This window comes from Salarias fasciatus, chromosome 19 (genome assembly GCF_902148845.1).
Source record: "Salarias fasciatus chromosome 19, fSalaFa1.1, whole genome shotgun sequence".
NCBI classification, from domain to species: domain Eukaryota; kingdom Metazoa; phylum Chordata; class Actinopteri; order Blenniiformes; family Blenniidae; genus Salarias; species Salarias fasciatus.
The window spans coordinates 25059306-25203484 of NC_043763.1; the positions used below are offsets into that span (position 1 = coordinate 25059306).

The 144179-nt window shown below is 49.8% G+C and overlaps 1 protein-coding gene across 1 annotated transcript; it reads right to left on the reverse strand.

Moving 5' to 3' along the window:
- Positions 1-41722: 41722 nt before the first annotated feature.
- On the reverse strand, positions 41723-116614 carry fgfr3 (fibroblast growth factor receptor 3). The gene is given in 20 exon segments (XM_030116672.1): positions 41723-44275; positions 44364-44469; positions 44542-44679; positions 47480-47550; positions 49199-49321; positions 50488-50618; positions 50621-50677; positions 50756-50821; positions 50824-50862; positions 50952-51073; positions 51250-51395; positions 53871-54043; positions 54616-54760; positions 59067-59257; positions 59412-59535; positions 68623-68792; positions 88006-88071; positions 92184-92447; positions 110817-110994; positions 116109-116614. Coding segments are annotated over 19 exon segments (2409 nt in total). The 5' UTR covers positions 110941-110994; positions 116109-116614; the 3' UTR covers positions 41723-44122.
- Positions 116615-144179: the final 27565 nt, after the last annotated feature.

The following is a 144179-nucleotide window of genomic DNA, read 5'->3' on the forward strand; positions in this document are numbered from 1 at the left end:
AGGGGAACTCCTGCCGCTCCGAAAGTTTTGAGCAGCACAAAATATTGCGAGCGGTCAGGAGGGGCAAATTTTCCGCCCCGGCAACGTTCACCCCCGCCCCACCAGCGCCCAGTCCAAGTTTGGCACCGCTAGACGCAAGTTCGTGGACGCCCGGGTCCGCTAGGCCAACGCAGAAATCTTGAACGCTGGACCACCGCTGCTTCGCCAGCGTTGCCCGGGCGGCGATTAAACGTTGCACAAACTTCGGTGGAGCGGTTGTTAGCGTTTTACGAGCGGACACGGGGTTGCTGGAACGGTGTCCGGCGTTGAAGCAGCGATTCGTGACTGTGATGAACTTTGGTTTGGCGCTGGTATAGAGGTGTCGGAGCGGGACCAGAATTTGGCTATAAATACGGGGAGAAGTGGACCAGGAGCTCATTTGGAATCGAGCTGCTGTTGAGTTCAGACCTCGTCTCAGGGGCGGCTCGCCACTAGAGGGCGCCAGGGTGCCGCCCCACCACTCACCTCATTATCGCTCATACTCAAAAAAAAAAATAAAAAATTAAATAATAAATTACAAATATTATGAAGGGAATGTTTATCTATTTTTCTATGAGCATAATAAAAACCATATAGGGAATGATGATGAATTAGGCTGTTTCATTCATCCCTGTTGTCTGATTAGTGACGTATATCCGGTTTCCACTCTGGGGCGCATAAATCTTTGGCCGTGGACTCTCGTTGAAAGTTGGACATGCGCAGTCGCTCCTCTTCAATACAAGAGACAGGCCGATTTTGGGGCCACATTTCATGCGCTCACAGCTGAATACAAAGGGATTATTTTCGTACCACCAGCTTCCCGCCATGCGAGGCGCTGACATGTAGCGACAGACTGTTCAAGGCAGGAAGTTGGAGACGCAGATTCCCTGATTACTCTCTGTGGAGAACACAGAGGCAGGTATCTCAGCTGGCAGAGAAACGCTGCACACTGGGTCCAGGTGATCCTCAGAGGAGCGACAGAGGTGAGATAAATAGTGTAAATGGTAAAAACACACAATGTTTTTAATACTGCTATATTCTGAGACACACATCTTAATATAGGCCCTCCAGAAAATAATAGTCTACTTTTACAGAAGTGCTATGTTAATTTGCATTGTTGACATAAAATTAACACATTTAAATCATAAAATAAACAGTTTATCATCATTGAGAAATTTGCTCCTCTCAAGGACAGAAGGGCAAAATTTATGTACAAAAAGTAGTAATAAAATAGTATTGTTGCTTTTTGCACTTGTAATTTTCCTTCTGACTTTGCATCTATCTTAAATGTAATTCAGAATGTCTTAAAAAACTCTTAAATTCAATAAAATTGACAGAAACCCTGTTTTTGGCATATGCCTACTTTGGAGTTACCCCCCCCCCCCCCGGAGAAAACTGCACCAGCCGCCACTGCCTCATCTATATCGAATTTTCTCAAAGTTACAGTAAAACTGTATCACAATGGCTGCTGAGAGACTTGCTATGATTGGTGCTGTAGTCCAGCAGCAGAATCAGAACCTCCTCAGACTGCAACAAGCAGAAGGAGAAGCAGGAGAGACAGAGTTGTGTGGGTCAGACAGTGGATGCTGAGAAGGCCTGAACATGGAAAATATAACAATGGTGTTGAGGATGCTGACCTCTGAATGCTGATTTTAGCGATTAACTGACCACTGTAGGACTCCGGTCAGAGAGCACGTGAGTCATCAGAATGAGCTGAGGCTTTTACTGCAGTTCTGCATTTATTGGATGATGAAAGCAAGCAAACAAGCAAGCAAAGCAGAGCAGTTTCTGGAATGACAGAAATAAAGACTTAATTAACATCATGTACATCCAATGGAGCAATCAAGCACAGAGCAAGGAATGAAAACAAACTGAATTCAACCTGGACTCATAAACATATAAAGCAGATATAACATCAGACTGCCACACATACACTCTCACAGTTAGCTTAAAGATGCTAATTCGCGGCTATGCTAACGCATAAAAACGAACAATTTAGGCCGCATAAACACAGCTCAGGAGCCACACAACGCCAGCAGAAGATGCATATGAGGCATACACATTCATTTATCATCACTTTGCCCATAACTCACATCATCAATGACTACTACATCCTCATAAATGCTGCAGTAGCTGAACGGAGGAGGAGGAAGGAAGCGAAGGCGGTTTCAACAATAAGAGCGCTCACTTCAAAATAAGAGCACACACACACATACAGTCAATTGCAGCTTGAAGAATTGTTAACAAATGGAATAATAAATGGAAAAGGCTGAAGTAATATACATAGCAGAATTTTTTCACAGTTGTAAAATATTTCTTGACACAACCAGTGGGCCACATCTATTCACCTGACTCCACTGCTGCAGCTGCCTGCTCAGTGATGATCTCCTTGGAGGCTGCTGCCTTTCCTTCTCCAGCCCCTTCCTCTTCTTTTGTCCACGTCGCATCATGAACTTCAGCTATCGACTTCTATCAAAAATCTATCAGAACTTGTATCAAAACGATCCGTTCAGCTCCGTAGTCACAAGCGGTATGCCGCTAAACCAACTTTATACCCCGCCAAATGCCGCTAAACCAACTTTATACCCCGCCAAACGCCGCTAAACCAAATTTATACCCCGCCAAACGCCGCTAAACCAACTTTATACCCCCGCCAAACGCCGCCTAAACCAACTTTATACCCCGCCAAACGCCGCTAAACCAACTTTATACCCGCCAAACGCCGCTAAACCAACTTTATACCCCCGCCAAACGCCGCTAAACCAACTTTATACCCCCGCCAAACGCCGCTAAACCCAACTTTATACCCCCGCCAAACGCCGCTAAACCAACTTTATACCCCCGCCAAACGCCGCTAAACCAACTTTATCACCCCCGCCAAAACGCCACTAAACCAACTTTATACCCCGCCGAACGCCGCTAACCAACGCTCGCTACCGCTAAACCAACGCTAAAGCAACGGCGCCTTCAGCGGTGCACCACTAAGCCAACGCCCGTGTTTTCGATTTTTTTTTTCCCATTTTAAGCGCGGTGATGAGCGTTGTCGAAATTCAGCCCCCTCCCTACCGTTCAAGGAACGCTCCAGCAAAGTTCGGGCGGTGTGACCGGGGCCTTTAATTTGCAGCAAGTTTCCTGCTTATCAATATCGGGGATGGATGACCGTGGCTTGCTCAGTACTGGTGATTTGTTATTTTATTCCAGGTTTTATCGAGAGATGTTTTTCATTTTACAGCGTTTGACAGCAGCAGGAGGAGAACAGAACTCCGACATGCCAGAGACTGATAACTCAGCAGTCGTCTGCATACAGAGCGTCAGAACACTGAAGGCAGGTTGGATTATTTACTTCACTGGAGTTTTTCCTCTGATGGAATTCAGTCCATTTCAGTAAAAACACACATGTCAGAGTTCAGTGAGGAACTGAAGCTCCTAAACTCCACTTCTCACCTGCTTTACAACAAATAACTTTAATCCGAATTACCGTATTTTCTGGATTAGAAATCTTAAAAATGCATCATGAAGAGGAAAAACCACATATTAGACACACAGATGTATAAGAATAATAATGATTCCTGTCTGGAAGTAAATGTTGAAAATCCAAGTTTAGCAGCTGCTGTTCCAGAACCTCCTCGTCTCTTCGTCCACGATTCTTACTTCCTTCATCACGGTGGCAGTTTCTCTTCTTCAGCTCCTCACACACTTCTCACACACTCTCAACGTTTTCTGTTCTTCACTTAACTTTCTGCTGCAGTTTCCCTTCCTGGGTATGTTTTTCTTGCTCTTCCTGTAGCAGCTTCCTGTTGTCTCAGTGACCTCTAGTGGTTACTCCTGGTATGAAACAGGAAGTTTGGTTTATAAATCTCTTATTTATTTGTTGTTGTTCTTCTTGAGTTTTCATTCAAACAACGAAGTTCTGAAGACAGTCGCCGTTTCCAGGAGAGCCGTGAAGCTCCGTTCAGCATCACGACGGTTCAGTAAGAGTCCAGCTTTAGGCTGGGCTGTGAGCTGGGGTGCTGATATGACCTTTGACCCCCGTCAGTTAGATTCAGCTAACAGTCGTGTGTCCATCTAGAACTTTCCCAGGAAGGTTTTTAGATAATATTCAATCTAAACTTTGGAAATGGTCAAATGGTAAATGGGCTACACTAATACCCCTTTCCCACTGGCCAAAAAACCCGTGTAAACCCGCTAATTACCCGGGTCCTCGTGGCAGTGTGAAAGTGTTCACTCGGCATTAGACCCGGGTTTTTCAACCCTGCAATCGACGCGGGTTTTTAGCGGATCGCTACTACCGGCTTTTTAGTGGGAGGGGCGAAAGGGAGTGTGAAAGGCAGACGCGAGTCGACGCGGTAACTTACGTGATGATGTCGACGCAGCGTAGCTACGTTAGCGCGCTAGTTGTTGTTTCTGGACACAGCGTGAGATTTCCTTCGTCAAGATGGCCCAGCATTGGCAAGATAGCGAGACCAGAGAGCTGCTCTGGATCCGTGGGGAGGAGGAGATTCATCTACAGGTAATGGGGACTGTGTTCCGCTGCATTGTTTACTTTCGCTTTGCTCCATCGCGCTGATGATGTCATAAACGCGGGACACTATCAGTGCGGGAAGATGCAGCAACGCGGCTCGCCAGCAGGAGGTGAGACGCGGGTCTGCATGCAGTGTGAAAGGACACAAAAGGCGATTATTAGCGGGTGGAAAACACGGGTCGACCCGCTAGTTGCAGTGTGAAAGGGGTATGATGTAGCGCTTTTTACCCTGCACTGACAGAGCCCAAAGCACTTTACACTGCAATATCACATTCACCCATTCACACTCACATTCACACACCAGTGGAGGCGGCTGCCATGCAAGGCGCTCAGTCCGTCCACTGGGGGCAATGTAGGGTTCAGTGTCTTGCCCAATGACACTTCGACATGCAGACAGGGGGAGACAGGAATCGAACGATGGAGGATCGAGCGATGCCGGTAGTGCCGAGCAGTGCGGTGCGACGGAGCGCGCCGTAGCGTGGGGCGGCGCAGAGCGGTGCTCACACGGAACATGGAGCGTGGGGGCGCCCCTTGTACGGCCATGGCGCCCCCCCGTACATTGCGCCTATGCCTGGGACCGGCCCTGGGGCCATTTATTATTGTCGGTCATGTTCAAGGCAGGTCGAAGGTGCTGTCCGTCCCGTCTTGCTAGCAGCATGCACGCTCTCTCAGCCAATCAGCGCATCGTTGTCATAGAGATGACAGCCCATAATATCCTGTCACCCAGGCAACAGCCAATCAGCGCTGTCTCCCTCTTCTCTCAAACACAAAAATGCATGCACGTACACACACACACACGCACACACACACAGCACGCAGGGCGCTGAGTGATTGAACACAACAGAAGTGGGAACATGAGAGATATTTGACTAAAAATGAAACAAAAATTAGCGATAGAACGATAGAATAGTAGCATGTAGCAATTGATTGGTGATTAATAAAAACAATATATGTTTAAAGAAAGATTTTGCCTTTTTTTTTTTTTTTTTTTTGTGGAAAAGTGCCGGTTGCCCTGGGTCCGCAGCGAGGTGTGCCGCGGTCCGGTCGTGGACCGCGGTCCGCTAATTGAGGAACCCGGCTGTATGTAAAGAAGAGAGTGGGGACAGAGCAGAGGTGTCAAAACAGGAAGCCTCCGATGACCAGGTGATGCCGGGTGATCCGGTCCGATAGTCAGATTGACGTTGGCAGTTTCACTCATTTCTAAATTCCCGGAGCGCTAATTAACAGAACGCAGAGATGCAGCAGCTTCCAGGGCGTGTGCTTCCTAAACGAAGCGAGCTAAATGTTCACGGTGATCGGAGGAGCCGGTTTGGCTCCTCGGTGTTTGAAGCCTCCTTCCTCCAGGTTCCAGGATCTCCTGCTGGCTTCACCCGCCCCGCCGGGGGAAACCAGATTCAGGCCAAATGAGCCAGCGGACGTGCAGAACCAGCGGCACGGCGCTTACGGCGGGCCGGGAAACGTGCCACGACTCCGGTTCCCTCCACCCCCCTCCACCCCCCCGCACTGCAAACTCCACATTTCCCCCCAACCCCACCCTCTGCTTCTGAGAGAGACGACGGTCCTCTGACTGTACGGCCTGGTTTTTGCCCCAGAACTGCCCCCTCCACCCCCCCCCCTTCCATCACCGGGGTGGATGACTCCCCCTGCCGCCACACACATGGCCTCCTCCTCCTCTCCACAGCTAACCGCACTCCTGATGTGGTGGGCGCTCTGCTGTGGGGGGGCACAGGGCTGCCGGGGGGGGGGCTCGGCGGAGGGAGAAGCTCTCAGACCTGCTGCCAAGAGGAGATTTCCACCCTTCTTAAAAGAGTCTCTGTTGAATGAAAAACAAATGTGTGATTGATGTGTTTGACTGTGGCAATGACGACAGGAGGGGGGTGGGGAGAGAGAGGAGGAGAGGAGACCCCCCATCCCGAAAACCATTCGCTTTGAAATTAAGAGCAGAGAGAGTGAAAGCTATTGGAGCAACGGCGGGATGCGGAAAAATGTGAGGGTTGGCTTTGATGGTGAAATCGACGGATTTTTCTCCTGCGATCAAAAAACAGATCAGACGCAAATTAAAAAAGAAAAGTGACAAACGGAGACAAGGAAGATTTAATTAGTGGTATTCAACCATGACAGGGAAACACTTAAAGAAGATTAAAAACAAAAAAACAAGAACACACATTATCACTGCGGTCCAGAAATGACTGAAGCTCAACAAAGCGATTCGCTTCCTTCACCTGGAAAAGCTTCAGACTGGAAAACACCGTTCCTGAAACCCGGACGCTAACGGCGTCGTCAGGCGTCACGATTAGCGAGCGGCGGGACGTCGGTTTGGCGGGACGGAGGCTGTCACGGGGATGAAGGATCCGTCGGAACGCAGCTTCTCTCAGCCGGACCACAGGCTGAGGAACGGGGCCTCAGACCGGATCCTCCTCAACACTTTCTTCTTCTGTCTTTGTTCGATCCAGAGCTGAGCAGGAAGCCGCTCCGAGCGCCAATCAGAGCAAACTGCCGGTTTAACAGCGATGACCACGTCTGCTCGCAACAGGCGGGAAAACACACTTGAGCATCGTCATTCAGGACGTGTTGACAGAGTCCAAGTGCTACGTTTCAACAGAATTCCAGAATTTGTTCTGGAATATTCAGGATTTTAAATATCCTCTGTCATCTAAAACACGGTGTGATGGAAATAATGCAGTTCAGGCATTTAAAGGAGTGAGGGCCTAATGGGATTAAACAGATCCAGTCTTCAGTCTCATGCTGTGACTGAGACGAAGTAAAGAAGAATAAGTGTCTCTCGTTCTAAATTGACGCTGATATTGACACTTAAATGTTCTGGATTTTCTGGGAACATGCTTTTTGAAGAGCTGTCATAGACAGACGTTTCCCCCACATGCAGAACGTGCTGACAGGACCAGGACCAGGACTGCAGGCTGAGACGCAGGACCGGTGGTTCTGTCGGTGCCATATCGGGGTTTTCCATGCTGCTTCTATCTGCTCCATCAGCCGACGCAGAGCCGCAGAACCTCCACGTTTCTCATTTTCCCTCGCCGTGGTCTCGGCTGCGTTGTTGCCGAGCGTCTCTGACCCCCGTCACTCCGCTGATTGGTAATTTTAAAGCCCCAGCAGGTAAAAGTTTGGCGTGCGAGCAGCAAATGAAGCAATTTACTGCTGTAATGGAGTCAGATGAGCGGCTCTTCCATCGCGTCGGGTCCCGCTCTCACAGCTCCCGGCTGCTCCGGATGCTCCGAGCCGACGCCTCGCCGCTAAGTAAACATGCATTAGAGCAGATTTTCAATATGAAAACATTATTCATGTTTAAGAGCTCAAACCTGCTGCCTGCATTTAAAGTGCAAACAATGAAAACATTTTCCACAGTTGAAGTTTAATTGAATTTCAGCACATAAAAGGGTGTGTGGTGTGTGTGTTTGTGTGGTGTGTGTGTGTGTGTGTGTGTGTGGTGTTGTGTGTGTGTGTGTGATGTGTGTGTGTGTGGGTTAGAACGTGAAGCAAGTGTTTGGGGTTTTGAACCTGGAACCGTTTGTGTTATGAGACGTTAGTCTCCGCTGTCTGCTCTCCCGCTCGCGCTATTTACTCACAATTCGTCTCTTTCAAGGTTCAGAAACACACCTCCAGAAATCTGTGAGCTGAGAGCAAATTTGTTTCAGCGAACTGAAACTGAGGGCCGACGTCTTCCTGCGTCAGTCTGCTCCAGCAGCATGACGGAAGTCTAAATGGAGAAAACCTCTAAAAGCATGCTTTTAGCCAGACTCTGTGTGTGTGTGTGTGTGGTGTGTGTGTGTGTGTGTGTGTGTGTGTGTGTGTGTGTGTGTGTGTGTTGTTCTCGTATTTCTATCCTTGTTGGGGCCAAATGTCCCCACAAGGATAGCAAAACGTGGAACGACGTGCCTTGTGGGACCTTTTTCCGGTCCTAAGTAGGAGAAACAGTGTTTTCTTGACCATGTTGTTGTTACTGAAAAAAGTAAAAGTGCAAAAACATTCTTTAGGGTTAGGCTTTGTTGTGGTGTGGGTTAGGGTTAGGGTAAGGGTCAGGGTTAGGGCTAGACATGAATGGGAGTCAATGGACGGTCCCCACAAGGATAGAAATACAAGACTGAGCGTGTGTGTGTGTGTGTCATCTGAACTCATCCAGGTGTCTTAAAGACGTGAAGATGATGAAGGTTTCTTGAAGAACAGCTGCTCACATCATTCTGATTGAACTCATTTCAATCAAGTTAATCAATATTAATTAATTTTAATTTTATTAAAGATGATTTTTTTTTAGTAACATTGTTTATTTTGGGAAAAACACATTTGGATGTGATTGGATCTGATTCTTATGAAAACAAGTAACAGTAGAAAGAGCATCCAGATTATAGAGCATCTTCCTCCTGACTGATGGAACTTTCGGATATTCAGTTGATGCAAATAGATTATTTGACTTTGCAAAGCCCCCAAGAGTTCAGGCTGTTCTGGTCGCAGTCAATCAATATGGACCGCTCTGTTGGTGCAGCCATGATCTGGAGAGGGTCCGGTTCGGGACCAGTGTTCTGGAGGGGGTCCGATTCAGGGACCACAGGATTTTGTTTCTGCTCTTTGCAGATGATGTTGTTCTGTTCGCTTCATAGAACCTGGACCATCATGCATTGGGGGCGGTTTGCAGCTGAGTGTGAAGCGACAGGGATGAGGTCAACACCTCCAATCCAAGGCCATGGTCCTGGACCGGAATAAGGTGATCTGTCCCTCTACAAGTCTCTGAGTTTGGATTCAGTGCTTTTCCAGGCCTCAGTCTCAGCAGCCGCCTTCAGTCCCGGTCAGGTTAATTCACGATGCTTCACAGTTCAGACCCAGATTTCTTTATGATGCCCACAAACCGTCATTCGATGCTCGATAAGCATCGACTCTGATTTACTGGAGCAGAGAGAAGACCTCAAAAAGTTCTCAGGACTGAGCTGTCTGAGGCCACGCCCTCCTCCTCCTCCAGCCCGCCTTTCACCTGCAGGACAGATCTGTTAGAAAACCTGAAACAGAAAGCGTCTGCTCGGGATTTACAGACTGGGAGCAGACGTTCGACTCCTCCTCTGACAGCATTTCACAGGGAAACGTCTCCTCATCACGCCTCCCAAATCACTTCTGACGAGTGGAGGAAGCTTCTGAGCTCCCAGCAGGTCTGCAGACTCACAAACTGCCAGATCCTGAATGTTTAAAGCAAAGAGAAGCAGCCTGCGGCCCTCCCGGTCATGAAAGTGTTAAAGGTTCCCCGTGAACACCAGAAAATCCATACTGCGGCCCGCCGCCGCCCTCCATCCGCTCGCCGCCTGGCTGTTTTAATGAAAACAAATGGCGAGGCTGCCGAGCTGCAGCAGCTCCGCTCGCCTCATCCATCCCCATCTGAGGCAGATCTATTGGCCACGGAGGGGAGAGGACGCACACTTCCCTCCACTCTCGGCTCCGGGCCGCGATGTGCTCCGTCCAATTTATTAGAGCTCAGAGCGAAGGCTGCAGCTCAGAGCTCCGCCGGAGCGATCGCTGCAGAGCGGGACAACTTCAAGAACAGCTTCTGATCATCATCAAGATTCAAACACGTCTGTTCAGATCACATCTGGACATGTCAAAGAGAAGCTACTTTATTCACTTTAAAATCAAGCATGAACTTCACCCTGAAAAGCATCCAGCCTCGTAACATTTAATATTTTGTTCGAGGATTTGATCAATTTTAAACAAAGAAGTGGCACAAAAGTAATTCTGTTGATTTGGAATTTGAAAGAATCGAACAGTAAAATGCAGAAAGCAGAAGTCCAGTGATATCCACAATATCTCCAGAAAAACTTATTTAAGCAAAACATGCAGTAAATTATTCAGCGCTGTACAGAAAACACTTCTCATGGAGCTCAGAAAAAAAAGGTAAAGTCTATGAACAGAGGAGAAAGCTGGAATACTCTGAATGTTTCTGCTCTTCACTGAACGTCAGAGACTTCATTCAGCTTCAGTCCAGAGTTGACGTCTGCTTCACACTCAGATCAGGCTTTATTTTGACGTCAGAGAGAGACGTACCTCCCAACAAGAACCCGACTTCAGATAAATGAAGACAGACCGAATTTAATCTCCTGGATTCTCTTCTTTTTGAGCCATTTTGTTGTAGAACCAAACTCAAGTAAATGATCCACCTGTAATAACTCCACTGACCACAGGGGGCGTTGGTTCCCATTAGAGCCCATCCTGGAGGCGCTTAACAGTTTCTGTCCAGCAGGGGGCGTGTGACCTTCTCTGTGGGTCTTATTTAAAAAAGATTTTGATTAAAACCAGCGCTATCTTCTAAACGGAGGGAGTTTCTGTTCCTGCCGCCGCGGGCAGAACGGGTCCCTGTCGGAACAGCTGATTTATTCTCTGGACTTAAACACTCACAAAAGGTGCTTCTTAGCTCAGAGATTTATTCTGGAATCAGAATTAAATCCCCGGGCTGACTTCTCTGCCCTGACATCACGCAGAACGGCTGCAGCAGATGTGATTGATCGACTCGGGCTTGTCCTTTCAAGTGCGCTGACGCTGATGAATCTGGAATATTGGCGGATTTCACGGCCAACGCCAACGCGGCGTCACGCGTCGCCCGCCTGCGTGGAACCGTGGAACCGTGGAACCGAGCTGCAGGTCAGAACCCTCCAAACCTCCAGAGCTCCCAGTCCTCCAGGAGCGCTTGATGAAATTTCATGAAGGGAAGCGGCGATTCGGTCGCACTGCTATACTGTGACACGTGGGAAAGTGGAAGTGCTCCCCGTGTGTGTGTGTGTGTGTGTGTGTGTGTGTGGGTGTGTTGTGATGGTGATAGAGAGAGAGAGCGAGAGAGACCCCCCAGATGTCTCTTAGCTATATCATTAGGGAGACAGCTGGAAGGGGGGGCAGACAGCTGACGCAGGGGTCTGCAGGTGGCTGGATTAGCTGGGACTTGTTAGGAAGGGGGGGTTGGGTTGTGGGGGTTTTCACTAGATCTCAGTGTGCTGCGAGTGAGTGTCCTCACGATACGAATATCCCAAAAGAGCCAGAAGGAGCCAATGAAGCGGATCTCTGCAGGGCTGGATACTCCGGGCTGGAGCCTCCGGCTGAATCCTTCAGGGCTGGGATCATCCGAGCGGATACTTCATGAGATGGATCATCAGGATGATACCTTGGAGCTGGGACCCCTCATGGGCTGGATCCTCTTGGCGGGATCCTCTGGCTGGACCCTCTGGGCTGGACCCTCTGGGCTGGATCCTCTGGACTGGATCCTGGGCTGGTCCTCTGGACTGGATCCCTCTGGACTGGATCCTCTGGGCTGGATCCTCTGGACTGGATCCTCTGGGCTGGAGCCCTCTGGGCTGGATCCTCTGGGCTGGATCCTCTGCGTCTCTGGGATGCCTCTGGGCTGAATCCTCTGGCTGGATCCTCTGGGCTGGACCCTCTGGGCTGGATCCTCTGGACTGATCCTCTGGACTGGATCCTCTGGACTGGATCCTAGGATCTCCGAGCTGGATCCTTTTGCCTCAGTGATTGAAGCTACCAGCAGACCAGAACAGTTCCTGTTCAGAACACCTCTCAATCCAGGTGAATCTCATTTGTTATCTGGGACTGACTGACTAAAGCAAGAGTGTCAAACATAAGGCCCATGGCCAGAACTGGCCTGCAGAAAGCTCTAATCCGGCCAAACCAAGTGGATTCTAAAGAACTCAAAAAAACAGATTTTTTCAGTACAGTTTGTCATGGCGGTGACACACAACACTGAGATATCTTGAAGCTGCCATTAAAGCTACCTGGACGCAAACAAACCAGCCTCCAAGACAAGCTGCCAAGGGGAGTCTGGAAAAACACCCACAATGCAACAGCTGCAGTTACACTGGTTTTTACACCAGAAGGTCTCATGGAAATGGGCTTGTGTGTCCACAGCAAGTGTGTGTGGTGAAACTGTGAAAGGTGAAACTTTTCTAAACAAAAAACACAACATAAAGTTTGTAACGGCAGGCGTTGTGTGAACGGGGTCTCGGTTCTTGCAGAACCTGAATGAGTTTCGTCAATGCCGATGACAGCATTAATGAAACGTACTTCAGCGTCGGATGGAGGTCAGGCCGTTCTGATCGGCTCCGTCCAGAAAAACACCGCGGATTCAAAGCACCTCTCAGGAATGAACTGCTTTGACACGAGCAGATGAAAAATGAGGTTTCTCTTCAGTTTCCTCTGGTGAAAACACAGATTAGTGCAGCATCCTCCGGTGGAAACAGCGAGGACATCCTTGGCATGCGGCGCCGGCTCGACCCCCATTAGCAGAAATAATTTCTGGGAGATGTTTTGAATAACTGCCCATGAGTTTCAGTCGTCAGGCCGCTGAAATGTTTGACCGCTCTTTCATGCAAAATGCCTGCAGCTGCGAGATATTTTAGGCTTTTTTTATTTTTTTTTTCTCGCATGCGCTGCCAGGTTCGGATCGGCCCCGCAGCATTTTAATGGGACGGACGGCAGGAGGCGTGGACGGAGCGGAAGATGGCCGCACCAACTCGCAGCTCTCCGCCGCTTCCCGGTTCTTCTGATCATTTCTGTGGCTGGTTCAACCTAATTTATTGAACGATGAATGCATGTGCGTGAAATGCAAACCTCCCAAAATAAATCAGTAAATTACAGTTGTTTTCACACAGACGGCCGAACCGGCTCGGCGTCTGGATGCAGTTTTAGGTTCCGTTTTAAATGCAGCGCTGAACGATGTGAGCTTTAACAGAGGCAGTGAATCAATGTTGTCATCATGGTTCATTCATCTGTTGTATGAACCACATCTAGGATTTTCTTGATGTGATGAGGATCCATATTTATGAATGCAAACATGCAATGGCTCTGTTTACACGGCAACATTTCAAGTGACAGTTTGTTTTGGCATTTTCATTTCAGAAAAAGCAAAAAAGAAAATCAAATCAGCGCTGTTTGGTTTATCGGCAGGAATCGAAGAATGAAGAATCTCTTTACCACAACGCTGCCCCTCACTGGAGTCATGACGAGATACAGTTAGCCTGCTCGGCCACTAGTGGGTGCTGTTTGGAGGAAAACATTGTTCTTGTGCCTGCCCTTGGCAAAGGCGCAAAGGTTACTATCCTAGCCGGGTTTAATTTTATTAGTAATCACCTTTTTCTTCTGACGCAAACCTTCCATTTGTGGCGTTTGTCCCACTGAGCGGAACATGGTTTACTGCTCGTGCACAGTGGCAGCGCTTCCTGGTTCGACTGAGCTGGAGAGGGTTTCAAAAAAAGTTGTTTCCCCCTCATTTCCGTGGAGACGGAATCAGAGCGCTTTTTAAAAAAAGTTGCATTTTCATTCACTCTTGATCGCCGCTATCGCGTGAACAGACGCCCAGAATGCAGCAGAAGTTTGCACCTGTGAACACGCTGTGAAGTGGATCTCAGCGATCTCCAGCAGATCCACCCAGACGCTGCTCCACAAGCCAAAATTACACTCCCGGATTAAAGAAATCTCTTTAAAAGTTACAGCACGATGCAATTTCACAGAGACCCGAGGGAGGAATCGCCTCAAACACAACAGCGAAAACGCCGTTAAAGGAGCCACGATGGACAAATTAGGCGGTTAAAAGGCGGAGCGTGTGAATGGAGGAGCAGGGTAAACATTCTCTCACTCGTTAATGTTGACTCATGGATCGCTCGCGGCCAAATCGCAGGCCTGCCCCGCGTCACGCTCCGCAGGCCACGGCGAAGTTAATAGCGTAGCGGGGCGCGGCTTTCTTCTCCCATGCTGATTCATTACTGGGTTCTAATTTGGTTTTCACATCAGAACACAGGAGCTGCTTTAACTCCTCATCTGATGTTGATCCAACATGTCCGACGCAGAAAATAACGTTTGCAATGAAAAAACCTCGAGTTACAGGCGTGATGAGAACACATACTATCCCATTAGAGCTGTTTCCCTTTAGTTTACTGTGGAGATAGTGAGAGCACATCATGGGAAAGTCGATCAGTTAGACTCGTTCCAGAAATCCTGAAAAAGTGGAAGTTGTTAGAGAGAATACGGACATATTATTAATTAAATTTATATCTAGAGGTCAAAATACAACGCATTCAACTCAAATCACGTGAGAGGCAAAACCTAAACTATTCCACATGAGAAAGTCCAGGAGAAAAGTCCCTTTAACCAGGAAGAAACCTGCAGAACCTCAGAGGAAACCTGCAGAACCTCAGAGGAACCTGCAGACCAGACGCAGAGACGTTCGTCTGTGCTTCGTGTTGTTTCCTTTTGTGAAGCACCAACATCAAATAAAGGTCTGGAGTGTTTGATTCCAGTGATGTGTTGAAGCCCCCCTCCACCTCCACCCCCCCCATGTCTATATATACGCCCTGAACATGGGAGTGATAATTGTAAGAACAGCACTGGGGGGGGGGGCTCGGGGGGGATTGGGCTTCACAGTCTTGGCGTATTGCATTTAGCTGCACTTCTGCTCCCGTGACATGTGGAGCCTCATCGGGGCCGCGATCCTCGGCGGCCGCGGGGCCGAGCGGGGCGACAGCTGCCGGGCCAGAAAAACAACGGACGCCATTTACCCTCCATGTGAACCGCGGCAAAATTCCCGGAATGGCCCCGACTGTAATGCGCTCCTCTAGGGTTACATAATGAGGACTCTTCATAAACATAATCTCCGCTTCCTCTTGCCTCCCTGGACCCGGCTTCGCCGTGCGGAGCCCGTGCGGGGGCCGCGGCCCCGTTCCCACCCCCCGCCGGCCCTTTACATATCGCCCTTATGAGTGTGGACCGGCACAGCTGTCCTCTCACAGCTGCTCTGTATTGCAGTTGTGATTTACCGACGCACATCGCTTGAGGTCCTCTCCACTGCTGCTCACCCCGAACCAGGAAACAGGAAACATCCTCGAAACTCTCCGAGTGTTTCTCACTTCTGTTTCAGTGTCTGTAAATCCAGGTTATTCTACATTCAATGGCTGGTGAACAGGAAGAGCAATAAACTAATTTAGATGAGCCAATTGAGAAGGAAGTTCTCCTGAAAGAAGGACTTCATGTTCCAGGAAGATTAAACTTCAAAACCAAGAAGTCACTTTAGAGGCGTTTGGCCCCATTCAGTTAATGTTTAAAAAATCAAAAAAGAAAACCAGGCAAACCTAAAGTAACTGAAATGGCAGCAACACTAAAATAACTCGAAGCATCTGATTTCACAGACGACCTAAAATCCTTTAACTGAAAAGAACTTATTGGTTTGTCTTGATTACTTTTGACAGTTTTCGTTAATCAAGTTCACTGTTTAAAATCATTAAACAAACTTCAATCCAAATTACATCATTTGCCGGATCATTAAAATAATAGGTAGAATATTGAAATTTAAAATAAAAAAATAAAGTTTAAAAGATATTTAGATCAATTTCTAAAATTTGAAGAATTAAAAAAAACTATAAAAGGATGAATAATTTCTAAACTCATGAAATAAAGTTGGATTTTATTGAAGCAGCTGTCATTCAGTATTCAGTCAACTTGAAAACTGACTGTTGAATGTTTAGATACAAAAGTCAAATAAAGATGAAAACAGAAGAAAACAGTCGATCCAGAATTTTCAGAAACAGTTTCTGTTCCTACTGTTTTGTTTCATTAATGTGATAAAATCCTCCAGACGGTTTCGCTGCTTTACGTGATTCTTTGAATCTGGTGAAGCAGCTTTAATCAGAGTGAGAGGAAAACGTCTGATCCCCGCAGAGAGAGAAAGAGCTGATCATAAGGAGGAAACGTGAGCGAGACGCCCGGTTGGCTTTCCGTCCACTTCCGTCCGTCACGGCGAGCGGCGGCGTGGCGGCGGCGTGGCGGCGCTGACAGGCTGGAATAACAGTCCTGTAACTGAAGAAAACCAACAGGGCCTTTTTTCCACAACAGAAGAGAAGACGAGTTTCTGCCTGTGCGCAGGATTGTGCCGCTCCTCGCCGCTCCTCGCCGCTCCTCGCCGCTCCTCACCCCTCTTGCTCTCTTGGAGTGCTTGAAGTGGCTGTTGTGTGAAAGGCCTGTTTAAAAAGGACCTGAGGGACCCGGACTCTCCCCAGCAGCTGTCCAGCTGTGCTTCTTGTCAAACTGCCCCCTCTGCTCTCCGCTCGCTCCGACCGCCCCGTCCACGGCAGCACAGCGCCGGCGTCATGCTACAGCGGCCAGCGGCTACCGTACAGCCGGAATCGACCCGGGTGACGTGAGGCTCCAGTCCCGACTCCTCAGAGATGATGAAGAGAGGAAATAATACTGAGACTCCGTTTAACACCACAGCATCCTGGAAACACGTCTGTTCCATGCAACGGCAGAAAAATAACGATGTAGTTATCACGTTGGCCCACTAGTTGGTGCTGTTTTGTTGAAATGAAACCACAGAGAAGATCCACTGTAAGCATGAACATGTGGACAGACGCCAGGTTGGATCGTCATGACGCCGACTGTCAGCTCTGATCAGTAAACCTGAACTGGATCCAGAACGAGGCTGCGGAACCAGAGTGGAACCACAGGGTCGCAACTGATCCGACAGCGGCTCAGTTTTTCTACACACATTCGGCACAACATGCCGGAATCGAACGAAAATAAATCCTAACAAAATATAATCCCACCACACTCTGCAGAACACCTGTAGTGTGAAGGTCCAGATCTGCGCCACATCCTGTGTAAAATGGGGTTTTAAACTTGGACTGAGACCAGGAGCAGGACCAGGACCAGGAGCAGGACTCAGGACCAGAACCAGGACCACAAGCAGAGTTTCTGACGTCTACAAGCAGGGGGAGTCTCAGCGTTTTCTAAAAGTTCCACTTCAGGAGCCATTTCCAAAAAGTTGTTGACGGACCTCCAAAACTTGACAAAGATTTTGCGTTTCCGCTTCAAACTGTTGCCGTGGAAACGGGCCGCCAGTTTCCTTTGGCTGTGATGCAACCTGTGCAGAATGTCAACCAGCAGATCAGGAAGTGCCGGGCAGATTAGGATCCACTCCGTGCTGAGCTTTTTATTCTCTTTCTGTTGGATTCTCTTGCCCCCCCCCCCGCCACCTCTTCCACCCTCCTCCTTCCTCCCCTGTTCTCCCTCCTCTCCTCTTTCTCCCTGTTCTCCCCCTCCTCTCCTCCATCCTCCCCCGTCCTGCAGCAAGAGATGAAAAGAAGCTTGAAAGGCGTCGTCTTGGCAGTGCAGTTGACCTCCAGGCTTCTCTCCCCTCCTGAATGCTTTAATACCTCCCTCTCTCACCCATTCACCTGTAAAACCCCCCCCCCCCCCCCGAACCTCTCCTCGAGTGGGATCGAGAACTTTGGAGGATGATTAAACTCCCATCTTCCCATTTCCCCCCGTCGCTGCTCCAGAGGGAAAACCTTACATTCTGCCATTAGTGCCATTTTCCCTGGCTTGACTGCAGAGTGTGGTTACTGACGGGTTTGAGGGTTCAGGCTGTCTCACTCTAGCTGGGAGGAGTCGGGTTAAAACGGGTGAATGCTTGCTGATCTGCGGCAGCTGCCTTTATTCACGGTGTGCAGCGTCAGCATTTGTTCACTGTGTGAACCTTATCAGAGCTGAATGATGGAAAACTGAGTTATGAATACGAGACGAGACCTTCCACAGACATAAAATGGCCTTTTTCACAGTGTTACCACTCACACACACCGTGGTTCGACTAATGCGGTATTAAAATGTACTGTCCTTCCAAAGAGGACATTTATTACCGAAAAACTGCTTCAAAAGCTGAACAAAGGCAAACCGAATATTGAAAATAATTCAAGGCTTGGTTAAATAAATCAGATGAAAGCTGGCAGGGTTCACGACACGAGGCAGAGAGAGTTCTCTGATACTGATGATAATAATGATAGGATGAAGGGACAATAACAGAGTCAGAGAGCCAGGAAACACAGAGTGAAACTGCAAAATAAAATCCACTCAGAATAAACTAAACATGAGCAGACGTCTTGGTCAAAGATATTCCAGCATTTAAATTCACTTACATGCAGTTTACATGCATGTTGGCAAGTATTATGCTGATGACAATTACACAAATCTAACCCTAACACCCATCAGACCAAAAGAGCACCCACTGGAACGTAAGAGTACCCTTCAGACCCCTTCTGGCAAATGTCAGAACCCTCAGATGGCCCATCAGGCTCTCAGAGCACCCATCCAACCCCTGAGAAGACCCATCAGATCATAAGAACACTGTTCAAACTCCTCAGAGCACCCATTGGACCCACTGAAGCACCTTTCCAACCTCTCAGAGCACTTACTGGACCCCACATAGCACCGACAGACCAATCAAAGCACCCATTTGATCCTTGAGTTGACTTATCAGACCCTCAGAGCACCCATTGGACCCCTCAGAGCACCCGTCAGACTCTCAGAGCACCCGTTGGACCTCTTGAAGCACCTGTCAGACCCCTGAGATGACCCATCATACGTAACAACACCCATTGGACCTACTGAAGCACCTGTCCAACCTCTCAGAGCACCTATTGGACCCCTCAGAGCACCCGCCAGACCTTCAGAAAACCGGTTTGGACCCTTGAGTTGACTTAACAGACCCTAAGAGAACCCGTTGGACCGCTCAGAGCACCCGTTGGATCCCTGTGGTTTCTAGGAAACACATTCCCTCCCCACTCTCCCTCTTTCATCCTGACACACTGTTCCTCTGCTTTTCTTCCTCTCACCAGCCTCAGATCCTCAACCCGGCGTTGTGCTGAGTAAAACCCTTCTTCCAGCCCCGGGGGGGTTACGATGCGGTATGGACGGGTCCGGTGCTGATGCTAACAAGGTTTGAGACCGCCACGTTTTTCTCCTCTCAGAGATGAACAGCCAGGCCGTAACAGCCATGAGAAATCAGGCATGGGATTATTCAAAAGCAATTCAGTCTAAACAGTGGGGAAGATATGGAGCCAGTCTTTCACTGAAATGGGCGCCGACTGGAAAAGCGACTCCCACAGCCGATCTCCACTTCACCCAGAGGCTGAAGACGTGCAGCGGGAAGCAGCCTGAACGCTTCACTGCGCTCAGCTCAAGTTAAATACGGTTTAAAGATGATACAAAGATTTATCAACACATTTTACAACAGATGTAAGGATTCTGTGACGTTCAGGGCTTCAATGTTCAACATGGATTTTATGAATGAAGACGTCAACGTTTGATTGTACAACAGAGGTGCCTAATACTGGCCCCTGATCTCCTCGCAAACTATTAAAACGACACCCAGGGAGGTTTGCAGGAGTCAGAAACGCTTCGGCGCCTTCCTGATCAGAAACGAGCATCAGCATGAACCCACAGTGAGGCCGACTGTAGGCGAGGTTCTGTTATTGATCAGATCAGGCTGATTGTGGCCTCACGACTGAACGGGTTTTAGGAGGACTGCTGCAGCGTAGAGGGTGGAGGTCATGGAGGTCACGTGTGGTCCACCGGTTCTCCATGTCTGAACCCTGGACTCCACCTCACTGCGGCTGAGCCTCCGGTTTGGAATAATAAAAGCTTTTAATGTTTGTGGCAACAAGTTGATCTTGACGACATTAAGACTGAATTTGGTGGGCTGCAGGTTCGAATCCCCCTGCTGACTCAGCTGCTCATGTGTGGAGTGGAAATGAAGGATGAGCAGGATCACTTCTGACTGGATGAATGAGCAGGTTCAGGTTCAGGTGACGTGACCTGGCTGAGGAACTTCAGTGTGTGGAGGTTAGTCTGATTAAATTCAGTGTCCCCCCCCCCAGCAGCAGCAGGCCAACGTTCCACCTCCCTGGACCCGGTTCTGAACAGGACCCCCGCTCTGTGCTCGGCTCCCCGGTTGTTGGATTTTGCGGTGCTGGGCTCATGCGGGTCTCCCACGCTGCCTGTTCAGGTGTGTAAACACCAACTCTGGGCCTGCCTGACCCCCCATGACCCCCGTCCACACACCGTGCACCAGCCTGCCTTCCTCCTCCTCGGAGGGATTTCTTCAGACAGACAGAGGGACTCCTCAGATCACTGAACGCTCTCTTCTCCCACCACAGGCTCCAAAATAAAGCAACACTGAGTAAAGGCGCTGCGATTCTCAAACAATCACATCCTGACGGTGAGCCGCAGAGGGTCCTGGCTCTCCAGCAGGTCCTGCACCTCCAGGTGCGAACCGAACCGAGCAGCTTTATTCCTTCAGGCTGACGAGCCGATGAGGATCAGCTGAGCTGATCGCTGACGAGAGGCTGCTGCTGGCTTCCTGCTCAGCTTTCCACTTTACATGGTTTAACATCAGACTCAATAGAGACGGAGTCCATAAAAGATGAATTAGAATGATTTCTATCTGACGTTCATCACACTGGTGTAAACTACTCCGTTTAAATTAAAAATATTTTAGAAGAAATGTTCCAATCAGGTTAAAACACAGGAGTAGGATTAGAACCAGATTCTGTGTTCATGTAAACAGGACAGAGGGTTTGGCTTCATCCCTTCATTGGGATAAAAATAACTTCCTGAAGAGCAGATTTGTGGCCAGACCGGGTTTGATCCCCGATCGGGCTTCTGTTCAGATGTTTCAACTCGCTGGGTGGTCTCGGTCTCAGACACAGTTTCGGAGTGGAAATGGATTTTCCTGCCTCGGGCGAGTTGCTGAGTCCTGGATCCATTTTCTGGAGAAGTTTTCTGCAGTTTGTGTCTCTGAAAGCTCGTCGCTCGTGACTTTGTGGTCAAACTCCCGTCTCTCCCGCCGCCCGGCGACTCCCCCTCCGACGGCCGGCGCTCTCTCGTCCCAACACGTGTTTTCAAGCTCAATCACAGATAAACAAGAACGACAGTCCTCAAAGATAAAACGTAGCCGTTTGGTTCCCAGACGTGAATTTCAAAGGGAAGGAAATTACAAAGAGAAACACACTTTTCTAAATTACTCTGAAACGCAGGATTTCTCCTTCTGCCTTCACCATAAACAGACGACGGCGCTCCGGTTCCAGATGCAGGGTTGATGGCGGCGGCCGGACGGACGGGGGTCGAGCAGGTGCGGCTTGTTTGTTGGTACAGGTGGTGGCGGAGGAGGACGGCGGCGGCGGCGGCGGCGGCGGGAGGAGGAGCCGTCCACACCTGATAATTGTTCACAGTTGAAAGGATTGAGGAGGAAAGAGGAGACGAACAACTGAAGGGAGAAGAAAGAGTAAGGTGATGAGACGGGGAGAGGAAGAGAAACCCCCGGGTGCTCAGCGGGGGTCATGACAGTAAATTACACCCAGAAACAGGACTCTGTGTGTGTGTGTGTGTGTGTGTGTGTGTGTGTGTTTATTCTCAATGCTTCCTTTCCTCCTGCCGGCTTTCATCTCCTGCTCGTGTCTTTTCCTCTCTCCTTCCTTTCATCCTCCTCCATCGTCTCAGAGCTTCTCTTCCTTCTCGTCCTCTGAACAGAAGTTAAAGTGTTAAAAACATCGGTCGGCGCTTCGCTCTGTTTCACACTGAACAGTTTATCAACACCAAGAAGCAACCTTTTTCCTATAAAACCTTTTTTTCTTTAGATGAATGAATTAACAGACGTACATTTGTTTTCTAAACTTCTGTTTTGCGTAGTTTAAATCTTTACATTTTGCAGTTTCAATCATCAGATAAGGCGTTGTGTATTGTCATGCAACTGTTAGCACGTTAGCATGACTAGCTCACAGCAAGAACCAATCATGATTCAACATGCGACTGTTGAATGTTGCAAAACCAAAATCATTACAATGAATACAAACACGTACGTCAACGATGTTCATGTCTTTTTTCCCAAATAACAGTGTTATTTCTCTTGGCTACTTATTTTCTTATTTTTATTTTGGTGTTTTAAGTCAAACTTTCTAGATCTATAGATCTATAGATCTATCTATTTATCCATCCATCCATCTGTCTGCTGTCTTCTCGTAGTGCCTCATCTCTTCTGCTCTCTTTCTCTCATCTCTCATCTTTGCTTCTTCCTCCTCTCTGTGCTGCAGCCTGCAGGAAGTGTTCCGTCAATAGATTCTATTGATCAGGACCGCTCAGACCCGGCCGGGTCTCTAATCAACGGCTTCTATTGATGGTTCCCGCTCCGATCCGGATCGGGCCGGCCGGGCCTCTCCGGCCCGCCAGCAGTCGTCCTGCAGAGCGGCGGCAGCCGGCAGAGCTGGCCGTCCTCCCAGTGCAGCGCTTTGACCCGGCCCGGAGCCGAGCACAGCCAGAGGTGGAGCGTGTGTGTGTGTGTGTGTGTGTGTGTGTGTGCTCTGCTGGCTGAGGTCAGGAAACCCTCTGGCTCAGATGAAAACACCAGCAGTCGACAGGAAGCAGCTCGTTTCTTTTTTCTTTGATACGCTGCAGAAAAACCAAACTCATTTATTATTCTCTCAGTCACACAGAGCAGTAGAAGATACGCTGAGTAATAGCGTTAGCGCTTAGCATTTGCAATGAGAAATAATTATTACCGGGATTCCCGGTGCTGTGGTTAAAGAGCTGCAGAGCTGCTGTCTCTGTTCTGCTCACTGTTTAGCTTTAGCTTTTTGCTTTGGCGTTACCTGAAGATGGTAATAAGTTCAGTTGTTCTGAGAATTGACTTGCGGTCTGCATTTCCCTGCTGCAGGGCTACAGACACAAAATATTTAATTGATCTTTTATTGGCTGAATTAATTTAAATCTGAACGGCTGCACATCAGCTGTTATCATGCAGGGTTTTTTTTTTTTTTTACAGGACATTCTGAAATTCCTCCAAAGGAAAGACATCTTTGAGTTTCTCCATGTTTCAATGCAGAGCACTTTTTAAAGTTCAAAGTTCAAATTTTATGCTCAATTTCTTTTGAAACTGATAAAGTGAACTTTACATGATCGATATAAGACAGACGGGATCGTCTGCACCTCACTGGTTCGTCTTTCAGTGACCCTGAGCAGGATGAGAAGGCTGATCTATGCCTCGATCCACTATATAATTATTCTAAAATGAGTCGCAGGCTCTGTCTCCAGAAGCGAAAAGCCAGGAATATGAGATTTCTATAACTTTATTTAGCTCAGTGTGTGTGAATGTTCAGTCCTGCAGTGACACCATATAGAAAATATGCTTCGGGCTCCATTTGTGGTTCATCGAAGGACGTTTCTCTGATCGGAAAACACGCCGCCGCGGCTGGAGCGCATGCAATGCTGTAATTAGAAAATGTACATGCTGCAGTCTGTGATTCTACCGCCGACCGCAGCCTGTGGCTCCGCTCAACAAGAGACGGCTGTGTTCAGAAAACAGCGAAGGTTAGAGACCGTCGCGAAGCTCCAAGCTGGTCGCTTCCACTTTCTCTCTCCGGTTTCACTTTGTGTTTATTCAGAGGTCAGAAAGAGGCACACACACACGCACACACACACCACACACACACACACACACACACACACACACACACACACACACACACCACACACACACTCGTGCAGACCAGGCACATACACCCGGTACAACCTGCAAACTGAAAGAAAAACTAAAGAAATCAACAAAACTCAAGAAACTAACAAAAATCGATAAACAAATAAACAAAACACAAAAGCGACTCGGTGCAGGACAACAAAAACTACAAAAAAACAAACAATAAACAAATAAACCAAAACCAACTAAAGAAAATAAAATCTAAAAATCAGAATAAATAACGAAGAAAACAACACCAAAACAAACAAACTGTGTCAAGAACAACAACGCAAAACAATAAAAGCAGACATTTTCTTTAAATGAAAAACAGAGATAAAACACCCACAAAAAGATAAAAATTAAGTATCAGTCCCAAATATAAAAAAGAAACAAAGCCAAACTAAAGAAAAACAACATTCTGAAAATAAGAGAAAACGATCAATTAAAGAAAAACAGGAAGATATTTTCCTCCAAAATCAAAGCAAATAAACAAGAACATCAAAACTACAAAACGCTGCAGGGCGAGTCCAGTCGACTGTAGACTGAGAGAGCGAGCTGCTAATGACTGGACCAGTCTGGCTTTGCTCATGTAGCATGTAGCATGTAGCATGTAGCATGTAGCATGTAGCATGTAGCACGTAGCACGTAGCACGTAGCACGGCTCAGTAATGCCTGCAGTCAGAGGCACTTGGAGCTCAGTTGGCATTACTTTTTTCCAACAAGTTGTAAACTCTGATTCCTCAAACAGGCTTTTTCTGGGATAATGTGCAACTTTATAGCTGTTTTTCAAACAAAAGAAAACTTTATTTCACATGTTAGGAACCACGCTGTAAATCTGCACCAGGCTGTGTCTAGAAGTGTGTAGTTAGCCGGGCCGGGCTGAGAGTTGTCTTCGCTCTAGGAAACGCTGGAGCCAGTAGATCTGACTGTTTACATGAAATGAAAGAGGAGCCAATAAACCACAGCTGCCGCTGCACCGCTCGCTCGCGCTCTGCGTTGTTTGGGGGTAATGTTGGCAGAACAACACACAGAAAATATATCAAACGCTCCCAAAATACAGACATAAAAAATACCATGTCCACTCTATAGATGAGCCGCATTTGAAGTAAAACTAAGCAGAAAAACACGTTTTGAAAGGACGGGAAGAGCCGAGGACGCCTAAGAGCTGTATCATCAGCTGAACACCGAGCTGCAAAGAGGCTTTGAAGACGCGAAACGCAACAGCCTCAATTATTGTTCCCACCTGCAGCCTCTGAAGGATGCTTCAGTGTGTGTGTGTGTGGTGGTGTGTGTGTGTGTGTGTGGTGTGTGTGTGTGGTGTGTGAGGAGATACAGGGACGCCGTTTTCCCTCTGTTTCTTGAGTAAACAAACAAAATGAATGAAAGGCAGAGGAATCAGTGCCACATCGTCACAACTGCATTTAAAGTCATGTCGGTGTGTGACGGAAACGTCTCTGGACGAACACACCGAAGACTTTAAAGGAACAGGAACGTCCCGCCTGAGGACACGACTCCTCCTGCAGTCCACTGGAGACAAACACGGAGACAGACTCAAAGGCAGAGTTTAACCACATTTTTCACGTTGACCTTTCCACAGTGGACAGAGTCTCCTCCTGCAGGTGGTTCTGCAGGTTTCTCTCCTGGGTCTGGTTCTGCAGGTCTCGTCCTGTTAAAGACAGTTTCCCTCTCCTCTGTCTCTTGTGCGTTCTCCTGTAGAGTCGTTGGTTTCTCAGTTGTGGGACTATAGGAGTAAGACTGAAGTGGATAAAGAGGAGAGAACAGCGGAACGCCGGTTCAGGACGGCCGAGTTGTCCTGTCTCCTCGCCGGTCTCCTCGCTGGTCTCGTTGTTGACCTGGAACTGAAATGTTTTTGGAGCTTGTGTTATGAGCGTTTCCTCATGCAGACACCAGCAGAGTGGATGCTATACTTTCTTTTTGATGTGTCTTTTGTCAGTGTGGCTGTTTTCGTCCTCTGTCACTCAAATGGGTCAATCTGACAACGGCGGCGGTGGATTTTCAACATGTTTCCTGGGAGCTGGAGAAAAGAAGCGTCAGGTCCAGGTCCTTTGTTCACCGTCGGAGCGACTCGGACGAACACAGCTTGCCGTCCGGCGGTACGTTATGCAGGGAGCTGACTGCAGCGCCAGTCGGACCAGGCTTCAGCGGTTCCAGGGATCCGGGTCTCCTTCAGGGTTTCTCTCATTCTGCTCACATACTGTCCTGCATGTCAGGAGCTGCTGGAAGACGCTGTCATACATGATATTCTGATTTTAATATTCAGTGCACTGCGCGGTTTAACGCAGTCCACCATGAGATTCCACCACCGTTTTAATTGAACTCCACAAACGGCGCTTCCAGCACTGTGCCTCCATATTGATCGGCGAGAACAATGGAGGCCTGAAGGGCCTTTGTAGTCCGGCTCCGAACAAAGGAGCAGGAGCGAGGAGACGGAGCGGCGGACCGAGCCGTCACTGCACTCCGAGGAGCGTTTCATCTCCGCCGCAGCTCATCCATCACCCGCTGACAGCTCCGGAGACGGCAGCCACGTCTACGTGCGCGCTGCGTCCACGGCGAGGTCACCCGGCGTTCGCCTCCCGGGGTCCAGTGGAGGAGTCAACGCAGGAAAACCCTGAAACACCAGAGATGGCAAAATCAAAACTAGACATGTACCTTTGAGGAGTGTTTCTCCTGGACGCCGTGCTTCCAGCTGTGATTTGCAGTGCGTGTCCACTGGGACGGACAGGCGAACACGCCTCCACCGAGCAGCACTGGGACGGACGGACTCCGGCCGCCTTCGTCCCTCCGCTGTGCGGAAGACGGACGGACAGATTTAATTTCCAGGTCCAGACGCAGGCTGCTGCTGGTCAATGCAGACGAAAGGCAGGACTCTGAGCGACCTTGCTGAGCTCAGGTCGGTGTGGACGTCAATAGTGCAGCGAGGGGATGGGGGGGTTGTGAAAACGCCCGCCGCCGCTGTGCGAACCCTCATTTATTTCCTCTGTGGGCCATCAGAGGACGCTTCAGCCCGTCACGTCGCCCAGGAGCCAGATAAACACTGCAGAATATCTTCTGGAGCAGCAGACAGGAATATTCTATTAGGCTTTTTTTTTTTTTTTGACAACAGGGAAACTCAATCTCCCAGTATCAAAGGGTCACGGAAAGGTCTGCCAGCTTCACTCTAATAATACTCTGAGTAAGACCAGCGGCTGCAGCTCTGCATTTATATGTCCCTGCTGTGCAGAGCTACATCGGCAGAAGCGTGTCGAGCCAGGACTCCCTCGTTGTGTCTGGTGGCTTTGTTCTTCCGGGGAGCGGCTCTGTAATTTAAAGCTTTCACATCTCGGTGCTGTTTGACTGGATTTGAGATGGAGTTGTCCAGATTAGCAGAATGACTGTAATTCCTCTGAGCTGTCAGCGCCGTGGTTTCAGCTGTTAGTGGAGGAAGATGTTTCTACATTTCTGTTCATTTTCTATGAAATGACAACTTCATCTGAAGCCACATGTACAGAGGAAAAATCACTTCCTCATGTGAGGAGACAGCGGGAACACCAAAACCTGCAGAACCAGACCCAGAGCAGTAGAGTTCTGCTGTTCGGGTTGGGTTTAGGGGAACGAAGGAAACAAAATGATGGATTTATGGAAACTAATAACATCTACGGATAACATCTACCGATGCTAATTTCATTTAATCTTGCGATCATGAAGACAGAGCCGAATCATTATTAATGAGGCCTCTTCTCTGGTAAACAGGAGTTTAGTGAAATCGTCTGAGCTGCTCTTTACTTTAGAAACCACTTGAAATGATGTTAAAGCTGTAAATGCTTTCTGAAACTTCAACAACTGTGTTTATCTTCAAGAAAATGACTGTTTTCAATTTAAAAATGCTGGTAAACCTCTGATATGAAACCTCTGGCAGGAACCTGAGAAACTGGCAAAAACTAAAAGCACAAACTGAGAAGATTATTCTGAGAGTAGAAAACAAAAATGATGTTCCTTTCCTTTTAAATTCACTAACCTGTTCTGCATCTTGAAATAAATCCCAACACAGAAGATTCAAATCCTCTTTGTGCTTCTGTCTGAAAACTTCTTTCAGGTTTTCTCACATTTCCGGTTTTTGTGATGCAGATTGTTTTTCCCTCCATCCATCTTCCCGCTCATTAGTCGTGGATAAAAGCATCGTCTGAACCTCCTGAATGCGCGCATTAAAAACCCGGAGCTGATCAATAAAGCTCCTGCAGCATGTGAATGTCCAGCAGAGCGGCTTCCTGAGGTCTGCAGCTGAAGGAGGAGCGGATAAAAACTTGCAAAGTTGCGCGAGGCCGACGGAGTCGGCCGGACTGTTGAAAAATACATGAGCTGTGCTTCCATTCTGCAGCATAAATAAGTGCATTTCATCATCTTTACTAGATTTTGGCTGATGGCTGCATTGTGGTAACGACGGCCTGCGATGTTTTCATCCGCGGATCTGCAGGCAGGAGGATTCCTGAACGAGCTCGCTGCGATTTGGCTGAATAATCAGTCAGGTTTCATTTACTGTGATGCACAAAACTGCCCACGGAAGCTCATTTACACTACAAAAAGAAGGAAAATAAACCCTGAAAGTTAAGCAAAATTAAAACGGAAAATACTTAAAGCAAGTTGGAAAATGACTCAGGAAGCAGAAAGTTTCGGGGAGAAAACAGACGGAACACAAACATTCACTCTGGACTCATTTAAATAAACTATGTTCAGAAAGTCTGAGATTTTTTTTTTGTTCTAACGATGTTTTCTGTCTCAGTCAGACGGCAAAGAAACTCCAGGAATCAAAGAGACATTAAGGAAAGAAAGACGATGGAGTTCAGGTAGGACAGCATGAGACGAGACAAAAGAAGACACAGCAAGACGGGACACAACGGAAAGACGGGACCGGACGAAAAAACAGGACGAGACAGAGGAAGACGAGGTGAAATGAAACAAGACAGAAACAGACTGGACTCAGCAAGACCGGACGAAAAGACAAGACCAAAAAAGAAAAATAATACAGAGCAAGAGAGGACAAAGCAGGGGAGGACACGCAAACAGGACAGCACAAGACAAGATGAGACAAAAGAAGGAGACAAAGCAGGACATAAGAAGGCCGGAGTGTGTCAGGGACAGCTGTGGACGGAGTGAGCGGGTCCATAACCAGCTGTGTCCTCGTCTTTGTCCTGCCTGCAGACGTTTGATCAGAGCGGAGACCCTCAGAACCCGTTCACCGTGCAGGCCTGAGGAACTCAGCCAGACCAGGACTGAGTGGAACGTTGCTCCTCAGCTGAGAGGACGATCCAGACCAGGTCTCACTTCCTGTTTGACCCGACTCTTCCGTCCCCGAGCAGAAGCCTCCGCTTTCAGACCCTGATGTCTGTTCGTCCCGTTTTCGCCCGGCGGTGTCAGAAATGGATCCCGCATGACGGTCAACACGCCGTTTGACCCCATGACGTCATCCTGGCATCGCCGTCTGACGGCTCCCTCCACGCGTCGGCCTCCACCCGGGCCGCAGAACGCCGCCGCAGAACGCCGCCGCAGAACGCCGCGCAGAACGCCGCCGCCGCGTCTGGATGGGAGCAGCCAACTTTCACAGGTCTGCTTTAAATTCCACATCAGCAGCGCGATCGGAGCGCCGCCATCAGTCATGCTCACTCCTGTCTGACAAACAGGGAGGAGGAGGGTGTGTGTGTGTGTGTGTGTGTGTGGTGTGTGTGTGTGTGTGTGTGTGTGTGTGTGTGTGTGTGTGCCTGGAAGGTCAAATCAAAATGTGGAAACGGAAGGTGAGAGAAAGACGAATGATTGGAGTGGATGTTGTTAACTTTGTCATTGATGCTTCTTTCTAGGTCAGCCGTCCATGTGTGTGTGTGTGTGGTGTGTGTGTGTGTGTGTGGTGTGTGAGCGTGTGCGTGTGTGTGATGAGCTGAAGGTTATCAGAAAGACGCCCGTTTCAGAGCGAGCTGTCTGCGGTTCACCTCCAAACCTGAAAGCAGAGCAGGTTCTTTCCGCAGGTGGAAGCGTTTTCCCGCCGCTCCTAATGGCTCCTAATTTCACGGCAGATGATGGAAACAAAGCCGCCTTTGAGTCCTGCTTTTTGGGCTTTGCTACGAGACCAGATCGCGTTCTGCTGCGCTCCGAGAGCGCCTAATGTTCTGCTCTTATCGACCAGATGAACTGCGAGCGACCGATTCAGGGCTTTAAGTGCTGCAGCATGTTGAGGTCTGGATTAACTGAGCCGCTGCAACAGCAAACACACCAGCATTTCTGTGCACGTGAGCATTTCTGTGCACGTGAGCATTTCTGTGCCATACAGGCCTGGTATCCTTCAGGGGTATTACAGTGATTAAAGTCTGAATATATTTATGATTTTATCACAATATCCACGACTGATATCGACGGAAAGCAGCACTTCCTGTTTGTGATTCGTGTCTCGGCCGTCTGCAGGCGTCACTTCCTGGACTCGAGCTTCGGATCTTGACTCGTCTCGGTGTTGAGAGGTGAATCTCTTGCAGCAGGTCACAGAGTTTCCACAACCTTCACACACAGGTGAAGTCTGTGTTTTACGTTCAATCACAGAAAAAGATGTTTTCAAATGACGGCTGTAAAAAGATTTGGTATCTTTAAGGGACCGACAGCAGCTGCTTCCTCATCGGGGCTGGATTTGTGGTTTTCTCTTCATTCTGTTTATTTTTTTAAAGGTTGGTTCATGATAACGCAGAGCTTCGCGTATCGTTTGGTATGAATGAATCATTTTCTAAGTTCTCGTATCGGAACGAGCTTCAGGCCATCCCAGCGTCAACATTTGACTTGTTTGGTTTAAATAATTCTGCATGTGTTCAGTCACATTTCAGATCCTGCAGTTAAAATATTATAATGAACAACAAAACAAAAGTTTTTACATCTCAGCTGTCAAATCTTTGACAGTTGAAATCAAATCATTTTTCTTTGTTTAATGAGATTTTGCTGCGAACTGGAAATGTAGTAATAAGAGACGGACTCCGGCGAGCGCGGCCGGTTTGGAGAACGTCTCTGTCTGTGCATCGCAAAGGTGTGAGAAAATATCCAGAGAGAACCGTAAACATGGCGTGCCGTCCTCCTCCTCCTCCTCCCTCCTCCTCCTCCAGTCCTGAAAGTAGTGACTGAACCAGGAACCAGGAGCCAGGCAGACATTTTTCCCTGCTGATGGCTCCTCGTGTCGGAGCAGCTCAGCGGCGACTCGGAGCTTCCCGTCAGCCTCTAATCCAGCAATTAGAGCGCCGTCCGGAGCAGATGCTCCATAAATGGGAATGGCACGGCGAGCGCGGCATGGCCTTCCATGGTGTTCCTGATCCCTCCGCGGGACAAGCAGCCGGCCCGCTGCAGTGCACGCTCAGGTCAAACACGGCTCTGCCAATAATTCATGGGGCTTGTTTTAGGCGGCGAGGGATGCCAGGGGGCGGGGCCGCTCCTGGGGGGTCGGGCCGTCTTCAAGTGCCGGTTGGATTTCCAAACAGGGTGTTAGAGCTCCTCCGTCACACCTTGATGTGTGTGACTGGTGGCGTGAGCAGCTGTGTGTCGATGATGAGAAAGAATCCACAGTTTGGCGCGTTGGTTTCTAAAACGCCGTTATGTAACGGCGTTTTATGAGCAGATGAGCAGTCACTTCCAAATCTTTGATCTGAGCTGAAAGTCTTTAGTGTGAGGAGTTTGAGATCTTCTTCCGACGGTGATAAATCTAAGAAGCGCTGCTCGCTGCACGGCGCAGTGGGACTGGAGCTACCAGCTCGGTTGAAATGTGGCAGAAAACGTGTCGCACGGCCGGATTTGACATTTTTCCCATCAAGCTTTCCTCCTGTTCCAAAACATGACGAGAACAATGATCGATTCTTCTTGTTTTTTTTTTTTTTTTTGTTGATTTCCTGCAGGCGGCGCGTCTGGATGACCTACAGATGACCTTGTTATCCAGCTAACTGAAGCAGTGGTCGTCACGCTGGATCCGTTATTACACCAAACTGTATGATTAGCTTGATGCAGCATGCCGCGGCTAACGCCTCTGCTACTGTCAGAATCCTCATCGCAGACGCTGGACGTTAGAGAACCCAGTCAGGGAGTGTAAAAACATCTCAAACATTGACTTTTATTTTGAATACTTAAAGTGCTTCCATGGCAACCCTTGTAAACGATATGTTCAATGTAGGGACGTTTAAGGGATTGAAAGTTTAGAAGAGGGGTGTTCAACCTGCGGCTCTGGAGCCACACGTGGCTCTTCAGGCCCTCTGCAGCGGCTCCATGAAGCCTTCATGACATGATGCCTGAAAAAACATTTAACTTATTTTTAAGTTATTATATGATGGTCACTCTCCGTTCAAATGGGATAAAAAAAAAGGTTCAAGTCAAATTGGGAAAAACAGCAAAAACCACAGAAATGGGAAAAAATGATAAACAGTTTAAAAAACTGAAATGTCTACAATTTCTAACATAAGCAAATTAAATATGGCAGGAGAAAAGCATAGAAAACTGTTGAAAAGAGGTAAAATGGTAAAACAGCTAAATTTTCAGAACTGTCAACAAAGAAGCTTTGAAAGATGAAAACTGTTGATACCAGATATAAAAATAGGTTCATTGTAATAAAACGTTAGCCATCCAGAACAGCAGCTAAAACATCCTGAAGGTGTAGTTTCTGTTTGTGAAGCTTCCTGAGCTGCGTTCGCCTCATTTTAAAGGTTAAACGTTCTTTATGGCTCCAGAACTGCTCGGCTTGACCGAAAGTCACTAAAATGACTCTTTTGGTCATAAAGGTTGCAGAACCCTGGTATACAATGACAGAACATGCAGTGTAGACCCATGCAGGGGCATACACATGCTTTGTATAAATGCTTTAGATCTGCACCAGCTGATCTGAAAAAAAAAAAAAACACTGCAAGAGGCGTCAAGTGCAAACAGGAGCCTTCTGATGAGGATTCCCCACGCATGCAAAAAGAGCAAAATACAGCAAATAGATGATAAAAAAAAAAGTCTGCAAATAGGAGTCAAGAGGAGCCAGCGGAGGAAATGTCTCTCATCGCAGCGACATTCAGCACAGATGCGATCATGAGCAGTGTTCTGTGAGCGCGCTCGCTTCAGCAGAGACTCGCTCAGCTCCTCCGCAGTTAAAAAAAAACAATCACAGTTCTGAGGCAATTGTTGATGCTGTGACCGACACTTGAGAGGATTCCCGATCCGAGGAGGGCATCTCCGGGCCGCGCTCGGCCCCGGCGCTATCATCGGGTCTATTCCTGCGTTCGGCTCCCAAAGAGCTGAAAACCGGATTGTTTTACACACACCTGCTCCGGGCCGTCACTCCGCTGCACGCCTGTCTCTCAGGGAGCGCACTTAATCGCTGATTTGGCACACTTACGCTGACAACATACCAAGGTCCAGTTTCAGGAACTTAGCACACACACACACACACACACACACACAACACACACACACACGCTGTACAGTGTTTGCTGTGGGGTCTTCTGATTAACATAATGCATTCCCTCAGTTCTGTCTTTCAGATGTTGGTGAGATTTCAACAGAACTTCAGTTAACGTTCGTTTAAAAACTCGTTTAATAACCTGCAGCACACAAACCACAGCTTTTCTCACGTGTTTGGTATATTTGTGAGAACCAGCATTTTGATCTGATCCATAGGAGAGAGTCTGCACAGTGAGTTACAGAAGGTGCACACACACACACACACACACACACACACACACACACACACACACGCTCAGTAGCATTGTAAAAGACGGTGAAGCGATGAGCCGAGCAGCCCCTGGTAACCCGGCAGCCATCTTGGATTTGCTGTGCCTGTTGACTCACTGAAGCGACTTCAGACGGTGAGACGGACGTAAAGCTGCGTCTTCAAAAGCTTGAAACTTGCAATTTTCAGTTGTCTGTTTAAAAAAAAAAAAAGCTGGGGGGGGGGGGGGGGGGGGGGCAGTTTGTGTATCCTGGAAGGCTTCAAGCTTTGTGGCTTTGACTGAATGGGAAACAATTAAAGTGCTTCTTGGCAGCACATGAAGCCAGACGGCGATAAAAACGTTGGAGCTTTTCAGCTGCGGCGCTCGGCCTGCTTACAGTCATGAGAATCTTCCAGAAACCTTCCTCCGGGACTCCAGCTCCTCTTTGCAGTCTTGCCTCTCTTTACCTCGAGAGAAACCCGCTCTCACAGCGTTTTATGAAACAGTCACAAAACTTAATCTCTCAATTCATATTGCCTCCTTTTTTCATTTCCAACACTACGAATTTCAAAGTAATATATTTTAATTGGACTTATCTTTCCTGTCTGGTCCTGGTCCTGGTTCTGGTTCCGGTCCTAGTCCAGATTCTTCTGGACTTGGTAGTTTTAGAGTTGACAGTCTTTTTTTAACAATCCCACTTGGTGTTCTGTCCTCATGAATGTCTGTGTTCTCCATTGCTGATGTTTAGAGTTTATTGTTCTGTGTGGTTTCATTTAAAAACTAAACAACAGCACCAACTAGTGGACCAACCCAGCACTAACCCCTCTGGTAAAACATGAAGATAACGCTGAAGTGAAGAAAAGCTGTAATTCCGGGGGCATTCCAGCAGGGGGCGATGATGTTGGTTTCAAAAAGAGCCCGGTCTCATTGGAACCCTTCAAAAATGCCGATTTTCAGGATGCAAATGAACATATGAAGCGTCCGGTTTCAGAACAGGTTCTGGGGTCTTACCTGTAAAACCCTGACAAAGCCAGGAGGGGAATCTGACAATAATCGTGCGTGGGAACGCAACGCAAACTTCTGTCAAAAAAGAAATCGGGAGATAAAAAACTGTCCGCAGCACGGCTGTACGCAATTTCCAAGTAATGGATCCCAATCCTGCGCCAGAACATGACGGTCGTCGATCCCACCCACAATCCCGCCCCAACTCCACCCTTGGCACCGTATATGGGGACGCAAATGAACTCATGAATGAAATTCGGGTATATTGGAGGGTGTGACACATAGCACTGTTACATGCACGATGGACGGTAAACGACCCGAGAAGCGACCCTTCAGCGAGACAGAAGTCCAAACCCTGATTGGTGAGGAGAGAGCCGGTCTGCTGTCCTTTGTGGAGGACACAGCAGTGGAGGGACAGACGGAGACACGTCGAGTGGAGCAGGTGACCACAACGTGGTCAGAGCCATCGGGGGAATACTGCTGAAGTGGAAAAAAAGTGGTCCGACTTGAAGGAGAGTTGTCATAATTCATAGTGTCTCAACATTGCAGAAACACCTTTTTAAAAAAAGAACTTAACATAAAAATGTAGTAAATTGGTTTCACAATATGATTGTGCGTCCAGGCTTTATCAGAATGGTTTTCCTCTGAGTCAACAGGGTTTTAACGCGCTGCAGCACATAGAGGCTGTGAACCCGGGATGATTCGGGGTTCGGGTGTCAGATATGGACCATGGCAACATAGCAAACATTTGTTGGGTCAATTTGCCATTTAATTGAGAACAATTTGAAGTGTGTATCATGAGAAGATTATTATGTCATTACAAGTGACAGTCGGTATTTGTAGTGCAGAGACAAAGACATTGTAGTGTTTTTATTACGTGATGTGTTGATTGCTCCCTTTGAACGATTTATTTTTGTTTATTGTAGAAGATGTAGGAGGTGAGGTACAGGATGAAAACATTCCAAAGCACACTAAACGTTACTTCCTCAAAGTCGTCGTTTCCTTCTCCTTTTTCGTCTCCACGTAGTTTCTCTGGATTGTGCGGTCCGTGTACGGCAGCTGTTTTGTTTGCGGTGAGGACCGCAAAGTCCAACGCATTTGTTCCCTGCGGTAGATTTTTACAAGTACCAGCTTTGGCGCAGAGGAGCCATTTTGTGCGCAGCGAGCTTTATAGGTGATGCCCCAGGACTCTGCCTCCAGGTTCTACAGCCAAGTCGTCTTGACCAGACTCTGATTTTCATTTAAATCATCTGTTGATTTTTTTCTGAATTAAAATTTAGCATAAATCTCCCAATCACACGCCTCCTCTGTCCATGTGATACGGTCACGTGACAGGCTGGACCAATCACATTGCATCTGGTTTCAGACGTTCAATATAGAGACGTCCTGCTGGACTCGCTGAAGTCTTCAGAACGGGATTTTGGAATGCTATGGGTGACAGGGAAAATCCATCCACTGTAGTGACTATCTATGGGAGCAACTTGGTAACTCCACAGTCTTCAGCGTTTCTGCTGTTTTTTATGGAAACAGAAATCGTTTTCAGAACGTTGCTGTGTAAATGTGAAACCTTTCTGATGCATTTTAACTCCAAACTTTGATTCTAAAGCAGAGACCAACTTTCAATGAAGCTGAAACGTCCTGAATCCACCTGAGTGGTGGAAGACGTCTGCTCCGACGGTGGACTCTCTTTACTGTCTCTACCATCAGGAAAACAGTTCAAACATGGAATCAGCTTCAGCTTCAGACGACACTGGGCTTCAGATCCTAACACAGAGGTCACCAGTGCTGACCCTAACCCTGGAGGAGGGTGGCTCGTCTCCAGGGTCAGTTGTGGTGTCTGGGGCTGCTGGGCTGTCAGGCAGTAACGAGGCTGTGTTGAAAGCCCCGAGCGCCGGAGTGAGCAGGCTGTTATGGAAATGTTATCTCTGAGACCAAACAAGACGAGGTTTCAGCAGCCAGGACGCCTCTGTGGGGTAAACTCGGTCCCTGACGCAACAGATGTTTGTTTCATGCAAAACCAAGCGAGGAGAAGACAAAGCGAGCGGCTGGAAAGAGCCGCATTGTTCAGAGTGGCGCAATGACTCACGCTTACTTTGAGTTGTTTTCTCCAAAATAACCCAAACAGAGAAACCACCTCTGGCCCGACGAGCTGCTCCTCTGCTCAGACTCGGCGTCTGGGTAAATCCCGGCTCCACCGTGGGGTCGCCGGTCGGTCAGCCTCAAGTCAAACTGTCATCGTTCAAAGACGACGACACACAGCGATCGGTGTTCAGAGTCAAGGACGACAGCAGGCGCCACCTCCACACATCTGAGAGGGAAGCATCTTTCTCCTGTCAGAGGTCGCAGTCAGGAAGCAGGAAGTTCCCGGTATGGAGGACTCACGCAGTAGAACTGCTTCCTCTTCACTCTGAAATAGACGAGCGGATTAGAGCGTCGGCGCTGCGGGAAACCAGTGGGATCAGTTCCTCCTCCCAGTTTGGCTTGTTTTCACCTGCAGAGGACATTTTTATCACCTGACCTGTCATGAGCTTTGTTTACTCCAGGATTCAACATGAAGAGATGCTGTTTGTCTAGAAACAATCTGCCACGACGAGCAGCATGTGGAAAGTTCCCACTGTGACAGAATTCAGATGTGACTGCTTAAATGTGTTGAATGTGAATTCTGTTCACACGTCCATCCATTCATCCATCTTCTTCACTGTGTTCTGTTCATGGAGAGTTACCAGTTTTCTTTTCTTTGCATGTGTCCTGTTAAGCATCGATGCCAGCAGAATGAGGGTCTGGTTGAAAAACCAATTTGCTCCAAGGGAAGCTTAGGATAATCAGATTTTCTTTTTTTGATAACAAACAAACAAAAAAAGAAAGAACAGGACAAGAGCAGCTAGAAGCTCACTCTGTAGTTACCTGTAGTTAAAGGTGTGTGTGTGTGTGTGTGTGTGTGTGTGTGTGTGTGTGTGTGTTGTGTGTGTGTGGGAGTTGACGGTTCTCTCAAGCAGTCGAGACCAAAGCCGGGAGGGAACCTGGGAACATCACCAGGTGAGAATTTCATTCTTTAAATATCAACAACCAGGTTATCTCGATGAAAAGCTGCAGATAAATCATACAGACTGGATCAAAGTGTGTAAAGTCAGTTTCCCTGCATGTGGACTCATCGCTAGTTCCTAAAGTGGATTAAAGACATCAGCCTGGCTAAGAAAGTCCTGTTCCCTCCATCCACGCTCAGATGTTCAGTCCAGTTCAGAGAAATACTGGATTCTCTGGGAAACTTCCCACTTTCCCAGTTTGACAACAGTCCGGCCTTTTTCCCACTTGGTACTGATTTCCTCATCAATGCCCCAGTATGCCTCCTCTTCCTCCTCCTCCTCCTCCTCTTCCTCCTCCTCGAGGTGGTTTTAAGGTCAAACAGGAGCCTAAAAAAAAGGAGCCTGGTTTTGATGAACTGCAGCTGAGAGGGCAGTTAGCAGAAAGCGGGGTGGGGAGGGGGAACGTGGGGGAAAAGGAGGGATTGGGAAGGCAGGAGGAGGAGGGAGGAGAAAGGACGGCGGCGGTGGGGGCGGCGGTGGAAAGCGTCCACCGGCGCAAACACCTCTGAAACAGAAACATCCATTTAGCAGCGAAAACAAGCCCCCCTCACAAGACCTCCGTGAATGGGCCACTTCAGGCGCCCGAGGAAGTTCCAGCGAGCGGCAGGATGTTCCCCTCAGGACGCACTCGAGACGGGCGGCGGGCCAGAGCCCTCTCCGCCCCCCCGCCGGCGGCCAGCCCGGCCGCGGCCAGCAGGGCGGCGAGGGAGGGCGTGGAACTGCTCTCAGCTCACAAAGGCGGAGGGGCAAAGACTTTCCCTGATTAAAGAGCAGTTAAGATGCTATGAGAGGCTAATTTGTTCAGCGTGTGAGAGAATCAACAGGAACTGGGGGCAGAAATCGCTGCATTTCCTGCCGCAGACTGAAGGTGAATACTGCTGCGATTCAGGGCTTGTTTACTCTCCCGCTCTGCATCCTGGGTTTTTTTTTTCCCTCCTTACTTAATCAAATGCAGTTTTTACAGCGATTCCTGAACGAGCACATTCACACACCCTTCACTCGTCTGCAGCCAGTTTACATGCAGATGGTTTGTAAGTCGGGGAGGGAATTCAACCGGAGTACTGAGCTCCAAACCCAGACTCCCGTCCTTCAGCGTCACGTTGGACCGGCGGAAGAGTCCGGTCTGGGGAAGCAGCGGGCTTTTCCTGGCCTCAGGTGGAAGAAGTATGCAGCCCCCGGCTGTGCGTTACCAATTATTAGTTTGATTCAGGAAACGAGGCCGGCTCAGGTGTCGCTGAAGGGCCTTGGCTTGACATGCACAGTGGGAGAAAACGGAACGCTCCATATGAACTGTGAGGAGGGAGGAAAATCGGCCTCACGTGAGAAAAAACTCTGAATCTGACCAATAAATCACATTTAGCCTAAGAAAAGCTGAAGGTGGGAGGCGCCGGTTTGTTTTAACAATGCTCACTGCACGGCGTCAGACACTGGGACTATTCATCAGCCTCTGGACGGATGGAGACTGAACGTGGCCTCAGGCGGTGGAGCCGCTCTGGACGCTCCGCAAGCTTCAAGCCAAAACCAGTCAACTGGTAACAACCAGAAACGATGAGTGGAAATCAAACAAGAGTGTTCGTGAATGTTCACACAAAACACGCAGTGGTGCAGTGGACCGCACGGCCATCCAAACCTTGTTGTTTTTCCACCCAGTCAGTTTGTGTTGAAGGAGAACGAGTCTGGACGTCTGACAAAACAAAGTGAGACTGAAGACAAACAAGCGTGACGACACGTTGACGCATTGAGCGGCCTGTGGTCCGTTCAGGGAGGAAGACTCCGGACGGGGCCTGGAGGCTCCTGGACAGGAAACTGGAGAAACTCCACAGGAAGAACATGAAGTCCGACATGACGCTGCAGACGCTCAGGCTTCTCCCCGTTCAGTGAATACTTTAATTTACACCCTCCGTCACGCTCAGGAGTTCATATTTCTGGAGGCAAAAGAGTTTGGTGGATAGTGTGAGTTGTGTGTGTGTGTGTGTGAGTGTGTGTGTGTGTCAGTAAAACACCAGGAGCTGAACATCAGATCCAATCATAATACCACTCTTCTTTTTCAGAGCTATTTCCAGGAAAAGTAAGTCTCAAAAGTCTGAACCAAAACCAGCGTTGTGCCAAACTTCAGATTTGTTCTGTGAGTCATGAAATGTGCTTTTAATTTGAAGGATCTCCGCTCTCGGTGACAGACACGCTGCTGACAGCGGACGCTGCCAGGACATGTTTACCGGAAAGGCTTCCTGACGGCAGAGTGTGTCTTCTCAGAGAGAGACGGAGCCGCCGGGTCCCGGTGGGAGGCGTTCCCCCCGAGGGGCCGCCGCTCCGCCGAGGACGCAACCGAGGACTCAACGCCATCAAACCGGCAAAACGAGCGCCGCACCACAAACAAACACGCTCCGTTTCACTTTCCTGGGTGGAAACGCTGATAAAAGGGAGGGAAATGAACAAACGGCAGGCTGCTGCTGGGAAATCCTGCAGAAGAAAAATGATGGAAGGAAAATAAACTGAGGATAAAACAACACTCAGGGTGAGAAGAGCAGGTTGAAAAACACAAATTTTACCCTCCTTATTATTAAATATGGTAAATTTCACTTTGATTTATGAATATTTTTAGATGTATGTGTTTAAAAAATGTGGAAAAAAAGATTATTGTCATATTTCACACATTTTTTTCTTTTGAACCTGTCCTGTCCAGCAGGGAAGCAGCAGAACGGAGGTTCTGGCTGTTCTGCTCCCGACAGATTTGCTCTTCCAAGAGGAGCTCATAAGTATCAAGCTCCTCTTGTTGACGTGCTTTCTTCATTTATTCTATTTATTTTTAGCACTGATACATTACATTGTTGGACCTGACCGGGGGACAGAAAGACAGGAAGAAAGACAGAGGGAGAGGGAAACAAGTGAACAAAGCAAAAAAAAAAAAAAAAGAAAGTGAGAGTGAAGAGAAGGAAGAGAGCAAAGACACGACGGTCTTCAATTAATGTCGACTCTCCAGACCATCGGCTACTGCACCTGCATAAAGATATGACAGAGGGTAGCTACGGACTTTTGTTGGAGAAGATAACTGGTAGTAACCTGGGATGTGCAAACTGAGGATCCAGGTGTCAAATTACATAAGAGCATCAGGAGGGATAATCCAGATAACTATTAGTCTAATTACCCACAAGGCAACAAGGTGGCTGAGTCCACATGCAGAACATGAAGAGTGATTAAAGATCAATGTGATCATGCAAATGTGAGCGTGATCATGCAAATATGACCTCTGACCCCTGAGAAGAGCAGAAGCAGGCCAGAGGGGCCCTCAAGGCCCCGACAACCGGCCACCATCCCAGAGCCCAGATCTGAACTTTGAATGATGAGAGAAACGTGTGGTCATAATGTTCTGGTCCATCCCCGTGACGCCGTGAATTCATCAACCATTGAATAATAATAAAAAACAAAAAAAAACATGCTCACTCTTAAATATCAGCTTTTTTCAGGGAAAAAAATGACATTTTGGCAAAGAAGTCATTGTTTTCTCAATAATTTTTATTTCTAAAATGGTGAAAAAGTCTTTAACAGTGTACACCTGCAATAAGATTTCATAGAAATTAGAAATTTTCATGAAAAGTCACAATTTCTATCGGAGAAAGACGAATCTTTGTGACATTTACCTTTAGTTTTGGCGATCAGCGCTAACGTTAGCGAGCTGCTCTGATTAACTTCCACTGGAAAATTTAAAAAAAAAAAAAAAAAAAAAACAAAATCCTGTGAAATCCCAGCAGCGTCGGTACATCTGCTGCCAGAGAAGAAGACACGTGTTGAAAGAAGGCGATGGAAGAGACAGAAGGCCGGCGAGCAGCAGGACGCTGGCGGAGGAGAGAACCACGCCTTCTCCACCTCCTTCTGGCTCTTTTAATGACGACGACAGTGAAAAGCAGACAGCGGTGAATAAAAATGCTCTCACCATAGGGAAAGCTTTTACCCAGCATGGAGGAATAAATAAAACAAAGCGGCCTCCGTCCGTCCAGCCTTCACACAAGTGCCAGAAAAAAAACAACTAAACAATCAGGCTAATCGTTATTTCCCCTGCTTCTACTGAAAACTACGTTTCTAATTGCTTTTTCTTTTACATTCAAATGATCCGATCGCCTTTATATTTGATTTTTTTTTTTTTTTTTTCAGGCACTTTTACAGTTTTGGGAAAAATTCGTACCGAAAGCAGAAACTTTGTGGCCGTTTGGAGCGACTTCCAGAGAAAACTGCGGCGTTTCCAGAAGGAAAACGGGAAAACGATGCGTTTTCACTGGAAGCGTCGCGGCGTAAACGGGGCCTCACAGTTCTGAGGAGGAGCATTAGTTGGTTTTTTTTCTGTGAAAACAGACTTAATCTGATACGACTGATCAAATTCACCAGTGTGGGAACAGCGAATCACCGGATTTCCACATGTTGAGTACTTTGAGTACCGAGGGGATTTCAGTCGATAACCAGACGGTTAAATGCTTGATGCTTCCTTTTGGGGGTCAGCTGGAGACAGGACTGCATATATAAACATGTGGATCAATCCAATGATCCTCCCCTGCACAGGCAACATTCCTCAGTGCAGCATTTGGTTCAGAGACGTGACGAGAACTCGGTGAAATAGACTTTTAAGACTAATTTGGCACTTTTCTCAACACAAAGAAACACTCCGAGAAGGCTCGGCGCAGACTTCAGAGCCTCCTCAGACACACTCACACGTCTCGACGGTATATATAGCTTTGTCTTTTTGGCAGCGCGGCGTGAAGCCGCTCAGCCCGCCTTCATTTCAGTATTAATACTAATAGAGCAGCGATAACATCTGGAGCGTCCGGGCAGGACGGCGTTTCTGCCGCCGTTTCCGTCCACGTGACGGTGAACACAAGCGCTCTGTGCTCGCGTCTGGTCGTCGCGTCGACCCTGTGACCTTTAGGAGTTAAGAGGACGAAGCCTTCAGAAGCGCGGGAAGACAAACGCTCGCTGTCCGGGCCGCCGCCGCGTTGAGCCGTGGCTTCAGACCTGCAGGTGCATGCTGGGAATTCGAAAACCCTATTTTGGATGACTCAAAGGTTTTGTTCAATAATGAATTTGGCAGCTGGACTCTAATTCCCAGCATGCACTGCAGCAGAGAAACGCTCAATCAGTTTGATCTTGCATTTCAAGCCAAAGCATGCTGGGAACTGTAATTCACCAATTCTCTTCTTCCTAAAATCCTAATTCGAATGTTGGCGTTGTTTGACTTTTCAGAATTTTTTTTCACTGCTAATTTTCTAAGGTAAATTTAACTGAAAAATCTGTGTTTAATCCTGAATCTCGGCGCGACCTCTGCAGAGGTCACCGGACAGAACGACGGTTCGACCGGTGGAGCCTCCTCAACGCCGGCTTCCTTCTGAAGGCTTCCTATGGTTCGCGGCTCGTCGTCGCTGGTGCTTTAAGTACTTCAGTCGCACTGAAAAGGTCTCAAGCGCTGCTATTTCTTGCCCAGCAAGAGTTAATCGTTGCTTTGATATTGCAAACCGTTCACGCCGAACGTCGAACGTCTCCGAAAAAAAGAAAATAAAAGTTTCATCTTCCTGTCTGTCGTACATTCTTATTTCTAATAAGTGTAAACAAACAGAGTAAAAAAAAAAAAAAACATGGATCAAAAACCAGGAGTCTGAAAATAATGTTCTGATGTAAATAAGTTACAAAAAAAAAAAGAATAGAAATCTTTGCGTACAGTACTAAAATCCTAAACTAGAGCTTTCCAACTTAAGAACCACGTGTTAAGTCTATAAATATCTTTACAAATATACACGTTAATTATTCAAATAAACCTTTTCTGATTAATGTTTTACACGTCGGCGACAGTGTCTTCTAGACTGCTTCCATCCTAAAACAATATCTTAAAAAACGTAACCTTTGTGTTTTTCGTACAACACGGAGCAATATCATACATATTTATGTATTTACAATAAATCACTTTTCTAGATACAAAAAAAAACAACAAAAAAAAAAAAAACATAACCCTCCAAGCCGAAGTGTTCTTAATGGCCCTGAAACGTCGGCTCCATGATTATCGCCAAACGGCTGTTCGGGGGTGAAATGAGTGAATGAGTGAACGCTTGTGTCGTCCGCTCTGCCGAAGAACCGGACCCCGGAGCCGGTTCGTCTCTGCCGCCGTGGCGTTCTCTACGCAGGTGACAGGAGACAGACGACACGCCCATCGGAGGCCGCCGCCTCCCCGATAATCCGCCCGGAGGGGTTTAATCCCAGTAGGCACGGAATGGCTTCACCCTCAGATTGTCCGTAACAAAAGACTGGCCCGAGTACAAAAATAGATTTCACTTCTGAAAAGCAGAACAACAAGAAAAAACATGGTTCAAAAACAGATAATCCTTCAACGTTCCCGGAGTCTGCTGGAGAGGCGAGTCGAGGAGCCGTGGAAGTATTGCAGAGCGGTCCGGATGTCCCGCCCCCCCGGGCCCCCGCCCCCCCCGGGCCGGGCTCTATGTCCTGATCACGCCGTTGCCGGCGGCGCTTTGGGGAGGCAGGGCTCGTCGGGCAGCGGGTCGTGGGCGAAGACGGAGTCGTCCACGGAGGAGCAGGTGCTGCCGGAGTCCTGGCAGGTGGGGGAGTACTGCTCGAAGGGCACCGACAGGTCCAGGTACTCCTGTCGGGGATCAGACAGAAGCCGTCAGACAGGACGCTCGCCGCCGCACGGCGCCGCGTCTGAAGGTGAAACGGCGATCCCGACTCACGTCTGTGGAGGTCATGGATAAAACCCGGTCGTGGTCTTCCACCAGCTGTCTGAAGGTCGGCCGCTGCGACGGCACGGCGTGCCAGCACTCCCGCATGATCATGTACCTGCAAGTCGAGCATGAGGGTTTAGCGGCGCCGCGCCTCTTCGGCTCGCCGTCTGGCTTCGGCGTCACCTACAGCTCCAGGGTGCAGTTGGCCGGCTTGTCCATGCGGTGGCCCTCCTTCAGCAGCTTGAAGAGCTCCTCCACCGGGATCCCGGGGTACGGCGAGCCGCCCAGCGTGAAGATCTCCCACAGCAGCACCCCGTAAGACCACCTGCACACACACACACACACACACACACACACAGCAGGTGAGGTCAGACCCTCGTCCGTCCCACTGATTTTAAATCATTCTCTCATCGTCTCCGACAGACGGTCAATGTGCGCAGAAATCAGCATCTTTTCCCTCAATCTGGAGCGAAGAAAACCAATAAGACGGTTTTTCTACCTGTGACGAGACGAGCGGAGCGAGCGGAGCGATAGGTTTAGTCAGTGACTGATGAGATGAGGCAGGAGGAATTGATCAACCTGTCAGGAAAACACTCGCTAGAGGATATCGGCGTTACTCTGGACGGACCAGGGTTGAAGCCCCAGCAGCGAATAGAACACTATGAAAAATACAGTTTGCTTTTCAAAATGTCTCTTTAATCTCCCAAAACATCTCAGTTTACTTAATCAAGCTGCTAATTTTGAATTATTTGCAGCTACGGATCAATGTCAATATCCAGACCACATCCAGTGGTTCAATCATCAACGAAACAAGAGTTTTCATCAAGAGAAAACAGGTGAAACTCAACCTGACAGCCGAGACTCATCGTCACCATGACGCCACAAATCAGCTGTTTGGGGTCAGAACAGGTTCAATCTCCATTGTCCTAATGAGAGAGCAAACCACTGCACCACAGCGCCGCCTCGGCTTCTCTGGAATCTAACATTCTGTTTCTGCTTTTCACAGCCGATAATCTGTTCGCTGCGTTGATCTTAATTCATTTAAAATCTTCAAAGAAAACCTTGACTTTTATTTTTCAGAACAGAAACTCCACACTGAGATTGGAGCTGAGATCTCGGTGATGCTGCCATGAAAACTACCGGGTTGCTCTTGAACCAGCCTAAACCCCGCTGTCAGGGGTAGGGTGGGGGCCAGGGGGGCTGGAAAAACACCGACAGCATCACACCCGACATGGCTGACAAATACAGCCGGAAAGCAACGTTTGTCAAGTCAGTGACGCCGTTTCCTTCAGGGATCAACGGGAAGAAGTGTTTCAGTCAGTCTGCCTGCTGCTGCTCACGGTGGACAGCCGTTTGTTGTAGAGGTGGATTTCTGAAGTTGTCAGTTTTTTGTGAAATAGAAACATCTTCATCTTATATACCCTGCACAAAAATGAAAAAACAAACAAACAAAATTTTTACTTAAAGTCATGCCCATTTAACCGACGGAGCCCACTCAGGATGAGACTGGTCTCTGAAAGTGGAATCTGAACTAAGATGGATTTAAAGTCATTTAACATGCCATGAGCCGAGGAACGCGACATAACTGGACAAAACTGAGAACCAAATCCACACAGCTCAGCAGCTGAGGCTGGTTCTCTTTAGCTCCTCCCAACCGGATGATAACCGCTCAACCTGTGAGCAGCTCCAGCGCAGGAGGCGGCAGGCGCCAGCAGCTCTCCAGCTGCTCCTTCTGCGTGAAGAGTCAGTGTTTTACTGCAGCATCACCTGGTTTCTGGTTTCTCCACTTTCACTTGAAGAGAAATGAACTCAATCAGCAGTCCTCAAACCAGTCCAAGCAGAGCAACATAGACTCCACCTCTCATCAAGTCTACAACTGGAAATGGTGGAGTCTGCTGTGCTCCTGTTTGGTTCCAACGACTGAGAGGAGTGTTTCCATCAGTCGTGCAAACTGACCGAGACCCACGGCGACTGACTGGCTGCGTTGTGCAGACGTCCTCGACTAGTGGAGACGTCCTCGACTTGTGGAGACACCTTGACTTCAGGGTGAAACAGATCTGAAGACGTCTCCAGCATGTGGCCCTGACACTGCCTTGCTTTCTCGTGTTGGTCTTTTTCAGTGTCCTGAGTCGCGTCAACGTCTCCTTCAGTGAGGTCGACCACACGGCGATGGATTCAGTGTGTTTTAAAAAAGTTGTGTTTCCAGAGGCTTCGAGCATCGCTGTCGTGTAAACCGGCCCCAAAAACACTGAGGAGGGTTGGTGTTTTCATTTTCAGTGGCTGCCGTGTGAACGGGCCCTAAGAGAAAGCCAGGAGGAGGAGGAGGAGGAAGAGGACGAGGACGAGCAGCAGCAGGAGGATCCCTGGCAGCAGCACTGACTCAGTCATCCAGACCTGCTGAAATAACAGAACCTGATTCTGGTTCCCAGTCGGCTGGAATCACACGGCCAGCCGGTGTTGACAGTTGCTGGTGTTTGGTTTGGACCACTGTGCTCGGGGCTCGGCGTCTGATGGGGGGGGGGGGGGGGCAGTGAAGTGTCAGGGGGTGGGGGTGGGGGGCAGTGAAGGGGGGGGGGGCAGTGGGAGTGCAGTGAAGTCAGGGGGGGGGGTGAGGGGCAGTGAAGGGGGGGGGTCACATGACTGCTACTGGAAGAACGACTGCCTGGTGACTTTTGGCCTGAAGCTGTCTGGGTGGAGGGCAGGAGGTGTTTGTGTGATTCTTCTGAAATGTGATGGATGAGAAATGCCTAGTGGTGAATCCATGTCCCCCCATGTCCCCTCATGTCCCCCCGTCCCCTCCTGTCCCCCCATGTCCCCTCCTGTCCCCCATCCCCTCATGTCCCCCGGTCCCCCGGGTCCCGGGCCGGGGGGGATTTGTCCTGATAAAACAGCAGCGAGACGTCCGGGACGCGCTGCGTCTCTGATGTCGTGTTGGGAGATTAAAGAACAAACGGAGGCAGGAATGCGGAGCTCGGGATTATCCGGCCGGCGGAGACACTCGGAAAGGGAACGCCGCCGTTTCATATTCACACACGCTTGATGCTAACGGGCTCGGTCAGGATGTTTCAACACCCGGATTCCTGCCGACGCTCCACATGAGCGGACGGCCGGCATGCGAGACTCACACGTCGCTCTGGTGCGTGTAGACCCGGTCGAACAGAGCCTCCGGCGCCATCCACTTCACCGGCAGGCGGCCCTGGAAGACAAGAACCGCCGCGTCAGCAGAACCGCTCAGAACCGCTCAGAACCGCTCAGAACACAGAAACCAGGATGACTGGAAGAGACCAGAGTCTGCTGGAGGCTTCATACCGGACAACACAACTGAAACAAACACAACTGTAACAAACTGTAGCAAACACACACACTGACACACTGTAACAATCACACTGTAACACTGTAGCAAACTAACAATCACACTGTAACAGACACACTGTAACAAACTAACAACTGTAGCAAACACACTGTAACAAACACACTAACAAACTGTAACAAAACACTGTAACAAACACTAACAAACTGTAACAACAACTGTAACAAACTGTAACAAACACACTGTAAAAACACACTGTAACAAACTGTAGCAAACACACACACTGCAACAATCACACTGTAACAGACACACTGAAACAAACTAATAAACTGTAGCAAACACACAAACACTAACAATCTGTAACAAACACACTGCAACAAACACACTAACAACTGTAAAAAACACACTGTAACACTGTAGCAAATAACTAACACACTGAAACAAACTGTGAGAACCACTGTATCCTGATCCACAGACTAAACCAGTTGGTCCATCCGGGACTCAGACCGGGGTTCCTCCTTATTCTCTTGAGTACAGTGAAAAAGTCAGAATCCACCCTTTTACAGATTTATAAGTTTGAAAAACAAGCATTTCAATGCTGTTCATCTTAATGGGGTGAACTTTGGTCACTTTCAGCTTCTCCTTCTTCCTTTAACTGCTCTAAATTAAAACTGCTACAGAAGAAGTCATTTTCCTGTTAGAATCAAAATTTCCCAGGAAATTAGTCTCAACTGATAAATGAAATGAAACAGAAATGTTTGTCATTTTAACTATCAGTAGTAATATTCTTCTTTCTCCCACAGACAGATTTTATCACATAACATTACTATTTAATCGGGTTTTTAATGCAGTGACTCTAAAGTCATGAATGTAACAAAGCTGTGTAGAAATTCTCACTTCCTAAATGAGTCAATAAGTGAAAGAATATTTCAAAACCTACGTTTTTTAAGTCATCTAAAAAAACCTCATCACTAGTTATTTACATGGATTAAAATGTGTTGGAAAAGTGTAAAAAATGACCAGAAATGCTTTAAGTTTAACAAACAGGATGAATTTCTCAATTAATTTCTTCAAACACCTTAAATAAAAGTGTTTTTCTGATTCAAATCAGCACATGTTGAGAATCCTGCAGAAGGTCTGTTCTATAATGTGAAGTTGTGAGGGTGAAAAGTGGAGAAATCTGGAAGTGACCACATGGTTACTGGATGAATGAAGAGATACCAGATACTGTGGATCAGTGCAGAGAGACGAGGAGGCGAACATCTAAACATCTGGCTTAACAGACTGGATTCGAATGAAGAAAACTTCATCGATACAAATAGATAAAAGAAGTGAGAGGAAGTATGAATGCTCATTAAAGCATTCAGGCTTCCACTTTGTCATCATTTAGTTAAAATTTCCATTTCTTTTAAAACAGAAAGTGTTTTAAAGAAAAGTTTCAGTCTGCTGAATGATTTATCCTCCGTTCTGCCAGTGACATTGAAAAACACACTGAAAACGGCTCCTGGAAGCGGGAAAAGCCCGGCGGACTCACGTTGGTGGTCTTTTTGTAGTAGTCGATGTTGTGCACGTCTCTGGCCAGACCGAAGTCTGCGATCTTCATCACGTTGTCCTCCGTCACCAGGACGTTCCGGGCCGCCAGGTCTCTGTGGATGCACTGAGAGGACGAGGAACACACACACACATTAAACACACACTCGAGGCAGCCAGCAGCATCCACACACACACACACACACACACACACACACAGAAACCCCGGGACAACTGCCTCAAACTTCGACTCCTTTTCCCTCCTTAAAACTTCACCGGTCGCCTCATTAATCCCAATAATCCCTCTGACCTCTGTCTTCACAGCTCTCAGAAAACTCCTCGTTCCCTGTAATCTGAATGTTTTCACAGAGTTTTTGGTGACTTTTTGACTCCGTTTGTTCATAGAGGGACTTGATATGCAATAAAACGATCCAGAAAATAAAAAAAAAAAATAAGAAAAGATGTTACTTCTATATCTGGCTGAAGAATTGTGAGTCAACTTTAAAACTCCTAACATTTTTAATTAAAACAACCCAAAATTAACCTGAAGTCTCTTTCCATTGGCTTCTTCACAGAAAACGTTTTTGTTTGTATTTTCACTTCATCGTAAAACAAGAAACTCCATTAATCTACATTTCAATAATCAGGGAAGAGTTTGTTGGTCTCAGTTTATCAAAACAACTGAACTCTGATCCATTAATGCCCCCAACAAAAGATCACTGTAGGATCGATAAACAAAATAAATTAAAATCAGATTTAATAAACTCTCGATTTTAACCCCAAAAAAATCATCACATTTGAGCAAAGCTTTTGAAATTTAGTAATAAACTAATTCTCAAGGTTATTGGAACTGATTTTAATGACATGTAAAAAAAAGTGTTATCAATTTAAAATCAATAATATTGACTTAGAGACAATAAAAAATTAACAACTAATTTGAATCCAAAGACTAATGAACTATCAAACTAATAAATAAAGTGAAATTGATTAAAATCACTGGTCGATAATCCCTTCAGCTGACCTCTCATTCCATTTAAAATCTACATTAAATCATCACGTAATTTAAATTGAAAGCATATTATATAAATCAACATGAATCATTTCAGTAATAGTTGAACTGACTGTAGGAAGAGTTCTCTGGCCTTGGTTTAATTAAACATCATAAATAAAAGCAGATTAAAAAAGGAGCTGATTGACTCCTGGGTGTGATCACGACCAGTAGAACGGTCAGAACCGTCACGTCTTCCTCTGTCTCTCCTGTCAGTTGACCCGCTGAGGCTGAGGGGCTCGAACCTTCTGCGAGGCCAGGTACTCCATGCCCCGGGCCACCTGGTAGGCGCAGGACACCAGGTCCTTGAAGGTCAGCTGCTCGTCGGGGATCTTGCAGGTGTCGAAGGAGTAGTCCATCCCCGGCGGGCGGCGGCGCGGAGGTACTCCCTCAGGTTGCCTTTGGAGGCGTACTCCACCAGCACGTAGAGGGGACCTGGGACAGACAGAGGCGGTGAGTCCAGGTCTGGGTCTGGGTCCGGGTCCGGGCTCGCCCTCGGCCTCCGGCGCTCACCGTCCTGCGTGCACGCTCCCAGCAGGTTGATGATGTTTTTGTGCTTCCCGATCATCTTCATCCTCCATCTCCGACCAGGTCCGACAGATCCTTATCGGTGGCGTCATCTGGAAGGAAAGGAAAGACTGTGAGCGAGCCCCACACCCCCCTCTGCTGGGTCGGTCCCGGTCCAGGTCCAGGTCTCGGCCCCACCAACCTTTCAGCATCTTCACAGCCACGGTGAGCGGCTTGTTGGGCTTCTCCTTGTCGATGCCGACGGCCTCGGCCATCACCACCTGCCCGAAGCAGCCTTCGCCCAGCGGTTTGCCCAGAGTCAGCCTGGAGACACAAAGCCGTCCCGACGGACCAATCAACTACTGGCGCTAACACTGGAGATGCTAACAAAGCTAATGACCATCAGTGAAGCTAATGAGCTAAACATGTTTTCACAGCCTGACGATGCCGAACAGGATCTGTTATCTGAGATCTGCCGCCGTTCCACTCCTTCTCCCCACCTCGTCCTGGGGAACTCCCACTTGGGGTCGGAGGGCAGCTCCAGCTCCGAGACGTTGGCCAGCATGGGCCCGTCGCTGGACGAGAGGCGGGCGATCCGGACCAGCGGCGTGTTGGAGTTCATGGAGGAGTTGGAATCCAAGGACACCTGCTTGGGTGCAAAGAACAAACTGTTATCGTCTCTGAAAGGGTCCAACGACCAGGGCAGCAGAAAAACACAGACGGAAATGTCAGAATTAAACTATCGAATGTCAACATTTGGTACTACTATTTTTTTGTACATTTTACCATTTTTTGGGCATTTTTTCCTCTGTTGAATTAAATCCAGCAGTCATGGAGGATTTTCTGCTTTGCTGTAGCAGCGTTCTGTTGTCAAGCAGTGACATCTAGTGGTCAGTGACGGTATGTACCGATATGTTTTGATATGTAAAGTTGCCTCTGAATAATTTGGAAAAAAACAGAAAATGGAACTTCTCGTCTGGAAGCAATGTTTTAGCTCTCTGAAGGCAGGAATGTAGTTACAACCAAGTTTAACTTGACATATATTCATCAAAGAAATTATGTTGAAATCGACTCACTGACGAGAGTCAGAGGATGAAACTGTAAACACGTAGAAACAAATATACACAACTAGAATCCAGTTTTCAGGGAGTAAATCGAACATCTTGAGAGAAATAACAGGGTTCAAAATGAGATTTGAGGGAAAAAAAAAATGGCCGCCTTGCGCCACCAGCGGTGACTTTTCCGTCCGGCGGAGGAAACGGGAGCTAACAAAGACGAATGGGCGGCGAGGAGGCCGAGCGGAGACGGACGTCTGCATCCATCAACAGCCTCCATTTCCAGAACGGCCGTCCTGCCGCCGCAGGCGCCATTCCTGCCACCATTCATCTGACTGCTGGGGGACGGTGGGGACCCGGGCCGATAGGACTGCTTGTGTCTGTCAGCTCCGGCCCTTCAGGTCCTGAATCAAACAGCTTCACTTACCAGAACCCTCCACTGCAGGAAAATGAGAAAAATGCCGTGAAGCTCAAAAAAGAAAGAAAGAAAGAAGGAAGAAAAAAAAAAAGGCCCGAGCGCAATTTCAGAGGCATGAAAAGTAATATCTGATAGAACATGCCAGGAGGTTTACAGGAGATTTACTCAGAGTTATGAAAAAGAAAGGAGAGAACCGGGAGATTAGCTTTACAAAAACGAAGCAAAGATTACAGAAGAATGCAATAAGAGGTCTGCTGCTCCGTACAGAGCCGCTGCAGCACAGAGGCAACAATTAGAGGAGCTGCTCTCAATATAACCTCGCTCCGCCTCTTTATATAACCGGAGAAATGCGTGTTTTCAGAGCTTTTCACGGCTGCAGCGGCTCTCCACAGAACCGCCCGCTCCACTTCCAGGAAGCCAAGAACTCCTTCAGCAGCACCCTTCAATTATGAGGCTGGAACGAGCAGAGCGGCCACACGGCGGGAGTCCGGCAGGGCGGGGTCCAACGCGGTGTCCAACCCGTGGCCCGCGGACCCGCCGGAGGGACGGATGAGTAACAGAGGGGGGCTGCAGCTGCTCCGATCGAGCGTCTCTCCAAACGGAGGAGAAAGTGTCCGTTACAGCCGGAGTGAAATCTAAAACGAACACTGACAGTGGCAGGAGGGCATAATATCCCCGAGCTGAATCCGCTCCAAGATAAATGTGAACACATGTCAGGGGGTGATGCCTTCCAGCGTCCGCAGAGCGTCACAGAACAGCGGGACGGGGGGAAGGCGCACCAGAACCTGACTATTTATTTATTTATGCTGGGGCCGGGGTGAGGAGAACTCTGCCAAGGTTATATAAGCTGAGGAGACGGATCGCTAATAACACGGCGAGCGGCGAGGAGAACGGCGAGAACGTTCTCCTGCGGCAGGGTTCTGCAACCTTTATGACCAAAAGAGCCATTTTAGTGACTTTCAGCCAAGTCCAGTTGTTCTGGTGCCATAAAGAACATTTAACCTTTAAATTGAGGCAAAAGCAGCTCAGGAAGCATCATATATAGTTTGATTCACATGAAAATAAAATAATTATGTATTTATGATTAGTTAGGGTTCAAAGTAGTGAACATTTTATTAAATTTTATTTTTATACTTGATTTTAACAGTTTTACTCCTATTTTCAAGTATTTTTCGTTGACAATTTCAAAACTTTATCAGTTTAAACCATTTTAGATCCTTTCAAGCAGTTTTACAGGCTTTTTTCCAAACATATTTATTTTTCCTAATTTTACTTGAACCTTTATTTGAATCCCTTTTGAACTGAGAGTGATGAATCATTCTGCACAGGACTGTGGTGTGTAGCTATAATAAAACAAGTTTAAGTCCATTCACGTTTCATGCTGTGAAAGCTTCGTGGAGCCGCTTCAGAGGGACTGAAGAGCCACATGTGGCTCCAGAGCCGCAGGTTGAACACCCCTGTCCTACGGTCTCATTTAAAGATTCATTCATTCATCAAACAGAAATGCAGATACGGGAGTCAAAAGACTTTAAAACCGAGTGAAATGCAGGTTTTAACTGAACGGAATCAGCGGATTCCACCGGACTGGACGCAGACGGAGAGAGAGAGGGGAAAGGCTTGTCCGAATCTTGTATCTACTTTCTGTTACCTGTCTCTTGAGGGGGAACTTGTACAGTTTCTGGACGGGCGGCGTGGGCAGGGTCTTCTGCGTGGTCATCCTCATGCGGCAGAGGACGACGATGACCACGGCCAGGATGAAGAGCACGCAGCCCGTCACGTAGATCAGGATGTCGGCGTAGTAGTCCTCCTTCTCCGGGCTCACTGTTTGGGAAAAGTGGAGAAAATACTTAAAATTCACGTCTTTTGGGGCGGCTTTGCACGTCGACCTGTAGTTTTGCTCAGCAGCAGATGATCTGAAGGGTGTTCTCCTTCAGGGTGGAGGCAGCTCAGGCAATCAGCTTGTAGTTTGTTTTTTGTTTCTTCGTGCTGCAGCAGGTAATTGCACCTGCGATTCGCTTCTCCTCCCCGGGGAGGCGATTATTGTCTCGAAACGCGAACACAGAAAACGACTCGACACTGCCTGGAGACATTTAATCAGATGATCTGCTCTGATTAAAAAAACCTCTTTCGGTGTAGGATGGGCATCAGCGCACACACACACAACACACACACACACACACACACACACACACACACACACACACACACACACACACACTGCATACTTCCACTCTGTTAACGACTCTCTAACCTAATTAGGCTGCAGGATGTGCTGCTGAGCAAAACATGAACAAGTTGAGTTAAAATCAAGAGGAAGTGAGATATAAGAAGTGATGGAGGAGCGAGTGAGGAGGCCCGGCGGCGGCGGCGGCGGCGGCGGCGGGCGGATGTACCTGGAAGCACCGTCAGCCAAGCAGAGTGGTAAGCATAGCCGATAGAGTTCCCCGCCAGGCAAGTGTACTCGCCCGCATCCTCAAAAGACACATTGGTCAACAAGAGGACCTCCAGCTCCTTATCTGTGGTGTTAATACCAGCAGTCTGTGGAGAGGGAGGAGAGGAAGGAGGGAGGAGGGAGAGAGAGAGAGAGAGAGAGCATGAAACACCAAACAACCCGTGTGAGGGAAAGGAACCCAGACGTCCGTCTTCTGCGGACAGCTCCACCACCAACACCGCGAAAGCAGCGAGCGGCACCGTCACCAAGCTGCAGAGAGGCGTGCTGCTTCACCCGGAGGCCAAAGACACATTCAGGACGGGACAATGGACGGCAAAGCAACAATCTGCTGATCGCCTGAAACTGTGGCGAGGGAGAACCTCAGGGATCTGATCTGGAGCCCGGGGGGGGAGAGAGAGTAGGTGGAGGAGAAGGTGGAGGAGTAGGTGGAGTCGTTCTCTGCTCCTCAGTAATGAACACTGACATCAGACTCAGTTATCAGTCAGAGTCGTGCTGCAAAGCTTTGATATGAGAACATTAATAACACAGACTAATGCACTGCAGGTAAATCAATACAGGTATGTGTTGGTGTGTGTGTGTGTGTGTGGTGAGAGAGAGAAAGATACTTTTCTAATTAATGCTGCAGTCGTGTTTGTTATTGATCGGAGGGGAAGACAAAGTGGCACTCTGAGTTAAAATGGATGATTGTTATAAGAACAGCAGTGGAGTGTGTGTGTGTGTGTGTGTGTGTGTGTGTGTGTGTCTTTGCCCTGTTAGCAAGCCACCAAGCGCACCCCGAGGCCTCTGCAGAGAGGAGGAGGGAGGGGGGGGGGGTTACCTGCTCTGCGAACCTGAAGCCAGAAGGATCGTTCTGACTTCCCTACAAAGTTGGTGGCTCGGCAGGTGAACTTGCCGCCGTCGCTCTCTGTCACGTTGGACAGTTTCAACTGACTGTGGGTCTCGGTCTGTTTACTGACCACACTCTGCGGAGGGAGATCGAGAGGCGCAGTGAGCTCCGGCAGCCAAACACGAGGCCCGCGGCCCGAAACCGGCCTGCTGGAGGCGCCAATATGGTCAGTAGAGGGACAGCGCTTCCCTCCAGCACCCACTAGTGGCCGCTCTGGATAACTACGTCATTTTCAGAGTTTCTGCCGTTGCCGTGGAAACGTAAAACTTTTGTGAGTGAACAGGGAGACAGCGGTGTACAGATGATCTGACTCAGTTATTGAAGCTCAACCAAGAGAAAGAAAGAAAAGAGGAGCACCGTAATGATTCACGTTAATGTCAGAATATCCTGCAGGTCTCTCTTTTCTTCCAGAACGTTCAGTCGCTGCATCCAGAGCTGCGACGAGATCCTGATGAGCTCCAGAAGCTTCAGACTGAACTGGATCAGATCCTGTCAGACGCAGCCGCTGAGAAGAAAGTGACTCCATCGCTGCAATTATCACATTTGAAGGAACATCTGGCGATCATGAGTGAGTGAAATGAGGCAAACGCAGCTGAAAGGAGGGATTCTTCTTTCTGAATAAAGCGCGAGAACGTCTCAGAACTTTTTTTAACTGGATGGAAACTCCTGAAAGACGTTACTGTCCATCGACTGAGCACAACTGTTTTAAATGGCTGTGGAGGACCAGGACCAGGACCAGGACCAGGATCAGGACCAGGACCAGGATCAGGATCAGGACCAGGACCAGCACCAGGACCAGGATCAGGACCAGGACCAGGACCAGGACCAGGACCAGAGCTTGCACACGTACACGAGGCGTTCCGGAAATCTTCTCCTCTGAGTCTGAACGCTGCCGGCTCGTCACACTCCTGTGGCTGATGCACGCTGTGTGTTGGTGGATTAAAGAAGTGTGTGTGAACACACACACACACACGCTAACAAACACACACCGCCGCTGAGTAATTAAACACACCACAGAGAAAACACACATTTTATGGATGTTTAATGAACACGGAGTGAGAGCGCCAGACGCGCCTGCCTCCCCACTCCCTCCACCCCTCCCTCCACCCTCCCTCCACCCCTCCACCCCCCCCCCCTCCTCCTCCACCCCCCAGCAGCAGGGCGAGCCGCTCGTCCTTAACTCTTTTCCAGGCATCAAAAGAAAGATTCAGGCATTTCTCCCAAAAAAGAAAATCTCCTCGACTCCTTCACATCCCATCCCTCCATCATCAGCTGTATTTAACTCTAGAGGACAGACTGGAGGGAGGGAGAGAGAGAGAGAGAGAGAGAGAGAGAGGAGAGAGAGAGAGAGAGAGAGAGAGAGAGAGGAGAGAGAGAGAGAGAGAGAGCATAAATACTGTTTCAATTATGTGGTGGATGAAAATAGAGCGTGGAGTCGCGGTCTGGCCGACAGGCTGCTTTTCCCTCCTCCTTCTTTCTTCTCCTGTTTTTCATATTTTTAGAGCTTTTAGTTTTCATCTTCTCTGTCATTAATCTGCAGTCGTTGCTCTTCCAGCTCGTCGTTAATGACCACTCTGAAGCCGTACGGATTATTTACGACCTGATTAACGTTTCATTTCTGAATCCTGACTCTCTGGATTCTTCTATTCAGGCTGAAGCCTGGATTTCATCCCGCCCCTCGGATGTAAACAGAGCTCCATTTAAATCCAGCGTTTCATTCTCACTTTGGCTGATTCGACCTGTTAACGAACTCAGGAAGTGGAGAGAGCGAAGGTCGTCCTGCTGCCTCTGCATCGAGGAGCTGAGAGAAAACACAGCTGAAAGCCAAATCAGAAGAAAATGAAATCATCTGATAATCAGTGACCGGGTCTTGTGAAGCAGAAACAGCACGAAGTGAAATATGTGAGACCAATATAACACGTGAATCATGGTGACTTGAATAGTCTGAGAACTCCAGCGATCATCTCACTGTGGAAATGGGTTTGTGTGACTCTGTTCGCTCTCCGATCAGATGAATCACGAGCGATGGATTAAATTGAGTTTGAAGGGTCTTTAGTCGAGTCTGTGGCTGAAGGCTGTTGTTCCAGCGCCGCCCGCGAGCCCCCTCCGCTCCGCCTTTTCTCATTTTCGAGTCATTGCTGCGCTTCGAGTGGAGCATCCATCGAGGCAGACGGCGGGAAGCGGCTCCTTCCTCCTCCCACTCGCCGCCGGATTGCGATCTCCAGCTCGGCGTCGCCGCTCGTCCTCGTCCTCCACTTCAGATTCAATCTCTGGCCTCGCTCTCTCCCTGCTGACGGCGCCCTTCCCGCCGCTCCACTCACTCTTTCCATGGTTTTTTTTTTCAGGCCGCTCGTCGCCCCGGCCTCTCCGACGCAGCACATCTAAGGCGGCGGCGGCGGCGGCGGCGGTGAGCGCCGCCCGCCGCCACCGCTGCAGTTAACTTAGTCCAAACCAGATGTTGGTTTTTTTCAACAGCGGCCAAACGTAAAAGCTCCTGGTTTGTTTTTTTTATTCTCCCCGCCTTCGACGGGAGTCTTCCTCTCCATGTCGGCTTCGCCTGTTTTCTCCTCCGCTCTGAAGCAGCCTGGTCATGTGACCAGACCCCTCACGATCCGACGCCTTCCCGGTGTGTTCATTCACCCGTTCATCGCCGGGGACTGGAACCCTCCTCGGACAGCAGCGGGACGAGCGCTAAGCATCGCTCACACGGCGATTCCAGTGAAAACGGAAAACCTTCGTTTGCGTTGCGAAACGTGGTCACGTGAAAGGATCGCTCAGATTCTCATCAGGATCGTGCGCTCGTCATGCAGATGGTTTGACAGTTCGATCGTCTTCGATGTTCAGATCCAGGAGATTCAGACGAGTTTCCTCCTCCGACAGAAAAGCAGCAACACGCAGCGTTCACCTCCGACCTTTCGAAGATGACCTTTAACGTGGATTTGTGCCTTTTCTCTGCCCATTATTTGTTTCTTTGTTTGTTTTGTTCTGACATTTTCCTTTTCAGGTGAACTGATGCTCGATATGTCGTTTGTTCTGTGCTGTTTGGGAGAAAACTCAATAAGCAAAGTTCAGAGACAATTAACCACCAGGGGAGCGAACGAAGAAACAAAAGAAAGACCAGACGGCGTTTCCTCAATATGTCAGACTTAAGACGGCAGCGAGGGCTCGAATCAACAATGTTCTCTGAGCGGGAAGCAGATTTTAGGATCCAGTCAGGAGAGACGGCGGCGCTAACTGTCAGTCAAACGAGCATCGTTAGCTTCACTCCCTGCAGAGGTTTACACGGGAGTGTGTGTGAAGCTGTGGGAACATGAACATCAGCCTCTGTGGGCGAAAATATGACTCCTAAAATGATAAAGATCATTTCACCTCTAAACACAGGAAACAGGAAGTACAGGTGCGTTACTCGCCACACTGACTTAAAGCGACAGCATGAAGCTAATCGCCCTGCGGACCGTCCCCTGGATGCTCCGGTCGATCCGGAGGTCCGGGCGGGTGGGACTCACCTTCAGGATGTTGACGTAGGGCACGCCGTCGGGGCCGTAGCGGCTGCCGTTGACCTCGATGTGTTTGAGCCACTGGATGTGCGGCTGGGCGTCGCTGTAGACCTTGCAGTGAAACTCCACGTCGCTGCCCACCACCACCGTCTGATTGGCCGGCAGCCCGGCCTGCAGGATGGGCCGGTGAGGCGACCGCTCTGGAGAAGACGGCGGCGAGACGAAGCCGTGAGCACGAATCCAGCAAGACGACGGGAAGGAAGCAAATCAATGCAGAAACTCGTTTTTCCCTCCCAGTTAAGAAGCTGTGGTGGCTCTGAAGCTGTGTGATTCACCCAGAAGCAGGAGCTTTACCTAAAACGTCCAGCTGGTAGGTGTGGCTGATGGTGCCGTGCTTGTTCTGCACCACGCAGGTGTAGTTCCCCCGGTCGGAGGGCACGGCGCTCTCCATCACCAGGCTGTACTGCTGGTGTCGGAGCTGCAGACGAGACAGAAACAACACCTGTAAATCACCACAGCGGGGTTCGGACGCGATAAAAGCTTCTGTCAAGATAAAGAGTCAGAAATGTCCCAAAACCGTGAAACGGGCGTCAGAGAGCGGCGGAGACACGATGCTGTTTCTGCATCGTGTCCAGATCACAGCGCAAACCTCTGGATCAATAAGAGCTGCAGCTGCAGGCTGGACACCAGCACCGACCCCGTCCTATCAGCTCAGATCCTCACCTTTTCTGCTCCAAGGAGCAACCTGAAGGCGACACGTCTGCAGCAGAGCGCCGACAACTGAGGCGGGGAAACATGAGGACGTTCTGGGTGAAAGGAACCGGGCAGGAGCTGACTGTTTCACTGCTGAGGTCCAATCAAGACCAGAAGGAGCAGAACGATGTGAGTTTAGCCCTTTTTTTTAATCGACCGACTGGAGGTAATGTGTTTGGACAGTGGAGAATTGGTCCCTGGAGAAGAAGATAAATGCTTATTTTTTTTCCAGAAACACCCCTCTTTATAAACCCGACGACTCCATGAAGTGGAAATTCATCCAAACAGTTTGCTCATCCTCTCATAATTTCAGTTTAACTGATCAGTCGGTAATTGCTGGTTTCATGAGTCCTCCTCTTCCTCTGGCTCAGTCCTCGGAAAACAGACCTTAACCAACCAAATCAGTGAATTTAGGAGCCAATCAGAGGCAGAGGAGGGATCATGAATCCTGTAGGGTTGAGTGGTGCATCATGGGGGATTAGGAAGTGGACAGGATCCTGTCTGAAAGATTCTTCTTCTCTTCAGACGAGGTTTTAGAAGGATCCATCCCCGGAGAGACGAGGGCGAAACTGTCAGAATTCAAAGCAGGTGTGGCTCAACGGCAGCGGCAGACGGATTCTAACCTGACAGACTGAGGAGGAAGAGGAGGAGGAGGAGGAGAAGAGGAGGAGGAGGAGAAGAGAGGAGGAGGAGAAGAAGAGGAGGAGGAAGAGGAGGAGGAGGAGGAGAGGAGGAGTGGAAGGAGGAGGAGGAGGAGGAGGAGGAGGAGGAGGAGGAGGAAGAGGAGGGGAGGAAGAGGAGGAGGAGGAGGAGGAGGAGAGGAGGAGGGAGGGAGGAGGAGGAGGAGGAGGAGGGGCAGCAGTGAGTCGGCACAGCGAGGTGAGAACAGAGAAGCAGAAGTGTCGTCGTTCCGGGAGGGAAAACCTCCAGTTTTAAGTGGAAACGTTGCAGCAGACGCTGCGGACTGAACTCCTGCAGAACGGTCAGTTACCGGCGGGGCGCGGCGGCGGCGGCGGCGGCGAGGATGACGTCAACAAAGAGGCTTTTCTCACCCTGGAACACTTCACATCACTGCACAGGAAAAATGTGCCAAAGCCGAGTTTCACCAACATTTAACCCCAACAAGGCATCTGGGCGAGCGGCCAGCCGTGGACACGCACGCACGCACACACACACACACACACACACACACAACACCACACACATCATAATACAGTATATAAATTACACACACGTATACACGTTGGTCACACACTCCTCCTCCTCCTCCTGCGTCTCACACACTCACACACTGCCTGACTCTGTGTTTTGGAGACGTTGGTGGAAAATCCTGCCGGAGTGTAAATATTATGCCTGCGTGTCGGCGAGTTCGTGGAAACAGAGCAGGCGGCGCTCTGCGCTGGCAGGGCGGCCGGCTCCGCCCCGTCTGCCCTCCCAGTCAGACCCCCGTCAATGGCGGCTCTCATGGCGGATGAGTGACGCCTTGTGCTGCGGCGGCGGTGGCCGAGCTGAACCCGGGGGGGGGGGCCACGAGGTGGTAAAATATGAGCTGGGATGATGATTTGCGAGGCCAAGACCACCAACAGAACAAGAACCAGACTGTAATCAAAGCTATGGCTCCGTTCTGGTTTTCGTTTCATAAAAAGACTTTGAGGCGACGGAGAATCCTGGGAAAGAACGTTCGCACACTCCTGCTCTGCACTTTCACAAAGCTTTCACTTTTCTGAAAGTTGTTCTTACTTTGCAAAGGTTTGCACTGAACTGGAGATATTCATGTTTCCATTCGTCACTGAAACGCAACTGACTGCGTCTCCATGGAAACAGGGAAAAACGCAACTTTTCAGCTACTGCACATGTTCAGTCCACGGACAAGAACAGTGTTTTCCGAAAGACTCCAGGTCCAGGTTTTATCCTGGTCCTGGTCCCTATTCTGCTGGACTTCATAGTTTTAGAGAGAACACGCTAATACTGCAGAAAAGGTTCGCCCAAATACACGATGTCAACACCAAATTAAGAGAATCGCTCTTAAAACTGATTAAATTATCTGTCCATGCAGCAAGACAATTTTACTTAAAAAGAGAATCTTGATATAAGAATTTTAAATGAACAAATAAGTCTCTATCTTAAATTGATCTTAAATCAAGTGAGATGAGACATTTTGACTGAAAACAAGACTGATCAACTTGGCAAAATTTTGAATTTTTGTAGTTTTTGCAGAGTACATATCTTGTTTCCACGGAAACGGACATCATTTTCAAAAACTCTGTACTGTAATTGCAAAAACTTTCCTGAAACAAAAAAAGCCAAAACGAAGCGTCTCCAGTAGAAACGCCGTCATGTAAACAGGCTCTGAATGTCAGCAGTCTGAACGCGGTCGCATGCCGTGTTGCACATTTATCAATATCAGGCGCAATAAGAACACGATGAAACACCGAGCATCAGAAACGAGGTTCCAGCTGAGGGAGAGAAACTCGCTGGCCCGGTCAGCCCCGGTCAGCCCGGTCAGCCCCGGTGGATGAACGCGGTGCAGAAGACGGACGGACGTTTCCACCTCAGTCGTCACGCCGCCGCTCTTCCACACCCACACACACTCGCTGCCCGTTGTGTGGAAATGATAACTTTGAGTGTTTTCCCGGAGCCTCCTCCCGCGCTGCTCTTAATTAATTCCTGTGTACGTGGCGCCCGGCTTGGCGGCGTGACTCTGGCTAACCTCTGCCGACGCGGCGGCTCGAGTCCCCAAACGTGATAATCCCATCCATTCCAATCACGCCAGATTCCAGGCAGAATTAAACTATTAAGCGGCTTAGGTGAGAGTCATACGAGGGTTTTAAAGGTTTTAGGGCTTGGATGTCCGGGCCTCCGCAGGCCCTGGGAATGGACCGGCGCTTCCACGCTGTAAAATGTGTGTGACGGAGGCGTGAGACCAGCGAGCGGCCGGCGAGGAGGAGGCCGGAGTGTGTTTGCTGGCGGGGAAACGTCTCCAGACAATGTAATTGAGTTATTTTAGGATATTTCTGTGTTTTGCACAGCTTGCCATGGAAAACAGTGATGCTAGCTCATTTTGTTGGCAGAAGGCGCATTTCGCTGTGAACTCCCACCGCAGGCTCAAACGACTCCGGCAGCCATTTCTTGCAGCGGAGCAGTCGTCTGAGAAAACACAGGAAGCGGCGTTCCCTTTATAGAGCAAAGCCTCCGTCTTCTCCTCGCAAAATGGCCCTGTCAGAACCGGCGGGGCCAGTTAGCAGGATTTATGAGATGTCGGGGCGGACCGGCGGCCCGGATCCGGGCTACCGTCGATCTGACATGCAGAGGAGGCGGGAAACTGAGAGACGCCGCTTCCAACGCCGGAAACGACGGCCTGCGTTGGCTCTGCGTCAACGGCGAGGAGAAGACGACGAAAACCTGAACGTGCCAGAGTTCAAAACTCAAACAAATAGGATAATCTGTCTTCTGATACCCACTGCGTGTTGGATAAGAGGACAGAGGGGAGAAACACAAGGAGCGTTTCAGGGCTGAATTTAAAAGGAGGCCAAAACAATCTTGCAAAGTGTAGAAATTCCTCCGCGGCCCACAGAGACTCGCAATCCGGACTGGAAAAACAAGGATTTAAACTGCTTAAAGTCTTAAAAAGTAGCCGTGTGGAGCCAGTTTAAGCGCCGGGCGCTGGAAACACGTCAAAACAGGGATTGAAAAATCAGCTAAATGCGGAGCGAAGCACAATTACATTGTCGACCTCGGTCCCGCTGGTGTTCAGAACACACACAAAGAGGCGGCTTGAATGGGAGCGCCGCACACGCCCACCTCCATCTGACGGCTCAATACAGCGCCGAACTTTGACCTCCGGGCCCCGCCCTCCGGAGGGCGCCTCGCCGCAGCGGTCCGGGGCGGCGGACAGAGCCTCGACACGTCGCTCTGCTGGAATCTGATTTCCTTTGTGCCAATGAGCCACAAAGCCGATTGATCGACCCGTTTAGCTCCGACAAACGCGCCGTTTAGTTCTCTGTGTTGCATTTCAATTGGCAAACAAAGTCCCGGCATGACGGAACCGGGGAGGCTCCAGGGCGCCGCCGATTGACTTTTGGACACGGATCTATGGGACTGTCAAATAATGACACTGAGAGGCTGAAGAAAGCCCAAAAAGACATTCACGGCTGGCACTGCGCTCATCATCAGGATCAAACTGCTTACAGACGTGTAAACAGTCACCCAGTTTTAATCCCACGAATCAACATGACAGTGAGGCAGTTTTATCAAGTTATTTAAGGAGGAAGACGCTCTAATACCTGGAAGTACAAGAGCAAATGAGGAGAACCAGCAACAAGCAGAACGTTCTTCAAACTGCATGCTAATGCTAATCACGATTACTGGCTGGATGCTAATGTACCGTGTCTGGATGGTGCTGATGCTAATGCTAATGCTAACTGCTGGATAAAAGACAGAAACAGCACTGAATCTGTAACAGTCACTAATTCCTGACAGAAGTAGTCTGATTACTCAGAGGGAGGAATTCAGTCTGTTTCCGTCACTAAAACTTGTTTTCTCACTTTTCCTGATGTTGAAACTCCAAACAGACTCAGTTTCATCCTCAGTTCTTTCAGAAACTTTCCAGATAAAGTGAGTTGACAACTTTGTTCGTCACACAGAGAAAGTCTGAAGAACAGTCGTGACTCTGCTGAGAAAAAAGAAAGTCTTTAAATCTGTGAAATCCTCCGCAGCGACTTCTTCAAGCCGCTGATGAGAGCGGCGAGGGAGATGACGAAACCGCTCGTTAAAAAGGCCCGCTTTGAGGAAGAAAGGCACAGGGCCGCGCACGCCGCCGGTAATGGACCTGAGCGGCCGCCGATCTGAGCGGCGGGCGGCGTCCGATCCGCTCCAGCAGCCGCCGCGCGCTCAGGAGGCATTCACAGCAGATTGACCACAGCTGTCAGCTCCGGGCCGCCGCCGCGGGATGGAGTCCTCCGGAGGCCATTGTCAGGCTGTCAGGACGCATCTGCGCCCCCGACCCCCCGACCGACCCCCCGACCCCGACACATCTACCCATCACGGCGACATCCGAACTGTCAGCGGGACGACGACGAATCAATCCAAGTTCATGGAGACTCGTGTTCGACGAACAAAGAAGCGGTTTCATCCTGGGAAAGACTCCCTGGAAAATTCCAACATTTTGACATGAATGTCCCAAATCGGTCTGAAGGTGAATTAACCGGACTAAATCCATTCTCAGACAGACAAGGAAGTCACTCCAGCCTCAGTCCATCACTCCTTACGGTAACTCTCACCTGGCCGACAGAGGAATCTCACACCGCTGTGCTGCTCCGCTCCGTTTTCTGGACAGCACTCTTACGCTATCATCCTAACCATATTATTCTCCCAGCATTCCTCGTTTTTCTCTTGTCCGCTCAGCACATGCTCATATCTTTCGTTCAGCAATATTTTTCTCATGTTCTTAATTTCACTCTTTTGGCTGAACTCTTGTATAGTATATATATATATATAATATATATATATATATATATCTATATATTATATATATATATATATATATATATATATATATATATTATATATATATATATATATATATATATATATGTATGTATATATTATTTGTGATGCTGTTGTAACACCAGAATTCCCCAGTTTGGGACTATTAAAGTAAGACCTGCCCTCTTCTGTACATGCATGTTGAGCCAGGCAGAAGCGGCGCCGGTCCTGCAGACCAGGCCTCCGTTTCACTTCACCTGCAGGACTTAGCTTTCTGATCGTGTCATGTTTACACAAACTGCGATTACCGCGCCTGGATTCAATTCAGCCGGCGACAACAACAACACTGCGTGGGAGCATTTCTGCTTTCTTCTGCATGTTTTTCTGCCTCAAACCAAAAAAAAAAAAAAAAAGAAAAAGAAAAAGAAAACCCACTCATGCATTCTTATTGTTTCCTGCAGCGTCGGCGGCCGAGGAGCGACTCTAAACAGAGCGAGATGGCGGTTAGCGTGAGCGGGCGGGGGGCCGAGCGGCTCCTCTCTGCGTCTGACTGACGTGAATCGGGTCCAGAAACTCGCCGCCGTGGAGGAACGCTGAGCGGATACAACCCCGCTCGGCACATCAGTCAAGCTAATTGAAGATAATGAGGCGAGACTTTCACAGCAAATATCTTTGGGGCGAAATGAGGCCTTACTGAAAGGATTCTCACAGCTGCTCCTCGCTACGTCCACAGAATCTTTAAATATTCAGATTTATTCAATTTATTTCCAATTAACTGGCCTTCCGAGCGCGAGCGCGGAGTCTCAGAGCTGAAGGTCTCAACTGGAACCAGGCTCACTCTCAGCCTCTGTAATTCGGTTTTTCACATTTTCACTTTGATCGGAACATTTAGAACACTTAATGTGTATTTTTCCTCAGGTTGGTGAAATATTTTCAATGTTAAAATCTCAAATCTGCCTTCAGATCTGCTTCAAAGCAAATGAGTTCTGCAGATTTGAGTCTGTTGAAGTCGATTTCTGCCTCAAAGCTGATTTTTTTCCTGCTTGAATCAAATTAAGCTTTATTTAAGGACAGTTTTCTTCTGCGCTGAGCCGATATCTCTACAGGTTGTGTATTTCTTGCAGTGTGCGGGGCATAGGGTTTGACCTCTGACCCCGCTGAAGCCGGGCCGGGTCACAGACGTGTCCGTCAGTCCTCGGTGGAGGTCGACCTCCCCGTCACCTCCCCGAAGGCCGACAGCGGCGGCGGGATGAATGGAGGTCAGGACGGCTCGGGGGGAGGAGGGGGCGGGGCCGGGGGAGCAGGGGGCGGGGCCGGGGAGGAGGGGGGACTGATGAAGACGTGAGAACCAACAACTCAATAAGCACCGATCGCTGAGGAACTGGCACACGGTGAAACCACGCCATCAAATCAAATCACTTCTATGAATCCATGAAACCTGCAGAAGCCTGAATGAAAATAAACCACTAAATAAATGGTGGAATAAAATAAACCAAAATAAAGGCTGATTGCATGTGAAAAGCAGACGGAGAGATGAAAACTTTGTTCCTTTTTTCTTGGTTTATCTGTCTTACAGTTTTTGATGAGGATCAGTTCAAATCAGTGAAGGAAAGACTAATAAAATTCCCCAGAAATTAAAAAAAAAATATTTGAAGAAATGAAACCTGGACAGGGAAATAAATAATAAATACTAAACTATTTATACTGTTTTCTGAGTGTAAGAAAACAGTAAGTAATAACAGGAATTGTTGCCATTTTCTAAAAGAAGAACTAATGAAATTAATTCTAAATTAAACAAAAGAAACAGAAAAAAGTGTCAAAAATTTTAAATGAAAAATATGAAGAGAAGATCGAAAGATGAAATCAAACATAATAAATTCCAACTAAAACCCAGTTTAACTCTTCGCTTCCCACTTCTAGATTTCTGATTTCACAAACAGCAACGCTCCGAGAACCAAGAACCGAGAACCGAGAACCGACGTGGAGTCAGGAAGAGCCTGATTACCGCCACATTAACGTCTTAATCCAGAAAAACAGCCTTTAAGTGGACGGCGGTGAGTCACGGCGAGCCGGGCGGATTTGATTGAGGGAGAAGTGGCAGGTTAGGAAAGTGTGTGTGTGGTGTGTGTGTGTGTGTGTGTGTGAGAGAGAGCACTCTGCAGCAGTTTGGGATTCATTCACCACTGAAATCCTTCATGCAGACTGGAGTGCTAAGAGCTGCTGTCAGAGGGGGGTGATGGGGGGGGGGGGGGGGGCACTTCAGTGCACACTGCAGCGTCCTGAGGCTGCTGACAGGTGTGTGGTGTGTGTGTGTGTTGTGTGTGTGTGTGTGTGTGGCAGGGTGGGGATGGAGGAGGGAGACAACTGCTGTTGGTCTGCTGGGAGCAGATGTTGCAGATCTCTGTAAACTGTTAATAGCTGCAGGATCTCATTACATTTAACCCTTTAAAGGCCAAACCTCTCTCACAACTCAGTGTGTGTGTGTGGTGTGTGTGTGTGTGTAGTGGGAGCAGCTTCAGCGCCACAAAGCTCCTCCAGTGCAAAATTCTCATGTTTCCAACAGGAAGCTGCACTGAGGTGAGATTTCTGCAGCGGTTCACATGAAGCTGGGGTTTTGTTCAAAGCTCATTTTGAATCTGCAGAGCAGGAATTCACTCCGTCAGGGTTACGGTCATTAGAGTCTTCAGCACTTTGAGCACGTTGAGATCACGATACGGCTCTGCAGTGCGGTTCTTCTCAGAACTGCAGTTCGATCAGGCATCAGCGCAGCTCCACTGCTCCTCATGTTGTTTGGAAAACAGAAACAGAACGGGAGTAACTGTTGGCGGGGCGGCTGTGTGCTCAGTGGAGAGAGCGGTCGTCTCACAGTCTGTATGTCGAAGTGTCCTTGAACCCAAATTGCCCCCCGTGGACGGAGCGCCTTGCATGCAGCCGCCTGCTGTGTGAATGTGTGTGTGAATGGGTGAATGTGACCATGCAGTGTAAAGCGCTTTGGGCTCTTCAGGCCTGAAGGAGGAAGGAGGAGAGTCCTGCTTCTTTAAGTCCGTCTGAAGAGCAAGCGGAGGCAGCAGCAGCGGTGGCGGCGGCGGCGGCGGCGGGGCGGCGGCGGCGGCGGTCCCGTCAGCGCCGGACTGCAGCGCAGCGGCGCTCTGATTTCAGCTCCACCTCTAAATTTAACCCAGGAGCCGCGCCGCCTTTATTTATCGTGAGGAGATTCACGGAGCGCCACACACTTTCAACACTTTCCCCGCGGAGAGGAACCGACAGCGGGCTGCGTGGGCAGGCCGTGCCCAGAGGCACTGCGGCAGCAGCAGCCTGTGCATCTCACCTTGATGCCGCCCATCCTCTGCTCTCCCTTGAACTCCTTGCCGTTCTTCAGCCAGTGGATGCTGGGCGTGGGGCTCCCGGCGGCGGCGCAGCGGAACTTGACGGTGTTGGCGGCGGGAACGGCCAGCAGCTTCTTGTCCATCCGGTCGGGACGCGTCCAGTACGGCGCTTCTGCCGGCGAGAGACAAGAAAACTAGAGTTAAACTCAGATGTGAGAGTTTCACTGAACTTTAAAAACAACAATCTGGTTCTAATTCTTCACCGATCACATCTCTAAAGCAGAAGTGTCAAACATAAGGCCCGAGGGCCAAAACAAGCCCAAAAGAGGCTCCCAACAGACGAGAAGCTGAGAGGACGTTTCACTGGGTTCTACAGCAGAACGTTTCATTAAAACTGGATCAATGTTGGGATTAAAGTCATTCTACATAAAAGTGATTTGATTTAATGAAACGTTTGACATTTTCATGATCTCTGCAAAAAAGATTTTCTTTTCTAAAAGCCATTGAGACGAGTCTCTGTGTTGTTTTTCTCTCTTTTACATAAATGTCCAAGCTGACATGTGATGTTTGATCTGTTAATGTCTTCATCCTGAGCCTCAGTCTGCGGGATCGGCGCCGACTCGGGGAGAGACCCGGAGGACCCTCCAGGTTCGTGTTCTGCTAATGGCTGAAATGTGGCCCAGATGGGACCCGGCCGGGGCTTAAAAGCGCCTCATTTGATGAGTTATAGGAAAGTTTCCAGAACAGATGTGGAGCGACTGAAGAACCGTCCGGCGGCTCGAGAGAACCTGACGCTTCGTTTTAAACATTTAATGATCGGACATCGTCTGAACACTGAAACTGATGAGTGAAGGTTAGAATCAGCTGATTTCTATTGGCTGAGGCCGCTTCAATGTTTGAGTGAAAACTTCTCGTAAACGTTTCCTTTCGTCGACCAATCAGAGCTTTAACTGTTTTTTCATTCGTTCACTTCCTGGTGAAGAGCTGACTGTGTCTAATCGGTTTTCACTGAGGCCGTTTTGTGTAAAATATAACAATCCCATAAATTATGAAAGAAAATACTGAATTTATTCTGCATAACCTGTAGATTCAGTGTAAATTCTGCTGTAATAAATCACGTAAATTTGGATTTTCTCAGCTATTTTTCACATTTCTCATCCGATGGGTTTGAAAAACTTCAAGCTGCTCCTGAAGATCCGGTCTCTGAGCCACTCCAGCCCACCCTGCGCTGTAAAACACAGTTTGACGGACGCTAAAAAGAACTCAAAACCTCAAAGGGACCAAACAAAAACTCGTCATCTTCATCTTCATCTTCAGCTCCGAGAACAAAACCAGAGTTCATCTGAGTCCTGCCAAGCCGCCGGTCTGGAAACCTGTCAGGGCGATTTATTGAGTCGTACTGAGGAGGGAGGGACAAAGAGAGCACACTGTTCCTGCTGGGTGTGTGTGTGTGTGTGTGTGTGGTGTGTGTGTGTGTGTGTGTGTGTGTTTCCTAGGACAAAAGCTGGGGAGGTGGCTGACCGGTCATCAGATGTCTCTTTTACTTTAGAAACGCAGGAGGAGAAAGACGAGCTAATTACCATCTGAATGGCGCAGTGTGTGTGTGGTGTGTGTGTGTGTGTGTGTGTGTGTGTGTGTGTGAGAATCTGTTTACACACTCACAAGGGGCTTGCTGTATCTGTGGGGACTCAGAGGGCTTCATGATGTCGGTAATGCAGCAGAGTTTTGAGGAATGATCGATATGATCAATATTTATTCAGAATCATATCCCTGATCTTGGAGTTTTCATGGAAAAAACTAAGGATTAACTCCTGTCTCACCGGGGTCTGTGCAGCGTTCTGATTGGACGGGGCGGCCGTGACGTTCTGACGTCTCTAGGAAGTAAACAGAGTTTTTCTCGTCTTCTTTATCAAGTAACTTTGAAATGTCCTCATTAAGTGCCGATCCATCCGCTCGTTTCATTTTATCCAGTTCTTCTAAAACTGCCGTTAAGAAATCGTCTCCGTACGAGTCGAAACGCAGGCCGCAGGCCGCCATCTTGGAAGATTGCATCATCACACCGGAGCAGAACGACCAGAATGAATAAAATCCGAAAAAAGTTTAATTCTTCTCTAAAGTGACCATGTAAACGCCTGCCTCCAGCAGCGAGACACCGCAGAGCGGAGCCAAAAGCACTAAATCTGTCCTCTCAGGGCTTCCGTGGTCGTGGAAAAAGCAACGCGACAATGTCTGGAGCAGAATCTGTCCTGAAGTGCCCGTTTTAGCGTCGGACCGGGGCTGAAGCGAAGAGAGGAGTCAGAGTTTGGCTCTGGATCAGATCAGGCTGCAGGAAACACAACCCAGCCAATGAGACGGGAAAGGTATGAAATCAGTGTGTGTGTGGTGAGAGAGAGAGAGAGAGAGAGAGAGAGGAGAGAGAGAGAGAGAGAGTGTTAACATGCTGCTCTCAGACAATCTCACAAAGAAACGATCAGCTTCAGATGGTTTCATCTCATCAGGTGAGCCGTCACTCACTCCTCCCAGTGTGTGTGTCTTTGATCTACACCGTTTGTGTGTGTGTGTGTGTGTGTGTGTGTGTGTGTGTGTGTGTGTGTGTGTGTTGTGTGTGTGTGGTGTGTGTGCTGTGATATTTTTCTGACACATTTTTCTTGGCTGCTACCATCAAACGTTGGCTTTTCCTTCGCAGTGTAATTACAACCAGACTGAGAGAGACGCTCAGTGATGAAAGCAAACAAGCGCCGTGTTACTGAACTGTGTTCAACAGACTGTAAACTGTGTGTGTGTGTGTGTGTGTGTGTGTGGTGGAGTGTGTCTGTCCTCTGTGTGTGTGTGTGTGTGTGTCTGTTAAAGTCTAATGGAGCACGCCGCATGCTGCTCGAGTGAGAGACTCCCCAGCTCGCAAAGACAAACACTCTCCTCATACAAATCTCTCTCACCCAAACCACACAACACACACACCACACACACCACACCACACACACACACACACACACACCACACACACACACACCTCTTCCACCTTAAAAGGAAAATGTCTGTTAAATTTCATTACTTCGCTCCTTCTGTCTCCAAACTCCGGCGGTGAGGGTCGACCCTCCGAGGAGTCTGAGCACATTGTTTTCTTGGCATGGCAATCAGCCACCACACACACAACACACCACACACACACACACACACACACACACACACACACACACACACACACACACGTTTGTACTTCTATAGTTGTGAGGACATCCATTGACATAATGCATTTCCTCGCCCCTCACCCGAGCCTCAACCATAAAAAAAAAAGCCTAACCTGAACCCTGAACCCTGAACCCTGACCCTAAACCTTAAACCCAGGGTTTCCCTCACTGCTTTATAGGCCTGGCAGGCCGCCAGGCTTTTCTTGCCCCCCGCCAGGGTAAGCGTCGCTGGTTTATTTATATAAATGTTTTTTTATGCCTCAAAACATACCAAAGACGGCATCGCTTAATCGCATCTGGTGATACGGTTGAAGGTGTGATGGCGACATCTTATGGTCGAGACGTGAACACACAGGGGTCAGAGGTCAGGTGTATTTTCATCACCTGACCCCTACAACCACGGCCTGTCTTTACCTGTCTGCACGCTAACAACTTTTACGCGACATGTCACGGAGAAAGGGTCAAAAAAACGTTGGACACTTTCTTTTTCTGAAGTCAGAGCAGCACAGGAGACGATGAGGCCGCTCGTTCACCCCCAGGCCAGAGGGGGCGCCACGGTGAGCCCACCGAGCCGCCGCGGTGCGAGTTAGCATACATGTTGTCAGACGTCGTCAGAGCAGCCTTCAGCGAGCGGCGATGGTAAACATCGAACTAGGATTTAATCCAAAATGTTTCATGTTCTATCAGAATGATTCACTGACCAAACGGAGGAACTGCGGTGCTTCTGTTTAACGAACCAGAACGAACAACGTGCTTCATCAGTCTGGGCGATTCCATTCATACACATTCTTCTACTGCTTCACACTGCACTATACATCTAACAGCAACCATGCGCCCTCTGCTGGACTGAAGGAGGTACTGCTGGACTTCTGCACTGCTGTGAACAACAAGTGTTACCGTAGCAACTGGCAATATGTAAATCTGTCAAACAGTCAATGATTTACTGCGATGCTACAGTTAGCTGACCCTAAATTTAGCGGATGGCTCTACAAGACCGAGTATGGTAAGCATGTTTGTACATATTAAAATTATTAACTATTAATAACTGTAAGCAATCTAATCATTTTTCAATAATTTTTCTTCAACTTTTCATTCAAAAGTAGACGAGGTCAGACAGTCTGGCAGGTACCTCTCCAGCCCTGAGTGCCCTGTTTTTACACCTTGATCATGTTTACACTTTTTTGATTTTTGTTGATTTATTTTACCTTTAAATGTGAACAGCAATGGCTTGTTTTAAGATTCATTAGGATTTAACTTAGGTGAAAACCATCCATCCCATCCATTTCTAACCGCTTATCCGGGGCCGGTCGCGGGGCAGCAGTCTCAGCAGGGATGCCCAGACTTCCCTGTCCCCAGACACTTCCTCCAGCTCCTCTGGGAGGATCCTGAGGCGTTCCCAGGCCAGCCGAGAGACATAGTCTCTCCAGCGTGTCCTGGGTCTTCCCCGGGGTCTCCTCCCAGGGGACATGCCCGGAACACCTCCCGAGGGAGGCGTCCAGGAGGCATCCTAAACAGATGTCCGAGCCACCTCAGCTGGTTCCTCTCGATGGAGGTAGCGGCTCTACTCCGAGCTCCTCCCTGGTGACTGAGCTCCTCACCCTATCTCTAAGGGAGCGCCCACCCTACGGAGGAAGCTCATTTCGGCCGCTTGTATCCGGGATCTTGTCCTTTCGGTCATGACCCAAAGCTCATGACCATGAGGGTGGGAACGTAGATTGACCGGTAAATCGAGAGCTTCGCCTTTCGGCTCAGCTCCTTCTTCACCACGACGGACCGATACAACGACCGCATCACTGCAGCCGCTGCACCGATCCGCCTGTCAATCTCACGCTCCATCCGTCCCCCACTCGTGAACAAGACCCCAAGATACGAACTCCTCCACTTGGGCTAGGGTCTCTCCACCAACCTGGAGGGGGCAAGCCACCTTCCTCCGGTCGAGGACCATGGCCTCGGATTTGGAGGTGCTAATCCTCATCCCTGCCGCTTCACACTCGGCTGCGAACCGCCCCAGTGCATGCTGTAGGTCCGGGTTCGATGAAGCCAACAGGACAACATCATCTGCAAAAAGCAGAGATGAAATCCTGTGGTTCCCGAACCGAACCCCTCCGGCCCCTGGCTGCACCTAGAAATTCTGTCCATGAAGATTATGAACAGAACCGGTGACAAAGGGCAGCCCTGCCGGAGTCCAACATGCACCGGGAACAGGTCCGACTTACTGCCGGCAATGCGGACCAGACTCCTACTCCGGTCATACAAAGACCGGACGCGCCCTTAACAAGGGGCCCCGGACTCCGTATTCCGGAGCACCCCCACAAGACAACCACGAGGGACACGGTCGAATGCTTCTCCAAATCCACAAAACACATGTGGACTGGTTGGGCAAACTCCCACGAACCCTCGAGCACCCTATGGAGGGTATAGAGCTGGGTCCACTGTTCCCCACGGCCGAGGAAAACCGCATTGTTCCTCCTGGAGTCGAGGTTCGACTATCGTCGTCGGATCCTCCTCTCCAGTACCCTGAATAGACTTTCCCGGGGAGGCTGAGGAGTGTAATCCCCCTATAGTTGGAGCACACCCTCCGGTCCCCCCTTTTTAAAACAGTGGGGACACCCACCCCGGTCTGCCAATCCAGAGCACCATCCCCGACAGCCACGCGATGTTGCAGAGAACGTGGTCAACCAAGACAGTCCCTGCACATCCAAGACTTAAGGTACTCAGGCCGAATCTCGTCCACACCCCGGGTTGCCCTTGCCACCGGGGAGCTTGCAACCACCTCAGTGACTTCAGCTTGGGTGATGGACGAGGTCCACCTCTGGACCGCAGCCTCTGCTTCCTCCACGGAAGAAGTGGGCGACGGGATTGAGGAGGGTCCTCGAAGTCTCCTTCCATCCGTCCAACAATATCCCCAGTTGAGGTCAGCAGCTCCCCACCTCCACTGTAAACAGTGTTGGCGGAGACCTGCTTTCCCTCCTGAGGCGCCGGACGGTTTTGCCAGAATTTCTCGAGGCCGACCGATAGTCCTCCTCCATGGCCTCCTCCCGAACTCCTCCCAGACCCGAGTTTTTGCCTCCACAACTGCTCGGGCTGCAGTTCGCTTGGCCTGCCGGTACCGTCAGCTGCTTCGGGAGTCCCATGAGCCAGCAAGGCTCGATAGGACTCCTTCTTCAGCTTGACGGCAGCCCTTACTTCCGGTGTCCACCACCGGGTTTCGGGTGGTTGCCGCCACGACAGGCACCGGAGACCTTACGACCACAGCTCCGAGCAGCTGCTTCGACAATGGAGGTGGAGAACATGGTCCACTCGGACTCAATGTCCCCAGCCTCCCTCGGGACATGAAGAAGCTCTCCCGGAGGTGGGAGTTGAAAGCCATGCTGACATAGGGTTCCGCCAGACGTTCCCAGCAGACCCTCACAACACGTTTGGGTCTGCCAAGTCTGTCGGTTTCCTCTTCCGCCAGCGAATCCAACTCACCACCAGGTGCGTGATCGGATCGACAGCTCTGCCCCTCTCTTCACCCGAGTGTCCAAAACACGCGGCCGGAGGTCAGATGACACGACAACAAGTCGTCATCTACCTCCGACCTAGGGTGTCCTGGTGCCAAGTGCACTTATGACACCCATGTGCTCGAACATGGTGTTCGTTATGGACAAACTGTGACAGCACAGAAGTCCAATAACAGAACACCACTCGGGTTCAGATCGGGGAGGCCGTGCGATCCAATCACCCCCCCTTCCAGGTCTCACTGTCGCTGCCCACGTGGGCGTTGAAGTCCCCCAGTAGAACAATGGAGTCCCCAGTCGGAGCACTGTCCAGCACCCCTCCCAGGGACTCCAAGAAGGCCGGGTACTCTGCACTGCTGTTTGGCCCGTAAGCCGAGACAACAGTGAGGCACCTATCCCCGACCCGAAGGCGCAGGGATGCAACCCTCTCGTTCACCTGGGGTGAACTCCAACACATGGCGGCTGAGCTGTGGGGCTACAAGCAAACCCACACCAGCCCGCCGCCTCTCACTGCGGGCAACGCCAGAGAAGTGGAGAGTCCAGCCCTTCTCGAGAGGTTGGGTTCCAGAGCCAGGCTATGTGTGGAGGTGAGCCCGACTATATCTAGCCGGTACCTCTCAACCTCCCTCACAAGCTCGGGCTCCTTCCCCGCCAACGAGGTGACATTCCATGTCCCTAGAGCCAGTCTCTGTGTCCGGGGATCGGGTCGCCGGGCACCCTGCCGTCGGCTGCCACCCAATCCACACTGCACCCGGCCCCTACGGTTCCCTCGGTGGGTGGTGAGCCCACCGGAGTTAGGTGAAAACATTTGGTATTATTTATTTTAATTGTATTTTTGTGTTTGTTAAAACTTTATTTTAATTAAGATTGTGCCTTTTTATGTAAGACCTCTGTATTTAAGTAATGTTAATAATGCTGACAATAACACAAATAGTCTTAAATTTCAAAATTTCTGTCAACTTTTAACTTTTATTATTTATTTATTATTTTTCATAAACACGGTGGGCCTCTCTAGCAGTCCGACCACCAGGCTTAGCAAGTTTTTTGGGGGAAACCCTGCTAAGCCTAAACCTGACCTAAACCTAGTTCTAACCCTATCCACACCCTAAACCTGACCTAAACCTAACCTAAACCAAACCCTAACCCAAAGACCAAGTGTTATGGTGCGTTCACACCGGACGCGTCGCGGGCGTCGTCGACGCTCGGGACGCCTCGAAGCTGACGCTTGTGACGCTTCAAGCAGGACGCTGACAACAGGTGGTCACAAAGCTCACGACGCTCGCGACGCTTTCGACACGCGTCAGTTTATTGGCGCGCGGGAGGCTGATTTCTGTTTTCCAGCGATGGCGGTCGCATCAGGAGAGCGGCTCGGCTTTATTTGTTAATAAAGCTAGACCGCGTCGTCGTCGGGCCCATGGGCGTCGTCTCTGGGTTCATCCCATTATTCAGAGGCGTTTCTGAATTTGGGGAGTTTTCACCATTTGCCTCCAGGAGCTGCGTGAGGATGAGGGTCGCTTCCAGGGCTACTTTCGTCTCTCCCGGGCCCAGTTTGACGACATGCTGGCCCCAGTGTTGCCAACTCCCCAGTAAGAACAGTCGCTATTGGCTGGTCTGCTCCTCTCTGCTCTGACTGCAGCAGGGGGCGCTGCTGAGACTGACCGCTGTGAGTGCTTTGGGAGGGGAGGGGCTCACGCAGCACCCGCTGCTCATGGACGACAGCAACGAGACTCTGTCACGTCTCCAGAGCACCAGAAAAAGTCGCTAGATTTGTCGCTAGTCGCTTTTTGGACAAAAAAAAAAAAAAAAAAGTCGCCAAGGAGGCTTTGGAAGTCGCCAGATTTAGCGAGGAAAGTCGTCAAGTTGGCAACACTGGCCGGCCCGCATCGTGCTCGGATCACCTCGTAGTGACGTAAGCACCGGAGGGGATCGTCTCTGACTGGTTTGACGCCCAGCGGCAGCGCGTCGAAAGTTCAGTTTTCCCAACTCTCAAAAAGCGACGCTCACGACGCTCCTGACGCCGGGGACGCGCGTCGTGGGCGTCAGATGCTTGAAATGCTCGAAACGCTTGAAAAGTCGACGCTACTGACGCTCCTGCGCCCCGCGCCGCCCGCCCGCCACTCCACGACGCTCGTCCACCATAGACTTTGCATAGAAAAGCGCCGCTCACCGACGCCCCGCGACGCGTCCGGTGTGAACGCGGTGTGAACGCGGTGTGAACGCGGTGTGAACGCGGTGTGAACGCGGTTGTGACCGCGGTGTGGACCGCGGTGTGAACGCGGTGTGAACGCGGTGTGAACGCGGTGTGTGACCGTGGTGGTGACCGCGGTTGTGAACGCGGTGTGAACGCGGTGTGAACGCGATGTGACCGCGGTTGTGAACGCGGTGTGAACGCGGTTGTGACCGTGGTTGTGAAAGCGGTGTGAACGCGGGTGTGAACGCGGTGTGAACGCACCATTAACTTCATGAAGGTCCTGTCAGAAAGTGAGGAGCAGCAAAATATCCTCAGTCTGTTGGTTTCAAAGTCATTCTGGTCCTCACTATTCAGTATGTACAAGAACACACACACACACACACACACACACACACGTTCCCGATGTGTGGTCCTCCTCCTCCTCCCTCCTTTCTCCTCCTCCTCAGAACAGACGTGGATCCCGGATGTGGATTCATCCCCGGCCGCCGGAGTCTCCATGGTTTTGTCACCAAAACACACCGTCTGGTTTATCCGCTGACCTTTAGCTGCTGACCGCGAACCGTTTAGTGTTTCTGCAGCGGACGGGCTGTCAGTCAAACACAGCCGGACGAGGTGGAGGGGGTGGAGGGGGGGGAGGGGGTGGAGGACCCGGAGGAGCCGGGGCGCCCTCAGAGCTCCTCGTCCATTTCCACCTCAGAACCAGCTTCTCAGCTTCTCATCCTGCTGCTGCTGCTGCAGGGATTTTCCGACTTCACTCACGTCACAAGTCACAGAACGTGGTTTATTTCAGCGGTGGTGAGGGTTCTATTCCTGGACCAGCCTCTGACTGACTTCAGGACGGTTTTCAGACCCTTTCTGCTATAATTCAAGACGATCGCAATGAAACTTTGTGGAAAGGTGGGTCTTGGGCTAACTTAGAATCCATTAAATCTTGGTGATGATCCGGATCACTGTCTGGATCCAGGAATTGTTTTTAAAGGATTCTTTATCATTGAGAGATGGGGCAGTCTTTCAGTTAGTTTGTGCAGGCCCGCCGACAGGAGGCCTGAGCGGGCTTGGTGACTGATTTGACCTGTGGCGGAGGTCTGCGCTCTCTGAGTGCCAAATTCTAGTTCTAGTAATGTGTTGGTGAATCTCTACCCCGCCTCCACGATGACATTTTCTGGTGAAAACAGAAACATCTGTCGCATTTTTCGGATTGTTTGTATGAAAACGGTGCTGCTGAGAATGCAAACTTCATGAAGAGGCTCTGTCTCTGTGTAAACAGGGAAAACACAACTTTTCTAAAACTCTCATCCTGGTCAATGCTTGGTGTTCTGTCAGCATTAATGACTGTGTTCTCCGTTGTTAATGTGTTTTATTCTCCGTGGTTTCATTATAGAAGCAACTGGGGACCAACGTGAAAAAACTACGTAGTTTTCAGCTGTTCTGCCGTTCCCACGGAAACTGACTCTGTTCTCAAAATATTTCTGTATAAATGTAAAACTGTCTTGAAATGAAAATACAAAAATGATTTAAAAAAGTGTTGGAACTCAGAAGAAAACTTTCACATGTGGAGCAGATTGGACCAGAATGCAACAAATCTGTCAGTGTTCAGGATTAAAAACCAGCTAAACACCGAATGTTGAAGCTTTCTGGTGTTTTTCTGATTGTGATCTTAACCTTTATGGGTTGAAGTGACCACATATGGCCACCTCCATCTTTCTCTTGTTTCTCTAAAAGGAACCGTTTGGAGTTAAAGTGATTACAGAACACATGAGTTTCCAGACAGAAAACAGATTTTCTGCAGGACATCGGTTCCATGTGGCGTTCCGGACCAAACAACAGGGCTGCGAAAGTTTACTCCAGCGGAGGGTTTCAGCTCGGTGGGAGACTGTTGACGACAGATTGTGAAAACAATCTCATTTTGATCAGTTTTACACCTTCAAACATAATTTAGAAACGCTGACGTGTGTTTGAGACCGGGATGCTCCGAGAGGGAACTGAAGCAGGCGGTGTTTGTTGAAGTGGCGCGGGGTCGTCATTATCTGCAGAAAGGAGCGCATGTTTCTCTTGAGTTGTGTGTCTGTGCGGATTTGTCAGCTCGCTGGAGTCTAGCTGACAGCGGCACTTTCCACCGTGAGAACAGAGCTGGAAGAGAAGCATCTTTTTCCAGTTTGGCGAACGCTTTGATTTGAGCGAGAGCGTGATTCTGCGTGGCAGCGCCGCTCGGCAGCTCGCGGGAATCCCGTCCCGCGTCTGACTGGCCGGGTGGCGTTTCCTCGGCGGAGCGGCGCCTCCGCGGGGAGGGAATCGCTGCCCCGCCCCGCGGTGGAGAGCGTGGGTTCTGCCGTTTCACCTGTCAGCTCGGAGGTTAACCGAGGAGGAGGACACTAAAAATACTCCTCCGTGTTTGTTTGGGAGAAGATTCGATCACAAATTCCACAGCGTGACTGCAGGAATCAGTGAACCTCCACATGGAGAGGTCACTCCCAGTCGAACAGCTTCACACACACACACACACGCACACACACACACACACACACGGGCTGTATTTACCGAGGAAACTGCTGCATCAGCTCTGAAACTCACTGTGTGAAAGAAAACAATTCGTCAGTCCAGAGAGTCACGATTCAGCATAAAAACCCACAGGACTCAGAAATTTCCAGCTTTTGTTCTCGTCACAGTCAAACCCTGCTAATTCGTTCCTGAAATTTGTTCTACAACCAATTTATTGGAGAATCTCAACTAACTTGGACTTAATAAGCCATAAAAACAGGACTAATGTGTTCCTGACACACAAATAAAGCTTTCAAAAACCTTTTCAGATGCATTAAAAGGCCCACAAGTGTAAGGCATTATTATATCATAACACGCTAACTGAGCGCAAACTAAACTGATCAATAACATCTGGTGGAAGGAAAAGGGACTATTGATGTTTGACGAGGCTGCGGAGAGATAAGACAGTCAACGTGTTCTCACGAGGCGATCAGCTGGAAAACACAAAGCAACCGCTGCACGCAGCTTCACAAACACTCCGAACACTTTTCACACCGACTCAGCAACACGCACAGCTGGACAAGGGGAATCGAACCTGCGCCTTTCCGCGCAGATGTTGGAGGTCCAGATAAACTTCACGCTTTCATCTAACCTGCTGCAGAAAATCCCGTTTTCACCACGACGTTTGGAGGGAAAATATTCCGATTACATCCCAGCGTGTGGGAAACAAAGTCGTTTTCACGTCGGCCACTAGTTGGTGCTGTTGTTTGTAGCGTGCGTGCGTGTGTGTGTGTGTGTGTGTGTGTGTGTGTGTGTCTGTGTAGTTTCATGACGAAACGCTCGAAACATCAACTCCAGATTACAAGGAGAGTTCGGCGTTTTCCCCTGAAGCGAACGAAGCTGGTGAAGCTGCGTCTCACTGACGTCTCACTCCTCCTCGTCCTCTAGGCCAAGAAACGTCTCACTCCTTCACCTCCTGCAGGCCCAGAATCCAGTGACGTCTCACTCCTCCTCCTGCAGGCCCAGAATCCCTCCTTCCTCCTGACGTCTGGTTTCCTGCTGCAGGAGTTCAAACTGTGGCTGAGCGGCAGCCGTTAGCAGCAGCGGGACGCGCCGTCGCGGTGTGTGTTAGCGCAGTGTGTGTTAGCGCGGTGCGCCGTCGCGGTGTGTGTTAGCACAGTGTGTGTTAGCGCAGTGTGTGTTAGCGCGGTGCGCCGGCGCGGTGTGCGTTAGCGTGGTGCGTTGGCGCGGCACGCGGCCTCCAGCGCTGACACCGATCCGGGGAAAAGCAGCCGGGGGAGGAGGAGGGGGGGGTGGAGGTTTAGGGGAGGGTGGCTAATTGTGTAATTGTATAATTTGCCCTCTCTGACGCCTGTGAGCACACAGGCAGATTTCATGACAGATTACACTGGCGCTCTTTGAAGGCGGCTGCCCGGAGCGCCTGCCGGGACTCAAGGCAAACAGAGGCGGAGGATCGGCGGCGGCGGCGGCGGAGCGCGGCCCGCCGGCCGGCGCTCTGCTCTCCTGCCAGGGTAAACAAGGAGCCGCATAGCTCAGGAGCACAGCACAGATTAGGCTCTGTTCACATTCCTGACACACACACACACACACACACACACACACACACACACACACACACACACACACACACACACATATACACTCGGAGCGCCAGTGAAAGAGTCGTCTCAGAGGCATTACAGAGTCGGGAAACTTTGGGGAAAGTTGTGTCTTCCTAATTGTGCGACTCTCTCTCAGAGTGTGAAGTGATTACTGAGGACCAGATTTAATCTCCAGTGTGGAAACTTTGGATAATAACTGCAGATAAGGATCACTGGTGCTCATTTCGTTCAGTTTGAACGAGTTAAAATACTTTTTTCTTCTCACATCCAGACTTGTTCTCCGCTGTAACGACATTCAAACCCGCCGTGGCTCATTGATATGATTTACAGATATCTGGTGTTTTATCCTAAAACGACCTTTCTGAAGGTTTCTGGAGTAACTCTTCACTCATTCACTCAGAGTTACCAGTTCCAATGCCCATTTCTGCAGAGTGTGAAGGTGTGTGTCTGTGTGTGTGTGTCTGTGTGTGTGTGTGTGCGCGGCCTTTTAGAGGCGAAATGCCAAACGTTGACCTCACATTTTGGTCAATAGTGCTGAAAGGTTTTGTTTGTCTGTGTGTGTGTGTGTGTGTGTGTGTGTGTGTGTGGGGGGGGGGGGGGGGGGGGGGGGGTACTACTGGATGAAAAGCAGCAGGGTTTGTTCATTGATTTGACATTATTCTTGGATATTGTTTGATATTTTAATGCTTCATTGGAAACATGAATGAGTGAAAAAATGAAAACATGAAGAGGCTCCTTGAAGTGTGCACATGTAGTTTGAATGACGTGTGAAGAGAATGATTGATCCGGGTCAGAAGTCACTGTGAGGAACACTCTCAGAAGAGCTTCTTTCCTGCTGCAGATGGTCTACATGACAGCAGAGAGCCGATCAGAGTCCTTCAGGATCCTTCAGGATCACCTGGTCCAGAACCCTGATTCTGCTGACTGGAATAAACTCACAGTCCAGGTGATCAGCAGGGACATACCTGATGAGTCCAGGGCAGGGGGCGTTCTTCCCTCTCTGGACTCTCCCTCCTCTCTGGACTCTCCCTCCTCTCTGGACTCTCCTTCCTCTTCTTCCCTCTCTGGACTCTCCCTCCTCTCTGGACTCTCCTTCCTCTCTGGTCTCTCCTTCCTCTCTGGACTCTCCCTCCTCTCTGGACTCTCCCTCCTCTCTGGACTCTCCCTCCTCTCTGGATTCTCCGTCCTCTCTGGACTCTCCTTCCTCTTCTTCCTCTCTGGACTCTCCTTCCTCTTCTTCCTCTCTGGACTCTCCTTCCTCTCTGGACTCTCCCTCCTCTCTGGACTCTCCCTCCTCTCTGGACTCTCCTTCCTCTTCTTCCCTCTCTGGACTCTCCCTCCTCTCTGGACTCTCCATCCTCTCTGGACTCTCCGTCCTCTCTGGACTCTCCTTCCTCTCTGGACTCTCCTTCCTCTCTGGACTCTCCCTCCTCTCTGGACTCTCCCTCCTCTCTGGACTCTCCCTCCTCTCTGGATTCTCCGTCCTCTCTGGACTCTCCTTCCTCTTCTTCCTCTCTGGACTCTCCTTCCTCTTCTTCCTCTCTGGACTCTCCTTCCTCTCTGGACTCTCCCTCCTCTCTGGACTCTCCCTCCTCTCTGGACTCTCCTTCCTCTTCTTCCCTCTCTGGACTCTCCCTCCTCTCTGGACTCTCCATCCTCTCTGGACTCTCCGTCCTCTCTGGACTCTCCGTCCTCTCTGGACTCTCCTTCCTCTCTGGACTCTCCCTCCTCTCTGGACTCTCCCTCCTCTCTGGACTCTCCGTCCTCTCTGGATTCTCCGTCCTCTCTGGACTCTCCTTCCTCTTCTTCCTCTCTGGACTCTCCTTCCTCTTCTTCCTCTCTGGACTCTCCTTCCTCTCTGGACTCTCCGTCCTCTCTGGACTCTCCCTCCTCTCTGGACTCTCCATCCTCTCTGGACTCTCCGTCCTCTCTGGACTCTCCTTCCTCTTCTTCCTCTCTGGACTCTCCGTCCTCTCTGGACTCTCCCTCCTCTCTGGACTCTCCGTCCTCTCTGGACTCTCCTTCCTCTTCTTCCTCTCTGGACTCTCCTTCCTCTCTGGAATCTCCGTCCTCTCTGGACTCTCCCTCCTCTCTGGACTCTCCGTCCTCTCTGGACTCTCCTTCTTCTTCTTCCTCTCTGGACTCTCCTTCCTCTCTGGACTCTCCCTCCTCTCTGGACTCTCCCTCCTCTCTGGACTCTCCGTCCTCTCTGGACTCTCCTTCCTCTTCTTCCTCTCTGGACTCTCCTTCCTCTCTGGACTCTCCCTCCTCTCTGGACTCTCCGTCCTCTCAGGACTCTCCGTCCTCTCTGGACTCTCCTTCTTCTTATTCCTCTCTGGACTCTCCTTCCTCTCTGGACTCTCTCTCCTCTCTGGACTCTCCCTCCTCTCTGGACTCTCCGTCCTCTCTGGACTCTCCTTCCTCTTCTTCCTTACTGGACTCTCCCTCCTCTCTGGACTCTCTCTCCTCTCTGGACTCTCCCTCCTCTCTGGACTCTCCGTCCTCTCTGGACTCTCCTTCCTCTTCTTCCTCTCTGGACTCTCTCTCCTCTCTGGACTCTCCGTCCTCTCTGGACTCTCCTTCCTCTTCTTCCTGTCTGGACTCTCCTTCCTCTCTGGACTCTCTCTCCTCTCTGGACTCTCCCTCCTCTCTGGACTCTCCTTCCTCTTCTTCCTCTCTGGACTCTCCCTCCTCTCTGGACTCTCCGTCCTCTCTGGACTCTCCGTCCTCTCTGGACTCTCCTTCCTCTTCTTCCTCTCTGGACTCTCCTTCCTCTCTGGACTCTCCGTCCTCTCTGGACTCTCCCTCCTCTCTGGACTCTCCGTCCTCTCTGGACTCTCCTTCTTCTTCTTCCTCTCTTGACTCTCCTTCCTCTCTGGACTCTCCCTCCTCTCTGGACTCTCCCTCCTCTCTGGACTCTCCCTCCTCTCTGGACTCTCCTTCCTTTTCTTCCTCTCTGGACTGTCCTTCCTCTCTGGACTCTCCCTCCTCTCTGGACTCTCCGTCCTCTCTGGACTCTCCGTCCTCTCTGGACTCTCCTTCTTCTTCTTCCTCTCTGGACTCTCCTTCCTCTCTGGACTCTCTCTCCTCTCTGGACTCTCCCTCCTCTCTGGACTCTCCGTCCTCTCTGGACTCTCCTTCCTCTTCTTCCTCTCTGGACTCTCCCTCCTCTCTGGACTCTCCGTCCTCTCTGGACTGTCCTTCCTCTTCTTCCTCTCTGGACTCTCTCTCCTCTCTGGACTCTCCTTCCTCTCTGGACTCTCCTTCCTCTTCTTCCTGTCTGGACTCTCCTTCCTCTCTGGACTCTCTCTCCTCTCTGGACTCTCCCTCCTCTCTGGACTCTCCGTCCTCTTCTTCCTCTCTGGACTCTCCTTCCTGCTGCACTGGCCTAATTAGCGGTGGCTTAGCGGACATTAAGCAGCGATCGGGGTTTAATGTTTCCGAGCTAATCCGTCTGCTTTTGGCCGGGAAGCGGGAGCCCGGTATGTCATGAGGCAGACTTACATGCAGAGATTAAGTCTGGCGGTCTGAGGCTATTTACTGGCATTCAGGATGTCTGCCGTAAGCTGTTGCCACTTCGGAAACACTCCAGGCTTTCACTGCCAAAAGCTGCACATTCAAACACATTCAGGTTTCACACTGGAGGCGTTAAGCTCTTCCAGCGCCTCAAAGAACGAGAGAGGAAGCTTTTTACAGCTTATTCTTCAATAATCTCTCTGTAGAAGAGGTTGGCTCGCTGCTTCACAGGGAACACGGGAGTATGAATATGGAGAGAGATTATATGTGAAGACAGGAGGGGGAGGGATCGAACCGGAGGACCGAACAACCCGAGCTGCGAGCCGCTGCACACCCAAGAAAACCTGCTTCTCACAATGAAACCGTCAGACCGCCGAGACTCTCTGGTTCCCACATGTTCAAACACAAACTCATTCACCTCAAAGGAAGAAACGGGAACTTTAACAGCGTGAGAACTACATGAGAACTACAGCGTTTTCAGCCGTTTCTGTGAACGGGCGTCATTTTCAAAACGTTGCCATGTAACCATGAAACTTTTCTGCAACAGTAACGATGAGTGGGAAGGTTGCATTGGGACATTAAGTCGTTTGAATCATTTTTATGAATATCAAATCTTTCTTTCAAGCTTTAAAAATCATGTTCAAATACAGATTTTCTGACCAAAAAAATTCAGAAACTGTGCAAACAGGAAGCCTGTAAGCACTGCTCGTCAAAATTAAACTAATTTTCATCCTAAATGCCTGTGAAGGAGCAATCAGCTGTGAACTGCTGCTGGAGTTTCATTCCAGTTTGAAGCCAGCTCCCATTTAAAACAGCACTTTGTTAAATAAAGGCAGGATTTTTCCAGTAAATCTATTTCTGTGTGTCTCGTTTCAGGAGCTGGTGCGTTTATCTGAAGGCGATCTGCGTACGACGCCTCTCATTACTCCAGCAATGAAAGTCATTTTTTATCCCACAAGCCTCATTTTCCACACGAGTTTCTCTTGATTGGAGACTGCGACTGAAGAAAGGGGGTAAAACACTAATGATGGCCGGAGGGCAGCAGCTCTAAATACCAGCGTCTCAGGGCTTCTACTGCAGGGTGAGCGAGGAGGCGAGGAGGCAAGGAGATGAGGAGGCGAGGAAGCGAGGAGGCGGGACCTTGGGCCGGACCGGGAGTCACCCTGAATCACCTAAAGTCCACACCGGTTTGATTTATGCCATCATTCCAGTCAAGGCGCTGAATTTACTTCTTATCACAATAATTCTCAGGCAGTTAAAAACCGATTCAAAAAGCAGAGATGAGCTTTCTGCTCACGCTGCAGCCTCTGGACGCCAGCAGGCCGCACTTCGGAGAAACGAGCTTCTTACAATCATTTCAGGTGAAAACACTAAACTTCGGAGCATTCAGGCGACTCTTCTAAAAAACCCCAAAGTGGAACTTTTTGGCAACGCTCCGACTCCGTGTGGAGAGAAAAGCTGCTCTGCATGAAAACGGTGTCGTGTTCAGCGTCTCTGCCACTGCTGTGAAAACGCCGCTGCTTCTCAGAACGTCGTCATGGAAACCTGCATCCTTCTGAAACGCAGAAGCGATGCGCTTTCATTTGAAACGGAGCCTCGGTTTGATCCAAACTCAGTCTGCTCTCAGCTGACAGCTGTCATTCAGCGGTCAGTCAGGGACGCCTGTCACGAGCCACGGCAGCTGGGCACGACGCTCACACACCACCAGCAGCATTCACTGAGGCGTCCGCTGGACTCTATGCATCAATAAGCTCCGCCCCCGGACCGCCGCAGACCGGAAACCCCCACAGAGCCTGAGATGCTCTGAGCCAGTCGACGTGAAATCAGCTCAAGTCTTCACACTCGAATCGGCGTCGTCTCAGAGGCGCCGCAGCGTTTTCACAGATTTGTGGATCAATGCACAGACAGCAGAGTCGTCGAACCTCCTTCCCCTCCATGCGGACCCGGGCGCCCCGGGCGTGGGAGGGACCCCTGCAGCTCGGCCCCGGGCCCTTCCACACGCCCCCAGTCTGCCTTCAACATGTACACTTGTATAAAGTAGAGTTTAAAAGTTTTTTTGTTGCACAGAATGAGTGTTTCTTATTCTTCGCTCCTCGTCTTTCACTGAACTTCCAGTATTGCTCTCGTACATCCGCCGGTCTGATCGGCCGCCTCCCTCCATGCTGCCGGCATCACGACGCCCATAACGGGACAGACCGTCTCGTAGCCGCCGGCTCCCCATTGGCCGGGAGCTCCGGGGCGGAAGTTTAACGTCAGCTCGGCCAGACCGCCGGCGCTTATAGCAGCCATCAAATCCCAATTAGAGGAGCGGAGCTCGGAATGTAATCGCCTCCATAAATCCGCTGACGGCCACAGAGGCCCTTCACAGCCCGGCCCGCAGCTCCTGCAGGCCGGTTCAGGCGAGCCGGAGCAATTTCACAGCACTCCGGCAGCACAGTTTGATGTAAATAAGCAATCTGGGTCTCCGCAGGAGCGCAGCAAACACTTCCAGCTGTTCATCACGCCGAGAGGTTCTGCGCTCGTACGGCCAGGTTCACAGTTAACCCGCAGACGAAGGAACGCGCTCAGGAGTCGAAACACGGAACAAACTTTCTCACTGATCGGTGCTTTCAACCGCACGACTGGAGGGTCACCCAGAATGACCTTTCACCCCAAACTACTCAGGTGCAGCAGGGAGGGCGTCCGGGGTCAACCTTCAGCAAAACACACACCACATGACGGAGTGGAGACAAGGAAGCAGACAAAACCGTGTGTGTGTGTGTGTGTGTGTTGTGTGTGTGTGTGTGTTGTTTTCGGAATCTGAACAATAAAAAGTGCAGCAAAACTCTCAAAACAAACAGAAACATTCAGCTCCATGATAGAAATGAGAAAAATAAAAATGAGGATTCACCATTTTCATTACCTGTTTCTTCTGGGTCTTCATCATAATCCTCATCATCACCAGACGACAGAGAATCTAAAGGGGAGAGGAGAAAAAACGCAGAGTTCAGTCTCCACATCCTCAGAATCAAAGCGTCTTTAGTTCCTCTGAACTGAACTCTTCACCATCAGATAGCAGGGAAACACATCTGGAAGCTCTGAGTCGACAGAGGGGAGCCGGGAGAGAGCTGTTCTCAGATTAAATGGAGTGTGTTCACAAACAGGTCTCTGACACACACACACACACACACACACACACACACACACACACACACACACACACACACACACACACACACACACACACACCACACACACACACACACACACACCACACACACACACTTGAATGGTATTAGGACCGGCTGTTCATTGAGAAAGCCATGAATGAGTCCACAGTTCTCAGATACTACAAGCCAAACATTTCCACGGACAAACGAGCGGGTCGTTAGTGCCGCCGCGACACGCCCGCGCACGAGACGCATGCACGTGCGCCGCACTCACGCACACTGCGGCGACTGCTAACGGTTAGCGTGTCAGCTGACGTGTAATTATCCTGCAGCCGCCGTTTAGATTCGCTGTATCACACATTTTCGCTGCAGCGCTGTAATTATTTTCCAGTCTGACCCTCAAGCTTTCAGGTTCGGCTCCGCAGGGCCGCTTAATGAGAGCCAGCTGGTCCCGAAAGGACCGCAGAGAGCCACGGCCTCGCCTCACTCCTCTCACTCATCCGACACTCCTCCTCTGACTCTTCACACTCCTGCACACTCAGCTTCATCACTCTCCTCACACTCACCACACTCCTCATACTCCTTCTCACACTCCTCAGATTCTTCATATTCCTCCTCACACTCATCACACTCCTCACACTCTTCACACTCCTCAACGCTTCCTCACACTCCTCCTGGCACTCCTCAGACTCTTCCTCACACTCTTTACCACACTTCTCTGATTCCTCTTCACACTCCCAAGGCTTCTCACACTCCACCTCACACTCCTTCTCACATTCTTCACACTCCTCATACTCCTCATCACACTCCTCAGACTATTCCTCACACTCCTCAGACTCTTCACACTCCTCCTCGCACTCCTCAGACTCTTCGTCACACTCCTTACCACACTTCTAAAATTCTACAATTCTACAATTTCATTTAGCAGACGCTTTTGTCCAAAGCGACGTACAACACAAGCAAGAATACAGACATAAGAAAGAAAGAAACCATTAGTACGCTCCTTCTCCACTTCTCTGACTCCTCTTCACACTCCCCAGACTCCTGAGACTCTTTACACTTCTCAGACTTTTCACACTCCTCAGACTCCTCACCACACTTTTTAGAGTTCTAACACTCCTCTTCACATTCCCCAGACTCTTCATTCACACTCATTGAAATCTTCCTCACACTCCTGGCTGCCAGCGTTTCATTTCCTTTGTCTGGCACCTAAAGCAGAATAAAGTACCGTATCATCTGGACTACGGGTCAAATCTGTTTCACAAAAAGGAAAAAATCTGTCTCTAAGTCTTCTTGGTGAGTGAGAACCTTTATTTCTCCTCGTTTCTCGATGCTGTTCCAGAACCTTCTGTGAATTTGTTTCTCAGCTTTCAGCCACGATTAGCCATCCCAGTTTTCTTCTGTGCTGCTGTAGCAGCTTTCTGTTGTCGTACAGTGACATCTGGTGGTCTGAATGAGCAGCCAAGCAGCTAAAAGAAGTGTGACAAAAATACATACTCATTTTTAATGTTGTGTTTACGAGATCCGAGAGGAAACAGCGTTGTTTGAGCTTTTTAATTAAAATGGAAATGTTGTGAAAACGTTCACCATTTCCTAGAAAACTGTGGTTCATTATTCACAACAATAATGAAATCATTGTTCTTGCTTGGTCAGTCACAACCAGCAGTAACGCAGGTTTTCCTGTGGTGCAGCAGCAGCTTTCTGTGATCCTACAGTGGCAACTAGTGGTCACTGATGGTACTGTTAGACAAAAATTTTTGGATAAAAAACTCCTTTCTGAATAATAACCTAATTACCAGCCAATTAATAAAAAAAAGAGCTGTGTCAAAAACATTTGCTTTGCTTATTACGGATTCTATCGTGGCAAAAAGAAGAAGAGTAGGTTTTTTTTAACCATCTGTCCATCTTCCAAACCCCTTCATCCGCCTCTCGGTCGGGGGAGCTCCGTTCCTTCCCGGTGGAGTGTGGACGGTCCATCCCAGGATCACATTCCCAGCTGGAAGCAGACTGGCTGCAGAGCCGTCGTGAGACATCTCATGTAATTCCAGCGCTCGCCATGTGCGTCTAAATCACTTAAGAAGTCTGACTTTTGACAGTATGCGGTGGCAATATCCTGTTCTGCCGCCGCCAGCTCCGCTTGCTTCACGTCAAACACACAGCTCGCTCTATCTTCAGCACACACCGACTATTGTGTTTTCACTCAAATATTTGAGAAAGGTGTCAGATATTTGGGAGCGGTATCAGATTTAGCACCTGGACGGCGTCCAGATAGTAGAAACTCACACTGCACGTCTCAGGCAGGCGGCGCCGACGTCAGGGGGCGGAGGAAATAACGTACTCAATGAGGAGGAGGGATACACTGTCAACAGTTCTCATGTTTAAAGTGTCTGGAGGTCTGAGGAAATGTGAAAGAAATTATTAAACCCTGATTAATCAAAACTGACTCAGAGGCACTGAGACACAAAACACTTCCATAAAAACAGCAACAACACAGTATGAACTGGAACAGCTGACATCCAGATTATAAAGCATCTTCCTCCTTTAAAATCCCAGCATTTCTTCTGTTTAGGCTTCTGATGCAGGGACTCAGTTTGCATATCTCCTCTTTCAGTGTGAAAAAGAACTGTAGGTCTGAGAAGAGAAGCTGTAGACCTCTCAGCATTAGTGTGTGTGTGTGTGTGTGTGTGTGTGTGTGTGTGTGTGTGTGGTAGTCACAGTGAGTTGAAAGGGTGCAAACACTCACTTCTTGCCTCACCATCTGCTTCCAGTGATGAAATGTTTGCAGCTAATTGCTTTCTAATTACTTGTCAATAACCAGCTCAGCTGGCGTCCGCCGGTTTTACGGGAAAACGCCGCCTGGCTTTTAAGTAGCCGCTCGCTGGCTGGCTGCTGACCTCCCACACACACACACACACACACACACACACACACACACACGCATACACATGTACACACCTCCCCATACATCCATTCCTATTAGAGCTCCCCTTGCTCACACACACTCCTGTTTAAAGCGTAACTCACCACCTCGCATGGTAATGATTTTCACCTTTGACTGTGCATCAGCAGAGGGAATCAGTGTGAAACCTGGCTGGGAGTGAGTGTGTGTGTGTGTGTGTGTGTGTGTGTGTGTGTGTGTGTGTGTGTGTGTGTGTGTGTGTGTGTGTGTGTGTGAGTGCGGCTTGGCAGCAGAGCTGAAGCTGAGCAGCAGGAGAACGTCTGGGCTCCTCCTGGGTCGAGTTTTCTCTGTTTTCCTGTGAAGTGTTTGCAGCAGCTGTCATGTTGAGACGTCGCTACCGAAGCCGCCGATGATCGGAAACACTGAGGCTCCGTTTGAGTGTCAGAGCGGCAGAAAACCCGAGACGGCCTGGATTTCACCAGAGAGTGACTCCTGCACCCAAAAACTCTCGTGTCAAGGAGTTTATACCCGATTCAAACAGCAACAACAGCAAAACCCAAGAAGCAGACATCTTGACGTTCCCACTTCTTCACATTGTATGGAAAAAGAGTTGTGTGTGTGTGTGTGTGTATCTTTCCTGTAAATATCAGCATTTTATATGGAAAGTTTGGTTTGGGGGATTTAAATAGTGCATAAACACTGTGAACACTGTACCGCTGTAAATAGACGTCCACGCATATGAAGCTTTCCACAGGGCGTTTCCCGCTTGTGAGTTATTTTTACTTTAAGACAAGCTTTGACGTGTTTGTTCTGCGCTGTGTAATGTAAAAAAAAAAAAAAAAAGGCATCTATAGTTCACGGCATTTGTTGTTCCTACTCAGTTTGACAGTTTAAAAATGTCAATGGTTCCACAAACTGCAGCAGGTTTCAGACAACTAAAAAAAAAACACACAAAGGGAGAACATGCAAACTCGAAGAGCTCAGTGTGGGCTGAGGACTTAAGCCCCGCCCCCTGCTCACCTGTCACTCTGATGGTGTAGTTGCTGAGCAGCGTGTCGCCGCGGGCGAGGCGGCAGGCGTAGACGCCGGAGTCCTCGTACGACACGTTGATGATGCGCAGCAGCCGCTGGCCCAGCCGGGTGCGGTTACTGACCGCCAGCGCGGCGCCGTCTTTGTACCAGACCACCGGCTGCGAGGGGTCCTCCAGGTCACATGACATCTCCAGGGTGTCCCCCGCGCTCACCACGTAGTCCTCCAGGTAGGACGTCTCGCTGGACATGGAGTCTGAAGACACAGGAGAATCTGTGTTAAATCTGCTTTCAAAGACATAACTGTTCTTTCATGATAAGTTCTACACAGAACTATGATAGAAAGAGCGAGCAAACACACTTCTGTCCTGTTAAATCCCCGTCTTCTCTCCTCCTGCACTCGAGGCCATTTCCTGAATCAATCAAACTGTGCGACTGACGCGCTAAGCCCCGCCCCCAAACCAGGAAGCACATGCAGCTTTGCAGGTTTCTCCTGGTTCCACCGAACTTTCAGGCCCCGTTTCTACGTTTCAAGTTAAATTACACTGTTTCAGTATTTTCCCTTCAGAAGCAACGCGTTTCCACGGAAACGATAGAAACACTGAACACGATGCAGTTCGCATGTTGGTACGCTAACTGATGATACTGTTTGCTTGTGTAATGAAACCACACACACATGCACACACACACACACACACACACACACACACAAACAAACACACACTGCAGAGAACAACACAACTCTAAAACTCCCAGGTCCAGGGGAATGTGGACCGGCTGTCTTGATGTTTTGGGGGAAAACATTGTTCCTTTGTGCAGAACAACTGTTGCATTTTCTTCGTATCCGTGGCGACGGACTGTTCAAAAAGATGCATTTTCAGTGACTCTGAGTATCACTGTTAAGGGAACAGCCCCTCAAATCCCAGTGAAAGTTCAGTTTTCTGTTGAAAGCGGGTCTGAGTGACCAGCGAGCCTCTGGAAATCAGTTCAAACTCCACGTCTGATTTCAGTCCGAGGAAGACAGAAAAAAACCAGCGGAGACTCCGTCTCACGTCCAGCGCTCCCCGGCACCCAGCAGGCGCCGGCTCGGCGAGAGGCCGGAAAAATCCACATGTTTACTGAGGATGTTGGCGCGATGGGGGGACGGACAGACACTGGATGTCCTTGTGTCTTCTGGTCTGAGGCGGCGGCGTCTCCAGACCTCAGCGACACGCCGCCGCCGCCGGGGTCGAGAGGGAGACGGAACAGAAAGAAGACTCTATTGAAGCGAACGTCCCGATGCTCCCGTCCACCCAGCGGGGAAACCAGGTGTTCACTGTGATTCACGGCGGCGAGCACGCCCTCCATTGACCCGCTGAAAGGCCGGCGGCGTGACTGAGGGTCGCCGGCGAGTCCTGAACTCTCACACACACACCTCTGCAGATTGGAGTTGAGAGGTAAGGTTGAAATCGGGAGCGGCGCAGACCAGACGGGCTTCACGGGGAATACCTAAACAGCCCTTAAATTATAGATGAGCCCCGTCGACGTGAGGCGCCGGCGAGGATCAGCGTGTCCTCGCGGAGCGGCGCCTTGGCGTGGGCGAAGCAGCTACTGGCAGCGTTCAAACACAGAAGCCACAGCGGAGCCGCGCCGGTTCCCTCAACCCGAACACAAAGTGACAATCAGACCCGAGAACCGGTTCAAGAAGCTTCAGAACGGACCGATGAGCTCCAGCCGTTGTAGAAACACGACACACCGGAGGGTCTGCTGGGTTTTTACAGATTTATTTAAAGATAAAATATGAATCTGACAGTGCGGGAACATGAACCTGAAACCTGTTCACTGAAAACGGTTCAGAAGAAACTCATCGTTCTGCTTTTCTGTTTCAACGCTCTGAAAACTACGTCCGTTTCCACGGAAACGGCAGAACTGCGGAAGACAATGCAGTTAGCATGTTGCTTCACTAGTGGCTAATGTTTGTTATCAACAGAGAGTCTGGACCAGGACCAGGACCAGGACCAGGAAGCATTAGCACGTTTCACGGCTCTCCTGCAGCTCTCTGAAGGAAGTGCGGGAACTTCTGTCTGGATTTATGAAGAGAATTCAAACATTTTATGCAAAAAACCTGTTTTAACATTAACACCAGGAGTTAATGTGGTTTTGAAATCCTACGGCCAGGTCGTTATGTCTAACAGAAGAAGTTCTAGGTTTCGCTCACGGCCTCCGGAGGTTCTCCCGGCGCTCCCTGAAGGGCCCGGTGAGCGGGAGCCTGTCCGAAGAGGATAAATCTTCCTCACAGAGCCTTTAGCTAAACAGTCCTCTGATTTAGAGGCTCCGTGTGAAGCGGCTCCTGAATGCAGCCGGAGGGCGGGTGAATTGTGAATTGTTGTCTCTGTCTCACTCCGTCCATTAAAAACTCAGGACACGTTGAGTCAATAACGCGGCTCTCCGCCGGCCTCCGACTCTGACAGCCGTATTTACGGCGGGTTTGTGCCGAAACAAAAGGCCCATTCAGCGGCGGAAAAAGAGCGCGGCGGCGGCGAGCGAGCAGCCGGCGCGAACCGATCGCCACCTCTGAAAGAAGCACAGACCGCAGAAGACCCTCAGCTCTGAAATATGGAGCGTTCTGGGGGGAGATGGAATAATCTCCGGAGGCTCGTAGCTCACGCTGGCTTCATGGAGCCGAACGAGGAGAGGAAACGTCTCTTTGGACATGTTCACTGTGGAAGACTGATCTCACCTAACGCAGGAGAAAAACTCACTTCTGGACCCATAATCTTTATTAAATAATACTTCTGATTTATTACCACTGCTATTCAAACACGCTGATCCCTTTTTTCTACGCTGAAATTGTGAAATACTCATTTTCAATTGTTTCTTTTTTCAATTTTCCTTTGTTAAAACAAAAAAAACCTTTTCAGGCTTGCAACCTGATCTCTAATCAAGCAAATATTTACATGCTGACGCTGTGAGACGGTGATTTTGAAATCTCAATTTTTAAATCATGCATTAAATTTCTTTTAAATACTGAAACTGAGAAAGTCATTTTTAATATTTTTCCATGGTATTCTCTCCAAAAAACAGAATAAAATCAGATTTCTGGTTTATGACTGATAGTTTCTACACGTGTAAAGTTGTCATTTCTTTTTCACACATCTACACTATTGTTCCCTACAAATACTAAAGAATTCTTATTTTGAATCACGCAACAGAAGTGGGATATTATATTCCAGGGATTATAGGGATATTATAATCTTTAGTTTATTGAATTAAAATATACAATAGAACAGTGGTCTATTGAAAACAGGAGGAAAGGTATTTTTGAAGCGAAACAACGCAGGATCGTCTGCAAACGGTCAACACAGAGCATGGTGGGACCGATCTGCCGGATGAAGAGGATGAAGAGGATGAAGAGGTCATGTGACTGCAGCCAGTGAGTCGATCTGGTCCAGGAAACGTGTCCAGAAAGCTTCATCTGCTGGTTTCTGCTCTCCGAAAGGCCAAACTGAGACTTTCTGACGACTCGAACAACCTGAGAAGTTTGGAACTTTCCTCAGGAACGAGGCCCCGGAAACGAGTCTGCTCTTCATCAGAACTGGGACCTGATCGCCGATCGACACAGCGAATGCGATCCTGCCGCCACGACCTCCGCCACGTCGTCAGTCGGCTCGAATACATGAAGGTTTTCTGCACTGCGCTGGTTTTCTGATGGTGTCACCGATATCATCACCCAGGCATTCCTGCTGCGCTCCCGGCCGCTGAAGGGTGTGTGTGTGTGTGTGTGTGTGTGTGTGTGTGTGTGTGTGTGTGTGTGTGTGTTGTAGTGCTCTTGCAGGAACTTGAGGCCAGCTGGAAGCAATGTGTGATATGTGCTTTTGTGTGTGTGCGTTAATGTGGACGTGGGTTCTGATAAGAGTGTGTGTGCGTGCGTGTGTGTGTGTGCGTGTGTGCGTGCGTGTGTGTGTGTGTGTGTGTGTCCACAGGCTGGACAGTCACTCCATAAATCAAGAGGCCCCCGCCCTCCCGGCACTTCTTACCCTCTCGGCTCGATATCATAACAAACAGCCCTTGAGAATAATCTGCCGTCCGCTTTGAGGCGCGGCGCGGCGCGGCAGCACGGCGCGGCGAGGCGCAGCAGGGCAGTGTGGCGTTGTGCAGCGGCGTCCGCTGAAGCGCCGCTCACAGCCTCCATCTTTTCTCTGCGTCTGAAGAGGTTTATTTATCCTCTCCAAACTCCTCCAGGGGCCAGCGGCAGGCTGCGGCCCGCCATGAAAAGGGCTCTTTATGAAGGGGAGCCTGTCCACGCCTGCCGCTCCCAGCACACACACTGAAACACACACACACACACACACACTCAGCGTGGCCGCTGCTCTATCAGCTCGCAGGAAACATGACGTTGCCCTCGGTTCGCTCGCTCCAGCCTCATCTGCTGGACTGGTTTCTGTCCTTGGTGTCGGACACAGCGATGCGGCGGACTGGAAGTGTGCCTCGGCGCCTCGGGGAGTGTGCGGTCGGCACCATGAACACACTGTCTGAGATTTCTCTGTTATAAAACGTCTTGAAGCGGCAGGAGCGGGGCTGCTGGCGGCTTCGAAGAGGCGACGCACGGAATGAACGAGGTTTGGAAAGAAGCTTAGCCTCAGGCCGAAGGAGAAGTGACGATCAGTACAGACCTCTGGGTCAAAGGTCGGGTTGTTTTCCTGGAGGGAAAATGGATTTCCAGCCACAGAAAACATTGAAAAGAGCATCAGACGTACAGACGCGGGTCAGGAACGAGGCTTCTTCCAGCAGAAACACACTTTACTCCCAACTTCTGACAAACAGGAAGCTGCTGTCTCCAACAGCAGATTTCAGGATCGATGAGGTTACCAGGAGTTTAGTTAAATAACTAACCAGATAAATAAAACAAGGACAAAACAGAAATCAAATGTGACTTTTCAGTAGCTTTCATGTAAAACACAAATGTAAAATTAGTAGATAAGATGGGATTAAAAGGCAGTTTTAAATCACGAGTCAACTGAAACTGTGTTACAGATCCAAATATCAAAATGCTGTTTCTTGTGTGTTCTGGTAGTTTGCTTCCCCCGACACAGATCGCTGAACTGACCTGAACTCAGCAGTATCAGTAACCTTTGACCTGTCTGCGTTTATGGATCCCTTCAGTTTTCCCTGAGGTCCAGCCGACCCCCTCATCTTATTTTCACCTTGAAGACGACAAACGCTCCTCCTGAGGATGCTCTGCGTCCCAACAGGAGACCTTCGGACGTCGTCCACCTCATTTTCAGCCTGTTTCCACGCCGACGCCACCTCCACAGCTCTCAGCCAGGCAGGTGAAAATGAAAACACCGACTTCAGATTCACGTCAAAGCAGCTGCGTCTGCGGACACTGCTGCTGAACACAGTGTGTGTGTGTGTGTGTGTGTGTTTCCTGAGGTGTTTGATTAAAATTCTGAGTGTTTTCTCGTTGTGTCGTCGCCGTCCTGGAAGTTTGATGGATTCATTTTCTGCTCCGGAGGAGACAAACCGCCGGCCTGATCTCTGCTGTGCTGACAGACTGAGAGCCAGCGAGTCCGCTAAAGGAAGGTTTTGTCAATTAGGTGTCCGTTAAACTCCCCGCCGGTCGTCCCGGTTGATTTATGGAGCGTCGCGTTCGGCCGAGCTGCTGCAGCAGAACGCCGCCTCCACCGGGTCGAGCAGGCGAGCAGACGCATCGGAAACACTCCGACTTTAACTGAGACTTTCTCTCAAGTCTGATGGATAAAACAACAACAACAGCTTTTTTTTAAACCCACATCTGCATCTCAGTCAGTGATGGATTCCAGATGCACCGGTGGAGGCATCCATCTTTATCTGGCTCCTCCACCTTCCCCTCGCCGTGTTTCCAGCGCCAGAGGACAACAATTCAACCACTAATGGGCTTTTTTATTGCAGGTAATTAGCTGTTTGTACAGGAGGAGATGAGAAACGCTCCACTGTTGGGGGATTTTTCACAGTTAATTATGGAGGCGGTCTGACAGGTGGAGTGTTTTGTGTCTTAGAGGATGTGTTTCCTTCACTTCTACCTGTAATTAGAGCCAGAATGCGGCGCAGAGACCGAACACGGAGGAGAGAATTCACTCCGATCGCCGCTCATTCAGTCGTCATGTCAACAGAGACGTGGTGAAACGCAACGGCCTCCTGAAATACCGCCGGAGCCCGAGACAGCCGGACGGCCGGGTTCAGGCGTGGCGTCCGCCGCAGCGAGTGACTTCTGCTTCCTTTACTGCAACAAAACAACCGGCGGCGGCGGCGGCGGCTAGCAGGACAACGCCAGAGCAGCGTCACATGACCTTCAGACAGGATCTGGTCAGACCCCCCCCCTCCTCCACCCACCACCACCAACAGGCAGCATGATACCTCCTGTTCCCTCCACCCGCCCCCCCCCCAATAAAGAGAACATTTCTCTTCCTCCATTTCACTGCTATTTCAGTTGTAAATCCGGCTCGTCCTGGAAAAGCTCCCTCTTCTTTTCACCCCCTTCTTGTTTTTTTCCTTCTTTTTCTACCCCCACCCCCCTATTTTTTTTTTTTTTTTTTTGGCGGTGTGCGGTGAAAACCTCCTAATCTCAGTTTAATGTGGTTTGGCCGGATGTAAATACCTTCGGGACAATGGCCGTAATCTGGGCCAGCCTGACAACCTCACACCGCCGCGGAGAAGCTGCCAGGAGCCGCAGAGAAAGGAGGGATGGCTCGGCGGAGATCAAGGAGGTAAAAGAGAGGATGGGGGGGGGGGGGTGGGGGGTGGAGGGGGGCTTCCCCCCAGCTTGTTGCCTCTATTCTTCTCCTCACTGAGCTGTACTTTATCAAAAGAGCCTCGAAAATCAAGTTAGAGATCGACGTTGCTTCTAAACATCCCGCCCCGGCCTGTGCCAGCCCCCCCCCCCCCCCCCCCCCCCCCCCCATCCCCCCTCCGCCCAGCTAACGAGCATCGGAAGCTGCTGAACGCATGGAGCATCTTGGCAGCGTCCAATCGTCGGTGCTGCTTTTATACCCTCATCACCCCCCCCACGCCTCCACCCTGCAGCCTCCTGACGGGGCCGGGGGCTTCTGGTCCGCGGTAATTGTCATTCCAAAGACGAACTGGCCTAGTTTCAATTCAGCAGACGAGTGGAAGAAGCCGGGCCCTCAGAGCCCGGATGTCTGCGGAGTGTGTGGCGCCGAAGCCGCGCGACAACATAATCAGTCCCCCCGAAACGACGCCCAGGAACCAATATCATTACAGAACGCCACCGCGCCTCACCCACGGCCGGGGAACGGGAGCACCTGGTCAGAACCCGAGGGTCCGGGGAGGGTCGGGGAACCGGGGAACCGGGGAACCGAGGGGAAGCTGGGCCAGAAAGGAAGAAAAGAGTCTGAATTTAATGGGGCTGGTTTGAGATTCTTTCTTTAGTGAAGATGCTTCTGAGAAAATCCTTAATTACGTAATCAATGAGTTGAATTTAATTTTACTATCAGAGATAGATAGAAAGAGAGAGAGAGAGAGAGAGAGAGAGAGAGAGAGAGAGAGAGAGAGAGAGAGAGAGAGAGAGAGAGAGAGAGAGAGAGAGAGAGGCAATTTTGCACAATTAAGCTGGAACCTGCTCATTTTCGCATTAAATACAATCTAAATAGATTCATAAAATACTCTGAAATTCTTCATTATATGGTTTGTACTTTAGATAAAGATGAATCTCTCCAAACACTAAGAAATAATCATCAAAAAAAAAAAAATCTGCAATTCTCCTTCTGGAATCCAACATCATCAGAAGCTGAACTTCCCTCTTCTTTTAGCCATGAAGAGCTAATTAGCGTTTATCTGGTTTAAACTGATTTTACACGCAAACGGAAAGAAAAAAGGCAAAAGATATCTTGACCGTAAACTCGTCCACTCATCCGCTCCAGAACATCACGGTCAGAGTCTGACTAAAGTCCGTAAAAAACTCCACCGTCTCTCCCGTTTCCTTGGTGGTTTGTCAGACCGGATTTGTGCCTCTCATGGGCCGGGTTTGGCCCACTGGCCTTATGTTTGACACATAAACCAGATTTCAGTGAAGTGTCTGAATTCAGTCGCCCACAGGCCAAACATGCAAACTCACAGGTAAACATCTGGAGCCCGGATCAGTCCAGAGTTCAAACCCCAGACGGTCAAACTGACGAGCGGCAGCGGCATGGAGTGTGTGTGTGTGTGTGTGTGTGTGTGTGTGTGTGTGTGTGTGTGTGTGTGAGCTGACGGAGATGTTAGTGTCATGCAGTGCGATCAATGCAGCAGCACACGTGTGTTCTGCACACACACTCCTAAAGCCAGCGATCGTCCACATCACACACGACCGGCTGAAGATAAGAGAATCCGGAGCTCCGCTCGTCTTCGCTCTGCTGCTCTCAGATTAAATCTCTACTAAAAACTGCTTTTTTCCACAACACAAGCTTCTCAGACCGAATTCACTGTTTAATGTTGAGTCCAGCTGGAATCCGTGTGGGGAAAAAAATCATCACAATGGAGTGAAATTATTTTTAGAATCAGTATTTCCTGTTCTGAGATCTTCAACCTGATGCTGCAGATTTATTGTTATCTTGAAATCCTCATGTTCAGTATTAACAGACTGAACGGAGATCATGCTTCCATCCTCTGCCAATTCAAATTCAACTAACTGCAATCAATTCATAAAAACTCCTGAATTGGAGGAGCAGGATCAGGGACATGAACATGAACTTATGAGTTTGTTTTCAAAGAAAATTCAACAACTTGACCATAAACTGCATCTGTTCTTGATCCACAGCCGGATTCAAATGTAGTTTCTCTTACATTTGATTCTGCCTGCAGGAACATTTTAACACATATCTGACCTGCTGCGAAGGGAATTTAAATCCCGGCTGTGAGTTTATTCATCTAATACAATCAAAGAAATCAGCTGTTGATAAAGCTTCATGAAGGGGATCATTGAGGGTTCAGCACCACTGAGCAAAATTAACGATCGCAGGACAAAACTCGGTTCCACTGATCTCCTTAAACACTCAGATTTCAGACAAAACTCCACATCCAGTCGCTCCAAAAGCATCAAGCTGAGGGAACCTTTGGTGGAGGTGCAGCTGGAGGCCACGTGTGTGTGTGTGTGTGTGTGTGTGTGTGTGTGTGTGTGTGTGTGTGTGTGTGTGATCAGCGGGACGTGAAAGCGTTTACTGCTCCGTTTACGACGCTGTTTATTGGTGCGGTGGGACGCCGGGCTCCGTCTCGCCGCCGCTCCCGGCCGCCATGTGCTTCTGATCACTGGGAGAACCGAGCGGCGGCGCCCGGCGGCGCCCGCTCTCCACGCCATTCACCGCGGGGCTCCAGAGAGCAGCGATTGCTCATGGGAGCTGGGCAGCGGCCGGAAAGCCCTTTAATCCCACCATTCCTCCACCTGCCTCGAGAACGGCTTCAGCAGGTAGCTTCACCCAGCAGGGGGCCCGGCGGGGCCTCGTTTCCATGGCAACCACGGTCTGCCACTGGAGGTTCCTGAAGAGCAACTGAAGCAACGTTCAGTCTCGATTTCAAGACACTCCAGTGAGGGTCGGCGGTTCGATTCTGCAAAGGCCTCGTTCCCAAACACCTCGACTGATCCTGACGATGACAAGCTGAGGCTCCGCCTCCATGACAGTTTTCAAAACACTTCTGGAGCGTGAAACGTATTTATAATCAGAGCAGTGACATTTTCATGTGAGGACGTATCAGGATGCAGCTCCAGCCAAACACCTGCAGCTCCACAGCTCTCTCTGAGTCGCTGGGTTTCGGAGGGTTCAGTGATTGAAGCTGCAGTTCAAAGCAGAGAAAGACAGAAAGCAGCAAAACTCCGAGGCAAAGCAGGAAAATCCACAAGACGACACGCCGCAGATAAACCGGCGCTGGCGGGAAGAGTTGTCACACGAGGAAAAAATGCAGCCAATTACCAGACGCACCGCGCTCAATAACAACACGCCATGGTTTTCTCCTGTAGCTCTGAGGCGAGTGGAGTCAGCGCTGCCGTCGCTGCCCGGCGTCAGCAGCTCCAGAGCGAGACCACGGCTCCGGCTTCCATTACGGCCCGCAGACGGCGGCGGCACAAAGCGCCATTATTTCAACTCTCCTGACAAAATAACATGGGGGGGGGGGGTAAGGAGGGGGGGCTTCAATATTAGATGTGTCAGCTGCCCTGAATGTGGGCAAGCTTTAAACAGAAGCGCATGTGGCAGCATGAGGAGGGAGAGAGAGAGAGAGAGAGAGAGAGAGAGAGAGAGAGAGAGAGAGAGAGCAACAGTACTTCAGAAGCATGGAGAGATGGGGGGATGAACCTAACCTGGCAGAAGCCATCTTGACGTGCAGCAACGAACTGCTTCACACGTCAATCTGGGATTTCACTCGGTGAATCCGTTCAGGGAAGGAGGGACTTGCTGCAGAACTCTTTGCGTTCATTGGACGGAAGGACACAGTGCGCCCGCCTAACCATGTTTGGTTTCAGCCAATCACTGCAAAGAAAAAACCTCTTGCTGATCGTTTTTCAAAGACGCAATAGAGGATTCATCCAAACAGATGTAATCGCTGTCGGGACATCCATTGTTTTCGCTAGCCATGCTAATATTATTAGCAGTCCGTCACTTCCTGCTTCCGTCAAAGCTTCATGTCCCGCCCTAAACGACGCGTGATTGGTCTGACCGAAAAAAATCTGAGCGTAATTGATGCGACTGAAAAAAGTCCGATCCCGAGCACATCGGCGCGAGCGGTACAAGATGGATTCTCGTGGTGTGTGAGAACAAATACCACGAGCATTCAGCTTGCTGGCAGCTGAGAAAGAAAGAAAGAAACAATTTGACTTGTAATGTATGAACAACAATCTCTCTCTCTCTCTCTCTCTCTCTCTCTCTCTCTCTCTCTCTCTCTCTCTCTCACTATCTCTCACAGGTTCAGGTTTTCATGGTTCTTCAGGACATGGATTTCCTGCAGTGTTCCTCTGAACCCCACCTCCCCTCCACCTCCACCCCGGCTCCGCCTCCACCTCCACCCCGGCTCCGCCTCCTCTCCCCTCCGTCCCCACAGCATTGGCTCGCCGTCCCGCCCGGGACCAGAACACACACAGAGTATTGAACAGCGTCGCTCCGTCTCCATTCACAGAAATGTAAATGGAGCGCAGCCGAGCCAGACGGCTCTGCTTCTGGTTAGTGGTCAGTGAGACGGAGAGACGGAGAGACGGGGAGACGGAGGGACGGGGAGACGGAGGGACAGAGGGGGGGTGGGGGGGTGGGGGGGGGGAGCAGTGGTTTGAGGAGAGCCAGAAAAACCGAGGTGTTGAGCTTCAGCAGAAGGGATTCTGATTCTTTTCTCCTGTCGTGGGGTTTTTTTCTGCTCCAGCTTGTGAAACGACTTCCTTTCAGGATGACGAAGCGAATTTCTCTGCCTTCAGGCCTCGTTTACGCGAAGTCTTCAAGCGAAGATACGAAACTTTCTTTACATTCTGGGGCTCTGTTCACACGGCGACGGCGCTCAGAGTCACTGAAAATGCAGCTTTTCGAAAAGCCAAACTTTTTGAAAATAACGTTGTTCCCCACTCGCGTGTGTGTGGCTTCATTAGAAAATCAACTCACAGCACCCTCTAGTGGCCAAACGCCACTTTCGAAACGCCGCCATGTGAAGCAAAACGATGCGTTTTCACCCGAAAGGTCGTGAATTTCTGCTGATGGACGGAGGACCAGACAATGAGAGAGCATCTGTAAACCTGCAGGGGGCGACAACACACACTCACAACTCGGCTGACTCAGCTAAAGCTAGCAAAGCTAGCAAAGCGAGCTAACCGACAACAGGAAGGAGGACGCAGCGACGGGGAGCAGAGGGTGAGTGATGGAGGCTGGATGCTCCGAGAGACTCTGCGCGCGCGTGTGTGTGTGTGTGTGCGTGTGTGTGTGTTGGACTCAGTACAGCTCTATACACAACCTGCCATCTGTTTGCGTCTGCCAGCAACAAAATACACCTCCAATGGTCCAATGGTGTTGGCTTAAAGCAGAGCCCCCCCCCCAGCCCCTTAAACACGCTCAAACTCGTACCGTGTATATTGGCTAAATTTTGCATTCACCATCCATCATAACAATCCAGTAAAAACTCAGAGCGATAAATCCTCATGTCAGCCCGACGGAGGGGAAGAGGAGGGGAGAGAAGAGGAGAGACGGCCGAGAGAAGACATGTTCCTCTCAATAAAAGACGATAAACCGCCCTCCTCACAGCACCGCCAGAACGAGCTACAGCTGAGTAATCCCCCCGCCCGCCAGAGCGTCTTCCCGATGCGGCACAACGAGGCTTTGTGTTCGCTCCGTGTCGGCCTTATCTGCTAAGTATCTCAACAATTTCCTCAAGGGGAGCTCTGTAATTAAAACCCGCCGTATGTCAGCGCCGCTGTCAGCTGAAGAAGCGCCCTGAACCGCAGCCAGAGGTGCAGCAGAGGACGTGTACAGGTGTGTCGGAGGCTCGCCGGAGTGTGTGTCGGAGGCACGCCGCAGTGTGTGTGTCGGAGGCTCGCCAGAGTGTGTGTCGAGGACATTCCGGAGTGTGTGTGGACTCCAAACCAGAGCCCAGGAGGAGCAATGACTCAGATTCCAGCAGAAGGTGACCCAGCAGTCCTTTCACTCAGTGCAGTTTGCATGAGAGATGCACCGACAGCACTTTTCCAAAGGACGAGTGGGTTTACAACAGTGGTGTCAAATATAAGGCCCGGGGGCTAAAACTGGCACGCAAGAGGTTCCAATCCCAGTTCCAATTAATTCTCCATGAAAACATTGATCAGGGATGCTTCAGTCACTGCTACGTCAGCCGTACAGCCGAGGGTTCGCAGAGCGCAGTGTGTGGCGTCAGTGTGTGCTGTAGATGTTGATGATGTTTAGCATGTAGCATCACTGTATGTGAGCCCTGGAACGCTTTAGCATGTAGCATGTAGCATGTAGCATGTAGCGCGGCTCAGCACTGCTGGATTCTCCTCTTGGGGGAATCTTTCGGTATTCGGCTTCGCTGAGCACTCTGGGAAAACGTGGCTCGGCGATCAGGGTCTGCACCTCTTCCTGGAAGCAGTCTGATTCATCCCGGCGTGTTTACTGAAGCTACAGCTGAAGCCAGGATTGAGTCAGAGCGTGAATCCTGATCAGCATGCAGAGCCGGCGGCGCCGCAGCTCATCACGCCGCTCTATTAGGAGAGGCGAGGAGCAGAGGGAGCTCTGGAAGCCGAACCGCTGCTCTCTGGCTTCCAGGAAGATTAGAAAACACGTGAAAGGCAGCGAGAATGAGGGCGGATGCCGCGGAGGACTCGGGATTGAAATGTGTTTATGTGTGTGTCGTGTAGCGCGGAGTGTGTTCGGCTCTGAAATGAAGTGAAATTGAAAATGAAAAGCTCCCACCGCGGGAGAGGCCGGGCGTGAGCGGAACACACAGACAGGTGTGTGTTTTCATCCATAATGCAGCGGGCGGCGTGCTGAGAGGATTTCAAAGGGCATTAATGAGGTGTATTAATACACACGTGGCGGCGGCCTGCAGACGAGGCCTGAGCGAAGGCTGCCGGCCCTCCGGCTGGCCCTGACCTCCTGCTCGCCACGCCGCCGAGAGCCGGCGTCTCGGCCGCCTCTCTGCGGCTTCTCTGCTGTCGTTACTGTTGGTTTGTTTGGAAAGAGGCAGTAACACACACACTTGAAGGAAGCCCACACACGCTCAGGAGGAACATGCAAACTCCACCACAGAGCGAACGTCTTCAGAGACTCTTCCAGACTGTTTTCACTGCAGGCTGCATCTGATGTGAAGCCCTGGAACCAGACCCGGACTCGCAGACAGCCGGTTTCCCCCGCTGCTGCTTAATCGCTGTAAAAACAGAGTCCAGACGGCAAAACTGTGAAAACAGCGAGTGAAAAGCCGTCTGAGCAGAATCAGGCCTTCTGAACTGTTCAGACCTTTCAGATGTGCAAAGAACATGTTGGTGTCTTTGACGGGTGAGTTAACAGTGCTGTTTCTCTCGTCCTGATCACTTTGTGTAACTGATTGTTTTCACATAAATGTGTAAAATTCAGTAAAACCTGACATGTTGCAGTTCAGTCAGTCTTCTGCAAACCACTGTTGATAATGAAGAACTGGCTGTAAACTGCAGCGGGCCGTCCAAGCACGACAGCGCTGAGCAGGCTGTGTGTGTCTGCCTCGATGCTGAGCAGGCTGTGTGTGTGTCTGCCTCGCCGCTGAGCAGGCTGTGTGTGTGTCTGCCTCGATGCTGAGCAGGCTGTGTGTGTGTCTGCCTCGATGCTGAGCAGGGTGTGTGTGTGTCTGCCTCGGCTGCAGCAGGCTGTGTGTGTTTCTGCCTCGGCTGCAGCAGGCTGTGTGTGTTTCTGCCTCGGCTGCAGCAGGCTGTGTGTGTGTCTGCCTCGATACTGAGCAGGCTGTGTGTGTGTCTGCCTCGGCTGCAGCAGGCTGTGTGTGTGTCTGCCTCGGCTGCAGCAGGCTGTGTGTGTGTTTCTGCCTCGGCTGCAGCAGGCTGTGTGTGTTTCTGCCTCGGCTGCAGCAGGCTGTGTGTGTTTCTGCCTCGGCTGCAGCAGGCTGTGTGTGTGTCTGCCTCGGCTGCAGCAGGCTGTGTGTGTGTCTGCCTCGGCTGCAGCAGACTGTGTGTGTTTCTGCCTCAGCTGCAGCAGGCTGTGTGTGTGTCTGCCTCGGCTGCAGCAGGCTGTGTGTGTTTCTGCCTCAGCTGCAGCAGGCTGTGTGTGTGTCTGCCTCGGCTGCAGCAGGCTGTGTGTGTGTCTGCCTCGGCTGCAGCAGGCTGTGTGTGTTTCTGCCTCGGCTGCAGCAGGCTGTGTGTGTGTCTGCCTCGGCTGCAGCAGGCTGTGTGTGTGTCTGCCTCGGCTGCAGCAGAGGCTGTGGAGCCTCCTGCCTGTGAAGACCTGACGGTTTCATTCCTGCTTTTCACAGCGTGCGTCGCTTCACATCTCCAGGTTAACGAGCAGAATCAATAAAGGTGACGGCGTCTGGCTGTAAATCTGGGAGAAATGGCTGGACGAAGCCCAGGAACACCCCCCCCCCCCCCCCCCCCCCCCCCCCCCCCCCCCCCCACAACTCTATAATCCCTTGTAAAATGCTTCTCTAAGCTGTGTTTAATGTCTAATTCCCATCCAGAAAACTGCCTGGAGTGTCTGCTGGATTAAGTGCTTGATGGACTGAGGATAGAGGCGCCATTGTTCGGCGGATCGTCGTTCTGCAGAGCTTGTTTGGCCTGTCCGCCCCCCCTCGCCCGCCCGCCCGCCCGCCAGGAGATCTCCTGATAATGTTGCCGGGGAAATGAACGCTCCGCAGACCGAGCAGCTCAGATTCATGCCCGAGCCGTGAGGCGGCGGCCGGTTTCCAGAGAGCCGCGCTAAGCCCACACATGCAGCGGCGCTCATTTCCATAATTGGATGATTAAAGGGCGGCGATGTAGAGAGCGCCGCTGCAAATAACAGCGAACCCAAACTCCAGGAAATCAGCCTGCAAACACTCAGCAAGGAGGCGCGAGCGTCCAAAAACACACAGCTTCATCTGAGAGCGTCACATCTGTGACTGATGTTCAAATGAGGAGGAGGAGGCAAATTAGGCGAAAACTTTCAGAAAAAGAGGAGAGAAATCACCTCGTTTGATTCCTGGTTCGGTGATGTGGGAACATCAGATCAGATCGGCCATTTCTGAAGGTTAAACGTGAAAAGAAGTTACTTTTAGCTCAGTTGTCTTGTTTTCTTCTACGTTTTGTTTCCTGCAGGACAGATTTCATGTTGTTTGAATTAAGCGCTGTGCGTCCCTCCTACGGGACACGAAGAGAGACAGCGGCTCTGCAGCTCTACGGCTGATCTCGGGCTCCCTCTCACCTCAGAGATTAGAACCGCATCGCTAATCGGACAGAGATAATCTGCCACAATCTCAGTAATGAGAGCGGATCTGTCCGGACGGAGTGTCGAAGCATCAGATCCAACCAGCACCACGGGTGTGTGTGTGTGTGTGTGTGTGTGTGTGTGTGTGTGTGTGTGTGTGTGTGTGTGTGTGTGTGTGTGTGAAACACTGCAAAACCCTCTGAAGTGGTGAAAATGCTCTAAATGAAGTCGTTTTACTGATAACTTCAACAGATTAGTGCTGTTCTGACTGTGAAAGATGCTGAGAGGAACCCGGACCGGGCGCGATCTCTGCCTCATCCTGTGGCTTTATGGATCAGGAATCAAACCTCAAACCCTGAAAGTGTGCTCCAGGTTCTACGGGGTGATTTGAAGAGATCAAGAAGCCAGAGAGAGAAAGACTGAAGCCGAAGAAACGAGCTGCTGGGAGGATTCTGGGAATTAAGACGAGCGGCGGTTCCAGGTCGGCCGGAGGCGAGGAGGACGGTTTGGGGGCGGAGCCAAACTGACGGGAGCTGAAAGGGGCGACGGAGACACACACCTCCAGGTTTACTGGGATTAAGGTGAGCTCCAGGTGGAGTGTGTGTGTGTGTGTGTGTGTGTGTGTGTGTGTGTGTGTGTGTGTGTGTGTGTGTGTGTGTGTGTGTGTGTGTGTGTGAGGAACAGTTGAACCCACAGCTGCCTACAGTCACTGTGCGCACACACACACAAATGTGTTTGGGGTCTTTCATCGTGAGCTGGGTTCCAGAGAAGAACCTCTGAGACCAAGAAGAAGAAGAAGAAGAAGAAGAAGAAGAAGAAGAAGGAAGAGAGAAGAAGAAGGAGGAGAAGGAGAAGAAGAAGAAGAAGAAGAAGAAGGAGAAGAAGGAGAAGAAAGAACAATGTTATGTGGGAGTGAGAACTTATTCCTCGTTTCCACCAGGTTTTCAGAGAAAGACGAATCGTTACAGAGTCTATATTTCAGAAAAACGCTGTTTCCATGGCAACGTTCAAAAAACGCTGTCAGTCTCACGTTGGGGCTGCTGGGAAACGTTAAAGTTTTGGGTTTTTACAAAAAAAAAAACTGTTAGAGGAGAATGGGACACAGTGACAGTGTGTGTGTGTGTGTGTGTGTGTGTGTGTGTGTGTGTGTGTGTGTGTGTGTGTGTGTGTGTGTCTGTCAGTGTAAATCTGCAAATGCTGCAGTTTTAACGAGTCTCTTAATGACCCAAACAACCCCTGCTGACATTTACAGCCACTGCCAGAGGGGGAGGCGGGGTGTGTGACAGGGGTGGGGGGGGTCACTGACCTCACACACACACACATATATACATACACGCACAGACACTCTAAAGATGGCGTGCAGCGCTGTGGCCACACACACTTTGCGCTCCTTTAATTTCTCTCTCTGGTTTTTCATCTTTTACTGCCTCCCTTTCATAACCCGCCTCTGCTGCTGCAGACATAACATTCAGCTCACTGCAGAGTCTCACACACACACACACACACACACACACACACACACACACACACACTGCAACACAAAGCGAAAGGGAGCATTTGTCTGTTGTTTCGCTCGAGACGTCAGACTGAGAAGCAACATATTTCTTCTGAGCTCAGCGGGGGGCATGAGAGTGTGTGTGGTCAGTAAATAGAGAGAAGTAACACACACACACACACACACACACACACACACACACACACACACACACACACACACACACACCCTCTGGTCTTCGTCATCCATCTCTCCCATCACTTTACTCTCCCTGTGTCACATTTCAGTGAAGCCATCAGCCTTTAGAGAAATAAACAACTCCGCCACAACAACACGGATCTAATGGACACACACACACACACACACACACACACACACACACACACACACACACGTAAACACAGAGCGAATTGGGAGTTTATCCTCCTCTGTGATTTTTATGCTCATTGTTTGAGATTTCAAAGGGCAGCTCTGTAATTTCACTTTTATAGGCTGCAGAACGAGCTGTGAGCAATGGAGCAATGCATTCTGGGTAACTACCCATTCGTTTGAAGTATGACACTCTGAATACATGCAAAGTTTCACTGCGTAGATTCTCAAGCGTGTTGTAATATTTAATATCTAATCAAACCCCTTTTCAGGAATGAAGCCAGATTAACAAGACAATCTCTCAACTTTTACAGATGAGGGACGAGGAGACGGCGGCCAAGGCGCTCGATCGTCCCCAGCAGGGGTCAGAGGTCACGGCCACTCCGGCAGAGGTCCTCTGACTGTAATGTGTTACTTTTAAATGCCACTCGTGAGATTATCCTGAACTTTCAAGGGCAATTTCATATTTTCATTGTTGGCACCTGATCACAAACACACACACACACACACACACACACACACACACACACACACACTGAGAGGGGAAATCGAGCCATCTGCCAGTAAACGACGGTCATTTTGCCCCGACTGCTCATCCATCTGTGGACGAGGGAAAATCCACTGGAGGCCAGGGGGGACGGAGGGGACGGGGGGGACTGAGGGACGGGGGGGACAGGGGGGGACGAGGGGACAGAGGGGGACAGGGGGGGACTGGGGGGACGGGGACATGGTCCAAAGCTCGCTGAACAGGAGGAAAACCAAACGCTGATGTTAACCTGCGGCTGAGCATCAGGCTCCGCCCACAACGCAGAGCCTCCACACATTCAGGAGGAACATGCAAACTCCACACGGAAAAGCCCGAGCGCAGAGCTAACGTGACGGCAGCCGTTGAAAAGGCGGTTCCTACCTGGAGGCGGAGCGGCGGGGATCCTGGCCGCCGCGGCGCCGAGCGGCAGCAGCAGCCAGACGCCCAGCGAGAGCCACACAGCCGCCATTCCTCCAGCGACGCCCGACCGCCACTCAGACCGCATCCTGCGCCGGCATGCCGCCCGGCAGAACGGCCGCCTCCGGGAAGCCCCGCCCACCTGCAACACACAAGCAGAGCCGTGAGCGCCGAGGGAGAACATGCAGACTGCGCCTCCTCCCGGGGAGCTCCTGAGCTGCATGTCCTACATGAGGAATTTATTCAGAACAAAAAAGAACATCTGAAGACATTGAAACGGCTCAAAGTGCAGAATCAGCTGAAACAGGGAGGAAAACAGTGAAAGACGAGATAAAACGACTGATCTGGATCAATGAATCTGATTTAAAGGGATTTAAAGGTGAAACAGTAACGAGGAAACCAGAAAAAAAAACCCTTAAACAGCTGAAGCTGCAGATCAGGACTCTGCAGCCGACTGGAGGTTTTCCACCCAGTCAAGCTGCCTGCAGCCGTAAAACACATTTATCCTTTAAATTAACCTTTAAAATGAGGCCAGCGCTGAAAACCAAGCTTCATATGAGGTTTTTTATGATCATAAAAACAAAAACGGTTCAGAATCGTCAACATTTCAACACATTTAGAACAGTTCTGCTCCACTCAACCTTTTTTTGTTGACAGTTTTGTCATTTTAGCTGTTTTAACCATTTTTTCTCTTTTCAACCAGTTTTTCCTGCTTTTTTTCCAGCCATATTTAATTTTCTTCTTTTAGAAAATTCTACACGTTTCAGGTTTTTGAAGCCATTCTATCATTTTTTCCCCATTTCTTGTGCTTTTAGCTTTTTTCCCCAGTTTTGCTTGAACCTTTTTCTGAATCCCTCTCGAACCGAGAGCGACTCGTTTTGAACAGAGCAGGTTCTCTGTAATAAAAATCACTTCAGTGTTTACTCATGTTTTATGTTGTGAAGGCTTCACGGAGCCGCTACGGACCGACTGAAGAGCCACATGTGGGTCCAGAGCCACAGGTTGAACACCCGATATCGACAGTTAAAACACTAACATGATAAAAAAGAAAGAAATATAGAAAAGCAAAAACAATGAAAATGTTCAAAACGTCTGAAACATCCAAAAACAGCAACAACGAAATGAAAAGAGAAATGCCGGATTCCACACAACAGCTGAAAAAATATTAGAAATATAACCACATCCTAAACATCAAACACACACACACACACACACACACACACACACACACACACACACACACACACGGCTCTCTGTCTTCAGAACAGCCGTCGCTGTGAGACGTGCAACACGACAAAAAGCCCTGATCTGAACATCTGAACAGCCACTCAAACCTGGAAGAATGGATTCAACACAGAGGTGCATTGTATACGCGCGCACACACACACACACACACACACACACACACACACACACACACACACACACACACGTGGGCCCAGGAGAAAGGTCGTGTTGTCTTTAGTCCTCAGTGCTGTTTTTCTTTCTCTCTCTGCTCTGAACACTGGAAGCCTCTTTTTGCACATTATCGGTGTTCAGCATAAAGAAGTGCAACTGAGGAGCGCACACACACACACACACACACACACACACACACACACACACAGTCCCTATGTAAACACTGGCACCACACCCTTCATGCTGGCCCATGCTGCAGCTGCTGTGTACGGCGCCCTGGGCCGTCCTCACGCCGCCTCCCCGCCTCGCCGCCTCGCCGCCGCTGCACTGAGGCCTGCTTTCTCTGGAACACTCTCTGAACACTCTCTGAACACTCTCTGAACACTCTCTGAACACTCTCTAAACACTCTGAACACCGTCTGAACCTCTGGAGCTTCTCGCTCCGTTATCGCTGGGATCTGTTTGGACTTGAGCCTCAGCAGCGTCTGCAGCCCGGCGGGAAGCGAGCGAGTGTGTGTCCCGTGGTTCAGACCGTCCCGCGTGGGAAGTGACACACACACACACACACACACACACACGGGAGCGGCCGAGTGTTGCGACACGGCTGACGGCAGCGCACTGAGCAAACGGCTAAACACAGGTAACCCTCCCATCACTGGTGTCAAACAACTGGCCCGTGGCCCAAACCCGGCCCTCATTAGGCTCCAATCCGGCCCAACAAACCACCGAGCAAGTAGAGAAAATTTCAAAGAAAATGTTGTTTTTTTTTTTTTCCTTTTAACACATTAATAAATAGTTTAGGACACAAGACGCCACTGAGAGCAGAGAGGAAATATCGGTGATGCTGAAACTAATTACCCATGATGCAACAGCCAGGGGACAGGCTTTTTACACATTTCACTGGAATTTGAATCGATAAACTCACCATTATGTTGAAACTGGAGCCATTTTCTGTACAAACTGTTCAGTTTTGTGAAAATAACGACATTTTCATCACATTTAAAACAAAAAACAACTTTAAAGTTTAATTTTCATGGTTATTACGATTCTGTTTTTCTGGTCTGACCCTCTCAGGATGAAACGAAGCATCTAAACTAAAATCGAATTCGCAGTTCCAGAGTGAATCTGAGCTGGATGAATTCTGCGACTCGTTGCCCTGGCACGGTTTGTTTCAGAACGCTGTTGAAATGCTTTCCCAGCTGAGAGGCTGGTTTCTTCAGGGCTGGAGCAGCAGAACAGCAGCAGGTCGATCAGAGACGCGTGAGGAGTTCAAAGCCTCTGCTCGCCGCTCATGCTAATATTTCCTTAAAGCATGAAAGAGAAACGCCACCGCGGCCGTGAATAATACATGAGCATTAATCATGAGCCTCGGTTTTCAGGTTGTAATCGCTGCGAGGCAGACCCCCGTCACCCCCACAACCCCCCCAGAGAGGATCAATGGAGGCGGTCACATGCTCGTCACACCTCTCCCCGCTGTCAGTGATCTTTAATAATTAAGCTCCGGAATCAACAGCTGGCTCCGAACTGCTGGGGAAGAGGGGATTAGAGGTTTTTTGGGCGAGCACAAGTGCAAACAGCAGCTGTGTGGAGAAGACACACACACACAAACACACACACACACGTAAGTTAAGTTTTTCAAAGCCATTTCTTCTCCCGTCCATCAGGCCGGCTCACCTCGAGCCCCCCCCTGCAGGTTTCAGCAGTGAGCTGGGGGTCAATACGGGACTTGTAGCACCAATAAAACCTCCTGGAAACAGAGAATAAACTGCTGAGGGTCTGAAAAACGTCAAATGCTGTCTGGACGTCATGAGCCACAGTTTCACTGCTTCACGGCCGTCTGCAGCGGCCCTCCTCCACTGGGGCAGTAACGTCTTTCCCAAAGTCAGACATCATCCTCCAGCTTCAGGGTTAGAGGATCCGACAAGTGAGCCAACGCCACTACATTATTGAACACGTTCAACAACCCTCCATTGACTCCATTATGAGCCCATCCAACAGGAACATCCTCAAACCCACAGTGAAATCTTAAAAAGGGAAAATAAACTCCGGCCTCACCACTTTAAACTTTCTTCTGAATTAATTCCTGGACTTTTGGGTAAAAGCTTGAGTGAAACATAACAGGAGAACGTTTCCTTTGCTGGTATGACAGGTGCAAACAGAGAGGGGTGAATGGAGAGAACTGGCAGCGGCACATAAAGGCTTTATTATTGGGAAATGAGTGTAAATTAGTGTTTGTGCATGAAAGAGATCAAGTTTTCTTTCAGATTAGTCAAGGGGAGTCGGTGAATGGGCCGTTCTCTCCCTTTACAAAAGGCGGGGGAGAGAGAAAGACAGCAGAAAACGACACGCAGAGCGATGGTCTCGGGCCAAACACGGGAATGAAAAGAGGCAATCAAAGTCTCATTTGGAGCCAGAATGCGTTCGAGGCTCGTCTCTGATTGAAAACGCAGCAAACGGGCGTGCGTTATGTCTCGGGTCAATAGATACAATTAATTTGGAGCATTAGACCAGCTATTATCACGCGCACGCTTGTTTTTACGGCTGCGAAATGTAATAGACTGATGCGTTACGACTCCCACATGTGATTTCAGGGCCTCCTCCCCCGGTAGGGACTGTAATCCGGTCATTGAGAGTTTACACGGTGGGCGTCGATCCGAGCCGAGTGGCGGAACCATCATATGAGGCGCGTGCGTCTGAAGAGGAGCGCGAGAGGGCGGAAACCCGCACAGCTCCTCCGCTCAACGGCTGGAAAAGACGCGCGGCTCTGTGGAGAAACTTCAGAGCCGATCAGAGGAATCGATCCGGGAGGAGGGATCCACGGCGAAGAGGGATCCACTGTGAGGAGAAAAGGCGCGTCCATCCGCACGAGCTGCGATCACGCGCATCTGGATCGATTTGAGGGAATCAAAGTGGTCTCGGAGCATCTGGCAGAGACAGTCCACCTCTTCAGAGAGAAGCTGACTGCGGGATTTCATCCATTCTGTAGAATCTGCCGTCAAGCAGCAGAAGCAGTTTTTTTTTCCTGTTTCATGGAAAGATAAACTGACCCAGTTAAATCAGAATTTTTATTCCTTTAAAAAAATAAATGGTTTTTCACACAAAACGAGCGAAGGACCTCCGAGTGCCATGTTTCAATTTCCAACCACAGAAATGCACACTTGGTGCTCTCAGGGCGCGATCTGCGCAAATAATGGATCCTGAATTAGAGTTACGCTTAACCTGAATGCAAAATCAACAAAATACGCAGGATCTATAGATTGTGCGAGTATAAACCTGACAGATCGCGACCATTACTCGCTGTTTTGGTAAAATGAGTAGCACGATAAGAGGATCTTTACGCAAATAAAAGATTTTATTTTTTTTAAATTGCGCAGCAAATCGACGGGTCGTGCAAATCCCCCAGAGGCGCCTTACATTTTCACCCCGTGCGTAATGGTATCTTTAGACGCAAACCGCCTTTAGGAGACAGAAGAGAAGCCGCTTGGCTCCGTCTCCAAAGCCAATCTGCAGCAAATGCGCACAGATCGCCTTCTTTGTTGGTCAACACCGGGCAGAACGCGTCGTGTGCGCGCAGCCTGGGGACCGAAAAGCCACTGCCTCTGCGCCACCTGCGCGATGGCACGGCGACGTGAGTCCGCAACTGAGGCTCCGGGCTGCGTCTGCGGCTCTGGACCCCCTCAGTACGGATCACTGTGCGCAACGCGTCCAAGGAGCCGCTGAAAGCTCAACCTGTCAAACGCGCATCTACAAGGAAGTGCAGCCGCGTCCCCAGAGCTGCAGGGTTTATTCAATAATAATAATAATAATAATAATAATAATAATAATAATAATAATAATAATAAAAATAATAATTCTTACCTGAAATGTTCCGTTGAGGCAGAGAATCTGTTTCCAGAAGATTTCTGTCACCAAGCGTTCATTGGAAGAAAACCAGTCGTGATTCTCCACTAAACTTCACAGAAACCCACCAAGACCTCTTTAAAATCCCCTCGTTCCGGCGCTTCGTGGGCAGTTTGAGCAGCAGCGTGGCACAAAATTAAAAAAACACAAAAAAAGCAAACAAAAAAAAAAAAAAAAAAAAAAACTGAAACGAAAAGGAGTCAGAATCCTCCTGGCGTCTCGCGTCCTCCACTCGGGCACCGCTGCTGAGAAAACCAACTTCTGCACTAAATCCCGTCCTCCGCTGCGCGCTGCTGTCCACAGTGTCCGCGGTGTCCAAACCGCCCACACGCGCTCATCCTGACCTGCACGAGCCGGGCACCGATGCGCAGCGCGCGGGGGGAGAAGGCACGCCGTGACCGCGGGATCCGCGCGTCTCTCCGGGGATAGATGAGCGCCGCGTCTCGTCGCCTCGGGTCGACTGACTGGAAGTGGCGGCTCCGCTCCTCCGGCTGCCCGTGAAGTACGAGCTGGAGCCGCAAGGTGCTGCGTCAAGACGCCCAAACCGAGGCAGCGCGCGCACATCCGCCCCGCGCTTTCAGAGTAATGGTTTCCTCCTCAGAGCTCATCACGCGGATGCAACTTTAAAGATTTCTGCCAACAAAGAACAGTTTCATTTTAATATCATCTGCAAATGTTTTACATAAAATACCAAATAAATTCAACATAGCGCGCGTGTGCCTAAAGATACGTGGAATAACATCACGTATGATTACACTTCTGGTATTTATTTAATGTAACCATAATCCTGCTCATTTATTGAAGAATTCGTATCGAATTATCTTCAATATGGAGTCAGATTAAAGTAATTTTCACCACTGTGTTTATCATAAGCTATTGATTAAATCACATTTGGAAGATTTGGAACAGTTCACGACACGGTTGTTTTTAAACTGTCTTCAGTACATTAAACCAAATAAGAAAAGTGAAATAATGAAATTCATGGATCTGTTATTTATGCAAAAATCAGCTGACTTGATTGATTTTAATGATACAAATTAGCATTAAATGGTCGCATTCTATCAATCTTGTGTATTTTAATTAGCTTACTTTTGATAAATAAGGATCATTATTGATCACCAGACACAGATTTTGTGGATTAAGCCGTTAGATAAATGTAATCTTTATAGCAGTGCCAGTGAAACTGATGGGCTCCGCTCTCAGATCAATTAAATCTCGTTCCAGACTGAAACCTCCCTGATCTGCAGGTTTTCCTGCAGTAACGGAGTCAGCTCGGATCCGTTCCTCTGTGCGTAAAACGCGCAGGATGAGAAGCTGGTTCGGAGCAGCAGCGGATCCCGGTTTGAATTCACGTCGCTGACTTTTATTGTGAAGCCTGAACACACACTCTGAGGTGAGTGTGTGTGGCGCTTGACTCAGCTCTGCCCAGTGCCTCGGCGGAGCGATGCCTCCCGGCCGGTGCGGGCAGCCTCCCTCCGTCCTCCCCCGGCCGTGCGTGCAGCGGGGGGAGGGCGATCGCGTTTCGGCGCGCCTCCCCTTCAGGCCGTGCTGGAGGCAGAAAGTGACGGATGGTCCAAGCGCCTCCCATCTCTCCTTTTCTGTCCGTTCAAAAGAAAACTCAGTCAAGCCTCGTCTCCTCGGAGCGTGTGCAGAAAGCGGAGCTGCTGTGAGTTAAAGCGATCTGAATTCCCCAGGACGGCCCGGTCTGCGCCGTCTGGGTGGTCTCTGGGAAATATGATGACTTCTCATGTCAGTAGCTGACTTCAGTCTCAGAGCCACCAGGGGACGAAACCCCGAGAGGTTCTGGAGCTGCGACGCTCTGAAGCATGTTGAGGAGGACATTAGTCTCTCGCCGGGTCGCTGGTTTTCTTCTGAATCTGACGACTGAAGTCGTATCAGTTCCACCTTTCTCAGAAAGTCTCCGTGAACCAGGACCAAGAGAGCCCAGCTGGATCCCGGTGTTCTCTGTTTCACTGAAACGCTCCAGGCCAGGTGCTCGTCCTCCGTCCAGAGCCCAGAGAGAAGGAGGACCGGCCGGACCGGCTGAGCCTCAGGACCGGACCCGGTCCTCCACCAGGAGGGACTCAGGCTCCGTCCACACAGCAGCGGTTCAGAGGAAACGCTGCAAAGTTTAGTTCAGTTCTAGGAGCGTTTACACGACGACTGCGCCAGAGAAGCTGAAAACACAACTTTCTCAAAACGGGGAAAAATTTTTCTTGATCCTGGTCCTGGTCCTGGCCCTGGTCCTGGTCCTGGTCCTGGTCCTGGTCCTGGTCCTGGTCCTGGTCCTGATCCTGGTCCTGGCCCTGGCCCTGGTCCATGGCTCTAGTAAACACTTTCTCTTTTCTCTTCTTTGGCTTCATTATAAAACCAACTTGAGGCCCAACAGGTGAACTTCAAGCCTTCTATCAGCCAAATCAGGGTGCAGGGCTAACGCAGGACGACCCCCCTGCTCGGGTGTAGTGTCCCGTCCCCAGCAGTCGGTCCAGCGTCTCCATCATCCACCCATTAAACGTCCCTGTAGAGCCGCTGATCACTGCGTGGGGACGGACGCCGTGGCTCCCAACGGCACGCCAATCACCACGGCCTGTTTTCAGAAGGCGGCTTTATGAGGCCGTAAAGAGCGCAGGACGGCGCTAAGTGGCGGCCGGCCGGCCTAGGGAAGCGTGCCGCCGCCGTCCAGCTGTGTTTGTCCTGAAGATTTGTGACATTCGGCACTCGGCGACAGGAGAACCAAGACCCCGGTCCTTTCAGAAGAGGCCATGTTCACGGCGTTGCTCTCCTGACGGTTCCCTCCAAGCAGGGCTCAGATTAGCAGGACGCTTGGCTTCAAATTAGTCTTCATCACAGCAGCACTGAAACCAAACAGGTCTCAGAACTAAAAAAGGCCTTTGCCTTTCTTAATTTTAGTTAAAACTCAGTTTTAACTCAAACATATTTGAGTTAAAACTCAGCAGAAAAGAAGGAAAAAGAACTGTCAATGGAAGGAATCTGCTCTGTGCTGCAAATTATCAATGGAACATTTTGTCTCAGCATTGAAACTTGAGGTATTGTAAATATTTTACTTGATTATCTTTTTTTAAATCAAATATTATTATTTTTCTGTAATTGCAGAGAGCAAAGCCTCTAATGAGAGGCTTTAGAGGACAGGCTACGTGGACTAAATGGAGGACACGTTGGAAACAAAAGAGTTGGAGCTTCATGTTGAAAATAACAACAAATAAAAAATAAAGGCTGCACCTCCACCTCTCCTTCACTCCTGACGTTCTGCTGTCAGTTTTCCAGAGATCAGCTTGTTCAGTTCAGCCGGCGTCTCAGCAGAACCTCCGGACAACCAGTCACACGTTTCAACAGTCATCTTTACATCCTGTCCTGATCAGCTGCTGTCTCTCTCAGTGTCTCCACTCTCTGATCAGTACAGTCCGCCTCCCCAGACCCCCCCACCCCCCCACCAGTGTCTCCGTCAGGTCAAACCCAGACTGACCCACAGAGACCAGAGCTCTGCTGCGATCCCACCGCACCCTCTTTAGGTTGATCCAGTTCAAACAGGAAGGTGAGGTGAGAGTCTGGACGGTGTTTAGAGGTCATGGTCCATGTGCCCCCTTTCCCCTCCGGGCACCTGGCCCCCCGAAGGGCTCTGCACGGCCCTGGGAGCGACTGGAAACACAACTTTTCACTAATGCCCGGGCTGAAAACAGAACTGATGGAAACACTGAGTGTAGACGCTGCTCCGGGTGCAGGTCCTGGTTCTGGTCCTGGTCCGGGTCCTGGTCCTGTTCCGGGTCCGGGCCCTGGTCCTGGTCCTGTTCCGGGTCCGGGCCCTGGTCCTGATCTGCGTTAAAACATGTCCCTGTCTCCATGAGGACGGCGGTTCGGTTCACTTCAAGTTTGTGGGAAAGTCAAACACTGGAGTGAAGAAGACGAGGAGCCTGATGATGAAGGCTGACCCAGACCTGGCCGGACCTCTGGACCTTCACACCCTTGGACCGGAGTGCTCTATGTGTGTGTGTGTGCTTTGTGCGTGTGTGTGTGTGTGTGTGTGGGGGGGGGCTCGGGAACAAAAGCCAGCCGGCTGGGAGGAGAGGTCATACAGATGGTGAGAAAACTCAGTGAGACAGCTCCAGTACTGATGGGCCGAGTGACCAGATGACCCCTTCTCACACACACACACACACACACACACACACACACACACACACACACACACACACACACACACACACACACACCACACACACACACACACACACACACACACACACACACACACACACACACTTCTCCCCACAAGTGCTCACGTTAGTAAGAAAAACAAAACTCCTCCCAGACCCCCCCACGCACACACACACACACACACACACACACACACAGTGCCCCTATTAATGAACACACACACTCCCTGACGCTCCCTGGGGAACAGATCAGCAGGAGATGAAAGGTGAAGCTTTTTCATTTAAAAGTGAGTTAAAAATTAAACGAAAGTCTCGTGAGTTCAGTCTGATGTTAAGACCAAGGGACCGGGTCCTCCAGTCCTCCGGTCCTCCGGTCCTCCGGTCCTCCGGTCCTCCGGTCCTCCGGTCCTCCTCCTCCAGTCCTCCTGTCCTCCGGTCCTCTGGTCCTCCAGTCCTCCTCCTCCAGTCCTCCTGTCCTCCGGTCCTCTGGTCCTCCAGTCCTCCTCCTCCAGTCCTCCAGTCCTCCGGTCCTCCGGTCCTCTGGTCCTCTGGTCCTCCGGTCCTCCGGTCCTCCAGTCCTCCTCCTCCAGTCCTCCGGTCCTCCGGTCCTCCAGTCCTCCTCCTCCAGTCCTCTGGTCCTCTGGTCCTCCAGTCCTCCTCCTCCAGTCCTCCGGTCCTCCGGTCCTCCGGTCCTCCAGTCCTCCGGTCCGCCGGTCCTCTGGTCCTCCAGTCCTCCGGTCCTCTGGTCCTCCAGTCCTCCTCCTCCAGTCCTCTGGTCCTCCGGTCCTCCAGTCCTCCGGTCCTCCGGTCCTCTGGTCCTCTGGTCCTCCGGTCCTCCAGTCCTCCAGTCCTCCGGTCCTCCGGTCCTCTGGTCCTCTGGTCCTCCGGTCCTCCGGTCCTCCAGTCCTCCTCCTCCAGTCCTCTGGTCCTCTGGTCCTCCAGTCCTCCTCCTCCAGTCCTCCGGTCCTCCGGTCCTCCGGTCCTCCAGTCCTCCGGTCCGCCGGTCCTCTGGTCCTCCAGTCCTCCGGTCCTCTGGTCCTCCAGTCCTCCTCCTCCAGTCCTCTGGTCCTCCGGTCCTCCGGTCCTCCGGTCCTCTGGCCCTCTGGTCCTCCGGTCCTCCTCCTCCGGTCCTCCGGTCCTCCAGTCCTCCAGTCCTCCTCCTCCAGTCCTCTGGTCCTCCGGTCCTCCAGTCCTCTGGTCCTCCTCCTCCAGTCCTCCAAATATAACGCTGCTCCTGCTGACCTGGATCACAGCACAGCACAGTTCTCCAGCAGATGTTTGGACCAGAACCAGGACCAGTGCCGGAACCATGTGTCGTATAGCAGTGAGCCAAAAAGTCTTGTTTTCCCCCGTTTCCATGGAGACGGAGTCAGAGCATTTTCAAAAAGTTGCGCTTTCAGTGACTGTCAACACTGTCACACAAACAGACGCCCAGAATGCAACGGGAGTTTTCTCTTTTCACTTCGGAAACAGTTCAAAGTCACAGCGACGTCCTGAGAGGAGCCTTCATCCATCTTCGATATCCGCTTCATTCAGGCGCGAGTTCCTGAAGCCTCGGCCTGCCGAACAGACGACTCCTCTGACAGGACAGAAAGATTCACACGAGACAACGGGGAGCAGCGGCGCCTGGGGAGTGAACACAGCGGGCTCAGCGCAGAGGGCCGAGTCAGATGAGACCTGTTTCCATGTTTAGTCACAGGATTTAACTGCAGGATGGACTGGATCAGAAACCCCAGATGTATTCTGCTGCTGGTCCCCCTGCAGATGTTATCTGAGGTCACACCAGTCAGAGGAGGAAGACGCTCTGGAGTCTGGATGCTTTTTATCACCGTGTTCCTCATTCCTTAGCCGTGATCTCATCACGGCCGCTCGTCGCTCTGTGACCGTCGGAGTCTCCTCTGGTCTTCAGAAGCTGCTTGAAGACGATTGGCCGGCTGGACAGAGCCTCGCCGTTGTCCCGGCAGTGAAAGGCTGCCTGGCGCGGCGGCCCTGGCGCCCTCGGCCCGTCTCCGGTTCCAGCTCGGGCTTTGCTTCCCTTCTGCTCTGATTATGAGCCGAGGTGTAAAACAGAAAGTCAACAGAGCAAACAAAACCAGCCCTCAGCTGTGTTTGCTTTCGCACTGAACCCCCCCAGACAGAAACCCCTCCAAGAGTCAAAAAGCAGCTTGCTTAATTTCTCCCTCTGTTCCCTGAGAAAATCTGCTGTTTACAAGGGAAACATCAAAGAAGCAGCGAGCCACACACACTCATTCCTGCTGAAAGCACAGTCTGGGACGAGGCGGCGGCGGCGGCGGCGTGAGGCCGGAGCGCCGCCGCTCGCTGCCACTACGGCGGGAAAACAGAGCGAATCAGATGAAAGAGGCTCACTCTGAGCCGGGCTTCTCCTGCCTGGGCTTTCAGGCTTAAACACTCCAGCCTGATCAAACGGGCGGCGTTATCTGGTTGTGAGGCGACGTCTCGGTGAAGGAGGCGGCTGAGAGAGCCTGGCAGGAAGCAGGAGGCAGGAGAAACGGAGACGGGCCCGGCGACCAGAGCGCCGCTGCCAGCCAGACGCTTCTGTTGAGGGCGAGACGCTGATCTGCGCTCGGGTTTGAGAGGAATGCAGGTTTTAAATCTGTCTGAAAGATGAAGCGGAGCGGTGAGCTAAAGTGAAGTGAAGGGAGCAGGAGACCCAACCAAGATGGCCGCCATGCTGAATCAGGCTCCAGCAGGTCACGGACGTTCATCATGTCTGCGGGGAAACACTCCTATTGTCCGTCTACTGAGCATGTGCTTTATAGAGCGTTTAGAGATATGAAGGGATGGAGGGAGGAGAAAGCGGCTGGGTGTCTTCAATCAGGTCCTCCGTAAAGCATCGCCACGAAGGGTTCAGTCAGATCCGAGTCACATGGTCCTGGACCTGGATATCATCTCTCCTGACTCTCCAGCCTTTCCTCCTTCATTAAATCACATTTGTGACCAGTCGCCGCTGAAGCTGCTCTGATGCTTCCGTCCATCTCCTCCTCCTCCTCACGCTGCAGTGTTTCCTCTCTGCGACCGTCACAAAACACTTTCTCAAACGAGTAAACGATGACTGTTATTTTACTCCCGTTCACACGACGTCTTCCAGTGTAAAGAGGAAAGCTTTCGCCGTGTTTTGCTCTCCGTTTTACATGATAAGAGTGGAGGAAGCCACCGGAAAATGCTTTCTTTTCCCGTGTGGAGCTGAGGAGAAGCAGCTTTCTGGTCATGACGGTATTAAATCCATTCTCCTGCTGCGTCAGTGTGAACATGCTCTAAAATGAAAAGGTAAAAACACCTCGAGTGAACGCTGCCATCGTCCCCGTAAGTGTAGGAGAATCAGCACACACACAGATGTGTGTGTTCTGTGTGAATCATCTCCTCCTCCGTCAGCCCGACTCGTCTCTCTTTCAAGCTGCTGGTCGCCGCCGCAGCTTTTTGATGTCGGTAAGAAACTGATGAAAAAACCAGCAGCCTAAAAATAGCCTTCGGAGGAGAGAATCGCCTTTCATGTGTCTTTGCTGCTCGAGCTTTAATTCCAGCGCTGCTCTCCCCGAGCAGGAAACCCTGCAGGAGCAACGGAGGTCAGAGGTCACCGCCCGACGACGTGTCGACCTCTGACTCTCTCTCCCCGGGGGGAAGATGGCGAGCGGAGCACAGAGGAGCTGAGATGTTTTAACCTTTCGTCCCCGGAGAAAATCACCTCCTTTAACACGACGGAGACAGAAAACATTTCAGGACAAAACAACAGAAAGAATTCCAACTCGTAAAGTCAGATGTGTTCCCCACACTCTGGAAAACATTTCATTTTGTTGATTAAATGGACATTTCATGGCCGTTCTGTCAGAAGATTAGAATATGAATGAATTTTCCAGCCTTTCTGGTGCGACTTGTCTTGAAAAGCAGAATAAACGTCGACAGATTTCACTTTAATTGAACTTAAGGACCTTTCATTGTCAATCTGTAGAATTTTTATCCTTATCTGAATGGAGGTGAATAGTTTCTTCAGCTTTTGAAAGCAGGATAAAAGTACGCTGCAGTATTCAGATTTCACCAGTCTGTGTCCATCTCAGAGGAAATTTGGCTGTCAGTGAAGAAAGTGACGTTTTACTTGATAATATTTGAAAACTGAGGCACAACTGGATTTATTTCAAGCTAAATAATTATTGTCATGTCTTTAAAAGCAGAATACTGTGACAGAAAGGTACATTTTATTGGATAAAATAAAGGATTCATTGTAGGTTGATCAGAGTTGAAGCCCAGTCGGATTCTTTCGGAGATAAATAAGTATTTCAGCCTCTGAGCTTCAGGTTAATCCTTACATAACGCTGTCAGTGTCAGTAAACTGGAGCTGCTTCTCGCTCTGGATTCTGCTTCCATTTGATCAGTGATTTCCACGGCGCCGGCTCTGAAGCGGCCTCCTCCTCGCCGGACTCCTCTCCCATTACTGTCCGACGCCGGCGTGAAATCGCGGCTTGTGGAGGGAAGAAGGAAGCCGCTCGGCGTGTGTGAGTCACGGGGAGCGGCCATCTTTAATCACTGAGCTCTTTTCTTCCTCTCAGCCCAATAAGAGACGTCTCACCTGCGGCGCCGCATTGGTGGAACCACCGAGCAACGAGGGGCGTTCATCACCGGGAACCAGAACCACGAGAGGAACCGCAATCACTTCAGTCCACCAGGTCAACAAAACCACCTTAACAGCTTCTGAACTCATGAAGGTATGGACTGGAGGAAGGACGATGCTCTAACTGAGGACTGATGCTTCTGGAAAGAGACGAACTAATGAACTAATGAAGGAACAGAAGGAGGAATAAACAGGAGAGATAAATCCGTCACAAAGGGAAGGCGTTGTTCTCAGTGTTTAGAGTGTATTGTTGTACGCAGCATGGGTGTGTGTGTGTGTGTGTGTGTGTGTGTGTGTGTGGGTATGTGAATGTGTGTCTTCAGTGGTGTATAAAAGGTTAACCGTGAGAGCGATAGCGGCGTTCCAGCAGTGCTGCCTCCTCCCAGGATTCAGTGCTTCTGCCCTTTCAACTTCTCATATCACATCAGCACATCAGAGAGCGCCGCCTTCCTCCACCCTTCATCCAGCAGAGTGAGAGATTCTCCGTCCGCTGCTTTAATGAGTGTGTGGGAGGGCGGCGAGGCAGAACTCTGCCCCGGGTTTCTCATCGCTCTGCAGAGCCGCCGAGCGGCGGCGTGGGTGGAGGAGCGGCGGAGGCTGCAGAGGACAGGCTCACGCTGCCAGTCGGACCAGTTCCCACAAAGAATGACTGACTTCACACATACTTCACTCACCGGAAGACGAGACGCGCCGGTTACCTCACCGCCGTCCGAACAGGAATTCAAGTCACGTGTCTGAAGGCTCTGTGTGACGGAAGGCAAGAAACCACCCTCCATCAGCTGTTCTCCATCAGCTGTTCTCCATCAACTGCTCTCCATCAGCTGTTCTCCATCAGCTGTTCTAATCAACTGGTCTCCATCAGCTGTTCTCCATCAGCTGTTCTCCATCAGCTGTTCTCCATCAACTGCTCTCCATCAGCTGATCTCCATCAGCTGTTCAATTTACCCTCCATCAGCTGCTCTCCATCAGCTGATCTCCATCAGCTGTTCTCCATCAGCTGTTCTCCATCAGCTGTTCTCCATCAGCTGCTCTCCATCAGCTGATCTCCATCAGCTGTTCTCCACCAGCTGTTCTCCATCAGCTGTTCTCCATCAGCTGATCTCCATCAGCTGTTCTCTACCAGCTGTTCTCCATCAGCTGTTCTGATCTGATCTTCTTTTCGAGCACTTTTTTCCATCGATTTCAGATTCAGGTTTCAGTCTGAAGGCAGGAATGTTTCTCTTGTTTTTGGATTGAAGAGTTCAGTTTGAAGCTTCTTCTAGTTTGAAGAATTCTTCATTTTAAAATCAGAGGCGTAGATCTGAGAGCAGTCCTGGTTTCTCGACTTTTGGTAATTTTTTAAAAGTGACCGATGCGTTCAGTGTTCTCAGTGTTTGTGTATTTTATCTGTTCTCCTTCAGCAGGAGTCACAACAGTTCACCTGGATTCCCTGAAACTCGACTCGCCACCGCTCCAGTTAGAGCCTCGGAGTTCAGATGGATCCTGTCTGGTCCTTGAGGTGCAGCAGGGTCCTCAGAGGACCAGGAAACAGTAAATAATTGTTGTGCACATAAAAAATGATGCGTTTTCCCTCCAAACGGGCTCTGGCGCTGCAGTAAACAGCCTCATTAACGTCGCCAGCAGCAGAAGAAGAGCAGCACTGTCACTGATCCCCCCTGCAGGCCTGAGGAGCTCGGCTGTGTCGCCGGCAGGTAAACCGGTGTCAGGCGTTCTGTTCTGAGATCAGCTGTTCGACTGGCTCCGGTCTGACGAGGCTTCGTCCGCCGTCTGCTCGGCCAGATGTTCTGCTGCTGCGTAAACGAGGCGCCGGGAACACGCAGGAGAACGGCGGACGCCTCGTGTCTGAACGCAGGAACGCCGTCGCCTCAGAGGAGAGCGAACCCGGCGGCGGCGTTTCCGTCACGGCGTTTATCAATCAGCACTCCTCTTCAGCCGATCTGTCAGTGAAACACCTGCAGGAAGCTGAACAGAGAGACGAGCTCGGAGCTGGATCCGTGTTCGGAATGTTTGATGAGCGACGCTTTCCTGTTTTCACAAACTTTCATTCTTTATGACGGCGTTTTTGATTCAGAGTGAAGAAAACAGCATTAATGTTACTGACGGGAAAGTTTAGCCTTGTTGTTTCCTCACGCTGTTTGGAGATGGTCGTTCGCCGTGTGTGAATCTGTCAGCCTGAACATCTGTACAGCTGCAGCGGCGGATTCTGTCAGACAGCCTCAGCGTTCAGACTCTGGGCTCCACAGGCAGAGATTAGATTCTGTGGGAATTAGCCAGCAGCAGCTTCACGACGGTGGCGTCCCCGAGGCCGGAGCCGGCTCCGAGACGTCGCCGACCCCGGAGCCGAAGCCGCCGGCTCCGAAGCCGAAGCTTCTGGATCCGAAGCTGAAGCCGAAGCCGCCAGATTCAGCGGCATGTCAGAGTATTTCTACTCACGGATCTGAAGCAGCCAAACTCCTGGACGCTCGGCTCTTTTACAGCGCTTGGCTTCCAGTGGAAAAGCATCTGGGTATTTGTGTTTTCATTTCAGAAAAAGTTTCAGAAGTGCTACACACAAACACCTGCAAAAATTTGACTTCAATACATCTCGATAAGTGACTATTTTGCTGAAAATCCCTTCCTCTGTGTTGTTTTTCTTGTTTTATAGAACAAAACCAGCGTCCAGATGTTCGAGGTTCCTTAAAGGTGCATTAAGGGGTTTTTAATCTTTAAAAATACTTATTTTCCACCATAAATATGTGACAAATATTCAATGATGTGTAGAATGTGCCCTGACATATTCATTGTAAGCATCGCTAACAGCGCTGAAGTATCACTTGTAGGTTGCAGTGCCGGTCTGGCACTTTGTACTTCTTGGGGAGAAGGAAAAGAAACTTACATTTTACTCGAGGGCTACTAAAAGAGCGAGGAAGGAGTCCCCCTCTTCCGTGCACGTACATGGACACAAGCCACACGAGCGTTTCACTAAGCTGCAGTTACGCCAAAGGCCTGCAGGGGCCGCTGTTTCACATGAAACGTGCACCTTTATTCACCTTTAATGGAAATTATTTCAGCACCAAAGTCACTTGTTCCACCTGAAAAGTTTTTTTTTCTCCAAATGTTTGTTTTTTTTGTTTTTTGGTCACGGAGGTGTTTTTGGTGGAAGAACACCCCCCCCATCCCTCCCTCCCCCCCCCCGTGTTCTACTGCCGACTACCAAAGAACAGAAAACAGTCAAAACAACCTTCTTTCCTGTTGAAAGCAGGGTCTGCTGTTTCTTCGTGTCGGTACGGTGTTTCCGTACTCAGAGAACACAACGCTCACGAGGCTGAAGACGACCGGATGAACCGGACGCTGGACGCTAACAGAAGCTAATGCTAGTTAGCTCCAGTCGCGGGGCTGAGCTCAGTGTTCGACACCGTTCTGGCTTCAAGTCGCCGCTGTCAGGTGTGAAGTGGTGCTTGCTGCGTGTGTGTGTGTGTGTGTGTGTGTGTGTGTGTGTGTGTGTGTGTGTGAGAGAGAGAGTAGGTGAGTAGTAGAACAGTACCTGTTAGCAGAAGTGGATTTGAACAGAGAGGAACTCTGAGCAGCGTTTGTGGTGAATTTGCCAGATTCGTCTCTCTGGAGGTCAGTGTGACTCACTGCTCTTTCTGCCGGCGGGGGGGGAGAACACCCCTCCAACTCTATTAGCTCGCTCTCTTTCCATCTGTCACACGTTGGTGACTTTATTTGGACTCAGCCTCGGCCCCAGGGGCCCCCGGGCCCCCCGCCCCCCGGCAGATATCACAGAGATCATCACCGTCTTAAGCTAAACGAGTCCAACAAGCGTCGCGGCCCTCCGCTCCCGACCCCCGCGACCCCCGCGACCCCCGACACCACGGGCAGCCTGAGGGAGCAGGGGTCCAAGTCTGAGATGGGGGGGGTGCAGGGGTCTGATCTGAGCCCGGGCCCCGAGGAGGAGCAGGGGTCCGAGCCCGAGGGGGGGGGGGGAGTGAAATGAGCTCTGTCATGCAGAAAACTGCAGGAGGGGGAGGCGACAAACACACACTCCCACCCCCCACAGATAGGCACACACAGCTGGGACAAAGACTGACACACACACACACACACACACACACACACACACACACACACTTTCTTCTCCGCACTCCTTCCCTCGAGTTTTCTCTTTCTCTCTCGCTCACATTTTTCTTTCCTTCTCTCCCCCCTCTCGTTTTCTTTCTTCTCATGTCTCTATCAGTTACACACACACACAGACATACACACACACACACACACACACACACACACACACACACACACACACACACAATAGCAGCTGCGACAAAGCTCACTGCAGGATTAGCCCGTCTTTGTTGGCAAAACACAAATTACAAGTCTTTTAGTGCTGACTCCTCCCTCCCTGCATGTGAGGAGTGTGTGTGTGTGTGTGTGTGTGTGTGTGTGTGTGTGTGTGTGTATGAAACAGAGAAAGTGTGTGAAAGCAGGCCTGTACGTGTGTGTTTGTACCTAATGTGACTGGATACATGCGAGCGTGCCGTGACGCTTGCGGGTGTTTGTGCGTCGCCTTGTGTGCGGAGGGGAAACGGAGTGTGTGAGTGTGTGTTTGTCAGTGTGTGGAGTGTTTTTGTAAAGGGGGGGGGGGGGTGTTATCAGTCCCAGGCCGGCAGAGAAAACAGGCGTAACGGAGGAGAAGCGTGTGAAGCTCAGAGGAGGAGAGACGTCTGCTTCAGAAGTGTGTCGGAGTTTTGACCCTCTGACGGAGCAGATGAACCTCCGGCCTGCCGAACCATCAGACGCTGACGACAAACCTCTGGAACCCGAACCCGCAAGAAACCAGTGGAGGACTGGACCAGGCAGACGTGTCTTCATTCCAGGACGAGTGAAGCCGGCAGGCCTCAGCGTCCAGGAGCCCTCCCTGTGACCTCTGGTGACCCCGAGGCAGGTCCCGACCCCTCAGCTGAATGAAGATGTTGACTGTGACGATTATATCAAGAGAGGCTCGACACGCTTTTCTGCAGGAAACCGAAACGTCGAGCCGCTTGTTAAAAAGAAGGTTTTTCCACTGTGAGCTCAAAGAAACCTTTTATTTACTTTCTGAGTTAAAACTCTTTCAGCAGTGATGCTGGGAGACGCTCGCTGATAGAGGGAGGAAGATGCTCTATAATCCAGATGTTTTAGGCCCTGCTGCTGCTGCTTTCGCTGAAGGAATTCTGAGTCAGACTTTGGTTTCAGTCGACCGTCCAGCCAATCAGACGCCAGAATGGACACAATATTCAGGCCCCGACGGAGCTTCAGTCAAAAACCCACCGGTTTTGTGTTTCAGGGAAATTTCGTGTTACGATTTCTGTTTTCACATCAACGGCAGAAACGCTGGAAACGATTGTTCGAGTTTTCATGTTGAGCCACAAGCGGAGCTGCCGGTTGATTTCATGATGAAACCAGACACAGTCAGTGGAGAACGGTGAGAACAACACACTCTGAACATTAACAATGGTTCATATGGACAGAAAGACCAAGCTGGATTGTTTTTAAATAGAATTCTACAAAAGAAAAAAAAAAAAAAACAGGAAGTGCATTTGCATCAACTTGATGAACGATATCTTCAAATCTTAAATTCCTTCAAAACTCTGATGCAGGATTAGAAACTTTAAATTAATAAATATCAGCCTGGATCCTCTGAGAGGCGGACTTCTGCTCTGAAAGTGTGTAAAAGTGTGTTTTCCTGGCCGTCAGAGGGAACCAGCTGTGAGCCGTTAGCGGCCTGAAGCGGCGAAGCAGCCGTGTCCAGATTTTCCCGAATCTGCAGAGCGTCGTCTCCGTTATTCACCTTCACGCGCCGCTCCGGGGAAAGCGTTCCACTTCCGGATCACTTAAGCCTCGGACCACATGTCATAACTGTGAAGGGATTAAGCACATTCTCCGCTTTATGGGCTGCCTGGTGGGAAAGCGCCGGGCGGGGGAACGCCGGCGGACCAGAGCCACTCCAGTCAGAGTCAGCTGAAGCTGGAGACGGCTTCTGGACGCAGCGTCCAGCGGCGCAGACTCGGCTGTTTTCCCCCGAAACGAAACTCAAAGCACGTCAGGTCTTTACAGCGCGAACGCCATTCATGAATAACAAGCAGATTTTTTTTTCTTCTGGTAATTCCCTTCATTCATTTCGTGTGTCGGCCTTGTTTTTGTTTCGTCTCCATCTTTGTTGCTAAGAGCTAATCCCCGGGCGCTTTACTCGGCTGTCAGTCAGAGCCAGTGGGTGGTACAGTGGAGGCTCATCCTTCAGCTTTCAACTCCGTCTCTGGAATCCGGAGAAACACGGACGGTCAAACAGGAACCAGAGAAAACGACGCTGCAGTGTCTCCGTCTCGTCTCTGCTTCGGTCTTCTCTCTCAGATTAAAGCGCCGATGCTTGTTCTCGCTGAGCATTGTGGGACTGATCCAAACACAGGCTTGTTACTGGAAGGTGGAGGTGTGTGTGTGTGTGTGTGTGTGTGTGTGTGGTGGGTTCACTTCCTGCTCCGTCTGGGTGACTCTGCTGAGGCGACTAAATCTGACAGAACAGTGAAATGAAAGGTGTCGTTTCGTGACAGCAGTTAGATTCATGTGGAGGATGTTGGATTTTGACTTTTCCCCAAAACATACCGGGATCCAATCATGTGACCTTTAACCTTCTGTCAGAGCCTAATGGAAATCCGTGTTCCTGTTGAATTAGTCTGGACGTAAGAATGAATTCACTGCGGTGATACTGACTCCTCTGGAAGGTCAGAGGTCAGTGAAGGAGCCACCGGCAGTCACTTCAGGAGAGCTTTTCGTTTGTCCCCAGAAAGAGGAAACGCTCGGTGCCTGAACTTGTCTCTATACGACGACGTGTCCAAGAAGACGCCGGTGTGTAAACCTCTTCATAAACCTTTCATCTAATCTTTTAAAGGGACCGACACACTTTACTCAGAGTGTGAATGGACTGATGTTCTCCACAGATGACTCTGTTTTGTGTGGAGTCCTCTGCTCTGAGAGGGATTATTACCTTCACAAACAGGAACCACAGCATTTTCTGGATTCACATATTACTATGAATACAAAGAAAGCAGATTTTGTAAATATTAGAATTAAACTGAGAAACTGGAATCATTGTGATTCACTCTGCTCTCGTCCCAGGGCTGGAATATTTCCATGAAGAGAAACACTTGAATTTGTTCTCAGAGTTTCTCCTCGTTTTGTCAGAAAGCTGCTCGGCAAAGCGGCGCTGCTGCCTGCAGCTCCGGCTCTGAACGCCGCCGCTCACTCAGGAATCTCAGATATGTATTGTTCATCGAAGGTGGATGAGAGCGTCAGCGCTCGGACCGGATATGTGACAGTTTTCAGATTCTTGGTGAGCTGAGTGTGTCTTTCTGCCCCTGGAGACAAGCTGCTGCGCCTGCACAGCGTCACAACACCCACAGTGTGTGTGTGTGTGTGTGTGTGTGTGTGTGTGCGCGCACCATCTGCAATCCAGAGTGAAGACGATCACACACTCCACACAGGTGAAAGACATCAGGAGCAGCGATCAGACCGGAGCCAGAGACGGAGAGACGCTTTCATCGAAAACAGGAAGCCGACGAGACGGAAAACCTGCAGCAAGACAGGAACAAGAGTCCCGAAGGCCGGAACCTCAACCGGATCAGGAGAACCTCACATCCCGACACTGAGAGGCGGAGCGAGGGCTGAAAACACCGGCGCTCCCAGGGAGCCTCCCCTCCGCCGATGGCCTCCTGGTCTCCTGTCGTCTCTCGTCCACCCGTCTCTGCTGCAGTACCATGGGGCCCGCTAGGGGGCAGTGTGGAGTCAGCTGTGACGGTTCAGCAGGCTGTGCCTCACCATTCATTCTTCTGCTCCGTAACCTTTGACCTACAGCCGTGACGCACATGTTCCGGGGCAGCGTTTCCTTGGAGACGGAACCCGAGTGTTTCTGTAAAGTTGTGTGTTTCCCTGTTTCCATGGAGACGGAATCGGAGCGAGCTCTGTTGTCGTGTGAACGGATCTCAAAACGTGAACTCCCCCGGCCTCCTCTGGTAGTTTGAACTCAGCACAGTGACTGACGGTGACGCCACGCGACGTTCTCGTATCCGGTCACACACTCGTGCAGATCGTGTGTGAGTTCTTACCGGAGGCTCGGCCCGTCACCGCGAGAACATTAACAAACGCTGCAGACAGATCCAGCAAACAGGAGAGGACGACGCCGTGCAGGGAGGAGACTCAAACCCACGCAGCTTCTCCACGAGCTGCAGACCGGAGCGGCGCTCCGGCGCTGCTCGGCTGTCATTAGCCTGACGGTGTAATCAGCGGCGCTCAAACACAAAAACAATACAGTTATTAAACCGCTAATTTCAGTTCAACAAACATCCTTCATGAGTTGATTATAAAAAGTGCCCCATTAAAGCAATCATGATTAGAATACTCAAAATCAATTCCTCCGACTGTCTGCAGTCCCCGGGGTGAACGTGTGATTAATGACGGCGGCGATCCTTAATTGGAAATCCATAGAAAGGAAAAATACATGGAGCGATGTTTATGTCGAGGGTGAGGTTCGATGAAAAGACGAGGCCAGTTGCCATGGAAACAGAGCAGCAAAACCCTTTAACAGGGTGGATATTGTCCTTTAATGCATTTAGAAACAAAGAAAATAGATGAGCACTTAAGATACGGAGGCGCAGAATTCAGTCGGTGTGACTCTCTGGTCTTTCCAGTCGCGCCTTCGATGGATGTGATCAATTACAGCAAAGCGCAGAGACGCTCTGAATGCAGCGACACGAGGAGATACGAGCTGCAGACCGAGTGGGAAGCCTCTCTTTGAAGAGGGGATGAAGGGGAGAGAGGCTGCACACATTTTAAACAACTCCAACAACTTCCAGGTGCAGTTCCACTAACAGCCACTAGGCGCTGTGTTCGGGAAAAACCATCAAAGTGCATTAAAACACTCAGATTTACAGATGAAGTGACGGCGTCTGAGCTCAGTTTGAGTCCTGCTTCCAGTTTCACCTTCAGCCGTTTCCTTTATATTCAGTCATTTATTGCTCTCAGTATTTTGCTGATGACACATTTCTGATTTTTAGATCTTCAAACTTCTCTTCATTTTTTTTTGGAAACGTTCCTCTTGGACTGTGGCAGATTGAATCACTTCCCATCTTCACGTGTGACTCCCGTTATCACCGTGTTTCTGAGGAAAACTCTTCAGTTTTGTGTTTTTTGTTTCAGGACTATTTTGCAGTTACACAACGTTTTGGAACAAAAAGAAGTCTGTTTCCCCGAGAAAGGCAGAAAGACTGAAAAGGTTTTCATGTTTGACAGCGAGTGGGAGCTGTCGTGGAGGCCGATGACCAAGTTAGTGACTGTCAACTCTAAAACTACCAGGACCAGGAGAATCCGGACCAGGACCAGGAGAATCCGGACCAGGACCAGGAGAATCTGGCCCGGGAGACGGAGTTGAAGCATTTCTGAAGAAATGCCTTTTTATTGACTCCAAACAACATTTTTGTGTAAATCGACCCCAAAGGCTATGAAAGTCTGATGAAGTTTAAGTAGTTTGAACTCGTCGTTCTCCTGGGAAACGTCTGATGGATGAAAATGTCTCTTCAGTGTTCGGTCGCTGCATTGCTTCTTAAAAACCCTCAGCGTGAACATTTCTGCAGCAGCCTGGGCCACGATGCACTCCTCACTCCTCACTCCTCACACTCCTCACTCCCTCCAGGAGTTTATTTTAGAATCGTACTCCTGAACAAACGGCTCACCGCCCCGCCGGACGGTCGCCGGTTCAGATCCTCGGTATCATCCATCACGAGTCGGGCCGACAGAGTAACGACCCCTCAGCGGACCGGGCCGCATGGAGAATGATCCGGATCCACAGAACCTGCAGCCTCAGCTTCCTTCTTCTTCTGCTGTGTCCTCCAGGCTGTCCTCCAGGCTGTCCTCCAGGCTGTCCTCTGCAGGCCGTCCTCTGCAGGCTGTCCTCCAGGCTGTCCTCTGCAGGCCGTCCTCTACAGGCTGTCCTCCAGGCTGTCCTCTGCAGGCTGTCCTCTGCAGGCCGTCCTCTGCAGGCCGTCCTCTGCAGGCTGTCCTCCAGGCTGTCCTCCAGGCTGTCCTCTGCAGGCCGTCCTCTGCAGGCCGTCCTCTGCAGACTGTCCTCTGCAGGCTGTCCTCTGCAGACTGTCCTCTGCAGGCCGTCCTCTGCAGGCTGTCCTCCAGGCCGTCCTCTGCAGGCTGTCCTCTGCAGGCTGTCCTCTGCAGGCTGTCCTCTGCAGGCTGTCCTCCAGGCCGTCCTCTGCAGGCCGTCCTCTGCAGGCCGTCCTCTGCAGACTGTCCTCTGCAGGCCGTCCTCTGCAGGCCGTCCTCTGCAGGCTGTCCTCCAGGCCGTCCTCTGCAGACCGTCCTCTGCAGGCTGTCCTCTGCAGGCCGTCCTCTGCAGGCTGTCCTCCAGGCCGTCCTCTGCAGGCCGTCCTCTGCAGGCCGTCCTCTGCAGGCTGTCCTCCAGGCCGTCCTCTGCAGGCTGTCCTCTGCAGGCCGTCCTCTGCAGGCTGTCCTCACCGTTCCCCTTTTTCTCTGTTTATCTTCTCCAGAAAGACCTGAGAACCAGTTGATGGTCAGGGGGAAGCCGTTTCCCACCCAGAGGTTTTTCTTTTAATTAATGAGAAGAAATCGTGATTTAAGAAATGAATTTGGGACAAAAAAAAAACACGTTTTTCAAAATAAAACTAATGGTAATGAATGTAATCAAGACAAAGTAAATTTCAAAACAAGCCTTGAGGTAAAAACCAAAACCTATTTTGCACTGGATGCAGAAGTGGTGTGGCTGCGTTGTGTCACACAGCAGTAGCTGTTAGCATTAGCTGTTAGCATTAGCCCCCGTTGTAATGAGTTGCTGTTTTTAAACTGGATGCAGTTTAACAGCGGAAAGACGCAAAACACCACAGAAGACAGCCAGGCTGTTTTTTCCACACGCTGCAGCAAACAACAAAGGACTGGAGGAAAAAGGACGGGGATCTGGGACGCCACGGAAAACCGGATGCCCGTCCTTCAAAATAAAACTCTTCTTCCTGTCGGATTGGCACGTCTTTTCTGCTCTGTTGCCGGTTGCCACAGGCGTTTTTCTTCAACCATGGACAATGTAGTTTCCCTGTTTTCTCTGTTGTTCCGTTTTCACCGGAAACGTTGTCGTGTAGACGGCGGATCAGAACATTCAAACTGCAGTGGAAGACCTCCGAAGCTCAGACTTGAGTCCGGGACCCCCTGGCTGTGCGGCAGGACGGCCAAACACTTCTCCACCGCGCAGCTCCGCCACCCCTCCTCTCACTGTGTGGCTGGAGCGGCCTGCGGGAGTGAGTGTGTGTGTGTGTGTGTGTGTGTGTGTGTGTGTGTGTGTGTGTGTGTGTGTGTGTCGCTGCAGCCGGTAAACGCGGGTTACTATGTCTGGTTAGTGGTTTGCTGAGAGTGACGTCCGGGCTGCCGCTCCGTGTTATGACAGCTAAAAGCAGCGAGCGTAATTACTGCAGCGCAGAAACCCGAGTGGTTCTGTGGGGGCCGAACTGCTGCGTAAACACACACACACACACACACATCACTCTGAAATAGGTCGCATCCAAAATAGAAGACCGCAAATAACACACAGTAATAGAAGGAGCTTGGAGAGCTGCAGGGAGCTGCTGTTACCCAGAATCCACTGCTCCTCTGAACGCCCCGGAGACGGAGGATTCATGGAAGTTACGGCCGTCTGGACACAACCGACACATGATTAAACACACGGAGGGGAATAACCAAACACAACCGAACACAAAAACTACAACTTCATGATGCGTGTGATGATCGGGGTCTGATCTGCAGTCAAACATAAGGCCCGTGGGCCAAAACTGGCCCACAACAGGCTCCAATCTGGTCAAATCACCAAGCAAATGGTGGACAGTTTCAAACAAATCACTGATTTTTAGACCGATTTCTTCAGTTTTGGACACATCGCTGAGATCTGAGCTGAGATCAGACTGGAGCCTCAAAGCCAAACTCTCAGGGAGAACATGCAGAACAACAGCGCCTGGAGCGACATTTGCTGAAGTACACCATAAAAAATCCATCAGCAAATGAATAAACTAAAAGTCAGACGTCTACACTCAGTAACTTGTATTGATGTTCTGTGTTGGTCCTGCTCCGTACAGAACCATGTTCAGAGACTCTGTGTTTGGTCGCTGGTCCTCCTGTACTGAGCTGGTCCTCCCAGGCTGAGCTGGTCCTCCCGGGCTGAGCTGGTCCTCCCGGGCTGAGCTGGTCCTCCTGGGTTGTTTTTTGGGGGGGGTCTCCCCTCCTGCCCTCTGATCGGGGGCCTGGTTTTCTCACGATAGCTTGTTTTGACAGGAGCTTCACGCTCCAGACGGACCCAGTAATACTGGACTCCAGACCTCACCCCTTTAAAGGCGCTGAGCCCGGCCTGGGACGGTAATCTTCCACAGTTCCGCCCCCCCTCTGCCCCCCACCTCCTCCACAGCCTTCGGTTTTGGTCAGGATGGAGGAAAGCAGCGGGATCAATGGCGCCGGGGTCGGTGTGTTTTCACAACTGCTTGGCTAAAGCGCCGAGCGCAGCCTGTTTGCTCTGAACGGCAGAGACAAAAAGGATCTTTGAGGAATGGGTGTCGGTGTCAGCCCCCCCCCCCCCAAAAGCCTCCAGGTATTACGTTTCAATCCTGCAGGATTTACTGCACCAATCGACTACTGTTGTTCCAAGATGGACCTCAAAAGCTGCTCTGTTCCACCTTCATTAAAACTTCATCCACCAGAAGAGCGTTGGCCCTGCACTGCGTTGACCTGCAGCGGCCGCCGCCGCCGCCGCCGCCGCCGCCGCCGCCGCCGCCGCCGCCGCCGCCACCGCCACCGCCACCGCCACCACCGCTGTAGCATTTTACCCTGAACCGCGTCGTCCAATTGGAATAATTTAAAACAAATTATTCACTCAAGCTGTGAGTCTGTGACACAAGAGGATTTAATAGGTAGAATCAAGAAGGGTGTCTCTCACACACACACACACACACACACACACACACACACACACACACCTGTCTGAATTGCCCTCCAGCGTTCAGCGGAGAAGAGTTCTGGCAGCAGCAGAGAAGAAGAGCCTGATCGTGCCAGCGCTCCTCCAGGTGGGGGAGTCGGGGGAGTCGGGCGGATCGAGCGCCGGTACCCATCAGGTCTGGACTCGGCCGCCGGCTGCTGTGAAAAACCAGCGGTGAGAAATAATGAACCGGGCGTGGCGGCTCGGTGACCTCTGAGCGGTCCTCATGCCGCTGCACGCTCGTTTCAGGGTTCAGTCGTTTTACTAATTCCTCAAAAAAAAAAAAAAAAAAAAAACCACAGACAAGCTTTTATTGTTGTAGAATTTGATTAAAAAAGTGTATTTTCTGCACTAATGTTCACACATGTGCCAGAACAGGACCCAGGAAGACTTCCTTCCTCCATGCTGGAAGCTGCTGTTCTCTGAACTGATCCCAGGTTTCATAAATTCTGCTGCGCCGCTTCTTTCTTTCCCTTTCCTTTTTTCTTTCCCGTCAGCTGGATGTTTCGAGCAGCACTGATCTGAAAAATACTCTAATGATATTATTGGGGGTTTTGTGACAAATGCTTTTTAATTTCATCTCAGTATTTGAAGCATTTTTCAATTCAAACTGATTTTGTAAGATGAATGAATCAATAAACGGACTCAGAGTTATTTTTATTTGTTTTTTAAAGCGTATGATTTGAGCAGTTTTGTGTTATTTGAAGAACTTTATCATCAGCTGTCTGCGTTTCAGTTGAAGTAAATTCTTTATAATTTGCTCACTTTTGTCTCCAGACTTTCAGAAAAGTTTTTTTCTTTTTTTTTTTTTTAACAGAAACTTTCCAGCTCCCTCTCATTGGTGACATGGTACTGCTCTAAAGCGCTTCCCTCAGGCTGCTTTATTTTCTGGTGGATCTGTTTGACCAGTGTTTATAAAATCCATTAAAACTGGTCTCTGACAGGAAACTCTTCACCTCAATGCCAAACAGAGGAGTTCAAACTCTTACAGGTCAGTCACTGAGTCGGTCAGAGGTAACGATAAAAGATCCTGCAGACAATCGATCAGATAAGATACGATAAAAATAAAAGTAATAAACATCTGTTCTGGAAATGTCACAACAAAACAGATGATGTTTAATTTCCTTCAGGTACATAAAGATTCTTTGATATTCCCAATAACACATTTGATCGATCAGTCGATCGGAAGCTCGGCGTGGAGCATCTGCTGATGGATGTTATCAGTTACCAGACAATCAGCATATTACCCATCATGTCTGAGACTATCCAGAAATTGATCGCTAAATATATGATAAATGATGTGAATACAGGCGGAACTACTTTTCATTTTATGCACTTTGGTTTACGTTCAAATCAATCATCAACAGTGTTTTTTTAGAGAAAGTTAAATATCATTCAGATTCTTGCTGTTGGGGTCTTTCTTGTCTGTGATGAGGTCGACCACCACCTTTTACTGTTAGTGCTGCAACGATTCAATGTCTCAGACCAAGCTATTCTTTGGATTAAGTTATATTTTTTAAATTGATCAAAGTGTGTATCTGTCTGCGGTGTCAAATATTCTACTTACGTCTTAACGATTTACCAAATATCTGCCAAAAATATTGACGCATAGCTTTACGCAGATGACACTGTAATTTTCAGAAAAGGAAAGTCTGACATGGAGACGTCTGAAAAACTCACATCTGCAGTAATGTGTGGAGAAGTGGCTCACAAAGACATGTCTTCTGCTAAATTCACACACAAAAAAACTGTCTGTGGCTTTTTCAGAGTCGTCGGCTCCAAACATATTATTAAAAGATGAGGAACTCCAGCTAGCAAATGATTTTAAAAAGCCTAGTGTCACCCTTTACTTAAATTTACCTTTTGAAAAACATGTTAGAAATGTATGTAAAATGGTCAATTTTAGACACATCAGATTATTATGTTGCCTGAATGTTTCTTCATTGGATGATTGGACTGTTCGACCAACTGGTCAGTTAAAAGCTTAAGTGCACTAAATCCAATAAAATCTGTTAGAAAAAAAAAAGCTGTGAAAGTCGTGGATAGAGACCTTCTTCCTCAGGTGTTGAACAGAGACCTGGAATGAGACCCAGTAAGAGACTGTCCCTCATTAAAGGTCTAACGAAATGGCTGAAACAGAACCAGGTGTGGCAGCAATAATCCAGAGCTTTAATCAGTCCTGGGTTTTTTGTATTGTCATTAGTGTGTCCAGTTTCTTTAGATATCTAGTTGTGTATTTATATATTTGCATGAATGATCTGCTATGAACTGCAGATGGAAAGTAGCTTTCAGATCACTCTGCTATATTTACATTTACCTGCTAATTAATATGCATTTTCCCTTTTAATTAAAGTCATTTTGGGAAGTCAAGGGAATTTCCTCAGGTTCACTGATGAACAATCAGAGTAGAGTGAAACAGAAAACAGCACCATGAAAACTTTTTTTTTCAGTAAATAATTATTTCAAACTAACATGTGACCAAGTCCGAGTTTCACATTTGGGTCTGAGCTTCAGGATTTACTCATTTTCACGACGTATTCATGTCTCTCATTTTATTCCACAGTCTAAAAACATCCATCCAAAGCGAACTGGTGACTTTAAATTGTCTGGAATAAAATCAGAATTTTTCTTGCACCTCTTTGAATCAATCCCGGAATAATTTCCTTCATCAGAATTAAAGCTGCACAGAATCTCTGTTCTGCAGGGTTTTATTTATAAACTGATCTTGGGACGATTTAAAGGTTCATATTTTGCTGTGAATGTGTTTCTGGCCGCTCCCTCCTCTCTGAGCAGCCGTTACTCCCACCTGGAGCCTCTTATCCTGATTCAGCTCACCTGCCGCTCACCTCGTATAAAGCTCGCTCGGCCGCTTCACGCCTCGTTTCCTGAACGCCGCTGCTCTGAAGCCCTCATTTCAGCCCCAGATGAATCTTTTAGGGTCTTTTTCTCATTTCCTGTGTGAAGCCAGGCGAGCGTGGTCGCTGCTCCGTCGGCTTTGTTTTCTTTATGTTGAATCTCAGCAGAGTGAGCGAGGCCGAATGGTCAGATCCAAAAATGTGAAAACTTTATTTTTAATTGCAAATGTTGAGTTTTGCAGCCTTGGGTCCGCCGTCTGTTTGCATGAAGGAATTCTTTATTTGCATCATTCCGTGTACAGGCATCATTTAGTGCAGGATCGTGCGGATAAAAGTGAATTTGAGCTGAAGATTCCTCAGTTTGTGTGTCGGATCGAGGGGATTTGTGTGCAGCCAGGTCTGGTCGCGCCGTCCAGGAGTGATTCACCGGCTTCTGGGTCACACCGGCTGGTAAACAGGTTGAAAGGGAAAAGGGCCTTTCGGGTGAACCTTTCACGTCCCGCAGCTCACATGTTTTAATTGCCTGTGTTTGAAAACTCCGCTACAGCTTTAATCAGACCCACATTAAACGGCGAGCGCTTTTCAAAACGGCTCGCCGTTTGGAGGCTTGACACTGATAATTACATATTTTGCAAGTCTGCGCCTGCTGCACTTAAAATCGGTGGGATGCCAACTCCTGAGGTAGCTGATGCTTTTTTTAATCCCAAAACAATATCGCACCACAGACGGAGGGTGAAACTGCACGCCTAACAGACGACACACACACACACACCCAGGCGCTAACACACACACACACACACACGAGCCGACAACACCCAGAAACCCAGATTTGTTGATTGCGCTCGCCTGTGGGTTGGCAGCGGTGCAGGTTAGAACCGGCGCTCGTCTCAGGAGCCTTCAGGCCGTCAGATCAATCCACGGTTGTTCCTATTTATAGCTGGCAGGACTGAAGTCTGCATAAGTGTGACTTGTTTTGATTCTGTGTGTGTTGAAGGTCAGTTCAGGTTCATTTCCACCACGTGACGCCGTTTACACAACTTCTCTAGTTAAAGTGCTTCGGTTTGTTCCAGAAAAGTTTTATGTTTGTTCTGAAAACGGTGCCGTTTTCATGCTGGGCCACTAGTTGGACCAATATCATTTTTTTCATTTTCGTTTCAGAGAAGTCTCACATTTACACGGCAATGTGTTGAAAACAACGTCTGTTTCCATGGAAACGGCCACTGACAGCTGCTTTGTTGTATTGACACCACACACACACATGCTGCAGAGAACAATACACTCTAAACATTAACAGTGGGAAAGAATGGAGACTGTGGACCAGGACCAGGACCAGGACCAGGAGAATCTGGACTGGGAGTCATGATTCTCTGGATGAAAACATTCCTCTTGTCCGTCTGCTGATTGTGTGCCGTGGTCCTCAGGACCAGTAGCAGCGTTTCTGCAGTTTACAAGCAGCTGGACTCTGAGCTTTTCCAGAAAATGTCGTTTTCGTTCATCGACATGGCGACAGCGGCAGTGATTTTGTTTGTTTTTTGCATTTTCACTTGAAATCGTTGGCTCTTAAAGCACATATTGACCTACATAGAGAAGAAACGCTGCAGCCTGTGCTGCACTGCAGCAGCTGTTTTCTGCAGCTTTCATCTTCTTCTGCGAAGCTGCAGTCCACTAATTTCACTCCACCCTTTCTTTCTTTTTTTTTTCTTTGTCTGTCCTTAATGAGAGGAACTAATGTTGGGATATGAGTCCAGCAGCTGAGGATCCTCCGCTCTGCTCCCGGTTGGAGCCAATATCGCCTCCAACCCCAAAAGTTAATAATGCAGGATGGTGCCAGGAGCCAATTTCAGAGGCATGCGCTGAACTGATGACCTGATGTTCAGAGGGAAGAGCGGGGGTCACGGGGGGAGCGGGGAGGAGAAATGAGTGCTTCGGGATCTCTTATTGGAATGTGGAGAAGATTTCTGGCTTCTTGTCGTCTTCTCTCAAAGTGCTGTTTGGCAACTGTCAACATTTAAAACCCTGATAGGAAATTTTGACGGCTCCCTCCAATGTAAACACTGTGTTAGCGTTAGCGCTGCGGCGAGGAGGCTTCTGCAGGCGCTGCCAGATGAAAGGCCGGGAAACACAGAGTCCTATGGAAAGGAGGCATCGGAGGATTTAAACGCCTCTGTCTCAATGCATCATGGGTTTTTTCAGTTCAGTGTGTTTTTCAGGTCAAATAAAAAGTCAAATGTAAATCCTCTCAAAGTGTTTTATCATACAGCAGCAAAAGGCTTCAGGAGAGTCGGTGAAGTTTTAAAGCTGGAAGTTGGAGGTTGAGAGACTCTGATCATGATGGACTTCATCCTGGACCAGATCCTGCTCTCAGTCCTCCTGAAGTCCATTTCCACCTCAGCATGTGACGACAGGCTGATGGCAGAACAAACCGCGACCTGCAGTTAGTCTGTGTTCCTGGCATGAATCTGGTTCCTGAGCCCGTTTGGACCGGTCTGCGTTAATGTTGTCACCACGGGTGAACCGAAGGACAGGAGCCGGTAAAACCATAAACCAGCTAAACTGATGAGGAACCCTCAGAACCGAGCAGACGAACCGGGTCCCGACAGAACTGCACCCGTCTGCTGGTAAAACCAGTAAATCCCCCCTGGACCAGCTGAAGGCTGCCTGGACTCACTATGGAGAATATAGTATCTGAAAAAGGAGTGTCTAGAAGTCTGCTAAAACCCAAAAATGAGATTCACAGGGCGGCCATTTTGAATGACATCATAAATTTCCAACGATTCTCTCGTCACTTTGATTATTATTTTGTCGTGTTTGGGTGCAAGAGCACAGACGATGAGTGAATAAACATTAAATGTTCAGCTGTTGTCTTGTTATTACCTTAAATGGCACGTAGTTTGTTTTAATTCGAGACGGTTCCGTTTGGATGAGGGCAGTTCACTTTGGAACATACATTCATATATTTTGAACGCTGTAACTGAACTCCTGATGTTGGTTGTGCTTCAGCTGTGATGCAGAAATCAGACGAAGACTCACGACGACGGCTGAAAGTGAAAACAGGAAACATTCGTTACTCTTTCAGTGTCTGTTTACACGACAACGGCGATCAGAGACACTGAAAACTCAACTCTTTGACTCTGTCTTCCTGGAAACAAAGGAAACAGCTTTTTCTAATAGAAGCTTCACGTTTGAGGCACCAGCGCTGTGTTTTCCTCGGTTCTTCCGTCGGTCTTAAACCTTTTCCCTCCATCAGATTCTGCTGGTCTGCTTCCAGTTCCAGTGTTCTGAACCATCTGCCGGCCGCTGCTGCCTCCAGGACTTTATTTTAGCCGTAAAGCATCACGC